Here is a 144,179-nt window from a genome sequence, read left to right on the forward strand (position 1 = left end):
ACTTATACTAATCATAACTCCGTGGGGGCAGCCCGCACAGACACATATAGGGCATCATTGGTTGTGATTTGTTGAGTGCAATAATTCAAGACCAAATATGCAGTAGTTCTGATACACCGTTTAGCTGGAACACATATCTCAGGTTCTGAAAGGATTACGCTTCGCCAGAACCACGGCAGCGACGCTGTGACCGCCCGGATTACAAAAATGTGATTTTCATATCTCCAGGGTATTTGGTTCTTATGGTATAGTCTCTCATAGTTTTATTCGTTTCAAACAAAGAAGTTTTTCCCGCTCTGAAGAGGAGAGAAGGAAACAAATGGTTGTAACAGCAGGGGGGTCTCCTATTACTAGTGCGAACACAGGCTGTAGAGGAGGGGGGGTGGCACTGCTCTGTGTGTGTGTGAAGGGAGGAGGGATGAAGCTGCAGAGCTAGCAGCCTGGATTGTCATATCTGCCGGATCTTTCTGGAAAGTTACAACAGAAAACATCATATTTTGTGGACAAAACCCCATACCTCACAGACATTGTACATCACATAATCTTCTCACAGTATCACCATACCACAACACACAGTATAATCTTCTCACTGTATCACCATCCCCCCACACACAGTATAATCTCACAGTATCACCATCCCACCACACACAGTATAATCTTCTCACAGTATCACCATCCCCCCACACACAGTATAATCTTCTCACAGTATCACCATCCCACCACACACAGTATAATCTTCTCACAGTATAACCATCCCACCACACATAGTATAATCTTCTCACAGTATCACCATCCCCCCCACACACAGTATAATCTTCTCACAGTATCACCATCCGACCACACATAGTATAATCTTCTCACAGTATCACCATCCCACCACACACAGTATAATCTTCTCACAGTATCACCATCCCACCACACACAGTATAATCTTCTCACAGTATCACCATCCCACCACACACAGTATAATCTTCTCACAGTATCACCATCCCACCACACACAGTATAATCTTCTCACAGTATCACCATCCCCCCACACACAGTATAATCTTCTCACAGTATCACCATCCCCCCACACACAGTATAATCTTCTCACAGTATCACCATCCCACCACACACAGTATAATCTTCTCACAGTATCACCATCCCCCCACACACAGTATAATCTTCTCACAGTACCACCATCCCACCACACACAGTATAATCTTCTCACAGTATCACCATCCCCCCACACACAGTATAATCTTCTCACAGTATCACCATCCCACCACACACAGTATAATCTTCTCACAGTATCACCATCCACCATACACAGTATAATCTTCTCACAGTATCACCATCCCCCCACACACAGTATAATCTTCTCACAGTACCACCATCCCACCACACACAGTATAATCTTCTCACAGTATCACCATCCCCCCCCACACAGTATAATCTTCTCACAGTATCACCATCCCACCACACACAGTATAATCTTCTCACAGTATCACCATCCCACCACACACAGTATAATCTCACAGTATCACCATCCCACCACACACAGTATAATCTTCTCAAAGTATCACCATCCCCCCACACACAGTATAATCTTCTCACAGTATCACCATCCCACCACACACAGTATAATCTTCTCACAGTATCACCATCCCACCACACACAGTATAATCTTCACACAGTATCACCATCCCACCACACACAGTATAATCTTCTCACAGTACCGACATCCAACACACACAGTATAATCTTCTCACAGTATCACCATCCCCCCACACACAGTATAATCTTCTCACAGTATCACCATCCCCCCACACACAGTATAATCTTCTCACAGTATCACCATCCCCCCACACACAGTATAATCTTCTCACAGTATCACCATCCTCCCACACACAGTATAATCTTCTCACAGTATCACCATCCCACCACACACAGTATAATCTTCTCACAGTACCACCATCCCACCACACACAGTATAATCTCAGTGTCACCATCCCACCACACACAGTATAATCTTCTCACAGTATCACCATCCCACCACACACAGTATAATCTTCTCACAGTATCACCATCCCACCACACACAGTATAATCTTCTCACAGTATCACCATCCCCCCACACACAGTATAATCTTCTCACAGTATCACCATCCTACCACACACAGTATAATCTTCTCACAGTATCACCATCCCCCCACACACAGTATAGTCTTCTCACAGTATCACCATCCCCCCACACACAGTATAATCTTCTCACAGTATCACCATCCCACCACACACAGTATAATCTTCTCACAGTATCACCATCCCACCACACACAGTATAATCTCACAGTATCACCATCCCACCACACACAGTATAATCTTCTCACAGTATCACCATCCCCCCACACACAGTATAATCTCACAGTATCAACATCCCACCACACACAGTATAATCTTCTCACAGTATCACCATCCCACCACACACAGTATAATCTTCTCACAGTATCACCATCCCACCACACACAGTATAATCTTCTCACAGTATCACCATCCCCCCACACACAGTATACTCTTCACACAGTATCACCATCCTACCACACACAGTATAATCTTCTCACAGTATCACCATCCCCCCACACACAGTATACTCTTCACACAGTATCACCATCCTACCACACACAGTATAATCTTCTCACAGTATCACCATCCCACCACACACAGTATAATCTTCTCACAGTCTCACCATCCCACCACAAACAGTATAATCTTCTCACAGTATCACCATCCCCCCACACACAGTATAATCTTCTCACAGTATCACCATCCTCCCACACACAGTATAATCTTCTCACAGTATCACCATCCCCCCACACACAGTATAATCTTCTCACAGTACCACCATCCCACCACACACAGTATAATCTTCTCACAGTATCACCATCCCCCCACACACAGTATAATCTTCTCACAGTATCACCATCCCACCACACACAGTATAATCTTCTCACAGTATCACTATCCCACCACACACAGTATAATCTTCTCACAGTATCACCATCCCACCACACACAGTATAATCTTCTCACAGTATCACCATCCCACCACACACAGTATAATCTCACAGTATCACCATCCCCCCACACACAGTATAATCTTCTCACAGTACCACCATCCCACCACACACAGTATAATCTTCTCACAGTATCACCATCCCCCCCACAGTATAATCTTCTCACAGTATCACCATCCCACCACACACAGTATAATCTTCTCACAGTATCACCATCCCACCACACACAGTATAATCTTCTCACAGTATCACCATCCCCCCACACACAGTATAATCTTCTCACAGTATCTCCATCCCACCACACACAGTATAATCTTCTCACAGTTTCACCATCCCACCACATACAGTATAATCTTCACACAGTATCACCATCCCACCACACACAGTATAATCTTCTCACAGTACCGACATCCACCACACACAGTATAATCTTCTCACAGTATCACCATCCCCCACACACAGTAGAATCTTCTCACAGTACCACCATCCCACCACACACAGTATAATCTTCTCACAGTATCACCATCCCCCCACACAATGTATAATCTTCTCACAGTATCACCATCCCACCACACACAGTATAATCTTCTCACAGTATCACCATCCCCCCACACACAGTATAATCTTCTCACAGTATCACCATCCCACCACACACAGTATAATCTTCTTACAGTATCACCATCCCACCACACACAGTATAATCTTCTCACAGTATCACCATCCCACCACACACAGTATAATCTTCTCACAGTACCACCATCCCACCACACACAGTATAATCTTCTCACAGTATCACCATCCCACCACACAGTATAATCTTCTCACAGTACCACTATCCCACCACACAGTATAATCTCACAGTATCACCATCCCCCCCACACACAGTATAATCTTCTCACAGTACCACCATCCCACCACACACAATATAATCTCACAGTATCACCATCCACCACACACAGTATAATCTTCTCACAGTATCACCATCCTCCAACACACAGTATAATCGTCTCACAGTATCTCCATCCCCCACACACAGAATAATCTTCTCACAGTATCACCATCCCCCACACACAGTATAATCTTCTCACAGTATCTCCATCCCCCCACACACAGTATAATCTCACAGTATCACCATCCCCCACACACAGAATAATCTTCTCACAGTATCACCATCCCCCCACACACAGTATAATCTTCTCACAGTATCACCATCCCACCACACACAGTATAATGTTCTCACAGTATCACCATCCCACCACACACAGTATAATCTTCTCACAGTATCACCATCCCACCACACACAGTATAATCTTCTCACAGTATCACCATCCCACCACACACAGTATAATCTTCTCACAGTATCACCATCCCACCACACACAGTATAATCTTCTCACAGTATCTCCATCCCACCACACACAGTATAATCGTCTCACAGTATCTCCATCCCACCACACACAGAATAATCTTCTCACAGTATCACCATCCCCCCACACACAGTATAATCTTCTCACAGTATCACCATCCCCCCACACAGTATAATCTTCTCACAGTATCACCATCCCACCACACACAGTATAATCTTCTCACAGTATCACCGTCCACCATACACAGTATAATCTTCTCACAGTATCACCATCCCACCACACACAGTATAATCTCACAGTATCACCATCCCACCACACAGAGTATAATCTTCTCACAGTATCACCATCCCACCACACACAGTATAATCTTCTCACAGTATCACCATCCCACCACACACAGTATAATCTTCTCACAGTATCTCCATCCCACAACACACAGTATAATCGTCTCACAGTATCTCCATCCCACCACACACAGAATAATCTTCTCACAGTATCACCATCCCACCACACACAGTATAATCTCACAGTATCACCATCCCCCCACACACAGTATAATCTTCTCACAGTATCACCATCCCCCCACACACAGTATAATCTTCTCACAGTATCACCATCCCACCACACACAGTATAATCTTCTCACAGTATCACCGTCCACCACACACAGTATAATCTTCTCACAGTATCACCATCCCACCACACACAGTATAATCTTCTCACAGTATCACCATCCCACCACACACAGTATAATCTTCTCAAAGTACCACCATCCCACCACACACAGTATAATCTCACAGTATCACCATCCCCCCACACACAGTATAATCTTCTCACAGTATCACCATCCCCCCACACACAGTATAATCTTCTCACAGTACCACCATCCCACCACACACAGTATAATCTTCTCACAGTATCACCATCCCACCACTCACAGTATAATCTTCTCACAGTATCACCATCCCACCACACACAGTATAATCTCACAGTATCACCATCCCCCCACACACAGTATAATCTTCTCACAGTACCACCATCCCACCACACACAGTATAATCTTCTCACAGTATCACCATCCCACCACTCACAGTATAATCTTCTCACAGTATCATCATCCCACCACACACAGTATAATCTCACAGTATCACCATCCCCCCACACACAGTATAATCTTCTCACAGTATCACCATCCCCCCACACAGTATAATCTTCTCACAGTATCACCATCCCACCACACACAGTATAATCTTCTCACAGTATCACCGTCCACCATACACAGTATAATCTTCTCACAGTATCACCATCCCACCACACACAGTATAATCTCACAGTATCACCATCCCACCACACAGAGTATAATCTTCTCACAGTATCACCATCCCACCACACACAGTATAATCTTCTCACAGTATCACCATCCCACCACACACAGTATAATCTTCTCACAGTATCTCCATCCCACAACACACAGTATAATCGTCTCACAGTATCTCCATCCCACCACACACAGAATAATCTTCTCACAGTATCACCATCCCACCACACACAGTATAATCTCACAGTATCACCATCCCCCCACACACAGTATAATCTTCTCACAGTATCACCATCCCCCCACACACAGTATAATCTTCTCACAGTATCACCATCCCACCACACACAGTATAATCTTCTCACAGTATCACCGTCCACCACACACAGTATAATCTTCTCACAGTATCACCATCCCACCACACACAGTATAATCTTCTCACAGTATCACCATCCCACCACACACAGTATAATCTTCTCAAAGTACCACCATCCCACCACACACAGTATAATCTCACAGTATCACCATCCCCCCACACACAGTATAATCTTCTCACAGTATCACCATCCCCCCACACACAGTATAATCTTCTCACAGTACCACCATCCCACCACACACAGTATAATCTTCTCACAGTATCACCATCCCACCACTCACAGTATAATCTTCTCACAGTATCACCATCCCACCACACACAGTATAATCTCACAGTATCACCATCCCCCCACACACAGTATAATCTTCTCACAGTACCACCATCCCACCACACACAGTATAATCTTCTCACACTATCACCATCCCACCACACACAGTATAATCTTCTCACAGTATCACCATCTCCCCACACACAGTATAATCGTCTCACAGTATCTCCATCCCACCACACACAGAATAATCTTCTCACAGTATCACCATCCCACCACACACAGTATAATCTTCTCACAGTATCACCATCCCACCACACACAGTATAATCTTCTCACAGTATCACCATCCCCCCATACACAGTATAATCTTCTCACAGTATCACCATCCCACCACACACAGTATAATCTTCTCACAGTATCATCATCCCCCCACACACAGTATAATCGTCTCACAGTATTTTCATCCCACCACACACCGAATAATCTCACAGTATCACCATCCCACCACACACAGTATAATCTTCCCACAGTATCACCATCCCACCACACACAGTATAATCTTCTCACAGTATCACCATCCCACCACACACAGTATAATCTTCTCACAGTATCACCATCCCACCACACACAGTATAATCTTCTCACAGTACCACCATCCCACCACACACAGTACAATCTTCTCACAGTATCACCATCCCACCACACACAGTATAATCTTCTCACAGTATCACCATCCCACCACACACAGTATAATCTTCTCACAGTATCACCATCCCACCACACACAGTATAATCTTCTCACAGTATCACCATCCCCCCACACACAGTATAATCTTCTCACAGTATCACCATCCCACCACACACAGTATAATCTTCTCACAGTACCACCATCCCACCATACACAGTATAATCTTCTCACAGTATCACCATCCCCCCACACACAGTATAATCTTCTCACAGTATCACCATCCCCCCACACACAGTATAATCTTCTCACAGTATCACCATCCCACCACACACAGTATAATCTTCTCACAGTACCACCATCCCACCACACACAGTATAATCTTCTCACAGTACCACCATCCCACCACACACAGTATAATCTTCTCACAGTATCACCATCCCCCCACACACAGTATAATCTTCTCACAGTATCACCATCCCCCCACACACAGTATAATCTTCTCACAGTATCACCATCCCACCACACACAGTATAATCTTCTCACACTACCACCATCCCCCCACACACAGTATAATCTTCTTACAGTGTCACCATCCCACCACACACAGTATAATCTCACAGTGTCACCATCCCACCACACACAGTATAATCTTCTCACAGTATCACCATCCCACCACACACAGTATAATCTTCTCACAGTATCACCATCTCACCACACACAGTATAATCTTCTCACAGTATCACCATCCCACCACACACAGTATAATCTTCTCACAGTACCACCATCCCACCACACACAGTATAATCTCACAGTATCACCATCCCACCACACACAGTATAATCTTCTCACAGTATCACCATCCCACCACACACAGTATAATCTTCTCACAGTATCACATCCCACCACACACAGTATAATCTTCTCACAGTATCACCATCCCCCCACACACAGTATAATCTTCTCACAGTACCACCATCCCACCACACACAGTGTAATCTTCTCACAGTATCACCATCCCACCACACACAGTATAATCTTCTCACAGTATCACCATCCCACCACACACAGTATAATCTTCTCACAGTACCACCATCCCACCACACACAGTATAATCTCACAGTATCACCATCCCACCACACAGTATAATCTTCTCACAGTATCACCATCCCACCACACACAGTATAATCTTCTCACAGTATCACATCCCACCACACACAGTATAATCTTCTCACAGTATCACCATCCCCCCACACACAGTATAATCTTCTCACAGTACCACCATCCCACCACACACAGTGTAATCTTCTCACAGTATCACCATCCCACCACACACAGTATAATCTTCTCACAGTATCACCATCCCACCACACACAGTATAATCTCACAGTATCACCATCCCCCCACACATAGTATAATCTTCTTACAGTGTCACCATCCCACCATACACAGTATAATCTTCTCACAGTATCTCCATCCCCCCACACACAGTATAATCTTCTCACAGTATCACCATCCCACCACACACAGTATAATCTTCTCACAGTATCACCATCCCACCACACACAGTATAATCTTCTCACAGTATCACCATCCCACCACACACAGTATAATCTCACAGTATCACCATCCCACCACACACAGTATAATCTTCTCACAGTATCACCATCCCCCCACACACAGTATAATCTTCTTACAGTGTCACCATCCCACCACACACAGTATAATCTTCTCACAGTATCACCATCCCCCCCACACACAGTATAATCTTCTCACAGTATCACCATCCCCCCACACACAGTATAATCTTCTCACAGTATCACCATCCCACCACACACAGTATAATCTTCCCACAGTATCACCATCCCCCCACACACAGTATAATCTTCTCACAGTGTCACCATCCCACCACACACAGTATAATCTTCTCACAGTATCACCATCCCACCACACACAGTATAATCTTCTCACAGTATCACCATCTCACCACACACAGTATAATCTTCTCACAGTATCACCATCCCACCACACACAGTATAATCTTCTCACAGTACCACCATCCCACCACACACAGTATAATCTCACAGTATCACCATCCCACCACACAGTATAATCTTCTCACAGTATCACCATCCCACCACACACAGTATAATCTTCTCACAGTATCACATCCCACCACACACAGTATAATCTTCTCACAGTATCACCATCCCCCCACACACAGTATAATCTTCTCACAGTACCACCATCCCACCACACACAGTGTAATCTTCTCACAGTATCACCATCCCACCACACACAGTATAATCTTCTCACAGTATCACCATCCCACCACACACAGTATAATCTCACAGTATCACCATCCCCCCACACATAGTATAATCTTCTTACAGTGTCACCATCCCACCATACACAGTATAATCTTCTCACACTATCACCATCCCACCACACACAGTGTAATCTTCTCACAGTATCACCATCCCACCACACACAGTATAATCTTCTCACAGTATCACCATCCCACCACACACAGTATAATCTCACAGTATCACCATCCCCCCACACACAGTATAATCTTCTCACAGTACCACCATCCCACCACACACAGTATAATCTTCTCACACTATCACCATCCCACCACACACAGTATAATCTTCTCACAGTATCACCATCTCCCCACACACAGTATAATCGTCTCACAGTATCTCCATCCCACCACACACAGAATAATCTTCTCACAGTATCACCATCCCACCACACACAGTATAATCTTCTCACAGTATCACCATCCCACCACACACAGTATAATCTTCTCACAGTATCACCATCCCCCCATACACAGTATAATCTTCTCACAGTATCACCATCCCACCACACACAGTATAATCTTCTCACAGTATCACCATCCCCCCACACACAGTATAATCGTCTCACAGTATTTTCATCCCACCACACACCGAATAATCTCACAGTATCACCATCCCACCACACACAGTATAATCTTCTCACAGTATCACCATCCCACCACACACAGTATAATCTTCTCACAGTATCACCATCCCACCACACACAGTATAATCTTCTCACAGTATCACCATCCCACCACACACAGTATAATCTTCTCACAGTACCACCATCCCACCACACACAGTACAATCTTCTCACAGTATCACCATCCCACCACACACAGTATAATCTTCTCACAGTATCACCATCCCACCACACACAGTATAATCTTCTCACAGTATCACCATCCCACCACACACAGTATAATCTTCTCACAGTATCACCATCCCCCCACACACAGTATAATCTTCTCACAGTATCACCATCCCACCACACACAGTATAATCTTCTCACAGTACCACCATCCCACCATACACAGTATAATCTTCTCACAGTATCACCATCCCCCCACACACAGTATAATCTTCTCACAGTATCACCATCCCCCCACACACAGTATAATCTTCTCACAGTATCACCATCCCACCACACACAGTATAATCTTCTCACAGTACCACCATCCCACCACACACAGTATAATCTTCTCACAGTACCACCATCCCACCACACACAGTATAATCTTCTCACAGTATCACCATCCCCCCACACACAGTATAATCTTCTCACAGTATCACCATCCCCCCACACACAGTATAATCTTCTCACAGTATCACCATCCCACCACACACAGTATAATCTTCTCACACTACCACCATCCCCCCACACACAGTATAATCTTCTTACAGTGTCACCATCCCACCACACACAGTATAATCTCACAGTGTCACCATCCCACCACACACAGTATAATCTTCTCACAGTATCACCATCCCACCACACACAGTATAATCTTCTCACAGTATCACCATCTCACCACACACAGTATAATCTTCTCACAGTATCACCATCCCACCACACACAGTATAATCTTCTCACAGTACCACCATCCCACCACACACAGTATAATCTCACAGTATCACCATCCCACCACACAGTATAATCTTCTCACAGTATCACCATCCCACCACACACAGTATAATCTTCTCACAGTATCACATCCCACCACACACAGTATAATCTTCTCACAGTATCACCATCCCCCCACACACAGTATAATCTTCTCACAGTACCACCATCCCACCACACACAGTGTAATCTTCTCACAGTATCACCATCCCACCACACACAGTATAATCTTCTCACAGTATCACCATCCCACCACACACAGTATAATCTTCTCACAGTACCACCATCCCACCACACACAGTATAATCTCACAGTATCACCATCCCACCACACAGTATAATCTTCTCACAGTATCACCATCCCACCACACACAGTATAATCTTCTCACAGTATCACATCCCACCACACACAGTATAATCTTCTCACAGTATCACCATCCCCCCACACACAGTATAATCTTCTCACAGTACCACCATCCCACCACACACAGTGTAATCTTCTCACAGTATCACCATCCCACCACACACAGTATAATCTTCTCACAGTATCACCATCCCACCACACACAGTATAATCTCACAGTATCACTATCCCCCCACACATAGTATAATCTTCTTACAGTGTCACCATCCCACCATACACAGTATAATCTTCTCACAGTATCTCCATCCCCCCACACACAGTATAATCTTCTCACAGTATCACCATCCCACCACACACAGTATAATCTTCTCACAGTATCACCATCCCACCACACACAGTATAATCTTCTCACAGTATCACCATCCCACCACACACAGTATAATCTCACAGTATCACCATCCCCCCACACACAGTATAATCTTCTCACAGTACCACCATCCCACCACACACAGTATAATCTTCTCACACTATCACCATCCCACCACACACAGTATAATCTTCTCACAGTATCACCATCTCCCCACACACAGTATAATCGTCTCACAGTATCTCCATCCCACCACACACAGAATAATCTTCTCACAGTATCACCATCCCACCACACACAGTATAATCTTCTCACAGTATCACCATCCCACCACACACAGTATAATCTTCTCACAGTATCACCATCCCCCCATACACAGTATAATCTTCTCACAGTATCACCATCCCACCACACACAGTATAATCTTCTCACAGTATCACCATCCCCCCACACACAGTATAATCGTCTCACAGTATTTTCATCCCACCACACACCGAATAATCTCACAGTATCACCATCCCACCACACACAGTATAATCTTCTCACAGTATCACCATCCCACCACACACAGTATAATCTTCTCACAGTATCACCATCCCACCACACACAGTATAATCTTCTCACAGTATCACCTTCCCACCACACACAGTATAATCTTCTCACAGTACCACCATCCCACCACACACAGTACAATCTTCTCACAGTATCACCATCCCACCACACACAGTATAATCTTCTCACAGTATCACCATCCCACCACACACAGTATAATCTTCTCACAGTATCACCATCCCACCACACACAGTATAATCTTCTCACAGTATCACCATCCCCCCACACACAGTATAATCTTCTCACAGTATCACCATCCCACCACACACAGTATAATCTTCTCACAGTACCACCATCCCACCATACACAGTATAATCTTCTCACAGTATCACCATCCCCCCACACACAGTATAATCTTCTCACAGTATCACCATCCCCCCACACACAGTATAATCTTCTCACAGTATCACCATCCCACCACACACAGTATAATCTTCTCACAGTACCACCATCCCACCACACACAGTATAATCTTCTCACAGTACCACCATCCCACCACACACAGTATAATCTTCTCACAGTATCACCATCCCCCCACACACAGTATAATCTTCTCACAGTATCACCATCCCCCCACACACAGTATAATCTTCTCACAGTATCACCATCCCACCACACACAGTATAATCTTCTCACACTACCACCATCCCCCCACACACAGTATAATCTTCTTACAGTGTCACCATCCCACCACACACAGTATAATCTCACAGTGTCACCATCCCACCACACACAGTATAATCTTCTCACAGTATCACCATCCCACCACACACAGTATAATCTTCTCACAGTATCACCATCTCACCACACACAGTATAATCTTCTCACAGTATCACCATCCCACCACACACAGTATAATCTTCTCACAGTACCACCATCCCACCACACACAGTATAATCTCACAGTATCACCATCCCACCACACAGTATAATCTTCTCACAGTATCACCATCCCACCACACACAGTATAATCTTCTCACAGTATCACATCCCACCACACACAGTATAATCTTCTCACAGTATCACCATCCCCCCACACACAGTATAATCTTCTCACAGTACCACCATCCCACCACACACAGTGTAATCTTCTCACAGTATCACCATCCCACCACACACAGTATAATCTTCTCACAGTATCACCATCCCACCACACACAGTATAATCTTCTCACAGTACCACCATCCCACCACACACAGTATAATCTCACAGTATCACCATCCCACCACACAGTATAATCTTCTCACAGTATCACCATCCCACCACACACAGTATAATCTTCTCACAGTATCACATCCCACCACACACAGTATAATCTTCTCACAGTATCACCATCCCCCCACACACAGTATAATCTTCTCACAGTACCACCATCCCACCACACACAGTGTAATCTTCTCACAGTATCACCATCCCACCACACACAGTATAATCTTCTCACAGTATCACCATCCCACCACACACAGTATAATCTCACAGTATCACTATCCCCCCACACATAGTATAATCTTCTTACAGTGTCACCATCCCACCATACACAGTATAATCTTCTCACAGTATCTCCATCCCCCCACACACAGTATAATCTTCTCACAGTATCACCATCCCACCACACACAGTATAATCTTCTCACAGTATCACCATCCCACCACACACAGTATAATCTTCTCACAGTATCACCATCCCACCACACACTGTATAATCTCACAGTATCACCATCCCACCACACCCAGTATAATCTTCTCACAGTATCACCATCCCACCACACACAGTATAATCTTCTCACAGTATCACCATCCCCCCACACACAGTATAATCTTCTCACAGTATCACCATCCCACCACACACAGTATAATCTTCTCACAGTATCACCATCCCCCCACACACAGTATAATCTTCTCACAGTATCACCATCCCCCCACACACAGTATAATCTTCTCACAGTATCACCATCCCACCACACACAGTATAATCTTCTCACAGTATCACCATCCCACCACACACAGTATAATCTTCTCACAGTATCACCATCCCCCCACACACAGTATAATCTTCTCACAGTATCACCATCCCACCACACACAGTATAATCTTCTCACAGTATCACCATCCCCCCACACACAGTATAATCTTCTTACAGTGTCACCATCCCACCACACAGAGTATAATCTTCTCACAGTATCACCATCCCCCCCACACACAGTATAATCTTCTCACAGTATCACCATCCCCCCACACACAGTATAATCTTCTCACAGTATCACCATCCCACCACACACAGTATAATCTTCTCAGAGTATCACCATCCCCCCACACACAGTATAATCTTCTCACAGTGTCACCATCCCACCACACACAGTATAATCTTCTCACAGTATCACCATCCCACCACACACAGTATAATCTTCTCACAGTATCACCATCTCACCACACACAGTATAATCTTCTCACAGTATCACCATCCCACCACACACAGTATAATCTTCTCACAGTACCACCATCCCACCACACACAGTATAATCTCACAGTATCACCATCCCACCACACAGTATAATCTTCTCACAGTATCACCATCCCACCACACACAGTATAATCTTCTCACAGTATCACATCCCACCACACAGTATAATCTTCTCACAGTATCACCATCCCCCCACACACAGTATAATCTTCTCACAGTACCACCATCCCACCACACACAGTGTAATCTTCTCACAGTATCACCATCCCACCACACACAGTATAATCTTCTCACAGTATCACCATCCCACCACACACAGTATAATCTCACAGTATCACCATCCCCCCACACATAGTATAATCTTCTTACAGTGTCACCATCCCACCATACACAGTATAATCTTCTCACAGTATCTCCATCCCCCCACACACAGTATAATCTTCTCACAGTATCACCATCCCACCACACACAGTATAATCTTCTCACAGTATCACCATCCCACCACACACAGTATAATCTTCTCACAGTATCACCATCCCACCACACACAGTATAATCTCACAGTATCACCATCCCACCACACCCAGTATAATCTTCTCACAGTATCACCATCCCACCACACACAGTATAATCTTCTCACAGTATCACCATCCCCCCACACACAGTATAATCTTCTCACAGTATCACCATCCCACCACACACAGTATAATCTTCTCACAGTATCACCATCCCACCACACACAGTATAATCTTCTCACAGTATCACCATCCCACCACACACAGTATAGTCTTCTCACAGTATCACCATCCCACCACACACAGTATAATCTTCTCACAGTATCACCATCCCACCACACACAGTATAACCTTCTCACAGTATCACCATCCCCCACACACAGTATAATCTTCTCACAGTATCACCATCCCACCACACACAGTATAATCTCACAGTATCACCATCCCACCACACACAGTATAATCTTCTCACAGTATCACCATCTCACCACACACAGTATAATCTTCTCACAGTATCACCATCCCACCACACACAGTATAATCTCACAGTATCACGATCCCCCCACACACAGTATAATCTTGTCACAGTGTCACCATCCCACCACACACAGTATAATCTCACAGTATCTCCATCCCCCACACACAGTATAATCTTCTCACAGTATCACCATCCCCCACACACAGTATAATCTTCTCACAGTATCACCATCCCCCCACACACAGTATAATCTTCTCACAGTACCACCATCCCACCACACACAGTATAATCTCCTCACAGTATCACCATCTCCCCACACACAGTATAATCTTCTCACAGTACCACCATCCCACCACACACAGTATAATCTTCTCACAGTGTCACCATCCCCCCACACACAGTATAATCTCCTCACAGTATCACCATCCCACCACACACAGTATAATCACCGGGCCCGGACGTCACTTCCGGTCATGTCACCGTGCCCGAACGTCACTTCCGGTCGTGTCACCGGGCCCGGACGTCACTTCCGGTCGTGTCATTAAAGGTGCCGCCCTTCATTCAGGAAGTGTCGGCATCGCTGAGACGGGGCAGACTGTGAGCAGTGGAGCGGATCTGCAGCGTGGCAGGACAGAAGACGCAACAGCGGTATGCAGGGCCCTGCGGTGTATGGACCGGACACCACCTCCCGGCCACTTACACGGTTTGATGTCTCCACAGGCAGACAGCCACAGGAAACCTTATCCATCGATGATGGAGGACCAGGCGAAGACGGAGACAGGAACGAAAAGCCAGGGTCATGTGAGTAGCCTCATATGAGGTCATGGCAGGGCCCCAGTAAGACAGACCCCACAGAACACGTACTTTATGTGTTCCAGGGGGGAACCTCCACCTCAGAAAGGAAGAAGAAAGATAAGAAGTGTCCTGTCTGCTCTAAGAAGCTAAAGGACACATGGCAGAAAACCCTCTGCGACGCATGTACAAAGCGCATAATGGGGGAAGAACAGGCTACGCTCATGTCTAACATGAGGGCAATAATTAGAGAGGAAGTACAAGCTTCGGTGTCCGGAGCCATGTCCCAAGCCCCGCAGATGAACCCTCAGGCATCCAGAAAGAGGCAGAGGGAGACGGGCATGTCTTCTGAGGACATCCTGTCCGAATCAGACGCAGAGGAGGAGGAGGAGATCAGGGAGCACCCAGAAAGAGGAAGAAAGTATCTCTTTGCGTCCGGCAATACGGATGAGCTATTGGGGGCAGTCCGGCAGACTACGCAGGTTAAGGAACCCCCGACTACCCTCTCAATACAGGATGAGATGTTCGGGGGTCTGCGCTCCCAGACCTCAATGGTCTTCCCAGTAAATACCCATATACGGGCCATGATATTGGATGAATGGGAGGAAGCAGAGAAAAAATTGAGTATCCCCCGAGACTTCAGGCTTCGCCTGCCGTTTGACCCAGAAGAGGTCAAGGTCTGGGAAGAGGTCCCTAAAATCGATATCCCAGTAGCAAGGGTATCAAAAAAGACAGCAATTCCGTTCGAAGACTCTTCAAGCTTAAAGGAGCCCCTAGATCTGAAGGCAGACGGGCTCTTGAAGAGGGCCTGGGAGAGTTCAGCGGCAGTCATAAAAACAAATATAGCCGCGACATCAGTGGCACGCTCCATGCATCTATGAATAGATGATTTAGAGGAGCATCTGTCAGATAGAACTCCGAGGGAAACTATTCTAAAATCCCTTCCCTTACTAAAACTAGCCACGGGGTTTTTGGCTGACGCCTCAGCAGAGTCCGTTAGATTTACGGCCAGAACCCAATCATTGTCCAACACAGCCGGAAGAGCTATCTGGCTTAAAAGTTGGTCGGGTGACATGCAGTCAAAGAATAAACTGTGCTCAATTCCCTTCTCAGGGGGTAGAGTCTTCGGACCTGTGCTTGATGATATCTTAGAGAAGGCGTCAGACGAAAAAAGGGGTTCCCTGAAGAGAAACGTAAGAGGTATCAGCCCTTTCGTAGACCCCGTTACAATCAGAGAACGGACTACAGAGGGAAGGGGAAGTCATGTCGATGCAGCTACCCCAAAGGGAGTGAGGGTAGAAATAGGAGCAGAGATACCATCTTCTCTGGCCCAGGGTCTAGCTCCCGGAAGAAATGACGCCACCAGTGTAGGGGGGCGACTGCTCAGGTTCAGGGAAGAATGGCGGGAGGTTACCACCAGCCCCTGGGTACTGCAAGTTTTCTCAAGGATACAGGATAGAATTCAGCTCCCTACCCTCAAACAGGTTACTAGTGACCAGCTCTCGACTCTCTCCGGCCTCCCCCATGTGGTTAGATATCCAGGACCTCCTAGAAATGGAGGCAATCATACCAGTTCCCACGCAAGAAGAGGGAAGGGGACACTACTCGAGCCTCTTCGCGATAAAAAAAAACCGTCGGGGGAGACCAGGACCATAATAAATCTCAAGCCATTAAACAAGTGGCTATCGAACAAACGCTTCAAGATGGAATCAATAAGATCCACGATTCCACTCCTGGGAGAAGCGGTGGTAATGTGCACATTAGATCTAAAAAGCGTATATTACCACGTCCCCATCCACCCAGACCACCAAAAATATCTCAGGTTTGCGGTCGAAAAGGAGGGCAGGGTTCACCACTACCAGTTTCGCTGTCTCCCTTTCGGCCTAGCATCAGCCCCAAGAGTTTTCACGAAGGTAATGGTAGAGGTTGTGGCCTATCTAAGAGCCCAAAACATCACGGTGGTCCCGTACTTAGACGACTTCTTGATCATAGCAGATTCAGCAGCCCAGCTCAGAGTCGACTGTCAGTCCTCGATCGCCACACTTGGGTTGGATAATAAATTGGTCGAAATCAGATCTTATACCCAAGCCCAGAATAAAATTTTTAGGGGTCATGCTGTATTCGGAAAGAAGAATGTCCTATCTTCCAGAAGAAAAGCAGACCAACATACCAAAGAAGATCCGCCAATTCTCAAAGAACCGAGTGTCGATCAGAGATGCAATGAGGATTCTGGGACTGATGACTTCGTGTATCTCCTGTGTCAGATGGAGTCAATTCCACTCCCGCAAACTACAACGGGCAGTCCTAGCGTCCTGGGACAGAAGGCAGGACTCACTGGACAAGAAAATCCAGTTAATCCCCCAGGTCAGAAGGTCGCTACTGTGGTGGACCGTCCTGAGAAACCTAAAAACCGGTGTCTCATGGATTCAGTCCCCAGAGATCGTAGTAACCACGGACGCAAGTCTGTACGGCTGGGGGGGACACATCGGAGGGGAGTATTATCAGGGGCGATGGAGTCGAGAGGACAGCAACAGGTCCTCCAACTTCAGAGAGCTAAAAGCGGTCTGGAAGGTACTACTCGTCGCCTGGCCTCGGGTGAAGAACAGGCACGTCAATATATTCTCAGACAATACCACAACAGTACACAAACAAGAAGTATTCAGCTCACTCCTCTTCACTCCTGATCACACCTCCGACGCACGGAAACACCCTGACCCGGGTGTATAGTGCATGCATAACATAAAGAAGGATTTTTCCAGCGTCTCCAGGAGATAAAATAATAATTGCTTTATTGAGAATATAAAATCTTCATACCATCAGGTAAAAACGACATAAAGAGGCGTATGGAGGGGAGCAATTTCCTACGCGTTTCACCCTAAGAGGGCTTAATCATGGAATGCGTAAGAAAGGTCTCCAAACAAATATTTAAACACATCAAGAAAACAGGTGAACCAATTAGGTGAAAAACATACCCATTCATTTAGCATGAACAAAACCAAATTTAAATCTACTGTGCAAAGGATGGAGACCAACACACAAAAAGAATGTAATGACAAAAAAGATCAAAAAAAGAAGGGAGGAAAAAAAGAAAGAAAAAAAAATTTTTTTTTACCACAACAGTAGCCTTTCTCCGCCATCAGGGCGGACCAAAGCACCCGGCGCTACAGGGCTTAGCAGACCAGATCTTCAGATGGGCGGAAAGAGAGGTCCTCTCAATCTCAGCAGTACATCTGGAGGGCACCAGCAACCAGGTTGCGGACTTTCTCAGCAGAAGAAGAATAACCACAATGGACTGGGAGCTCAACGAAGACGTATTCAGCAGCCTGTGCGATCGCTGGGGACAACCAGAAATAGACCTGTTTGCGGACAAGGAGAATACAAAGGTCAGAGCCTTTTACTCCCTAAACCCGGCAGGAAACCCGACAGGGATAGACGCTCTGTCACAGCCGTGGAACACGGGCCTACTGTACGCCTTCCCGCCTCTAGCTCTCATCCCAAGGGTTCTCAGGAAGATCTACGAGGACAGAGCCAGGGTCATATTGGTGGTTCCCTATTGGCCAAGAAGAAGCTGGTTTCCTCTACTCAGGAAGACATCACGGGAAGATCCCATTCTTCTGCCAGAAAAGAAGACCTTCTTCACCAGGGTCCGGTCTTCCACAAAAGGCCAGAAGCCCACAAGCTATCAGCCTGGATCCTGAGCGGCAGGTCCTAAGAACAAAGGGTCTATCGGATGAAGTTATATCCACTCTACAAGCAAGTAGGAAGCCCGTAACAGCAGCAATATATAACAAAATTTGGAAAAAATTTTGCAGCTTCTGTGGAGAGGCGACAGTCGAAACTGACCAACCCCACATCCCGAAGATCCTTGACTTCCTACAGGCAGGGTTCAAAAAGGGCCTCAGACCCAGCACCCTGAGAGTGCAGATTGCGGCCTTAAGCGTGTTCTGTGACACAACCCTATCATCTCACCCCTGGATAACCCGGTTTTCAAGGGCTGTGCAGAGACTTAAGCCCTTGATTAGAAGGACCGTCCCTCCTTGGGACCTTAATCTAGTGCTTAACGCGCTATGTAGACAGCCATACCAGCTAGGGGTAGAAATATCTATCGGTAACCTCTCTCTGAAGACAGCGTTCTTAGTGGCTGTTACGTCAGCCAAAAGACTAGGGGAACTCCAGGCCCTATCAATTCAGGATCCATACTTACAAATATTCGACGACCGGTTAGTCCTGAAACTCGACCCGGCTTTTCTCCCCAAGGTGATCTCAGATTCGAACATGAATCAGGAGGTAGTGCTCCCCTCATTTTGTCAGTTTCCTAAAAATAGCAAGGAGGAAGCTTACCATAACCTGGATGTTAGGGAAACAGTGCTCAGATACCTGGACGCAACCAGGCCTTGGAGGCAGGATAGTAATCTCTTTGTCCAGTTCAGAGGCCCTAACAAGGGGAAAAAGGCATCGAAATCCACAATAGCAAGGTGGATTAAATCCATTATTAGCACAACGTATAGAGTACAGGGTCAGAGCCCCCCGGGGAGCCTTGGAGCCCACTCAACTAGGGCCATGGCCTCATCGTGGGCAGAGAGGGGCGGAGCCTCGGCAGAACAGATCTGCAGAGCCGCATCTTGGGCCAGTCTCAGTACGTTTTCTAAACACTATAAGTTAGACGTGGCCTCCGCACAATTGGCATTTGGGAGAAAGGTACTCCACGCGGTAGTCCCACCCTAGGACCAATATTCTTTGGTACTACTCCAGGTGTGCTGTCAGGTGGTGACCTGGAAAACAGTAATTAGACCTACCGGTAATTGTGTTTCCAGGAATCCATCCTGACAGCACTATTAGTTCCCTCCTGACAAACATGGCCATGCAATTGTGATGTAACATGTGTATGGAAAATGTTGATTTGAATAAAATTTCTTTTTTGTCTGAATCCATCCAGAGGTGTTACTTTGAGAAATCACTGTGGGATGGTAGGGGGAGGGTCCTTTTAAACTCTCGTGGTTTCCTGTCCCACTACGGATGAGAAGGACGTCCTCCAGGTGTGCTGTCAGGATGGATTCCTGGAAACACAATTACCGGTAGGTCTAATTACCGTTTTTTGTAGAGGGAGGGTGTAAACTCTGATAGTGTAACAAACTGTTGCAGTCAGTAGATTTGGTGTAAACATCAGAGATCAGAAGACAATATACCGTTAGAATCCTAAATAATCAGGGTGTCCAAAAATTTCATCTTATGTGTGTCATGAGATATGGTGAATGTAATACCCGGCCAAGAGGAATTGAGTATATTGAAAAATGAATGAAGGGACTCCAACGTGCCCCATATGCAAAAGACATCATCAATATAACGTCTCCACAGAAGGACATGACAGATGAATAGGTCGTTTTTATAGATGGTACTTTCCTCAAAGACTGACATATCGCAATTTGCATACGTGGGTGCTACGTTAGAGCCCATCGCGGTACCACGGATCTGTAGGTAAAAGGTGTCCTGAAATAAAAAGTGATTAGTGGTAAGGACAAGTGTTAGTAATTCAATACAAAGATTAATTTGGTCAGGATCCATGTTTGAATTAGTGAGTAAACGATGGACTGAGTTAATGCCTTCAATGTGTGGAATCGATGTGTAAAGGTCTTTCACATCTAGTGATACCAGAATTGCATGTGACGGGATGGTACCCAAGTCCCTTAGAACGTTGAGAAAAAATCCTGTGTCCAATATAAAGGATTTGGATTCACGAATTAATGGGGTCAGAATTTTTTCGAGGAAGATGGCAATGAAGGAAAGGGTAGAATCACTTGAGGCGACTATCGGTCTACCAGGAGGATGTTGTAAGTTTTTGTGAATTTTTGGTAGAGTATAGAAGACAGGTATCACTGGGTTAACGTTGTTTAGAAATTCACATGTCTTAGTGTCGAGGACCCCTAAGGTAGAAAATTTGCTAAATAGCTCAGAAATCCTAGTTCTTATGGAGCTTGTGGGGTCTTTGGTAAGTGGCTGGTAGATAGTGTTATCATTAAGTTGGCGTAATATCTCGGCGAGGTAATCAGACTTATTCATTACTACAATAGCGCCACCTTTATCAGCTGACTTGATAATTAAATTCTTATCATCCTGTAGGGATTGCAGAGTGTTATGAGCTCATTTTCTGCTCCACCAGTTGAGAGTTCCCCTTCCGTTCTCCCTCTGGTGGTGACAGGAGGTAGTGATGTTGGTTTGAGTGGTAGTGATCAGCCACCTGGTGAGGAAGATAATGATTGGATCTCTGGAGTATCAGACTGGATATAAGACAGCCGACGCCCTATCCAGGTGCTGGTGATTCAGTCTGCTTCTCAGGTCTAGGACTCAGCTCTGTTCCAGTCTTCTCAAGATAAGTTTGTTTTTGCTAATGTTCACACTTGCTCTTGTTGGTCTTTTCAGTTTTTTGTGTGGTCAGCCAGCCCAGCTGGGCTATGCTGAATTTCCACTCTTATTTGCCAAATTACCTTTTTTTGGTCCCTTAGGCCGGTTTCACATTTGCGTTTCAGGGCGCAGCGACGGCCTGCGCACGGCTGCCGCTAAGCCCCGCCCCCTGCCGTGCCTCCGCCGGTAGCTCCGCCTCCGGGCGCATGACGCTGCATGCGTCATTTGTCCCCTATCTTTATCACTGAGGACGCAGGCCGTGTGCAGTATGTGTTTTGGCGGCGCCTGCGTCCTTTTGACGGTGCGCCGACCAGTGCCAAACGCAACCTGTTGCAATTTGGTTGCGCTCGGCGCACCGTCAAAAGGACGGAGGCGCGGTAGGGGGCGGTGCTTAGCGGCAGCCGTGTGCAGGTCGTCGCTGCGCCCTGAAACGCAAATATGAAACCGGCCTTATTAGATTGGCCTCTTTTTGCTCTGTCTCAGAATATTTCAGAGTGCTGATATAGTGGGAGAAGTCTAGTGACTTCAGGGTTAATTTTGCTATCAGTTGTGTTGGACATTTTGTAGGGGTTTTTTGGCAGACTGCAGACAGTGTCTTTCCTTTCCTGTCCTTTCTAGTTAGTCGGGCCCCATCGTTTGCTCAGCCTATTTTCCTTCCTTTGTGTGTTCATCTTTTTTCACCATCAATATATGTGGGGGGCTGTCTCTCCTTTGGGGTCTGCACTGGGGCAGTTAGTTTTCCCCTTTTCCTGCTTTAGGCTTATTTAGTTCTCCAGTTGTGACGAGGCTTCTAGGACCATCGTAGGAACGCTCCACAACTGCTGCTAGTTGTGTGGTTAGGATCAGGGGTCTGCAGTCTGTATAGTTACCAACCTCTTTGGTTTTCTGAGACTTAGCTTGTATTGTTTTTTATTTCCTCCTTGGCTACCCGTTCATAACAGCAGAGCTTGGCGTTCAGTAGTGGATAAGTTAGGTGGGTAGTATAGTTTGCTTTTATCAATGTTGGTTCTTAGTGACTGAAAAGAGTCCTGTACGAACTCTATGAATGTTTCAACAGCGTGTGACGCTTGAGGCGGCCGAAAGTGGCTTTTGGTGCGTAGGCCTAGGCTCTGAGATGACAATAATTTAGGCTGTTCGTTATTCGGTGGGTTAGACGGTACTGGTGTTGTTACTTGTTACTTATGACTTGTGTTTTGAAACTGTTAAACTGTAAAGCGCTGCGGAATATGTAGGTGCTATATAAATAAAGATTATTATTATTACTGGAGAGGGGACCTTAGAGAAGTGTACTTTTAATCTTAAAGAGCGAAAAAAACGTTGTAAATCCATTTCGAGATCAAATGTGCGACATCTATAAGTAGGACAAAAAGAAAGTCCTTTTTGAAGTACATGGTATTCAGAGATACCCAGTGCTCTAGAGGAAATGTTGATTACTAATGAGTAGGTACCTGTAATCTCGTCACTCTCGTTGGGTCTCGATTTTTTTGTGGTTCGCCCCTTCCCCCGTCTGGTCTTCTTCTTTGAGGAAAGCGGCGTCTCTGTCCTAAAAAATTCGTTGAACTGGATGGGAAAGGTCCTTGGTCCTGATCGGACCCCGAAGTAGAGTAATCTGTAGAGGTACGTGTGGTCTGACGACTGGTAGCGCGGCGGGAGTGGGAGTCTTGCCATCTATAGAGACTATTGGATTGATAGTCCTCAGCGTCCCTGGTAAATTTGATGCGTTTTCTGTTCTCCTTTTCCTTACGATGTGGATCCACGTGGGTCTTCATCTGAGCCTTTAGTGTACTCAGTTCATCTGGGGTACCGAGGGTGGATAGTTGTGATTCAAAACTCTTGATCTTCTCTGTGATAGTTTCAATGGCCTTCTGTAGGTGTTCTATGGTGAGGGTCATTAATCAAATGAACATTTATTAAGAATTTGTTCATATCTAGTGCAATATTCCGGGGTGTCACGGAAGAGTGTTGGACGGAGTGAGACTCGAAGGCCCCGTGGAATTCTTTGTACCCGAAGGTACTCAGAGAGAGTGGCGCAGTGCAACTCGAGATTGGTGTGGTGACGAAGTTCTCGCTCAAGGTCTCTGCCCCATGTTTCGCGGGGTGGTACCTTTACGAATTCACTGGAGAATTTTGATTGAGCCAAAATATTTGAGGTCTCATCAATGTTGTAGGAGAAAGTAGAGGAGGAGGTCATGACCAGACAGTGTGCAGACACGTAAGGGAGATACATCTAGGAAAAAACACCGTGTGCACAACTGTGGTGGTGCCGAGGTAGGACCGCTAAGAAATACCTCACACATATCCCCTCTGTCTCATTTTATTGCCCTCACACTGCAGTAATATGCATTCTTCAGAGAGGTGAAGCACATGGCCATTCTCTTTCTCTGACGTCACAACCTAGCTCTCGCCCATTGGCCCAACCTCCGTGCCTGTCAAGGGCTTTGTCCCGCCTCGTCTTCTCTTATCTCAGCACAACCTGTGGAACACAGCCTCCAGGAGGACCAGGCTTGCGCTTTCCCTGCCAGACAGAGAAGGTAAAACTTCATTTACACTATGACATTTTTACTACTGGCGGCACTTAACACTTTACCGCCAGCTAACGGCAGTCTATATTCTATCTGCCCTACAGACTCCAGCAGCACACTGACATTTGGTGTGTATCAGGCTGCAGTGTCACCTCATTCACTACTGAATAGAGATTCATTTAACACCATCACTCATCTTCCTTAAGGCTTTACAGGGACAGACAATCCAAGTACAGACAATCTTTGAGCACGGTATGTCCTAATCCTCAGCTATTCCTTCTGATCTGACCACTGAATATATTTTTGGTCCCTAACTGAGTTGGATGTTCCATTTATATTATTATGACCAGAATCCATTTATTAATGTAGTTTTCTATATACTTTATTTATGGTTACACTTTGCTTGTTCATTTGTTTTATTTTGTTTTATTTTTTTCTTCACCTTGTAGTAACTGATGAAGGTCTTGTTTGGTACTACAAATAAACTGTTCCATTTAAGTTGAGTGCCAGGTTTTCATTATACTATATATGGTTTGGGAACCTACCTCGGCACCACCACAGTTGTGCACACGGTGTTTTTTCCTAATCATCTGTCGGGAGGCCCCCAAATACATTACATGGTCGGCCAAACCCCCCAAAATCAGTGCGTTCATGGAACTTTACTCTAATGTGTATGGGGGCGTTATAAGGTAACTTATTGGATGTTGCCTCTGGCCCGGCCTAATAGACCTTCATACATTGCAGCCCAGACCCCATTATTAGGCATGTAAGTATCGGAGTAACTAGGCCGCCCCATACTATCGAGTACTTGGAGGCGGGGGGCATTCAGCCAAACTCTGTCACACCTTCTTAGATGCCATGTTTGCTTTTCAGGGTTTTTGTTGCAGCCTCCTCTGTGCCGTCCCTGCGGTGTACATCTATGTTCTGGGGACCAAAAAGATTCATTTCTTTGTAATAAATGTTTAACATGTTACAAATTATAAAATGTGTCTTCTGCTTTTTTATTTTTACAAGAATTGTTGGGGCCAATTTTCTTTAGAAACATTTTAATATCGGCTTTTCTGGAGTTTTTCTTGTAATATAGGAAAGTCTAAGGCCAGAAATAATCCCCATAAATCACTGTACATGGAGACTTTGGGATCAGATCATTTCTGGCCGTTGTGTTTGTGGAAACAAAAAATATTTTCTAAAAGCCTCAAACTTCTGTGTGTGACTCAGAGCTGAGATCTAACGTGATGGAAGCTTCCAGTGCGGGGAAGACGGGAAACCTTCATATAGACGGCCGGTGGGGATGGAGTCAGTGACCGACTCTGGCCACATCTGTCTCTAGAGCCGCAGTAGAAGATGAAGATGTCGTCCTCATCATGAAGGAGTTATTTCTCATGTCGCGTGTAATGAATATCTCCTGCAGTATTGCTAATGCCGATTCCAGTGTCGGTAATGAGACGAGAATTAGCATTATGGAAGATGAGTCTATGAGGAACGTGTTCAGCTGCAGACTCCGAGGAGGAAACTGCTTGTTGTCTGTGGCCTAAATATATAGGTTTTATTAGTAGATGTCAGGGAAGAAAACTAAACCCTGTAAGATAATAAATCTCCTCATATGTTTCCCTTATTATCTCCAGTAATTGTATTATTACACAGGATTCTTATGATGTTACATCGGATCATCTTCTTCTCATTCAGGTCTCTACAATATCGGATCCTCTCAGTGAAGATCTTCTACAGAAGAGAATTTTCCTGATTTACCCATCAAGGATGGATATGGACAGAGACAAGATGGCGGAGAGGATGTTACACCTCACCCTAGAGATCCTCTTCCGTCTCACTGGAGAGGTGAGAGATCCTGATGACGTCACATTACATCATTCTTATCTATGGGAATAACAGATGGACAGAACTGGAGAGGTGAGGACTCTGGAACTGTCTGTAGTGAGATTTATTAATGTGTCTCTCCATAACCAGGATTACACAGTGGTGAAGAAGACCTCTAGTGATCGCTGTCAGGACCCTGTGTCTGAGGGATGTGGAAGACCCCTGAGCCCAATCACGGGGCCTCCACCTCACCCCCTGATCCATGAGGACATCAATGACCAGAAGATCCTAGAACTCATCTACAAGATGATTGAGCTGCTGACTGGAGAGGTGACACTGCTGGGAATGCTGGGACATTATACAGTCATGGCCAAAAGTTTAGAGAATGACACAAATATTATATTTTCACATGATCTGCTGGCCTCTGGTTTTTATGTGTGTTTGTCAGATGTTTTTATCACATACAGAAATATAATTGCAATCATATTATGAGTAACAGAAGGTTATATTGACAGTTAGAATGAGTTAATGCAGCAAGTCAATATTCGCAGTGTTGACCCTTCTTCTTCAGGACCTCAGCAATTCTCCCTGGCATGCTCTCAATTAACGTCTGGATCAAATCCTGACTGATAGCAGTCCATTCTTGCAAAATCAATGCTTTTATTTTGTCTGAATTTGAAGGTTTTTGTTTGTCCACCCGTCTCTTGATGATTGACCACAAGTTCTCAATGGTATTAAGATCTGGGGAGTTTCCAGGCCATGGTCCCAAAATCTCTATGTTTTGTTCCCTGAGCCATTTAGTTATCACCTTTGCTTTATGGCAAGGTGCTCCATCATGTTGAAAAAGGCATTGTTGATCGCCAAACTGCTCTTGGACGGTTGGGAGAAGTTGCTCTTGGAGGACATTCTGGTACCATTCTTTATTCATGGCTGTGTTTTTAGGCAAGACTGAGAGAGAGCCCATTCCCTTGGCTGAGAAGCAACCCCACACATGAATGGTTTCAGGATGCTTGACAGTTGGCATGAGACAAGACTGGTGGTAGCGCTCACCTGGTCTTCTCCGAATAAGCTGTTTTCCAGATGTCCCAAACAATTGAAAAGGGGATTCATCAGAGAAAATGACTTTACCCCAGTACTCAGCAGTCCACTCCCTGTACCTCTTGCAGAATATCAGTCTGTCCATGATGTTTTTCCTGGAGAGAAGTGGCTTCTTTGCTGCCCTCCTTGAGACCAGGCCTTGCTCCAAGAGTCTCCGCCTCACAGTGCGTGCAGATGCACTCACACCTGCCTGCTGCCATTCCTGAGCAAGCTCTGCACTGCTGGTAGCCGATCCCGCAGCTGAAACACTTTTAAGAGACGGTCCTGGCGCTTGCTGGTCTTTCTTGGGCGCCCAGGAGCCTTTATGGCAACAAGGGAACCTCTCTCCTTGAAGTTCTTGATGATGCGATAGATTGTTGACTGAGGTGCAATCTTTCTAGCTGCGATACTCTTCCCTGTTAGGCCATTTTTGTGCAGTGCAATGATGATTGCACGTGTTTCTTTAGAGATAACCATGGTTAACAGAAGAGAAACAATGATGCCCAGCACCAGCCTCCTTTTAAAGTGTCCAGTGGTGTCATTCTTACTTAATCATGACAGATTGATCTCCAGCCCTGTCCTCATCAACACCCACACCTGTGTTAATGGAGCAATCACTGAAACGATGTTAGCTGGTCCTTTTAAGGCAGGGCTGCAATGATGTTGAAATGTGTTTTGGGGGATAAAGTTAATTTTCTAGGCAAATATTGACTTTGCAAGTAATTGCTGTTAAGCTGATCACTCTTTATAACATTCTGGAGTATATGCAAATTGCCATTAGAAAAAATGAAGCAGTAGACTTTGTAAAAATTAATATTTGTGTCATTCTCAAAACTTTTGGCCATGACTGTACAGTAACACTATGAAGGAATCGGGGGGATGACGGTATCATTGTATGTGTCAGGTTCCTATAAGGTGTCAGGATGTCGCTGTCTATTTCTCCATGGAGGAGTGGGAGTATTTAGAAGGACACAGAGATCTGTACAAGGACGTCATAATGGAGGTTCCCCAGCCCCTCACATCTCCAGGTAATAGACAGGACTAAATACACACGGCCTATAATTATCTGTATGTAGAGAATGAATTCAGTCCCTGTATGTGTTTCCTCCAGATCTATCCAGTAAGAGGACAACACCAGAGAGATGTCCCCGTCCTCTTCTTCCACAGGACTGTAAACAAGAAGATCCCAGTGCTCCTCAGGATCATCAGGTAGATGGAGAGAAGGTGTCAGGAGATCTCCCCTATGATGTGTAGACGGCTGTGAAGGTCTTGTGCTCAGTCTTGTTTTATCCACCAGTATTATATGTTTTATACTTGTGTAATGAGAGCGGTGGAGATGGCAGGATTAGAGCTGATCATAGATGGGACTTCTCCATCTGTCTGTGACTTTTACAATATTTGTTTCAGGGTGAAGATCTGACCCATATTAATCCTACAGAGACATGTGTGAGGTGTGATGAGTGGTGTAAAGAGGAGATTCTCACATATGACTACCCAGGTGAGTAGTAACCACTGAATGCAGAGAAGTCACAGATCCCTCTCAGTCACCGGCTGTGGCTGCTTTATCGGTGGTGTAGTCCGGCCGTATTACCATGATCACCATTTTGCCTCTAGACCACAACATTCTCCTCCACCCAAAACTGTTCAAATGACTTTGGGCATTGAAAGTCCTTTTGTATAGAACTTACAACCTGGAGGATCCACCTACCCCCTGGGATTAGTGTGAGGGTGATCCCTTAATGCGAGCTCTATATGATTGCTTGTACCTGACCCAATATAGGCCGAGTGTGCGCTTAAAGAGTCACACCGAGCACAGAGTTAGATGTCTACTCCTTTCTCAGCAAAGACTTGCACACAACTGAAGATTGTTCTCAAGACAAAGAGACAGGAGATGGGTGTCACACAATCTCCTGAGTAGCCAGGGTCAGTCTATGATGGGTCCATTTCAGCTTCACTCCATATATGGTATCCAGTATCTCAGCTTCTGCATTCCAGGGATTCCTTCCAGGGTGTTGTCTGAAGACACAGACGCCATCTTGGTTCACCATATCTGAACTGACTTATATAAGGGTTAATAATTGATTTCATTAGCCATTCTCTCCTTCACATTAGGAGACGCTGACCGTTACCTGCCCAGATCTGTAACTATAAAGCCAAATGACAGCGTACGTAGAATGTGCTGACAAGATAGAAAATCACTTGTAGAAAAATCTTATGCTGGGCCTGTAAGAGAAAGCGGAGGGTAATGATGCTGGTGGCTTCCTAGATCCCTGAGATCTTATCGGATGAATCTTCTCTCCCTTCTGTGCTGCTGAATGTCTCATGGTCCCTACAAGACCAGGTCCAGTCTTTCTGGCCAAACTTCCCTTTTATGATGGACAGCAGTAAATGTGCAGTGAGGCCAAGTGTGAATTTCTGTCCAATAACAGCAGAGTTTCCCTTTATCCTGACTTTTCAATTTGTATTAAAACCAACTAACTTCCGGGAGGATTGTGATAATCTCCAGGACAAACATTCCACCCGTGCCATGATAGATCTCTAAGCTGTACGTGGCTGATGGCTGTAATATACATTTATTCCCGCCTGCAGGAGATGTGTTGGCTCCAGCCCTGGTGTCATGGAGTCACTCCACGTCATACATTACATTGTTTCTGATCCTAAGGAATTCAGATTACTGCACAATCTCTCCTGAAATGGGGAGCAATATTATTTCTCTAATCTTCTGCTCAGGATCCATAGTAGCTCCAATGCTCCACCATAAATGAGGGCAACTCTGGTTTACTGTTTAACCCCTTAGCGTCCAAGGATGGGCACAGTCCATCATGGCAGGATGTCAGTTCCCGCACCATGACGGACTGTGTCCATCCTGCATTTAAACCGTCACCGAGTGTAAACATCTCCCGCCCGGTCAGTGCAGGAGCTCAGCGCTGCCGGTGGCAGAGCTTCCTGCACTAACAGCCAGGAGCGGCGTCCGCGTCCACCCCTGGCTGTTAACCCCCTGATTGCTGCGATCGCAGCGTTCAGGGGGAGGCAGAGGGTCGGGGGTTCCCTCTGCCTTCAGATCGGCGACTCCGTGATGTAATCGCAGGGCCCGATCTCTGCCATGGTGACTCACAGCATGGTATCAGAATGCTGGAGCAGTGCGATGTATTATACCTGCAACCAAAGTGAAAAGTGAAAGTCCCATAAAGGAACTAGGCAAAAAAAAGATTTTTAAAAATTATATTTAAAATAAAAAATTAAAATAATTAAAAAAAAAAAAAATCCCCTAATACACATTTTTATGTAAAAAATAAAAATAAACAAAGTTCACACGTTTGGTATCGCCGCAACCATAAAAATTCCCATCTCTAAAAGTGTCACCCTAGTTAACCCCTTCAGTGAACGCCATTAAAAAAAAATAATACAAAAAGTATCAAATAATACTGTTTCCAAGCGATATCATCATACTGCTTGGAAAAAGTGGAATAAAACACGATAAAATAACGAATGGTAATAAAAATGGTATCACTGAATGCGCCATCTTGTCCTGCAAAAAACGAGCCGCCGTACAGCTCCATCAGCGGAAAAATACAAAAGTTACAGCTCTCAGAATAAAGTGATGCAAAAATAATTATTGTCTCTATAAAAGATTTTATTGTGTAAAAAACACCAAAACATAAAAAGATATAAATCTGGTATCGCTGTAATCGTGGTGACCCGAAGAATAAAGCCGCCACATCACTAATACCGCACGAGGAACGGCGTAAAAAGTAACACCAATTCTTCACCGTTTGTGGATTTGTGCATTCTGCCTCCCAGAGATCGCAGTAAGGCGATCACAGTGGTTCACCCCACATATATCAGCGCGCTCAGGACAACTTTTTGGGGTCCAATCTCTCCTGTTACCCTTGTGAAAATAAAAATTTGGGGGCAAAAAGATCATTTTATCATTTTCACGGCTCTACGTTATAAACTTCTATGAAGCACTTGGGGGTTCAAAGTGCTCAACACACATCTACATAAGTTCCTTGGGGGGTCTAGTTTCCAAAATGGGGTCACTTGTGGGGGTTTCTACAGTTTAGGTACATCAGGGGCTCTGCAAACGCAACATGACGCCCGCAGATCATTCCATCAAAGTCTGCATTCCAAAACGGCGCTCCTTCCCTTCCGAGCTCTGCCATGCACCCAAACAGTAGTTTACCCCCACATATGGGGTGTCAGCGTACTCAGGACAAGTAGCACAATAACTTTTGGGATCCTGTTACGCTTGGGAAAATAAAAATTGGGGGTGAAAATCATTTTTTGGAAAAAATATGATTTTTTAATTTTACGGCTCTATCTTATAAACTTCTGTGAAGCCCTTGTGGGTTCAAAGTGCTCACCACACATTTGGATAAGTTCCTTGGGGTTCTAGTTTCCAAAATGGGGTCACTTGTGAGTGGTTTCTACTGTTTAGGTACATCAGGGGCTCTGCAAATGCGACATGGCGTCCGATCTCGATTCCAGCCAATTTAACATTCAAAACCTCAAATGATGCTCCTTCCCTTCTGAGCACTGCCGTGCGCCTAAAGATTGGTCTTCCTCCACCCATGGGGTATCGGTGTACTCAGGAGAAATTACACAGCAAATATTGTGCTTCATTTTCTCCTGATAGCCTTGACAAAATAAAATTAATTGTGTCCAAAGTAAAATCTTTGGGAAAAAAAGTTATACAGTTGTGACCAAAAGTATTGACACCCCTGCAATTCTGTCAGCTAATACTCAGTTTCTTCCTGAAAATGATTGCAAACACAAATTCTTTGGTATTATTATCTTCATTTAATTTGTCTTAAATGAAAAAACAGAAAAGAGAATGAAGCAAAAAGCAAAACATTAATCATTTCACACAAAACTCCAAAAATGGGCCAGACAAAAGTATTGGCACCCTCAGCCTAATACTTTGGTTGCACAACCTTTAGCCAAAATTACTGCGACCAACCGCTTCCAGTAACCATCAATGAGTTTCTTACAATGCTCTGCTGGAATTTTAGACCATTCTTCTTTGGCAAACTGCTCCAGGTCCCTGATATTAGAAGGGTGCCTTCTCCATACTGCCATTTTTAGATCTCTCCACAGGTGTTCTATGGGATTCAGGTCTGGACTCATTGCTGGCCACCTTAGAAGTCTCCAGTGCTTTGTCTCAAACCATTTTCTAGTGCTTTATGAAGTGTGTTTTGGGTCAATGTCCTGCTGGAAGACCCATGACCTCTGAGGGAGACCCAGCTTTCTCACACTGGGCCCTACATTATGCTGCAAAATTTGTTGGTAGTCTTCAGACTTCATAATGCCATGCACACGGTCAAGCAGTCCAGTGCCAGAGGCAGCAAAGCAACCCCAAAACATCAGGGAACCTCCGCCATGTTTGACTGTAGGGACCATGTTCTTTTCTTTCAATGCCTCTTTTTTTTTTCTGTAAACTCTATGTTGATGCCTTTGCCCAAAAAGCTCTACTTTTATCTCATCTGACCAGAGAACATTCTTCCAAAACATTTTAGGCTTTTTCAGGTAAGTTTTAGCAAACTCCAGCCTGGCTTTTTTACGTCTCAGGGTAAGAAGTGGGGTCTTCCTGGGTCTCCTACCATACAGTCCCTTTTCATTCAGACGCCGACGGATAGTACGGGTTGACACTGTTTTACCCTTGGACTGCAGGGCAGCTTGAACTTGTTTGGATGTTTAGTCGAGGTTCTTTATCCAACATCCACACAATCTTGCGTTGAAATCTCTTGTCAATTTTTCTTTTTCGTCCACATCTAGGGAGGTTAGCCACAGTGCCATGGGCTTTACACTTCTTGATGACACTGCGCACGGTAGACACAGGAACATTCAGGTCTTTGGAGATGGACTTGTAGCCTTGAGATTGCTCATGCTTCCTCACAATTTGGTTTCTCAAGTCCTCAGACAGTTCTTTGGTCTTCTTTCTTTTCTCCATGCTCAATGTGGTACACACAAGGACACAGGACAGAGGGTGAGTCAACTTTAATCCATGTCAGCTGGCTGCAAGTGTGATTTAGTTATTGCCAACACCTGTTAGGTGCCACAGGTAAGTTACAGGTGCTGTTAATTACACAAATTAGAGAAGCATCACATGATTTTTCCAACAGTGCCAATACTTTTGTCCACCCTCTTTTTTATGTTTGGTGTGGAATTATATCCAGTTTGGCTTTAGGACAATTCTTTTTGTGTTTTTTCATTTAAGACAAATTAAATGAAGATAATAATACCAAAGAATTTGTGTTTGCAATCATGTTCAGGAAGAAACGGAGTATTATCTGACAGAATTGCAGGGGTGTCAATACTTTTGGCCACAACTGTATGTTCATTTTTTCCTTCCACATTGCTTCAATTCTCGTGAAGCACCTGAAGGGTTAATAATCTTCTTGAATGTGGTTTTGAGCACCTTGAGGGGTGCAGTTTTTAGAATGGTGTCACTTTTGGGTATTTTCTGTTATATTGACCCCTCAAAGTGACTTCAAATGTGAGATGGTCCCTAAAAAATGGTTTTGTAAATTTTGTTGGAAAAATCGTTGGTCAACTTTTAACCCTTATAACTTCCTAACAAAAAAAATTGTTTCCCTAATTGTGCAGATGTAAAGTAGAAATGTGGGAAATGTTACTTATTACCTATTTTGTGTGACATCACTCTCTGATTTAAGGGCATAAAAATTACAAGTTTGGAAATTGCTAAATTTTCAAAATTTTTGACAAATCTCCGTTATTTTCATAAGTAAACGTAAGTTATATCAAAATTTTTTTACCATTAACATGAAGTACAAAATGTCACGAAAAAACAATGTCAGAATCAGCGGGATCCGTTGGAGCGTTCCAGAGTTATAAGCACATAAAGTGACAGTGGTCCGATTTCAAGATTAAGGCCTGGTCATTAACCAACAAAGTGGCTTGGCCTTAAGGGGTTAATCTGTATTTGTAGTTTTCAGTGAATGATATTCTCGTGCTCTGGGGCGGGGCTGTGGGTGTGGCTGTGGGCGGGGCTTTATGTGGTGCTCTGATCACATATTCATCTGTATTGGCTAATGACAGGTCGCTGACCCCTCACTGACCTGCCCCCATTATTACATAATGCATATAATAGCATTGATATTATTGGTGATAATGCCTATAATATTGTGGCTATTGTGAGGCTTAAAAAAAAAATTACATCCAGCAAAATGTCAACAGCAGCGCCTGTCCAGTAACCTCGATCTCTTATAGACGCTGCTGCGCAGGCGCCGCCATCGCCGGTGACATTTTGTGTTCTGAATCAGGCCCCATTTTTTTTTTTTTTTTTTTCGTGTTTATATAATTTTTATTAAGTTTTCATAATAATATTACAGGGAAGGAAGGGTAAACATAGGAAAAAAATAAAAAGTAGAGAACTCTACTCTACAGTGTTACATCACACATAAAATAAATTAAAATTAGATAAGACAAATAGTGAGTTAGGACAAATGATGAAGACTTTGTTACCTTTCTGCAATACTTTTAAGGCAAACAGACAATCAGAGAAGCAGTAAATACCATAACTCAAATAGTAAGTAACTTTAAACTAGGAACATTTTTGGTTCCATAGGTCATCAGGCCCCATTATTAATATCTGACGTGTGTCACTTTATGTGGTGATAACTTTGGAATTATTCACAAAGGATAATAGGAAACAAATGGATCTTACAAATTATTTTCCAGCTTCGCACTGTACCCTACATACGATTGTACACTACTGTCTGGGCACATGGCAGTGTTCAGTGTTAAGGGCTAGCGGAATGCACCAAATAATAATGATGGTAAGAGGTGCGCTCGCTGCCCGGGGTCCACAGTGCAGAGATGTAACCTGCTGCTAGGTAATGGCGGATAGCAGCACGCTCGGCTTACCTCACCTGGAGTGTACAAGGCGAACCCTGTTACTTCACAAGGTCGCACTAATATGATATGAGCGCAAGCGATGTGGTCACAGAACTCTGCTCAGAGGCACGGAGTCAGAGTCCTTCTAGACCGCTACGGCGCTAGAGAGTGACGCTAGGAAAATGCTGTGCCCTGTCACAGGGTGCAGCGGATAGAATTGTACCGCCCAGAGGTACAGGAGATATGGCGGCACTATGGCGCTAACCTTTGTGCTTAGACTGGAGCACTGTGGCACATGCTTTGCCACCATGAGGCGCTGACTCAAGCTAAACTAACCTTAACACATACGTATCAAAGGGAGGGAGTCTTAATGAGTCAGTCACCAGTTTCATGCATCCATCATCACTCACACAAGTCTCAACAAAAGTCTATCTTAGCGCATGGCCGAGCGGCCATGCAAACCTTTTATAGCAGCATCCTTCCGGGGCCTTCCTGATGGTCCTATCCGAGCTGGAGAAGGACCTGAGAATGTGACCTCCGATCTCCAATGAGAGATTGGCCCAAGGGCATGCTCAGTGGGCTGAAAAAAGGACTCAGTCCTTGAAGTAGCTTGCTGCTGACCAGCATGCGTTGCTGTAGCTGGACCAGAGGTGGCAGCAGCAACCAAACTCACAGTGCTAGTCTGAGCAGAGCGCCGAGATCGACGAGTCTGCTGAGCAGGGTCCACTGCGGCCGGAGAGGAATGGGAGACAGCCGAAGGCAAGGATCGGGATTCATGCTGTCCAGGTGAAAGACCACAGAGCTGATCTGTTCGAGGACCTTAAAGGGACCAATGTAGCGAGGAGCGAACTTAGTGGACTCGACTCGCAGCCTGATGTTATGGGTGGAGAGCCACACTAAGTTGCCAGGGGAGAAGGTCGGAGCAGGACGCCGTCCGCGGAGACCCTCATTCTCTCCTTAGAAGCCCGAATGGCATCCTAGGTGCGGTCCCAAGTATCACGTGCCTCCACCGCCCAGTGTCTGTAGATGACACGGGCATGGGCACCGGGACACGTGGATGTTGGCCGTAGTTAGGAGGAATGGGGGTCTCGCCGGTGGAATCGGCCACAGCGTTGTTCAAGGCGAACTCTGCCCACAGCAACAAGGATGCCCAGTCATTTTGCCTGGCCGAGACAAAATGTCGGAGATATGTGACCAGGGTCTGGTTGGCACTCTTTGCCAACCCGTTCATCTCGGGATGATAGGCCGAGGAGAGATTCAGCTCAATACTGAGCAAGTGACAGAGCTCTCTACAGAACCAAGACGCAAACTGGGGACCCCAGTCGCTGACAATCTTGTCTGGCATGCCGTGTAACCAGAAAACATGTTTAATGAACAACACTGCCAGGCCCCGTGCGGAAGGTAGCCAAGAGAGAGGCACCAAGTGCACCATTTTAGAAAAATGGTTGGTGACCACCCTAATAACTATGCTGCCACTGGACTTGGGTAGACCCACCACAAAGTCCATGCCAACCATCTCCCAGGGCCTGTCCGCCACCGGTAAGGGGTAAAGTAACCCAGCAGGTCATTGCCGGGAAGACTTATTCTTGGCACAGGAGATGCACGCCTAAATATAGTCTCTGTCGTCACATTCCATATGCGGCCACCAGTACGTCCTTGCCAAAAGCTCAGCTGTCTGCTTAGTACCAAAGTGTCCACCCACCCTGGTCGCGTGAGCCCAAGAAAGGACCTCTGGACACAAACGGGAAGGGACAAAAGTCTTGCCCGGGGGTGAGACTCAAGGGCGACCGGAGCCACTGTCCTCAAGCTCTCAGATGGTACAATTAACCGAGGCTCCTCCTCCTCTGACACCACGGAGCGAGAGAGCATTCTTTTCACCGGAAAGGAAATGTAGGGTGAAGTGGAACTGGGAGAAGAAGAGAGACCATCAGCCTTGGCGAGAATTTAACCGCTGGGCGGTTTGGAGATAGACCAAGGTTTTATGGTCGGTGAACACCTGGAAAGGGAACCGAGTCCCCTCCAGGATATGTCTCCACTCCGAGAAGGCCAATTTAATCGCTAGTAACTCCCTGTCCTCGATGGAATAGTTCCTCTCCACCGGTGAAAAAGTTTTAGAGAAGAAGAAGCAGGGGTGCTTCTGACCCTGAGCGTCCTTCTGGAATAGGTCCGCTCCAGCACCGACGGAAGAGGCATCTACCTCCAAGATGAAAGGTTTATCTACTTCGGGACGATGTAGAATGGGATTTGTTGTGAGTTCATTTTCCCCTTCACTACTGAGGCCCGAGGAACTCCCTCTTCTGGTGAAGAAAGGTAGTGAGCCTGATTGTCAAACACCTGGGGCTGATGATGATGACTGGCTAAGTGGAGTTAATGACTGGATATAAGGCTGCCGACTCCCTTCTGGCCTGCGGGTGATTTCTCTGTGGACTTCTAGGAAACCAGTCTGATTCCTGCTCATCTAAAGCTAAGATTTCTGCTTTGCCTTTTTGCATTAGTGTTTTGTTTTCCTTGCTTTTCTGGATTCTGCCATTCCCTGCTGGGGTGAGCTGAATCTCCTTTTGTCTGTTGCTCTGTCTTCAGAATATTCCTGAGTACTGACATAGCTTTTTTGAAGCCTAGCGTCTTCAGGGCCTTTTTTACTGTCAGTTGTTGGCTCTTATTTTCATAGGGTTTTTCACGGATTGCAGACAGCAGCCTTCCTGTCCTTTCCTATCTAAAGCTAGCGTGGGCCCCATCTTTGCTCAGTCTATCTTTCTGTCTGTGTTTTGATCTTTCTTCTTGCTTCACCGTCATTATATGTTGGGGGCTGCCTTTTGCTTTGGGGTCTGCTCTGGGGCAGTTTAGATTTCCCTTTCTGTCTTTAGGCTATGTAGTCCTCCGGCTGTGATCGAGGGGCCTAGGGCATCGTAGGAGCCCCCCACGGCTACTGCTAGTTGTGTTGATAGGTTCAGGGGTCTGCAATCCGATAGCTGCCAACTTCTCTGGTTTTCTGGACTTAGCTAGCATTTCTATTTTTGCCTCCTACGGTGACTCAATCAGAACAGAATCACCCGCCATACCTCAGATCCTAGGGTACTCAATTGCAGGAAAGAATTGTATAAAAAAAAAAAAGTGTGTATATTTTTTCCTCTATATCTCTGAGGCCGTAGGGGGAATTTTTTTTTCTCTCAATGGAGATAAAGCAATTGTCTGATCGTGTGGAGCAGCTCGCTGCGGAAGTGCGGGGATTTTCCACCTACCTTGCTCATTCACATGCTGCTGAACCAAAGATTCCTACACCTGATGTATTTTGTGGTGATCGGTCTAAATTTTTGAATTTCAAAAATAATTGTAAATTATTTTTTGCCTTGAAGCCTAACTCGTCAGGGAGCTCCGCGCAGCAGGTTAAAATTGTCATCTCTTTGCTGCGTGGCGATCCCCAGGATTGGGCGTTTTCTTTGAAACCAGATGATCCTATTCTGACTAATGTGAACGCATTTTTTCAGGCCTTGGGGTTGTTGTATGACGAACCTAATGCCATTGATCAGGCTGAAAAGACCCTGCTGGCATTGAACCAGGGTCGTGATTCTGCAGAATTGTACTGTCAAAAATTCCAGAAAGTGGGCGGTCCTTACTACCAGGAATGATAATGCCTTGGCTGCTCTCTTTCGGAAGGGGTTGTCAGAAGCCGTAAAAGATACTATGGTGGGATTTCCTGTTCCCTCTGGTCTTGACAATTCTATGTCTTTAGCCATTCAGGTTGATCGGCGTTTGCGTGAACGCAGAGCTGCACGAGAGGTGTTGCCACCTGTTGAACAGATGTCTGAACCTATGCAATGTGATAGAGTTTTTTCCCGAGAGCAGCGTCAGGAGTTCAGAAGGCGTAATAAGTTGTGTTTTTTCTGTGGAGATGCCTTGCATATTATTTCTGTCTGTCCTAAACGCGAGAAACGCCTTGCACACACATTTTCTGTTGGTGGTGTTCAACCTAAGTTTCTTCTGGCTATTACTCTGATCTGCTCCCTGTCCACATTTTCCGCCAAGGCTTTTGTGGATTCGGGAGCAGCTCTAAACCTAATGGACTTGGATTTTGCTAAACGTTGTGGATTTCCGATGACACCTCTGCAGACGCCTATCCCTTTGAGGGGGATTGATGCTACTCCTTTGGCTAAAAATAAACCTCAGTTTTGGACCCAGGTGGTAATGCGGGTCGCCCCAGACCATCAAGAAAATTGCAGGTTTTTGGTGTTACATAATCTGCATGATACTATTGTTCTGGGGTTTCCCTGGTTACAAATTCATAATCCAGTTTTGGATTGGAAATCTGTGTCTGTGGTGAGTTGGGGTTGTCGGTGTGCCTTTAGTGAGGCTCCGGTGTTTTCCACCTCTCCTCAGTCGCATGATGTTCCTGATTATTTGGCGGACTTTTATGATGTATTTAGTGAGAATGAGTCTGCGTCTCTGCCTCCTCATAGGAGTTATGACTGTGCAATTGAACTGAGCCCGGGGTGTAAATTTCCCAAGTGTCGGCTCTTCAATTTATCTGTACCCGAGCACGAGGCTATGCGATCCTATATTAAGGAGGCTTTGGAGAAGGGTCATATTAGACCATCCTCGTCACCCTTAGGTGCCGGGTTTTTTTTGTAGCCAAAAAGGATGGATCATTAAGACCTTGTATTGATTATCGTGCTCTCAACAAAATTACTGTTAAATATCAGTATCCGTTACCCCTGATTTCTGATCTATTCTCCAGAGTTAAAGGTGCTTGCTGGTTTACCAAGCTTGACCTCAGGGGGGCGTATAATCTTATTCGCATTAAGCATGGGGATGAGTGGAAGACGGCGTTTAATACTCCGGAGGGACATTTTGAGTACCTGGTGATGCCTTTTGGGCTCACTAATGCCCCTTCTGTCTTCCAGTGCTTCATGAACAATATTTTCCGAGATTTTGTCAATAAATTTTTGATTATCTATCTGGATGACATTTTGATCTTCTCCAAGGATTGGGATTCTCATGTGGAACATATTCGGACTGTGTTCCGGATCTTGAGGGAGAATTCCCTGTATGTCAAAGGATCTAAATGCCTTTTTGGAGTACAGAGGATTTCTTTTTTGGGATTTATTTTGTCCCCGTCAACTATTGAAATGGACCCGGCCAAGGTACAGGCCATTTACGATTGGGTTCAGCCCACTTCTTTGAAGGCCCTCCAGAAGTTTTTGGGTTTTACTAATTTTTATCGGAAATTTATAGCAAAATTTTCTGGTTTGACTAAGAAGGGTGCTGATGTGTTAAATTGGTCTCCGGAGGCTGTTTCTTCCTTTCAGGAGCTGAAGCGAAGATTCACCTCCGCCCCGGTTTTGCGGCAACCTGATGTCTCACTTCCGTTCCAGGTAGAGGTGGACGCTTCTGAGATTGGTGCAGGAACTGTTTTGTCCCAAAAGGATCCTGTGACATCTAAAATGAATCCCTGTGCTTTCTTTTCCCGAAAGTTCTCTCCATCTGAACGTAACTATGATGTCATAGAATCATAGAATCGTAGAATTGGAAAGGACCTCCTGGGCCATCTGGTCCCACCCCCTGCTCAAAGCAGGATTCGCTAAATCATCCCAGTCAGATGTCTGTCCAGCCTCTGTTTGAAGACTTCCATTTGAAGGAGAACTCACCACTTCTCGTGGCAGCCTGTTCCACTCATTGATCACTCTAACTGTCAAAAAGTTTTTTCTAATATCTAATCTGTGTCTCCTCCCATTCAGTTTCATCCCATTGCTTCTAGTCTTTCCTTGTGCAAATGAGAATAAAGTTGATCCTTCTACAATGTGACAGCCCTTTAGATATTTGTAGACAGCTATTAAGTCTCCTCTCAGTCTTCTCTTTTGCAAACTAAACATTCCCAAATCCTGCAACCTTTCCTCATAAGACAGGGTTTGCAGACCGGTCACCATTCTGGTCGCTCTTTTCTGAACTTGCTCCAGTTTGTTGATGTCTTTTTTAAAATGTGGTGCCCAAAACTGGACACAATATTCCAGATGAGGTCTGACCAAAGAGGAGTAGAGGGAAATAATGACTTCACGTGATCTAGACTGTATGCTTCTGTTAATACATCCTAGAATTGCATTTGCCTTTTTTGCTGCTGCATCACACTGTTGACTCATATTCAGTCTGTGATCTATTAGTATACCCAAGTCTTTTTCACATGTGCTGTTGCTTAGCCCTATTCCTCCCATTCTGTATATGCTTTTTTTATTGCCCAGATGTAGTACTTTCCATTTCTCCCTGTTAAAAACCATTCTGTTAGTTGCTGCCCACTTCTCCAGTTTATTTAAATCTTTTTGAATCCTCTCTCTCTCTTCTCTAGTATTAGCTATCCCTCCTAGCTTTGTGTCATCAGCAAATTTAATCAGTTTACCCTCAATTCCTTCATCTAAATCGTTGATAAAGATGTTGAACAATACAGGGCCCAGGACAGAGCCCTGTGGTACCCCACTTGAGACATTCTTCCAACTGGATGTGCAGCCATTTACGACCACTCTTTGGGTCCGATCACTAAGCCAGTTATGAATCCACCTAACAGTTGCCTTGTCCATTCCATACTTAATCATTTTTTCAATAAGGATTGTATGAGAGACTTTGTCAAATGCTTTGCTGAAGTCAAGATATACTATATCTACAGCATTTCCTTGATCCACCCAATCAGTGATTCCGTCATAGAAGGAAATTAAGTTAGTCTGACATGACTTATTAGTTACAAACCCATGCTGACTCTGTTTGATCACTTCATTCTTATCCAGGTATTGACATACATGTTGTTTAATAATTTGTTCAAAGATCTTTCCTGGTATAGAAGTCAGACTCACCGGCCTATAGTTGCCTGGGTCCACCTTCTTCCCCTTTTTGAAGATGGGAACAACATTTGCTCTTCTCCAGTCTTCTGGCACTTCTCCTGTTCTCCAAGAATTTTCAAAGATTATGGAGAGGGGTTCAAAAATTTCTTCTGCTATCTCCTTCAGTACTCTGGGGTGTAATTCATCTGGATCTGGAGACTTGAATTCATTTAGGTTAGCTAAGTGTTTCCTCACTATCTTTCTGTTTACAGATATCCTGGATTCTTCTATTCCCTTAATAGGACAGTGAATAACAGTTGATGTTACATTTCCTTTCTGAGAGAAAACAGATGCAAAACAGGAATTTAAAAGTTCAGCCTTCTCAACATCCTGTCTTACCATTTCATCATTTTCATCCTGTAAAAATCCTATGGCATCTTTGACTTTTCTTTTACTTTTGACATATCCCCCAAAATCCTTTATTATTGCTTTTGACATCTCTTGCAAGCCTCAATTCATTTTCAGCTTTAGATAATCTGATTTGTGCCCTGCAGGTTCTGCAGACAGCATTATATTCTTCTTTAGATATGCCTCCCTCTTTCCATATTATAAACATTTTTTTCTTCCTTTTTAGCATGTGCTTAAGTTCTGTGTTCATCCATCCTGGTTTCCTTAAGTGCTTCCTATTCTTCCCTCTTTTTGGAATTGTTAACAACTGTGCTTTGAGAATTTCATTTTTCAAGATTTCCCATCCTTCCTGGACATTTTTGTCTTTAAGGATATCCAGCCATTGGATCCCTCCAATTATCTTTCTGAATCCCTTAAAATCTGCCTTTCTGAAATCTAACCTTGACGTCTGAGTCTTCACAGGTCTTCCGCCTCTAGTTATCCAAAATTCTAAAATAGCATGGTCGCTACCTCCTAGGGTTCCAGCCATGTGGGGAATCGGGAACTGTTAGCCATGAAATGGGCATTTGATGAGTGGAGACATTGGTTGGAGGGAGCTAAACATCAAGTCGTGGTCCTCACTGACCACAAGAATTTGATTTACCTAGAGTCGGCTAAGCGCTTGAACCCTAGACAGGCTAGGTGGGCCTTGTTTTTTACACGTTTTGATTTTGTGGTTTCTTTTCTTCCTGGAACTAAGAATGTCAAGGCTGACGCCCTCTCTAGGAGCTTCTTTGCTGATTCTCCTGAGGTGACCAAGCCTGCTACCATCTTAGGCGAAGGGGTAGTTCTTTCTGCCATCTCGCCCGATTTGAGACATGCTCTGGAAGAGTTCCAGGAGGACAAACCTGAGCGTTGTCCCAGTGGAAAGTTGTATGTTCCTGACCAGTGGAAGAAGAGAGTGATGTCTGACGTTCATTGCTCTGCTTTGGTTGGTCATCTGGTTGGCCATCTTGGCTGGTCATTTTTGGTACTAGAGATCTGGTGAGTCGGTCTTTTTGGTGGCCCTCCTTGTCTCGTGATGCCAGGAATTTTGTGCAGTCCTGTGGGACGTGCTCCCGGTCTAAATCGTGTTCTCGCTCTAGTGGGTTGTTGATGCCTTTGCCTGTCCCCAAGAGGCCATGGACCCATATTTCAATGGATTTCATCTCTGATATGCCTGTCTCTCAAAGGATGACTGTTATTTGGGTGATTTGTGATAGGTTCTCTAAGATGGTTCATCTTGTACCACTCCCTAAGTTGCCATTTTCCTCTGAATTGGTGCCCCTGTTTTTACAACAGGTGGTTCGCTTGCACGGGATTCCTGAGAACATTGTATCTGACAGAGGACTCCAGTTTGTGTCTAGATTTTGGAGAACTTTCTGTTCCAAGCTGGGAATTCAGTTGTCCTTCTCCTCTGCTTTTCACCCTCAGACCAATGGGCAGACAGAGAGAACAAACCAGACCTTGGAGTCATATTTGAGATGTTTTATTTCTGCTGATCAGGATGATTGGGTTTCATTTTTGCCCTTGGCCGAATTTGCTTTAAATAATAGAGCTAGTTCTGCCACTTTGATGTCACCTTTTTTTTGTAACTTTGGGTTTCATCCTCGATTTTCTTCAGGGCAGGTGGAGCCCTCTGCCTGCCCAGGTGTTGACACTGTGGTGGAGAGAATGCACCAGATCTGGGACCAAGTGGTGGATAAGTTATCTCTCTCCCAGGAAAAGGCCCAGCGGTTTTCCAACCGACATAGGACCATTGGTCCCCAGTTTAAGGTTGGTGATATGGTGTGGTTATCATCAAAAAATATTGCTATAAAGGTGGCTTCTCCTAATTTTAAGCATAGATTTATTGGACCTTACAAGATTTTGGAGATTATTAATCCGGTCTCTTTTCGTTTGGCTCTTCCTGTCACATTTAAAATCCATAATGTGTTCCATAAATCCTTGTTGAAGAGGTTTGTTGAACCTGTTGTTCCGGGGGTTGCACCTCCAGACCCTGTATTGGTTGAAGGTAACATGGAATATGAGGTAGAGAAAGTACTGGATTCCCGTCTGGCTAGACGGAGACTCCAGTATTTGGTTAAGTGGAAGGGTTATGGTCAGGAGGATAATTCCTGGGTCTCTGCCTCTGATATTCATGCCAAAAGATTGGTGCGTGCCTTTCATCGGGCTCACCCTGATCGCCCTGGTGGCGTGGTTGAGGGTTCGGTGACCCCTCCTCAAGGGGGAGGTACTGTTGGGAGTTCATTTTCCCCTTCACTACTGAGGCCCGAGGAACTCCCTCTTCTGGTGAAGAAAGGTAGTGAGCCTGATTGTCAAACACCTGGGGCTGATGATGATGACTGGCTGAGTGGAGTTAATGACTGGATATAAGGCTGCCGACGCCCTTCTGGCCTGCGGGTGATTTCTCTGTGGACTTCTAGGAAACCAGTCTGATTCCTGCTCATCTAAAGCTAAGATTTCTGCTTTGCCTTTTTGCATTAGTGTTTTGTTTTCCTTGCTTTTCTGGATTCTGCCATTCCCTGCTGGGGTGAGCTGAATCTCCTTTTGTCTGTTGCTCTGTCTTCAGAATATTCCTGAGTACTGACATAGCTTTTTTGAAGCCTAGCGTCTTCAGGGCCTTTTTTACTGTCAGTTGCTGGCTCTTATTTTCATAGGGTTTTTCACGGATTGCAGACAGCAGCCTTCCTGTCCTTTCCTATCTAAAGCTATCGTGGGCCCCATCTTTGCTCAGTCTATCTTTCTGTCTGTGTTTTGTTCTTTCTTCTTGCTTCACCGTCATTATATGTTGGGGGCTGCCTTTTGCTTTGGGGTCTGCTCTGGGGCAGTTTAGATTTCCCTTTCTGTCTTTAGGCTATGTAGTCCTCCGGCTGTGATCGAGGGGCCTAGGGCATCGTAGGAGCCCCCCACGGCTACTGCTAGTTGTGTTGATAGGTTCAGGGGTCTGCAATCCGATAGCTGCCAACTTCTCTGGTTTTCTGGACTTAGCTAGCATTTCTATTTTTGCGTCCTACGGTGACTCAATCAGAACAGGGATTGCTAGCAAAGTGGGACTTAATAGAGGAAAAGGCCTTGGAGACCTGTCCGACCATAACTTGGGGTTAGCTCCCTTTTTGGTAAGGGCAACCAAGGGAGCTACCAAGGTGGAGAAGTGGGGAATGAACTGGCGATAGTAGTTTATGAACCCCAGAAAGCGCTGCACTGCTTTGAGAGAGTGGGGCTCCTGCCAGTCCATTACCACCTGCAGCTTGGCAGGATCCATAGCCAAAACCTGGGCAGAGATGATATAGCCCAGGAAAGGCAAGGATTCCTGCTCAAACAAGCACTTCTCCAACTTGGCGTAGAGGGAATTTGCCCGTAAGCGGTCGAAGACCTTGCAAACCTCTCTCTGTTGGGAGTCCATATCTGGAGAGAAGATGAGAATATCATCCAGATAGACATTCACCGAGGTAGAGAGCATATCTCGAAAGATATTGTTCACAAAGTCTTGGAAGACGGCAGGAGCATTACAGAGCCCAAAGGGCATGACTAGATACTCATAATGGCCATCCCTGGTGTTAAAGGCAGTCTTCCACTTGTCCCCCTCACGGATGCGTATCAGGTTATAGGCCCCCCCGCAGATCCAGCTTGCAAAAAACCCTCACCCTTTGTAATCTATCAAACAGTTCTGATATCAGGGGTAGAGGATACTTATTCTTAACGGTGATGGCGTTAAGACCCCTGTAATCAATGCAGGGACGTAATTCTCCATTCTTTTGGACAAAGAAGAATCCCCCCGCTGATGATACTGACTTCCTAATTAATCCCCTTGCCAGATTCTCCCTGATGTATTGAGACATGACCTCGGTCTCTGGGAGAGATAGGGGATGAACTCAACTCCGAGGAGGCTCCGCACTGGGCAAGAGGTCAATAGGACAGTCATAGGGACGGTGCGGTGGAAGGCTCTCCGCCGCTTTCTTGGAGAAAACGTCTGCATACTGGTGATAGTGCTTGGGGAGCGAGGAAAGATCTGCAGGAACCTCTGTGGTTGTGACCTGTACGCAGTTCTTCTGGCATCTACCCTGACAGGACTTACTCCAACTGAGAATTTTTCCCAAGGACCACTCTATATGAGGAGAGTGGAAACGCAACCAGGGGACCCCTAGGAGGACCTGATCGATGCCCTCGGGCATCACGAGGAGGGATAACGTCTCCTGATGGGATGGAGACGGAGAGACTCAGTGGTGCAGTCTGGTGGATAATCTGGGAGGGTAGTGTCGCTCCATTCACCACTCTGATAGTGACACGCTGAGGTAGCAAAACCAAGGGTATTGCGTGCCGTTGGGCGAAGGCGGAAGACATAAAATTGCCCTCTGCTCCGGAATCCATGCAAACCTGAACCTCTAGAGTGGAAGAGCCGAACTCACATGTCCCCTTAAAGGACAACTTGGATGAGAATGGATGAGAATGTCGCTTTGTCTAATAGACCCCCTCTGACAGCCACTAGACGCGAGCGTCCCGACTGCTGTGGGCACCTGTTGGCATGGTGACCAGGCCGCCGACAGAGGGAACAGACTAGGGATGCTCGCGCGGACTGGGACTTGGAACCCGTGCGAGACACCTCCATGTTGCTTAGCCCTATTCCTCCCAAGCATATACAGAATGGGAGGAATAGGGCTAAGCAACAGTACATGTGAAAAATACTTGGGTATACTAATAGATCACAGACTGAATGAGTCAACAGTGTGATGCAGCAGCAAGAAAGGCAAATGCAATTCTAGGATGTATTAACAGAAGCATACAGTCTAGATCACGTGAAGTCATTATTGTCCTCTACTTCTCTTTGGTCAGACCTCATCTGGAATACTGTGTCCAGTTTTGGGCGCCACATTTTAAAAAAGACATAAAAAAACTGGAGCAAGTTCAGAAAAGAGCGACCAGAATGGTGACCGGTCTGCAAACCCTGTCTTATGAGGAAAGGTTGCAGGATTTGGGATTGTTTAGTTTGCAAAAGAGAAGACTGAGAGGAGACTTAATAGCTGTCTACAAATATCTCAAGGGCTGTCACATTGTAAAAGGATCATCTTTATTCTCATTTGCACAAGGAAAGACTAGAAGCAATGGGTTGAAACTGAATGGGAGGAGACACAGATTAGATATTAGAAAAAAAAATTTGACAGTGAAGGTGATCAATGAGTGGAACACGCTGCCACGAGAGGTGGTGAGTTCTCCTTCAATAGAAGTCTTCAAACAGAGGCTGGACAGACATCTGGGATGACTTAACAAATTCTGCTTTGAGCAGGGGGTTGGACCAGATGGCCCAGGAGGTCCCTTCCAACTCTACGATTCTATGATTCATGGGTTCTGGGGGCTCAGAACCTGATAGGGAATTCCAGGGGTTTAGCGAAGGTTGGTGCCAATCTAAACCTCTGGCTGGACTGGGCCCGCTCCAACCCTTGCTCGGTAAAACGAAGATTAATGCGGGTGGAGACGGTAATGAGCTCCTCCAGCGTTGCGGGAACCTCCCTAGTGGGGAAGGCGTCCTTGACATGATCAGCCAGGCCTCCAGAAGATGGGAATGAGGACCTTACCAGGTCACTCCAGCTCTGAGACCAGAGTCCGGAAGTGAATTGCATATTGGCTCACCAAGGACGAACCCTGTGTTAAAGCCAGGAGCTGGAGCGCAGTGTCATGTGTGACCCAAGGCCCCAAAAAGACTTTCTTCAGAGTGACCAGTAACTGAGAGGCACTCTGTAGCATGGGGTCTCCGCGCTCTCACAGCGGAGTGGCCCACTCCAGAGCTCTGCCTGACAGGAGGGAGATGATAAATCCCACCTTAGCCCACTCTGAGGGGAATCGTGCCGCCAGCAGCTCTAGCTATATAGCGCACTGGCTGACGAAACCCCTACATGAGGTACTATCACTCGAGAACTTCTCGGGCAGAGAGAGGCGGGACAAAGAAGTCGGAGCAGGGACGGCAGTGGTCACACGGGTGACAGCCTCCGCGGCTGCCTCAACAGCGACTGCAGTAACATCCGCAGCTGAGGCTGAACGCTCTAGAGCCGCCAACCTGCCCCCCAGCTGCCGGATGTGCTGCAGCAGTTGCTGTTCGTCCGCTATTACTAGCCAGATTCTGGCGCTAAGATAATGTTAAGGGCTAGCGGAACGCTCCAAATAGTTATGATAGTAAGAGGTGCGTTCGCAGCCCGGGGTCCACCGTGCAGAGATGTAACCTGCTGCTAGGTAATGGCGGATAGTAGCACGGTCAGGTTACCTCACCCGGAGTGTACGAGGTGAACCCTGTTACTTCACAAAGTCACACTAATGCTGTCAGCGCATGCGAAGTGGTCGCAGAACTCTGCTCAGAGGCAAGGAGTCAGAGTCCTTCTAGACCCACTTGTGCACGGAGCTGCTGCAGCGGCGCTAGAGGGTGATGCTAGGAAGATACTGTGCCCTATCACAGGGTGCAGCGGATAGACTTGTACCACCCAGAGGTACAGGAGATATGGTGGCACTATGGCGCTAACCTTTGTGCTTAGACTGGAGCACTCTGGCACATGTTTGCTACCATGAGGCGCTGACTCAAGCTAAACTAACCTTAACACATACGTATCAAAGGGAGGGAGTCTTAATGAGTCAGTCACCAGTTTCATGCATCCATCATCACTCACACAAGCCTCAACAAAAGTCTATCTTAGCGCATGGCCGAGCGGCCATGCGAACCTTTTATAGCAGCGTCCTTCCGGGACCTTCCTGATGGAGAAGGACCTGAGCATGTGACCTCCAATCTCCAATGAGAGATCATCCCATGGGTATGCTCAGTGGGCTCAGTGGGCTGAGAAAAGGACTCAGTCCCTGAAATAGCTTGCTGCTGACCAGTATGCATTGCTATAGCTGGACCAGAGGTGGCAGCAGCAACCAAACCCACAATGCTGGTCTGAGCAGAGCGCCGGGATCGACGAGTCTGCTGAGCAGCCTCCTCTGCGGCCAGAGAGGAATGGGAGTCCGCCGAAGGCAAGTATCGGGATTCCTGCTGTGCAGCGACAGGAACCTGACTCCTAACATTCAGAAGGGAGGAGCGCCGTTTAGCTATTTGAATGCAGATCTAGCTGGAATAGTTTGCAGACACAATGTATTGGGAGCACTGTTCATGGTCACCTGGCAGCTCAAAAGATGTCCACCATGAACATGCCTGGCACTATCTTCTCTGCTTTCCATATCCCGAGGATTGCCTTGCTCATCGCCCTTTAACGCCATTACATTGATCTGGACTTATACAGGGACCCCTAGGCTTGGACCATGGTGTTACCTGCTACTCTGTGGTGTTAGATGGTGAGAAGAATAGTCAGGTAGCTGGGTCAGAACCAGAAGGACAGAATACAGAATCAGAAGACACGAATAGTCAGTAAACGGGCCACGGTCACAGCAGGAAACAAATACACAAGCCGCAAGCTGAGCACAGAGGATTGAACCAGAGGAGAACAGCGCTGTATCTGGCAGATTCCGGCCATGTGCTTTGCGCTTTAGTAGGGTGTGGTACTTTCCAATTGGCTGAAGTAGGGAGCAGATTACTCCAGCTGGACAGCAGGAACAGATCCCAGATGAGATTGGACACACCATATGCAGAAGCCCTAATATAACTAAATGACAGAAAACCAGAATAGTCGAAATCCCCATAAAGTGATTCCATGTTATAAATTCACTGATGGTTATAATCTATACACACGGTCAAAATTGTTGGTACCAGAAAAACCCACAGTGGTCACAGAAATAGCTTGAATCTGACAATATTATTTATATATCACCATTGATTCCATGGTGCTGTACATGAGAAGGGGTTACATACAAAGTACAGATACCACTTACAGTAAACAAACTAACAATCATAGACCGATACAGAGGGGAGAGAACCCTGCCCTTTCGGGCTTACATGCTACAGCATGGTGGGGAAGCAGACAGTAGGTTGGGGGGGTTGCAGCAGCTCCAGTGATGGTGCAGCGGTAGCTCCAGTAGTGGTGAGGCAGCGGGGGTCATTGCAGGCTGTAACCTTTCTTGAAGAGGTAGGTTTTCAGGTTCCGTCTGAAGGATCAGAGTGTGGTTGATAGCCGGACGTGTTGGGACAAGGAATTCCAGAGGATGGGGGCTATTCGGGAGAAGTCTTGGAGACGGTTGGATGAGGAGCAAATAAGTGTGGAGGAGAGAAGGAGGTCTTGGGTGGACCGGAGATTATGTGAGGGAAGGTATCGGGAGATTAGTTCAGATATATGGGGGAGACAGGTTATAGATGGCCTTGTAGGTCAGTATTAGTAATTTGAATTGGATATGCTGAGGGAATGGGGGCCAGTGAATAGATTTGCAGAGGGGAGAAGTGGAGGAGTAGCGAGGAGAGAGATGAATTTGTCGGGCGGCAGAGTTAAGGATGGACAGGAGAGGTTGCGAGGGTGTTAGCAGGGAGGCCACAGAAAAGGGTGTTGCAGTAGTCAAGACGGGAGATGATGAGACCATGCACAAGCATTTTAGTAGAGTGAGGGTTGAGGAAAGGACGGATTCTGGAAATATTTTTGAGCTGGAGGCGGCAGGAGGTGGAGAGAGCTTGGATGTGCGGTTTGGAGGACAGGGTAGAGTCAAGGGTTACTCCGAGGCAGCGGACCTCCGGTACGGGGGAAAGCGTGATGTCGTCAATTGTCATAGATAGGTCAAGTAAGGTAAGGTTTTTCTCATATGGGGGGGGGAAGATGATCAGTTCCGATTTGTCCACATTCAGCTTGGGGAAGCGGGAGGAGTAGGAGGATATGGCCGATAGACACTCTGGGATTCTGGAGAGCAGAGAGGTGACGTCTGGGCCAGAGAGGTAAATCTAAGTATCATCGGCATAAAGGTGGTACTGGAATCCGTGGGACTTTGAGTTGCCTCAGGCCAAGTGTATAGATTGAGAAGAGTAGGGGTCCTAGAACAGAGCCTTGGGGGACTCCAACAGAGAGAGGGTGGGAGTGGGAGACGCTGAATGTGCGGTTGGAGAGGTATGAGGAGATCCAGGATAGGGCGAGGTCTTTGATGCCAAAGGAAGAAAGGATCTGTAGTAGGAGGCAGTGGTCAACTGTGTCGAACGCAGAGGACAGGTCGAGAAGGAGGAGTAGAGAGTATTGTCCGCTCGCTTTGGCTGTAAGTAGGTTGTTAGTAATTTTGGTCAGGGCTGTCTCAATGGAGTGGTGGGGGCGAAAACCAGATTGTAGATTGTCAAAGAGCAGCTTAGATGAGAGATGAGAGGAAAGTTCAGTGTGGACGTGTTGCTCCAGGAGTTTGGAAGTGAGTTGGAGCAGTGATATTGGGCGATAGCTGGACATAGCGGTTGGGTCGAGGGTTGGCTTTTTAAGGATAGGCGTGATTGTGGCATGTTTGGAAGCAGAAGGGAAAGTACCAGAAGTTAGTGATAGGTTGAAGAGGTGGGTTAGGGATGGGATAAGAGTGGTGGTGAGGTTGGGGAGGAGGTGGGATGGGATGGGGTCGAGTGCACAAGTGGTGAGGTGTGATTTGGAGAGGAGATGAGCAAGCTCCCCTTCAGTGATGATGGATAAGGAGGTTAAGGAGTTTGGGCATTGGTCTGGTATACAAAGGGGTTGTGGTGGTTGAATAATAAAGACTTGCCGTGTTTGGTCTATCTTGTTTTTTAAGTGCGTGGCAAAGTCCTCAGCAGAGATTAGGGAAGTTGGAGGGGGCAGTGGTGGGCGGAGGAGGGAGTTAAAAGTATTGAACAACTGTTTAGGGTTGTGGGATAAGGAAGATACAAGGGATGTAAAGTAGGCCTGTTTAGCAGAGGTGAGAGCTGATTTGAATGCAAGTGTTGCTTGTTTGAGTGCAGTGAAGTCGTTATGTGAGTGCATTTTCTTCCAGCGCCGTTCAGCAAAAAGAGTAATTAAAAAATCTATGAAATGGAAAACTGGGTATTTTGCGTGCACTCTAGTCAAATATAGATGAGGTGCAGGTGCAACGGACCAGTAGGTCCTAATTACAAGTTAATTAAATTCACCGCACACTCAAAGAGACTTTATGCAAATAGGTGTTCATTTTATTACATGTGGGAGCCAAACAGGAATATAGCACACAGTGGAAGCGATATAAATAATAGACGATTTTTGTGATTTGTTTATCTGTTGTTGTCAATCTCCGATATATCTCTCTTTATATTTCAGCGATAATATGATAAAGGCTCGGGCTGAGCCGAAACTTCTTTTATTTATATCGCTTCCACTGTGTGTTATATTCCTGTTTGGCTCCCACATGTAATAAAATGAACACCTATTTGCATAAAGTCTCTTTGAGTGTGCGGTGAATTTAATTAACTTATGAAATGGAAAAGTCAGACTTTGCTTTTCAACCATGCTTCCACAGAATTTAAAAAAAGGAGACTCATGACATAGGCCTGGACAGAAATGATGGGACCCCTGAAAACAATGTGACAAAGGGACATGTGAAATCACGGTGTGTCCACTAATTATCATCACAGGTGTCTACAATCCTGGAATCAGTGAGTGGCCTGTATAGAGGCTACAGATACTCACTGTGCTGTGTGGTGACATGGTGTGTATCACACTCATCATGGACCAGAGGAAGCAAAGAAAAGAGTTGTCTCAGGAGATTAGAAAGAAAATTATAGACAACCATGTCACAGGTAAAAGTTATAAGACCATCTCCAAGCAGCTTGATGTTCCTGTGACTACAGTTGCACATATTATTTAGAAATGTAAGCTCCATGGGACTGTAGCCGACCTCCCTGGATGTGGCCGCAAGAGGAACATTGATGACCATCTTGAACTGTCCTCCCACCTCTCTTCTTGCTCCCTCCTTGACCGATTACAATCTGGCTTCCGGCCACACCACTCCACTGAAACTGCCCTAACTAAGGTCACCAATGACCTACTAGCCGCCAAGGCCAAGCGACACTACTCTGTCCTCCTCCCCCTGGACCTGTCGTCTGCCTTTGGCACAGTGGACCATTCCCTATTACTACATACCCTCTCATTTCTTGGTATCACAGACTTGGCCCTATCTTGGATTGCGTCATACCTAACAGACCGGACATTCAGCGTCTCCCACTCGCACACCCCCTCACCACGTCTCCTATCTGTCGGAGTCCCGCAAGGTTCAGTCCTAGGGCCCCTGCTTTTCTCCATTTACACCTTCGGCCTCGGACAGCTCATAGAATCTCATGGCTTTCAGTATCACTTCTATGCTGATGACACAGATCTACATCTCTGGACCAGATATCACCTCCCTACTAACCAGAGTCCCACAATGTCTGTTCGCTATTTCATCCTTCTTCTCCGCTAGATTTCTAAAACTTAATATGGACAAAACAGAAATCATCATCTTTCCCCCATCTCACGTGACCCCCCCAACAGACCTATCCATTAAAGTAAACGGCTGCCCACTCTCTCCAGTCCCACAAGCTCGCTGCCTCGGAGTTATCCTTGACACTGATCTCTTTCAAACCGCATATCCAAGCCCTTTCCCCTTCCTGCCGACTTCAACTCAAAAATATTTCACAGATCCGTACATTCCTCAACCAAGAATCCGCAAAACCCTAGTCCACGCCCTCATCATCTCCCGCCTTGACTATTGCAACCTCATGCTCTGTGGCCTCCTCTCTAACACTCGCACGCCTCCAATCTATTCTAAACTCTGCTGCCCGACTAATCCACCTGTCCCCCGGCTATTCCCCGGCCTCTCCCCTCTGTCAATCCCTGCACTGGCTCCCCATTACCCAAAGACTCCAGTTCAAAACCCTAATCATGACATACAAAGCCATCCACAACCTGAGTCCTCCAGACATCTGTGACCTCATCTCCCGGTACTTACCTGCACGAAACTTCCGATCCTCACAAGATCTCCTGTACTCCCCTCTTATCTCCTCTTCCCACAATCGCATACAAGACTTCTCCCGCACATCCCTCCTTCTCTGGAACTCTCTACCACAACATATCAGACTCCTACCATGTAAACCTTCAAAAAGAACCTGAAGACCTACCTCTTCAGACAAGCCTACAACCTGCAGTAACCACCGATCCACCAAACTGCTGCACGACCAGCTCTACCCTCGCCTACTGTATCCTCACCCATCCCTTGTAGATTGTGAGCCCTCGCGGGCAGGGTCCTCTCTCCTCCTGTACCTGTCGTGACTTGTATTGTTTAAGATTACTGTACTTGTATGTATTATGTATACCCCTCCTCACATGTAAAGCGCCATGGAATAAATGGCGCTATAATAAATAATAATAAAGACAAATCAAAGAGACGGATAATACGAATGGTAACAAAAGAGCAGCCATCTGGAAAAGGCAACCCTCAAACACGAGACAACCGGAGCAGTTTGCTCTTGAGGAGTGGGCCAAAATACCTGTCGAGAGGTGCAGAAGTCTCATTGACAGTTACAGGAATCGTTTGATTGCGGTGATTGCCTCAAAAGGTTGTGCAACAAAATATTAACCCTTTCGCGCCAGAGCCTGTTTTTGCCTTCGTGACCGGGCCAATTTTGTTTCAATTCTGACCAGTGTCACTTTATGAGGTCATAACTCTAAAAAGCTTCAACGAATCCTGGTGATTCTGAGATTGTTTTGCAAACAGAATTTTTTTGTTCGGAAGATATAAGGGTTAAAAGTTGACCAGCGATTTCTCATTTTTACAAAACTATTTTTTTAGGGACCACTTCACATTTGAAGTGAATTTGAGGGGTCTATATGACATAAAATACCCAAAAGTGACACCATTCTAAAAACTTCACCCCTCAAGGTGCTCAAAACCACATTCAAGAAGTTTATTAACCCTTCAGGTGCTTCACAGGAATGAATGGAATGTGGAAGGAAAAAATAAACATTTACTTTTCTGTCACAAAAATTTTCCTTTAGACCTAATTTTTTTTACTTTTTAAATTCGTTTATTAAACTTCAAACGGATATAATGTACAACATAAATATTTGCCTGTGGTTGTGAACATTGTACAGAGCATACATATTACCATCTCTTTGTTGAATCAAGGATTAAACACTCTTATTAATATACGAGTGATCTATGCATAATCCAACAAGCATATATAATGAACACTTGGCTATACATTATGAGCATGTGCATCAATCATATCTCACAGGCCTTTATTGTATCATTCATATAACATTGATTAATTATGGGTTTCTGAACTAAACTACAACTACGTCAACTATCTATTAATTCGCAGCCTACTACCTTGCACTATACAGTCTCACATGCTATGTCTCCATTTTACAAAGTGAGATGGGAAGAATTCCACTTCTCCCAGATTTTTTCAAATTTCCCCGGGCATCCCCTGTTCTGATATAGTGAGCGCTCGTATGGAACAATCGTGTTTACCAAATCAATCCAGGTTCTAAGAGAGGGACATGAATTACCCATCCACCATAGTGCCAATACTTTCCGTGCCAGAAACAGCGTCTCACGTAGAAAGATCCCAACATGGTGACCTCAAACCTCCTCTTCCCACACCCCGAATAAGCAGACCAGTGGTTCAAGAGGGACAGGAGTTTGCACCAGTGATGACAAGAATAACGTCACCTCTTTCCAGTACTGTAGGGTAATGGGACATTGCCATATCATGTGGATAAAATCTGCATCTGGCGCATGACAACGCAAGCATTCTGATGATTGGAATCGACCCATGCTGAAAAGTCGTATCAGAGTCAAATATGATTGGTTTATTATATACAGCTGTATCATTCTATTATTAGCAGATGGTGATACTCCGATCGGAGACTCCAGGATCTCTTCCCACTCCTCTCCCTGCGTATTAGGGATGAGTCGTTCCCACTTCCCTTTAACAGAACTTATGGCAGATTCCGCTCCCACCGACAGCATGTACGTATATAAAGAGGAGATGAGGCCCTGGGGACCCTGTGAGTTAAGGATTCCTATCAGAGGTAGGGACGAGATGGCACGGCCCCCACCTGTACTCCTTATGTGTGACTGGAGAGGAGATCTTAGTAGCAAATAGCGGAAAAATTGAGATCTCGGAATCTCATGTCTAGCCTGTATCTGCTCCAAAGACATTAAGGTCCCATGATCATACAAGTCTCCTATCAAGGAGACATTATGTTGAGTCCAAAAATCAGTGGATGGGTGACTTGGTAATACTGAAAAATATGCATTTTCCCATTGGGGCATTTCAGCTATAATGTCCCTATATCCAGTCACTTTCTTAATTTGCCTCCATACTAATCGTGCCAGACGGAGCAGTAAACGAGGGACACCAGGCCCCTCCAACTCCTGGAAACCCAGTGGACAATCAGTTCTTGCAGCGTGAAGCAAGTGACTTTCAGAATTAGGGAGATAATTACCCAGCATCCATTTACTTAAGGCTTTAGCCTGTCCAGCCAAATAATATAAGAAGAAATCTGGTAGCGCCGCCCCACCTCCCTTTTTAGGCCTCTGCAGAGTGGACAGTATAAGTTTAGGCCTACTATTCCCCCATATAAATGACGTGACCTGGGAATTAAGGTTCACAAAAAAGGACCTGGGTACCGTTACGGCACTATGCTGAAGGAAATAGCTAAGTTTGGGAAGTAATATCATTTTATTCAGGTTGATGCGTCCGGCCACAGTCAAGCGTGCTGTTTTGGGATACATGAACCCCCAGGTATTTAAAGCTGGATACACTAGGCAACGAGGAGAGAGCCTCTAGTCGGGACATCGGGACAGGGGTAACAAGGCAGACTTTTCCCAATTTATATATAATCCCGAATATTTACTGAATCCATCTATGGCGGCAATCACTTGAGGCAAAGTTTCCTCTGCCTCGTCCATAAATATCACCATATCATCTGCGTATAAACCTATGTTATCTACCCGACCCGCTATATCTATACCTTTAATGCCAGGGGAAGACCTTATGCGTATTGCCAGTGCCTCAATCGCAAGGGCAAAGAGGGCTGGGGAAAGGGGGCACCCCTGACGGGTCCCCTATGTAATGAAAAGGACTCAGACATGGAATTATTCACAATAATACGGGCCTTAGGTTCCATATATAATAGTTTAACCCATTTTATGAACTTATCACCAAAGCCATACCTCTGTAGGCATGCGGAGAGGAAAGGCCACTCAAGAGAGTCAAATGCCTTGGCGGCATCTAACGACGCCAGTCCCCATTTGTTATCTGGCATTAGAGAACTATATTGGGCTATTGACTGGACCCGTCTGATATTAATTGAAGTGCTCTTACCAGGCATAAAGCCTGTCTGGTCAGGATGTATAAGGTTCAGTATTATCGAATTTAATCTGGTGGCAAGAATTTTAGTAAAGATTTTATAGTCCACATTTACTAACGATATGGGACGATAGGAGCCACATTCCAAAGGGTCCTTCCCCTCCTTCCTAAGCACTATGATAATGGCCCCGTAAAAGGATTCAGGCATAGATTCCCCCTCCTGTATTCCCCAAAACACCTTTATCAGAAGTGGTGTTAATATATCTCGGTATTTCCTATACAATTCAATAGGGAACCCGTCCGGCCCAGGGGCCTTCCCAGAGGCCATGTCCGCTATAGCACTCTCTATCTCCTCCACAGTGAATTCAGCGTCCATAAAGGCTCGCTGATCAGGATCTAAGGTAGGGAATGTTATATCTGACAAGTAATCCAAACACTCCAGATTATCAGAGCCACTTTTAGATTCATATAACGACTTATAATAATCATAGAAGCAGCCAAGAATCTCCTCAGTTGAAGACACCAACGAATCATCCGGCTTTCGGATCTGTAATATAGTATTAAATGTATTATGTTGGCACACCAGATAGGCCAATAGCTTACTTACCTGGTTCCCCAGTTCAAAATAAGACTGGCGAGCAAAGAATAATTTGCGCTTAGACTTAGTGCCTATGTGCTGGGTGTATAATCGTTGGCCAGCCAACCATTCAATCCTATTGCCATTGGTTTGGTTAGATATGTACGCAGCCTCTGAATCCTTCAATCGCCGTTCCATCACATCATCCTCTCTGGAGGTTACCCGTTTAATATAAGGAATTGTGGAGGACAGGTAACCCCTCAGATATGCCTTAAGGGCATCCCAAAATAAATTAATATCCTGAGGTTCCTGATGGGACAAAATGAAACAATGCAGTTGGTCGATTGTTCTATCAGGGGTTACTATTAGTTTCAGCCAGAAAGGGTTCAACTTCCAAATTATCCTGTTATTCAATTGCCCGTACTTATGTTTGAGGATGACCGGGCTGTGGTCTGAGATCCCTCTACTACCATGCTCCACACTATCAACCCACATTGCCAGACCACTGGTTCCGAATATGTAATCTATGCGCAACAGGGAGCGCCTAGTGGATGAGTGGCAGGTATACTCTCTCAGCTCAGGATGCCGCACTCTCCACAAATCCAGCCACCCACTACCCGCCATAAATAGCGACAGTTGGGTTGCCGTCGGCGAAGGAACCCCCCATCCGTGCCATCCTCCAGTCTTAATTTGTCAAGGTGATTGTTCATAACCATATTTAAGTCCCCCATACAAATAACATCCGCATCCGGATAATTTAGGGCGAAGCTCAACGCCTTCTGGAGAATGGACATATTGGCCGGAGGTGGATTATACACACACAAAATCACATTTTCCTAGTATTAATGCATAGACAAAGACAAAACGACCCTCAGGATCCCTCCGGGTCTCCCTGGCTTCCCATCTAACATCTCTATGCACCAACAGTGAGACCCCCCTCGAGTAACTAGTATGGAATGCGTGAACAGACCATTGTACCCAGGGCTTCTGCACGCATCGAGCTGTATCCCTGATCAGGTGTGTCTCCACCAAGGCCACAATGTGAGGGCGGTAATGTCTAATCTGCGAGAAGACCTTGATCTTTTTCCAGGGAGTTTTTATACCTCTCACATTTCATGTCATACATATCATCTCAGACCCCATATTTACTCCTCTGGATATGGCCTACATCAGTACCCGGGGAAAGTTTAGAGACACCACACGTATACTGAAATTGCTGCTGGCTGCGAATTATACCTGAAGAAAAAAAAAAAATAAAACCAAAACCACTATGAAAAAACATCAAAGTAGAGAAACAAACAATACGGGAGCAAAGTCCTCCTCTCCCATCACGGAATAAACACGGGGATACCATCACTGAGCTCAGTGTCTGGTATTGTGGGTAATCCGGGCGTCCGTGGAAAAAGCTCCATTCAGACCATCAATGGAAAAGAAAATTTTTTTCTGATTAACAGTAGAAACATTAGGATTCCTTCTCAGCAGACCCCTTGCGGGACCGCAGCCACTCAGCCACCTCCTCCGGATCCGCAAAGAATAGGGAAGAACCCCCGTGAACCACCCGGAGTCTGGCCGGATAAATCATTGAATACACGATATTCCTCTCCCAGAGCCGCTCCTTGACTTCCATGAATTGTGCCCCTTGTTTCTGAAGTTCCATGGAAAAGTCTGGAAAAATTGAGATCGTGGCGTTGTTGAACTTAATGAGACTTTTTTGTCGAGCTAGGCGTAGAATCGCATCCCTGTCCCTGCAGTTGAGGAGACGCGCCAAAAAAGGTCTGGGTGGGGCTCCAGGAGGAAGAGGTCTTGTAGGAACCCTATGGGCGCTTTCCACAGCAAATGTTGGGGAGAATTCGTCTCCCAGAGAGGTTTTGAGCCAATCTTCTAGAAACTGCTCCGGATGTTGACCTTCCGAGCGTTCCGGCAGACCAATGACTCCAATGTTATTCCGACGCTTTCTATTCTCCAAGTCATCTGCTTTTTGCCTCCATGCGTTTATCGAGCCCGCCGCTCTCGTAAGCTTGGCTTCCATGGGTGTGATGGTATCCTCCACCTTGGAGACCCTTGTCTTCACCTCTGTAATGCGTCCTCTCATGGCCTGCATATCTTGGCGAAGACGCCCCACCTCGGTATACACGTCTTCTATTTTCCCCGTCATCGATGTTCTGGTTAAAGAGATGGCCTGCATCAGTTGCTCATATGCCTGCTTGAGGGTTAATTCCTCCTGCTCACTCTCCTCTCCACCCTCAGAGGGGCGGTTTTTACGCTGAACCTGCGAGGGGTTATTTCTGAGGGACCGTGCGGTATCAGAATGGTCAGGTCTAGCATACTCTTTTAATTTTTCGGCTGCGCTTGCCCCCTTGGAGCAATTCATTTCTAATAGCAATATGGCACAGCCGAGCAAATGAAGTCATATATCCAGGAGATTCCCAAGTCCAGATTATAAGCGCAGCAGCGCTATAATATAAAGATGACAAAGTGTCTCGTATAGTAGCCGAGAGGCCTTATGGCTAGGGTGGGACCACAGCACCCACAGGCACAGCAGCCCGGGATGAGTCCAGAGGACCTAAAGTTCTAATAGCACTGACCAGCCAAAACTTAACAGAGGGGAGTGCGGGGCCCAATTTTCCAGAGCACTCACCGCTTCTCCCTGCCAGATCCACAGAGTAGGCGCTCACCGTCCTGTCAGCGCTGTGAGGAGGGAACCAGTGCTGCGTCTGTCAGCCAGAGCGCGCGCTTGTGAAAATGGCCACCGCCTCCTGCAGGCCCCGCCGGCCGCCCCAGCCTTTACCGCCGTCTGCGGCTGAAATTAGCCTCCCAGGGGTTCTAAAGGTGCTCCACGGTCCAGGGGATCCAGTACCGCCAGGTGTGTCACGGCACCACGGGCCCGCTGACAGGGTTAATATCAGGATGCGAGGAGCTCTCCCTGAACGCGTCCTCTCACGGCCGCTACATAGCCACGCCCCCCAATTTTTTTTTACTTTTGCTAGAGTAACAGGAGAAAATGGACTATACATTTTGTTTTGCAATTTCTCCTGAGTATGCCGATATCACATGTGAAGAAAAATCTACTGTTTGGGTGCACGGCAGGTCTCGGAAGGGAAGGAGCGCCATTTGATTTTTGAATATAAAATATGCTGGAATAATTAGCGGTTGCCATGTCGCGTTTGGAGAGCCCCTGATGTGCCTAAACAGTGGAAACCAACAACACGTGACCCCATTTTGGAAACTAGACCCCTTAGGGAACTTATCCAGATGTGCATTGAGCACCTTGAACCCACAGATGCTTCACAGAAGTTTTAAAATGTAGAGGCGTGCATTTCCAAAATGGGGTCACTTCAGGGGGGATTCTGCTGTTATGGCACTTTGGAGAGCCGCTAAGTGCCAGAACAAGAGAATCCCCCCTGAAGTAACCCCATTTTCGTAATGACACCCCTCTGGGATATCATCTATAGATATAGTGACCATTTTCACTACATGGATGATTTCCAGAAACACGTAGTGGAAGGTTTAGAGCAAAAATTGCAAAATTGTCATTGTAGTGCCCAAATATATTGTGCCCAGCTTGTGTCTATGGAGACCTCCCCCCACCTACCCCCGGAAATTAAGTCAGCTCTACTCAAATGTGTCTGTCACTAAATAAACCAAATGCTTGAATGTCAAAACAGTTCAAAAACGTGGTTCTGTGTGGAAGATTGTAAAGCCGTCATGGAGGCATAAGGCTGGCAGTGATGGGCATTGTGGGTAATAATTGCGGGGATCATGCCTCATTCCTCTCTAGGAACATACACGACATCATCTCTGGGGGTTCTTTCTTGTTTCAGTTACTGGGATGAGTGCAATAAAATGTCGCTCAGTGAGTCTTCTGACATCTTCAGATTCTAAAGGATTGGCGGGGACAAAATTTTCAAAAGCAAGACTTTTAGTGACCTTTTTCCGATAATCAAGGAAAGGATCTGCATTTCCGACTTTTTTGTATAACGCAAAAGAATTACCGTCTATACTCGTGTATAAGCCGAGATTTTCAGCCCATTTTTTTGGGCTGAAAGTCCCCCCTCTCGGCTTATACAGTACATATGTCATATACCGGGGGGGGAGCGGGGGTGTCAGAGATCATACTCACCCCCTCCTGGCTCCTCTCTGCAGCCCCCCTGCTTGTTCCATGTTCTCGGTGCAGCTGCTCTTCCTGCTTCAGCGGTCACGTGGTACCACTCATTAAACTCATGAATATGCGCATATTTATGACTTTAATGAGCAGTACCACATGTCTTCTGAAGCAGGAAGAGCCGCTGCGCCGAGAACATGGAACAAGCAGGGGGGCTGCAGAGAGGAACCAGAGGAGGGTATGAGTATAAACGGGGGGAGTCATATTCACCTGTCCCCGTTTCAGAGCCGGCAACGCTGATGAGCAGCGGGCTGTAGGAGGTGAGTATACAGTTTTGTTTTTTTTTTCTTACAGCGGCAGCAGCAGCAACATGATGGGGCCACTCACTGTCCTCATTATCTGTGGCCACACACTGCAGCATTATCTGGGGCCACTCACTGTGCAGCATTATCTGGGACCACTCACTGTGCAGCATTATCTGGGGCCACTCACTGTGCAGCATTATCTGGGGCCACTCACTGTGCAGCATTATCTGGGGCCACTCACTGTGCAGCATTATCTGGGGCCACTCACTGTGCATCATTATCTGGGGCCACTCACTGTGCAGCATTATCTGGGACCACTCACTGTGCAGCATTATCTGGTGCCACTCACTGTGCAGCATTATCTGGGACCACTCACTGTGCAGCATTATCTGGTGCCACTCACTGTGCAGCATTATCTGGGACCACTCACTGTGCAGCATTATCTGGGGCCACTCACTGTGCAGCATTATCTGGGGCCACTCACTGTGCATCATTATCTGGGGCCACTCACTGTGCAGCATTATCTGGGACCACTCACTGTGCAGCATTATCTGGTGCCACTCACTGTGCAGCATTATCTGGGACCACTCACTGTGCAGCATTATCTGGTGCCACTCACTGTGCAGCATTATCTGGGACCACTCACTGTGCAGCATTATCTGGGGCCACTCACTGTGCAGCATTATCTGGGGCCACTCACTGTGCAGCATTATCTGGGGCCACTCACTGTGCAGCATTATCTGGGGCCACTCACTGTGCAGCATTATCTGGGGCCACTCACTGTGCAGCATTATCTGCGGCCACTACCTGTGCAGCATTATCTGGGGCCACTCACTGTGCAGCATTATCTGGCGCCACTCACTGTGCAGCATTATCTGGGGCCACTCACTGTGCAGCATTATCTGGGACCACTCACTGTGCAGCATTATCTGGGGCCACTCACTGTGCAGCATTATCTGGGGCCACTCACTGTGCAGCATTATCTGGGGCCACTCACTGTGCAGCATTATCTGGGGCCACTCACTGTGCAGCATTATCTGGTGCCACTACCTGTGCAGCATTATCTGGGGCCACTCACTGTGCAGCATTATCTGGGGCCACTCACTGTGCATCATTATCTGGGGCCACTCACTGTGCAGCATTATCTGGGACCACTCACTGTGCAGCATTATCTGGTGCCACTCACTGTGCAGCATTATCTGGGACCACTCACTGTGCAGCATTATCTGGGGCCACTCACTGTGCAGCATTATCTGGAGCCACTCACTGTGCAGCATTATCTGGGGCCACTCACTGTGCAGCATTATCTGGGGCCACTCACTGTGCAGCATTATCTGGGGCCACACACTGTGCAGCATTATCTGGGGCCACTACCTGTGCAGCATTATCTGGGGCCACTCACTGTGCAGCATTATCTGGCGCCACTCACTGTGCAGCATTATCTGGGGCCACTCACTGTGCAGCATTATCTGGGACCACTCACTGTGCAGCATTATCTGGGGCCACTCACTGTGCAGCATTATCTGGGGCCACTCACTGTGCAGCATTATCTGGGACCACTCACTGTGCAGCATTATCTGGGGCCACACACTGTGCAGCATTATCTGGGGCCACTCACTGTGCAGCATTATCTGGGGCCATTCACTGTGCAGCATTATCTGGGACCACTCACTGTGCAGCATTATCTGGGGCCAATCACTGTGCAGCATTATCTAGGACCACTCACTGTGCAGCATTATCTGGGGCCACTCACTGTGCAGCATTATCTGGGACCACTCACTGTGCAGCATTATCTGGGGCCACTCACTGTGCAGCATTATCTGGGGCCACTCACTGTGCAGCATTATCTGGTGCCACTCACTGTGCAGCATTATCTGGGACCACTCACTGTGCAGCATTATCTGGGGCCACTCACTGTGCAGCATTATCTGGGGCCACACACTGTGCAGCATTATCTGTGACCACTCACTGTGCAGCATTATCTGGGGGCACACACTGTGCAGCATTATCTGGGGCCACACACTGTGCAGCATTATCTGGGGCCACTCACTGTGCAGCATTATCTGGGGCCACACACTGTGCAGCATTATCTGGGGCCACACACTGTGCAGCATTATCTGGGGCCACAACACACTGTGCAGCATTATCTGGGGCCACAACACACTGTGCAGCATTATCTGGGGCCACAACACACTGTGCAGCATTATCTGGGGCCACAACACACTGTGCAGCATTATCTGGGGCCACACACTGTGCAGCATTATCTGGGGCCACAACACACTGTGCAGCATTATCTGGGGCCACTCACTGTGCACCCTTGGCTTATATGCGAGTCAATAAGTTTCCCAGTTTTTTATGACAAAATTAGGGGGGTTGGCTTATACACGGGTCGGCTTATACGAGTAAATACGGTATATGCGGTCACCTGAAATATATAAATGCCTAACTCTTTATACCAGATACATGATTTTCTTGATACCTGGTATGGCTGTAGAACCTGATCTGCAAGGTCCACCCCCCATATATTTGTTGTAGTCACCGACAGACACAGGTTTTGGAGTAGTGGATCCCTGTTGGTCTGCAGTGGCCCTTGTGGCATCTGTGTGGATCGAGCTCAGGATAAAAATATCTTTTTTATCCTTATACTTAAGGACAAGCAGCTCTCCTTTGTGTAAAGCCCCTGACTGCCCCTTTCGGAACTTTTTGTTGACCAATGATTGTGGAAACCCCTGACGGTTTTTGCCAATGGTCCCACAAGCCCCTATGTTATGTTCAACCAGACTTTTAAATAGGGGTATGCTGGTGCAGTAGTTGTCAACATACAGATTGTAGCCTTTTTGTAAAAATGGAGTTATCAGCTCCCAAGCGATTTTTCCAGATGTCCCCAGATAAGTAAGGCCTCCTGGTGGGTTTAGTTGGCTGTCTTTCCCCTCATAAATGTGAAAAGCTGATGTGTATCCGGTTAAAATCTGGCACATTTTATAGAGCTTTATTCCGAACCTTGCCCTCTTATAAATTGCTTCAGGTGCAGTTTTCCTTTGAATTTTACAAGGGACTCATCAATGGAAATGTTTTCTGTTGGGGTGTAGAGCTATAGGAACTTTTCTGTCAAGTCTTCGATGATGGGTGTGATTTTGAATAGTCTGTCATGTTTTGGGGCATTTCTGGGCAGGCATTGACTATTGTCGTTAAAATGCCAAAATCTCATGAGCATTTCATAACAGGTCCTAGGAAGAACGGCAGAAATCATAGCGGTGGCTTGAACAGGGCGCTTGAACCAATAGGACTGAATGCTCGTTTTTTAACAAGCCCCATAGCGAATGTGAGTCCTAAAAATATTTTCATTTCTAGGACATTAGTTGGTTCCATAAATTTGACCTAGCATAATAGGATGGTGGATTCTGGCTGATGAATTGGGACGCATATAAATTTGTAGGACAATATGCTCTAGCAAGCTATCTGTCAGAAACAAATTAAAAAAATTAATTGGTCCAAAATTTTCCACCTCCACATTTATTCCAGGAAAGGCATTAAAATTAGGGATGAATGGAGAAGTCGAAGCCTCCCATCTGGGAAATGCTACATCAGGAGGCAAAGCCCCTTGGACATTGGTGTGCGCCAATTCACGAGCACTAGGGACAGCGCTAGTACTGGGCATTGTTCCCTGAGTGGGAGACATTTCTCCAGAAGCGCTATTTGTCCTTCTTGTTGTACTGGTCCTTGTGTGTGAGGATGGACCAGAATCACTGCTCATTTCTGAGCTATCACTGTCGCTGCTACTAAAGCCCTCGAAATCCACATCACCATCTGACACTGAACTTTCTTCACTGTCAGAACATAAAAGTGATAAGCCTCCTCTGCACTATAATACTGACCGGCCATTTTATTCGTTTTTATTTTTTTTCCGGAAATAGAAAACTCTGACGTGACCAAATTATTGGGGAGACAATTGAGAAAAGCCTAATTCTTTAGCCTAACCCTAAATTTAGAGTAAACCCTAACTTTAGCCCCAACACTAACCTTCACTATAGAACTAACCCTAACCTGCCTTATCTGTTTTGTACTTTATAGCACAATCGCTGACTGACAGAGCTGTTGGCAGCAGCACTTGTAACACTGTTTCTCCTCTAACCTCTCTCTGACGGGAGATCTGAGGAGAAGCAGCGTTTTTATGAGGCAGATCGCCCGGGAAAGTTCACTGCTACAACAAACTTTCTTAGTGATTGGTTCAGGTCCTGATGACGTCAGCATCACACCAGCCAATGAGACAAATCAGGTCTCAATGAGGTCGGGGGTCACAGGAAGCGTTGTGCGGCAGAATCCCCTCGTTATAAAGTACGTAACTCTGCACAAAGCCCTGCTAGCGCCGATGTTTACCGTTGGTGGTCACGAAGCGGTTAAGTTAAGGGTACCATAATTTCTGTCCAGGCCTATTTCATGAGTTTTATTTTTTTATAAATTCTGTGGACGCATGGTTGGAAAGCAATGTCTGGCTTTCATTTGTGCATTTTCATAGATTTTTTTATTATTTTATCAGATTCAAGTTATTTCTGTGGTCATTGTGGGTTTTTCTGTCAGTAAACGGGGGGTACCAACAATTTATACTACATGTGTAGGAGGAGTGAATATTTTGTCTCCACAGCCTCTTTCTGGAAATTAACCCACAGTGGATGTTGGAGAGTGAAAATTACACATTTGCCATTTTCTTACCCAGCACATAGTGCCCAGATTGTGCTCCAGGAGACACCGCAAACTAAGCGGATTCTTCTCACTATAATATTGCTACATACAGGGATCCTAAATGTTGTTTGTGCACACTGCAAGACTCCGAAGTGAGAGTGGATTTTGCTGGATTGGTTTATGGAAACCTTGTTGCTTTTCAACAGCCTTGGAACCACTAATAGTGTGGGAACCTCTGTTCTTCCAATGACAGATGATGGACCTGAGTGGGGACTTGTTTTTTGTGAGATGAGAATTGGTATTATTTTCACCTACATAACATTGATTGGTTTCTTTTTATTCGATATTTGGGAGGCAGAATGAACAAACAGTTGGACACCGCACACTACTGGCTCATCCAACAAGGTTTTCTATTAGACTGTGAACTGTGATTGTCTTGGTAAAAAATTAAAGTTTTTTACATAACTTGCCATTTTTATGGACAGTGTAAGTATAAATGTTCAAAAATATAAAACTCAAGGATATTTTATTAGAAATTAATAATTGCTTTTTATCTCCGCAGATGACTGTACCAGGAGATCAGAGGGACAGCTGACATCTTCAATTTTTAAGTCAGATGATCTTGAGATCCTACAAGATAAAACTGATCTAACTGTTGTTACTCCAGATATATCATCATCCATTCACAGCAAAGATCTGTCATCTGATCCTATGAAACAGGTCCCATCTTCTGATTCATTACTGACTACTAAGGAAAATCAAAGTCACAAAAGAGGCATTAAAGAACAAACTGCTCCTAAAACAAATAAGTCATTTTCATGTTCAGAATGTGGGAAATGTTTTAACAAAAAATGGAATCTTGAGCAACACCAAAGAACTCACACAGGGGAGAAGCCTTTTTCATGTTCAGAATGTGGGAAATGTTTTAACCATAAAGGGACTCTTGAGCAACACCAAAGAACGCACATATGGAAGAAGCCTTTTTCATGTTCAGAATGTGACAAATGTTTTAGCCAGAAATTACATTTGGTTAATCACCAGAGAACTCACACAGGGGAGAAGCCTTTTTCATGTTCAGAATGTGGGAAATGTTTTGACCATAAATGGAAACTTACACTACACCAAAGAACCCACATACCGGAGAAGCCTTTTTCATGTTCAGAATGTGGGAAATGTTTTAACCGTAAATCATATTTGGTTAGTCACCAGAAAACTCACACAGGGGAGAAGCCTTTTTCATGTTCAGAATGTGGGAAATGTTTTAGCCATAAAGGGAGTCTTGTTACACACCAAATAACTCACACAGGAGAGAAGCCTTTTTCATGTTCAAAATGTGGGAAATGTTTTAAATTGAAATCTGTTCTTGATCGCCATCAGAGAACTCACACAGGGGAGAAGCCTTTTTCATGTTCAGAATGTAGGAAATGTTTTACACAGAAATCATATTTGGTTAATCACCAGAGAACTCACACAGGGGAGAAGCCTTTTTCATGTTCAAAATGTGGGAAATGTGTTATCCAGAAATCAGATTTAGTTAAGCATCAGAGAACTCACACAGGGGAGAAGCCTTTTTCATGTTCAGAATGTGGGAAATGTTTTAAGCAGAAATTATATTTGGTTAATCACCAGAGAACTCACACAGGGGAGAAGCCTTTTTCATGTTCAGAATGTGGGAAATGTTTTAAGCAGAAATCATATTTGGTTAAACATCAGAGACGTCACATAGGGGAGAAGCCTTCTTCATTTTCTTAATGTGGGAAATATTTTACTTGGAAATTAACTGTTAATAAACATCAGAGATGTCACATAGGGGAGAAGCATTTTTTATATTCATAATGTTGGAATAGTTTTAACCAAAACTGAATCTTTTTAAATGGGTTGTCTCATGTCATTCCTCATGTTTGCTGCCAAAAGCATAAAACTGAACTTTATTAATTCCAAATGTAAAACTATACCCATAATTCACCCCCTTAAGATTAGTCAGTAGGTGACTAATAGAAAAAACATATACCCCACAGTTCAGTATATAGGGTGAGGTGACGTATACACACTCACTCTCCAAGCCCCTTATTTCTACGGGTTTCATCGTCCTCACCATCAGGAGACTGTTTAATATTGACCTATATTCAAGCAAGACTAGACAAAAAAAACTAAAATCATGTTATCTGAAACAGTCAGAAAACTAGCCACATATTGGCAGACCCCAGACCTCAAAGTATATACTGTGTAAGTTTATGAGCCACTCCAGTGTCAGGAATATATAGTATGTGACAATACAGTATAATTCTTGTGTTTTTCTCCTATAGGGACTGCCCTAGTTTGGTAATGTACCAGCTGATAATTAGTAGTGCAGACAAATTGTCCTAGACTAAACTCAGTCTTCAGACGACCCAATATGTACCGCTCAGGGAACACTTACCCTTCAAAGTATAAAGTTTGAGGTCTGGGGTCGGCCAATATGTGGCTAGTTTTCTAACTGTTTCGGATAACATGATACATGATTTTAGGGTTTTCTTCCTCTAGTCTCACTTAAATATAGTTCAATACTAAATAGTCTCCTGATGAATGAATGATGAATCCAATGAATATTCATTTCTCAAGTAGCGGCACACGTGACCCCCTGCAGCAGCAGAAAGCCGGTGGCTGACACTGCGCGCTACTGAAGAGGAATGAATACTCGCTGCTTTCTGTGCGCACAGTCCCGGTGAGTACTCCGGCAGCTGTGCTCTGCTTGTGAGCAACGCCTGACGTCCCTGCCATGTGCTGCTTACAAGCATAAAGCAGTTGCTGCATCGGAGCAGACGCTGCGAGGGAGCGCAAGGTCGGTAAGTGTAATATTTTGTGTTATTTTTAATGGTTTCTGATGGGGGCCCTGCATACCAGGATGAGATGGGGGGCCCTGTATACCAGGATGAAATGGGGAACCTGTATACCTGGAAAGGGATGGGGCCATGCATACTAGTATAGGGATGAGGGCGATAATTCCTGCCAGGATAGGGATGAAGGGCCATGCATACCAGGATAGGGATGAGGGGGCCATGCATACCAGGGTAGGGATGAGGAGCTATGCATACCAGGATAGGGATGAGGGAGCCATGCATGCCAGGATAGGGATGAGGAGGCCATGCATACCAGGGTAGGGATGAGGGGGCCATGCATACCAGGGTAGGGATGAGAGGGCCATGCATACCAGGGTTAGGGATGAGGGGGCCATGCATACCAGGGTAGGGATGAGGGATCCATGCATACCAGGGTAGGGATGAGGAGCCATGCATACCAGGGTAGGGATGAGGGGGCCATGCATAACAGGGTAGGGATGAGGGGGCCATGCATACCAGGGTAGGGATGAGGGGGCCATACATACCAGGATAGGGGATATTAAGTACAGAATTTACTACATTTTGTGATTCAATTTTTTTTCCTAATTTCCTCCACTAAATCCTAGGTGCGTCTTATAGTCCAAAAAATACAGTATATATATATATTTTTTTTTTTTTCTCAGTGAGCTCATTCCTCATGTTTGGCCTCATTAAAATAAAAACACATACTCCGCTGGCGTGCCGGCTCCACTTCAGCGGTGTTGAGACTCACTGTCCCGGGGCTTATGTGAGGTTCTCACATCACACGAGCCCTGCACCCAATCACCGGCAGCTTCACTGTTCCTTCCTTCGGACGTATTGAACATGGACAGGAAGCCAGGGCTGCGGCTGCTGTCTTACGGCCTCATGATGCTTGATTTGTCCGAAGGTGGGGACAGTGACGTCAGCGCTGATTGGGCACAGGGCTCACATGACGTAAAAACGTCCAAAGAGACCGAAGAACACAAGTGCCAACACCACTGAAACGGAGCCAGCATGGGAGGATTGTATAAGTGTTTTTATTCTAACAGGACCAAACATGAGGAATGAGAAGGGGTTGTCCGACTAGTTGTCAACCTTTTTATCAAAAATCCCACACAGGGAAAACTCATTATTATACCTAGAGTGTGAGAAATGAATTACAGGAAAATCGTATTTTGTTGACCTTCAAAAATAACTCAGACGAGGAGAACCTATATATATTATTCACAAATTGTACAAAAACCTGATGCGCGCGGCGTGCGTTCAAGGATGGAATATTAAATGGGAGTTTTATAGAATAAATTCAAGGTGAGAATATTATATGTGAGTTTTATAGAATAAAAGGAAGGATGGAATATTATATGGGAGTTTTAAAGAATAAATTGAAGGTGAGAATATTATATAAATCAATCAATCAAATTTATTATCGCCAAGTACATATTACATATATACAAGGAATTCTTTGTGGCAAAGAGTTTTATAGGATAAATTCAAGGTGAGAATATTACATGGGATCTTTATAGAATAAATTCAAGGTGAGAATATTATATGGGAGTTTTATAGGATAATTTCAATGTGAGAATATTATATGGGAGTTTTATAGGATAAATTCAATGTGAGAATATTATATGGGAATTTTATATATTAAATTCAAGGTGGGAATATTATATGGGAGTTTTATAGAATAAATTCAAGGTGAGAATATTATATGGGAGTTTTATAGGATAAATTCAATGTGAGAATATTATATGGGAGTTTTCAAGAACAAATTCAAGGTGAGAATATTATATGGGAATTTTATATATTAAATTCAAGGTGGGAATATTATATGGAAGTTTTATAGAATAAATTCAAGGTGAGAATATTATATGGGAGTTTTATAGGATAAATTCAAGGTGAGAATATATGGGGGTTTTATAGAATAAATTCAAGGTGAGAATATTATATGGGAGTTTTATATAATAAATTCAAGGTGAGAATATTATATGGGAGTTTTATAGGATAAATTCAAGGTGAGAATATTATATGGGAGTTTTATAGGATTTTTATAGAATAAATTCAAGGTGAGAATATTATATGGGAGTATTATAGGATAAATTCAAGGTGAGAATATTATGTGGGAGTTTTATAGGATAAATTCAAGGTGAGAATATTATATGGGAGTTTTATAGAATAAATTCAAGGTGAGAATATTATATGGGAGTTTTATAGGATAAATTCAAGGTGAGAATATTATATGGGAGTTTTATTGGATTTTTATAGGATAAATTCAATGTGAGAATATTATATGGGCGTTTTCTAGAACAAATTCAAGATGAGAATATTATTGGGAATTTTATAGATTAAATTCAAGGTGAGAATATATGGGAGTTTTATATGATAAATTCATGGTGAGAATATTATATGGGAGTTTTATAGGATAAATTCAAGGTGAGAATATTATATGGGAGTTTTATAGGATAAATTCAATGTGAGAATATTATATGGCAGTTTTATAGGATAGATTCAAGGAGAGAATATTATATTGGAGTTTTATAGGATAAATTCAAGGTGAGAATATTATATGGGGGTTTTATAGAATAAATTCAAGGTGAGAATGTTATATGGGACTTTTATAGGATAAATTCAAGGTGAGAATATTATATGGGAGTTTTATAGAATAAATTCAAGGTGAGAATATTATATTGGAGTTTTATAGGATAAATTCAAGGTGAGAATATTATATGGGGGTTTTATAGAATAAATTCAAGGTGAGAATGTTATATGGGACTTTTATAGGATAAATTCAAGGTGAGAATATTATATGGGGGTTTTATAGGATAAATTCAAAGTGAGAATATTATATGGGACTTTTATAGGATAAATTCAAGGTGAGAATATTATATGGGAGTTTTATAGAATAAATTCAAGGTGAGAATATTATATGGGAGTTTTATAGAATAAATTCAAGGTGAGAATATTATATGGGAGTTTTATAGAATAAATTCAAGGTGAGAATATTATATGGGACTTTTATAGGATAAATTCAAGGTGAGAATATTATATGGGGGTTTTATAGATTAAATTCAAGGTGGGAATATTATATGGGAGTTTTATAGAATAAATTCAAGGTGAGAATATTATATGGGAGCTTTATAGAATAAATTCAAGGTGAGAATATTATATGGGAGTTTTCTAGAACACATTCAAGGTGAGAATATTATATGGGAGTATTATAGGATAAATTCAAGGTGAGAATATTATATGGGAGTTTTATAGAATAAATTCAAGGTGAGAATATTATATGGGAGTTTTATAGGATAAATTCAAGGTGAGAATATTATATGGGAGTTTTATTGGATTTTTATAGGATAAATTCAATGTGAGAATGTTATATGGGCGTTTTCTAGAACAAATTCAAGATGAGAATATTATAGGGAATTTTATAGATTAAATTCAAGGTGATAATATATGGGAGTTTTATATGATAAATTCAAGGTGAGAATATTATATGGGGGTTTTATAGAATAAATTCAAGGTGAGAATATTATATGGGAGTTTTATAGGATAAATTCAAGGTGAGAATATGATATGGGGGTTTTATAGAATAAATTCAAGGTGAGAATATTATATGGGAGTTTTATAGGATAAATTCAAGGTGAGAATATTATATGGGAGTTTTATAGGATAAATTCAATGTGAGAATATTATATGGCAGTTTTATAGGATAGATTCAAGGTGAGAATATATTGGAGTTTTATAGGATAAATTCAAGGTGAGAATATTATATGGGGGTTTTATAGAATAAATTCAAGGTGAGAATGTTATATGGGACTTTTATAGGATAAATTCAAGGTGAGAATATTATATGGGAGTTTTATAGAATAAATTCAAGGTGAGAATATTATATGGGAGTTTTATAGGATAAATTCAAGGTGAGAATATTATATGGGCGTTTTATAGGATAAATTCAATGTGAGAATATTATATGGGAGTTTTCTAGAACAAATTCAAGGTTAGATTATTATATGGGAGTATTATAGGATAAATTCAAGGTGAGAATATTATGTGGGAGTTTTATAGGATAAATTCAAGGTGAGAATATTATATGGGAGTTTTATAGGATAAATTCAAGGTGAGAATATTATATGGGAGTTTTATAGAATAAATTCAAGGTGAGAATATTATATGGGAGTTTTATAGGATAATTTCAAGGTGAGAATATTATATGGGAGTTTTATTGGATTTTTATAGGATAAATTCAATGTGAGAATGTTATATGGGCGTTTTCTAGAACAAATTCAAGATGAGAATATTATAGGGAATTTTATAGATTAAATTCAAGGTGATAATATATGGGAGTTTTATATGATAAATTCATGGTGAGAATATTATATGGGAGTTTTATAGGATAAATTCAAGGTGAGAATATTATATGGGAGTTTTATAGGATAAATTCAATGTGAGAATATTATATGGGAGTTTTATAGGATAGATGCAAGGTGAGAATATTATATTGGAGTTTTATAGGATAAATTCAAGGTGAGAATATTATTTGGGAGTTTTATAGGATAAATTCAAGGTGAGAATATTATATGGGAGTTTTATAGAATAAATTCAAGGTGAGAATATTATATGGGAGTTTTATAGGATAAATTCAAGGTGAGAATATATGGGAGTTTTATAGGATAAATTCAATGTGAGAATATTATATGGGAGTTTTCTAGAACAAATTCAAGGTGAGAATATTATATGGGAATTTTATAGATTAAATTCAAGGTGGGAATATTATATGGGAGTTTTATAGAATAAATTCAAGGTGAGAATATTATATGGGAGCTTTATAGAATAAATTCAAGGTGAGAATATTATATGGGAGTTTTATAGATTAAATTCAAGGATGGAATATTATATGGGAGTTTTATAGAATAAATTCAAGGTGAGAATATTATATGGGAGTTTTATAGGTTAAATTCAAGGTGAGATTATTATATGGGAGTTTTATAGGATAAATTCAAGGTGAGAATATTATATGGGAGTTTTATAGAATAAATTCAAGGTGAGAATATTATATGGGAGTTTTATAGGATAAATTCAAGGTGAGAATATTATATGGGAGTTTTATAGGATTTTTATAGGATAAATTCAATGTGAGAATGTTATATGGGCGTTTTCTAGAACAAATTCAAGATGAGAATATTATAGGGAATTTTTTAGATTAAATTCAAGGTGATAATATATGGGAGTTTTATATGATAAATTCAAGATGAGAATATTATATGGGAGTTTTATAGGATAAATTCAAGGTGAGAATATTATATGGGAGTTTTATAGGATAAATTCAATGTGAGAATATTATATGGGAGTTTTATAGGATAAATTCAAGGTGACAATATTATATGGGAGTTTTATAGGATAACTTCAAGGTGAGAATATTATATGGGAGTTTTATAGAATAAATTCAAGGTGAGAATATTATATGGGAGTTTTATAGGATAAATTCAAGGTGAGAATATTATATGGGAGTTTTATAGAATAAATTCAAGGTGAGAAAATTATATAGGAGTTTTATAGGATAAATTCAAGGTGAGAATATTATATGGGAGTTTTATAGAATAAATTCAAGGTGAGAATATTATATGGGAGTTTTATAGAATAAATTCAAGGTGAGAATATTATATGGGAGTTTTATAGGATAAATTCAAGGTGAGAATATTATATGGGAGTTTTATAGAATAAATTCAAGGTGAGAATATTATATGGGAGTTTTATAGGATAAATTCAAGGTGAGAATATTATATGGGAGTTTTATAGGATAAATTCAATGTGAGAATATTATATGGGAGTTTTCTAGAACAAATTCAAGGTGAGAATATTATATTGGAATTTTATAGATTAAATTCAAGGTGGGAATATTATATGGGAGTTTTATAGAATAAATTCAAGGTGAGAATATTATATGGGAGCTTTATAGAATAAATTCAAGGTGAGAATATTCTATGGGAGTTTTATAGATTAAATTCAAGGATGGAATATTATATGGGAGTTTTATAGAATAAATTCAAGGTGAGAATATTATATGGGAGATTTATAGAATAAATTCAAGGTGAGAATATTATATGGGAATTTTATAGAATAAACTCAAGGTGATAATATTATATGGAAGTTTTATAGGATAAATTCAAGGTGAGAATATTATATGGAAGTTTTATAGGATAAATTCAAGGTGAGAATATTATATGGGAGTTTTATAGAATAAATTCAAGGTGAGGATATTATATGGAAGTTTTATAGGATAAATTCAAGGTGAGAATATTATATGGGAGTTTTATAGGATAAATTCAAGGTGAGAGTATTATATGGGAGTTTTATAGAATAAATTCAAGGTGAGAATATTATATGGGAGTTTTATAGATTAAATTCAAGGATGGAATATTATATGGGAGTTTTATAGAATAAATTCAAGGTGAGAATATTATATGGGAGTTGTATAGGATAAATTCAAGGTGAGAATCTTATATGGGAGCTTTATATATTAAATTCAAGGATGGAATATTAAATGAGAGTTTTATAGAATAAATTCAAGGTGAGAATATTATATGGGAGTTTTAAAGAAAAAATTCAAGGTGAGAATCTTATATGGGAGTTTTATAGGATACATTCAAAGTGAGAATATTATGTGGGAGTTTTATAGAATAAATTCAAGGTGAGAATACTATATGGGAGTTTCATAGGATAAATTCAAGGTGAGAATATTATATGGGAGCTTTATAGAATAAATTCAAGTTGAGAATATTATATGGGAGTTTTATAGGATTTTTATAGGATAAATTCAATGTGAGAATATTAAATGGGAGTTTTATAGGATAAATTCAAGGTGAGAATATTATGTGGGAGTTTTATAGGATTTTTATAGAATAAATTCAAGGTGAGAATATTATATGGAAGTTTTATAGGATACATTCAAAGTGAGAATATTATGTGGGAGCTTTATAGAATAAATTCAAGGTGAGAATATTATTTGGGAGTTTTATAGAATAAATTCAAGATGAGAATATTATATAGGAGTATTATAGAAAATATTCAAGGTGAGAATATTATATGGGAGTTTTATAGATTAAATTCAAGGATGGAATATTATATGGGAGTTTTATAGGATAAATTCAAGGTGAGAATATATGAGAGTTTTATAGAATAAATTCAAGGATGGAATATTATATGGGAGTTTTATAGAATAAATTCAAGGTGAGAATATTATATAGGAGTTTTATAGGATAAATTCAAGGTGAGAATATTATATGGGAGTTTTATAGGACAAATTCAAGGTGAGAATATTATATGGGAGCTTTATAGGATAAAATTAAAGTGAGAATATTATGTGGGAGTTTTATAGAATAAATTCAAGGATGGAATATTATATGGGAGTTTGATAGAATAAATTCAAGGTGAGAATATATGGGAGCTTTATAGAATAAATTCGAGGTGAGAATATTATATGGGAATTTTATAGAATAAATTCAAGGTGAGAATATTATATTGGAGCTTTATAGAATAAATTCAAGGTGAGAATATTATATTGGAGCTTTATAGAATAAATTCAAGGTGAGAATATTATATGGGAGTTTTATAGAATAAATTCAAGGTGAGAATATTATATAGGAGTATTATAGAAAAAATTCAAGGTGAGAATATTATATGGGAGTTTTATAGATTAAATTCAAGGATGGAATATTATATGGGAGTTTGATCGAATAAATTCAAGGTGAGAATATATGGGAGTTTTATAGAATAAATTCAAGGTGAGAATATTATATGGGAATTTTATAGAATAAATTCAAGGTGAGAATATTATATTGGAGCTTTATAGAATAAATTCAAGGTGAGAATATTATATTGGAGCTTTATAGAATAAATTCAAGGTGAGAATATTATATGGGAGTTTTATAGAATAAATTCAAGGTGAGAATTGTCATGATCCCAGTGCAGGTTTTTGAGCTGCACACTGGGGGTTAATGTCTGGAGCTCTGTGCAGGTTTTGACCTGCACACTTGGGGTTAATGATTGTGGCCTCTTTCTAGTTCTGGGAGAGCTTCATAAACCCCTGGGTAGCATCAATCCCTGCCAGTTATACTTTTGCCTTTGGCCGAGTGTGCTGACCCCCGTGTGCCTGTTTGTTGCTATAGCTTGTTTATATGGTTCTGACCCGATTCTGTTTCCCGTTGTGAGTTTGCCTGTTGATTTTGTACTGCGTTATTATCTGTGTATGACTCATTGCCTGTGACTTGACTACTCTCTGCTCGCCCCTCTTGTACCTTGCAACTATCTGTGTATGACTCATTGCCTGTGACCTGACTACTCTCTGCTCGCCCCTCTGGTACCTTGCAACTATCTCTGTGTGTGACTCATTGGCTACGTCCTGACTATTCTCACTGTCTATGCCCCTTGGTAACTTTGTCTCGTAGTTACTCTGCTAGGAATTGTCTTGCAGCTCCTAGCTCTGTGGAGTTTAGGCCACGCCTCTAGCAATCACGTGCTTCAGGTCCTGCGGGTGTGAAGTACACATCTACTTGGTTGCTGCCCGCTCCACAGGTAGCTTTGAGCACTGTTCGCTTTACTCAGGACACGCGCACTGGCTCAGTGAGCAAGTTCAGTGCGGTGTCTCTGACAAGAATATTATATTGGAGCTTTATAGAATAAATTCAAGGTGAGAATATTATATGGGAGTTTTATAGAATAAATTCAAGGTGAGAATATTATATGGGAGTTTTATAGATTAAATTCAATGATGGAATATTATATGGGAGTTTTATAGAATAAATTCAAGGTGAGAATATTATATGGGAGTTTTATAGGATAAATTCAAGGTGAGATTCTTATATGGGAATTTTATAGAATAAATTCAAGGTGAGAATATTATATGGGAGTTTTATAGCATAAATTCAAGGTGAGAATATTATATAGGAGTATTATAGAATAAATTCAAGGTGAGAATATTATATGGTAGTTTTATAGATTAAATTCAAGGATGGAATATTATATGGGAGTTTGATCGAATAAATTCAAGGTGAGAATATTATATGGGAGCTTTATAGAATAAATTCAAGGTGAGAATATATTGGAGCTTTATAGAATAAATTCAAGATGAGAATATTATATGGGAATTTTATAGAATAAATTCAAGGTGAGAATATTATATGGGAATTTTATAGAATAAATTCAAGGTGAGAATATTATATGGGAGTTTTATAGGATAAATTCAAGGTGAGAATATATGGGAGCTTTATAGAATAAATTCAAGGTGAGAATATTATATGGGAGTTTAATAGAATAAATTCAAGGTGATGATATTATATGGATGTTTTATAGGATAAATTCAAGGTGAGAATGTTATATAGGAGTATTATAGAACTAACTGGCCTACAATTTATTTTTTTTTTTCTCACTTCTGCAGCATGGACCCAATGTGTGCTTTATCTGAGCAGGTGAAATGCTTGACTCAGGCACTGCAGAAGCTTAGTTTGGAACACCAAGCTCTGGCCCAGTCCCAATGGCGGGTTGAGGACTCAGTTCAGGGGGTACTTTCCGCAGGCTTCCAGCAGGTGGGGAATAGAGATGTCATTTTAGTCCCACCTGAATCCCCGGTTAAATTGCCAGATATATTTTCTGGTAACAAGGATGATTTCAGGGCATTTAAGGAGGGCTGTAACCTTTTTTTTTCTTTAAGACCCCGCTCCTCTGGGGATGAGAAACAGAGGGTGGGGGTGGTGATGTCCCTGCTTAGGGGGTCCCCACAAGCCTGGGCATTCTCACTTTCCTCTTCTGCCCCTGAGAGAATGTCTGTGGATGCATTTTTTGAAGCCTTAGGGCTTATTTATGATGAGCCTGATAGAGTGTGGTTGGCTGAGGACAAAGTAATGAGTGTCTGTCAGGGGGAGCACTCGGCCGAATGGTTCTGTACTGAATTCAGACGTTGGGCAGCGGAGATTTCCTGGAGTGATGCCGCCCTTCGGGGGCTGTTCCACAGAGGCCTGTGTGAACGTCTGAAGGATGCTTTGGCACTCCATCCTCCGCCTGACTCCCTGGAGGATGCCATGGTCCAAGCGGTTCGCATGGATCGCAGGCTGCGGGCTAGAGGCATAATGCAACGGGAATCGCCCTTATTCTTCAGTGGAGATGAGACCCAGACTCTTCCTATGGCTATGTAGGTGAGCGCTGTCACCTGTGAGGGAAAGGAAAGAAGACGCCGCCGGGAAAAGCAGTTGTGCTTCTATTGTGGGAAGTCTGGACATTGGAAGAAGGACTGCCCCTCCTGTCCGTCATCCTCCAAGATGGCGGGAAACGACTAGGTCTGGGTAGTAATCGAGGAGGCTACCCAGACCTTCAGGTACAATTTTCCTCATGTGCAAAGATGGTGCTGCAGGTGGAACTGGAACTTGGTTATGGTCCTGTTCAAACTACTGCTTTTATTGACTGCGGTTCGGCTGTGAACCTGATTGATACCAAGGTTATGTCTCTTAACAAGATAGGGACAGTCAGGCTTCATGATCCTGTTAAACTTGTGGCAATTGACTCATCTCCTCTTACCCAAGATGGTATCTGTTGCAGGTCTGAACTTTTTTCTCTAAAAGTGGGTTCCACTCATGTGGAGAAACTAAGTTGTCTGGTGCTAGATAACTTGCCTGCAGGACTGGTACTGGGGATGCCTTGGCTTCAATGCCATAATCCTACCATTGATTGGGTTACAGGGGAAATCACTCAATGGGGATGCAATAATAAATGTGGTAACTGGGGACATCTTGTTAACACTGTTAAATCCGTGTCTGTGTCGTCTGTCGATCTGGAAGGTATTCCGGAGTACCTGAAAGATTTTGAAGACGTTTTTTCCGAAAGTGAGGCTGAGGCGCTGCCACCACATAGACCCTATGATTGTGCCATTGATTTAGTACCCGGAGCCAAGTTACCTAAGGCTCGATTGTTCAATTTGTCTGGGCCTGAGCGCCAAGCCATGAAGGAGTACATAGCTGAGAGTCTCCGCAAAGGGCATATCAGGCCTTCTGTGTCACCTGTGGCAGCAGGGTTCTTCTTTGTGAAGAAAAAAGATGGTGGTTTGCGGCCGTGCCTCGACTTTCGGGAACTGAACAAGATAACGGTTAGGAACTCTTACCCGCTTCCCCTCATCCCAGACTTATGTAATCAGTTATCTGGGGCCCAATGGTTCTCCAAGTTAGATCTGCGGGGGGCCTACAATCTGATAAGGGTTCGGGAAGGGGACGAGTGGAAAACGGCATTCCTCACATCAGAAGGACTCCTTGAGAACCTGGTAATGCCATTTGGGTTAACTAATGCACCCGCTATTTTCCAAAATTTCATCAATGTTGTGTTTTCTGATCTGATAGGCCGTTTTGTTATTATTTATTTGGATGATATTTTGGTGTATTCCCCGGACAGTCAATCTCACTTGCAACATCTAAAGACAGTTCTCCAGAGACTCAGGGAGAACCAATTGTTCGCCAAATTGGAAAAATGTTCGTTTTTTGTACAGGAGCTGTCTTTTTTGGGGTTGATTGTGTCCTGTGAGGGGTTTCGTATGGATCCTAAGAAGGTGCTTGCGATCGCTGACTGGGTTCAGCCTCGAGATCTCAAGGGGCTCCAGCGCTTCTTAGGATTTGCGAACTATTACCGGAGATTCATTAAAGGTTTCTCACAAGTGGTGAAACCACTCACGGATCTTACCCAGAAGGGAGCTGATGTAAAAAATTGGTCTGTACTCGCTAAGGAATCCTTCTCAGCTATTAAGAAATGTTTTATGTCTGCCCCGGTGTTGGTGCAACCTGACCCGTCCAAACCATTCATTGTGGAGGTGGATGCTTCTGAAGTGGGGGTGGGGGCTGTGCTGTCCCAGGGTCCGGCCACCCTTACCAATCTCAAACCCTGTGCCTTCTTCTCCAAGAAGTTCTCTTCAGCTGAGAAAAACTATGATGTAGGCAATAGAGAACTTCTTGCGGTCAAGCTGGCGTTTGAGGAATGGAGGCACTTTTTGGAAGGGGCGGCTCACCCTATCACGGTTGTCACGGATCACAAAAATTTGGCATACCTTGAATCTGCTAAGAGGCTTACTCCTAGACAGGCCCGTTGGTCACTTTTTTTTTCACGATTTCAGTTCTCAATTACTTTTCGACCGGGGTCCAAAAATGTTAAAGCGGATGCCCTGTCCAGAAGTTTTGATCCAGTGTCTCCCCCTGAGCCGCCATCCTCCATTCTTCCCCCAGGGATGGTAGTGGCGGGGGTCTCAACTGAGTTGGAACAAGAAATCCTAAGGGCTCAAGCCCTAGCTCCGGCAACCAGGCCAAGCGATAAACTGTTTGTTCCAGGTTCATTGCGGCCTAGACTTCTGCAGGAGTTTCATGATTCTAGGCTGAGTGCTCATCCAGGTATCACGGCCACTAGAGAGGCAGTAGCCAGGGGTTTTTGGTGGCCTTCATTAAGGTCCGATGTCAAGAAATTTGTTTCTGCTTGTGACATATGTGCCCGTTCCAAAAGCTCGCATAACCGACCGGCTGGGGAACTCATACCTTTACCGGTTCCTGATAGGCCATGGACTCATCTTTCCATCGATTTTATTACCGGCCTTCCACCTTCCAGGGGCAATACCGTGATCTGGGTGGTGGTGGATAGGTTTTCTAAACAGGCCCATTTCATTCCCTTGGCAGCATTACCTTCAGCAGAAACGTTGTCAAGATTGTTTGTGCAGCATGTGGTCCGATTGCATGGGGTACCCCTGAATGTTGTGTCTGACAGAGGTGTGCAGTTTGTGGCCAAATTTTGGAGGGCGTTCTGTATGAAATTGGGCATCTCACTCTCCTTCTCGTCGGCATATCACCCGGAGAGTAATGGTCAGACAGAACGCACCAATCAATCCCTGGAACAAATTCTCAGGTGTCTGACCTCCGCCAGACAGGAGGATTGGTGTGATGCGTTACCGTTGGCTGAATTCGCTTTTAACAACCGGGTGAGTCAGTCCACCAACATGTCCCCATTCCTGATTAACTATGGCTTTAATCCGCATTTTGGTGAGTTTTCTCGGGTGGATTCCGGTTGTCCAGGAGCAGAGGGGTCCGTTCAACAGTTAAAAAACCTCTGGGCTGAAGTCCGGCGTAATATCTCTCGTGCCCAGGGGAGATACAAATATTTTGCAGACAAAAAGAGAGCCTCGGGAGACATGTTTCAGGTGGGAGAGAAGGTTTGGCTCTCCATGCGTAACATCAACTTAAAGGTACCATCAGTTAAGTTGGGACCAAAGTTCATTGGTCCGTACGAGATTATGGAGATAGTCAACCCTGTGGCATATAGGTTGCGTCTCACCGCCTCCTTAAAAATATCTAATGTGTTCCATAAGTCTCTGTTGAAACCAGCAGGATCTGTCAAAGAGAACTCTGAGACTGTTGTTCCTCCAGTGCTGGTGGAGGGTCAATTGGAGTATGAGGTCGGACATATTGTGGACTCTCGGCGGGTGCGCCGCTCTTTGCAGTACCTGGTCCACTGGAAGGGATATGGACCAGAAGAGCGCTCATGGGTCCCTGCTCGCTCGGTACATGCAGATCGCCTGGTTCAGGCGTTCCATGCCAAGTACCCGGGGAAGCCTGGGGGTCCAGAGGCCCCCCGTTGAGAGGGGGGTACTGTCATGATCCCAGTGCAGGTTTTTGAGCTGCACACTGGGGGTTAATGTCTGGAGCTCTGTGCAGGTTTTGACCTGCACACTTGGGGTTAATGATTGTGGCCTCTTTCTGGTTCTGGGAGAGCTTCATAAACCCCTGGGTAGCTTCAATCCCTGCCAGTTATACTTTTGCCTTTGGCCGAGTGTACTGACCCTGCCTGTTTGTTGCTATAGCTTGTTTATATGGTTCTGACCAGATTCTGTTTCCCGTTGTGAGTTTGCCTGTTGATTTTGTACTGCGTTATTATCTGTGTATGACTCATTGCCTGTGACTTGACTACTCTCTGCTCGCCCCTCTTGTACCTTGCAACTATCTGTGTATGACTCATTGCCTGTGACCTGACTACTCTCTGCTCGCCCCTCTGGTACCTTGCAACTAACTTTGTCTCGCAGTTACTCTGCTAGGAATTGTCTTGCAGCTCCTAGCTCTGTGGAGTTTAGGCCACGCCTCTAGGAGTCACGTGCTTCAGGTCCTGCGGGTGTGAAGTACACATCTACTTGGTTGCTGCCCGCTCCACAGGTAGCTTTGAGCACTGTTCGCTTTACTCAGGACACGCGCACTGGCTCAGTGAGCAAGTTCAGGGCGGTGTCTCTGACAAGAATATTATATTGGAGCTTTATAGAATAAATTCAAGGTGAGAATATTATATGGGAGTTTTATAGGGTAAATTCAAGGTGAGAATATTATATGGGAGTTTTATAGAATAAATTCAAGGTGAGAATATTATATGGGAGCTTTATAGAATAAATTCAAGGTGAGAATATTATATGGGAGTTTTATAGGGTAAATTCAAGGTGAGAATATTATATGGGAGTTTTATAGAATAAATTCAAGGTGAGAATATTATATTGGAGCTTTATAGAATAAATTCAAGGTGAGAATATTATATGGGAGTTTTATAGAATAAATTCAAGGTGAGAATATTATATAGGAGTATTATAGAACAAATTCAAGGTGAGAATCTTATATGGGATCTTTATAGAATAAATTCAAGGTGATAATATTATATAGGAGTATTATAGAACAAATTCAAGGTGAGAATATTATATGGGAGTTTAATTGAACAAATTCAAGGGTGGAATATTATATAGGAGTTTTATAGAATAAATTCAAGGTGAGAACATTATATGGAAGTTTTATAGAATAAATTCAAGGATGGAATATTATATGGGAGTTTTATAGAATAAATTCAAGGTTATATAAGAGTTTTATAGGATAAATTCAAGGTGAGAATATTATATGGGAGTTTTATAGGATAAATTCAAGGTAAGAATATTATATGGGAGCTTTATAGGACAAAATCAAGGTGAGAATATTATGTGGGAGGTTTATAGAATAAATTCAAGGATGGAATATTATATGGGAGTGTTAAAGAATAAATTGAAGGTGAGAATAATATATGGGAGTTTTATAGGATAAATTCAAGGTGAGAATATTCTATGGGATCTTTATAGAATAAATTCAAGGTGAGAATATTATATGGGAGTTTTATAGAATAAATTCAAGGTGATAATAATATTATATGGGAGTTTTATAGAATATATTCAAGGAGAGAATAGTATATGGGAGTTTATAGGATAAATTCAAGGTGAGAATATTATATGGAAGTTTTATACAATAAATTCAAGGATGGAATATTATATGTGTCATGATCACGTGTGTCAGGACGCAGATGTTTCCGCAAGGCGAACCCATGTGACACACGTGACCCTGGATACACCGCCTCCAGTGGGGCGCATTTAAATAATAAAACGTGCAGGTGGATACGCCGCCTCCAACTGGCGAATTTGGGTATTACACGTTATACATACAATCTGGAAACCCCGCCTCCAGAAAGGCGAATTTAAATAATAAAGGGGGAACCTGGGAAACTTTAACAATGGTGGGCCCTGTGATAGGGAATGGGGGACGTGGAGACCTCCTAAGCTCCCCTGAGCCAATGTCCCTGCACTCCTTACATTCCCTATACAGGCTCCGCACCTGTCGCCGCACGCGTACCTTAACGCCCTTGCTCACCCTGACCCTAAACCCTCACTAGGGAATGGGTCGGTGCGGAGACTAATCCCACCACTGCACTAATAACACACATGAGGAAAGAGACAATACAGGGGAAACACCACTTAGCTTTGCTCTGTTACGTGCGCTCCTAGCAACAGAGCCCACCACCTGTGTGCATCTTCTCCTCCACCTGGATCCATCACCATAACATGATCCTTCACCTTAGTGCAGCCTTGGAGCAGAGTCCACCACCAGTTGCAGCTGCTTAGTACCAGAGTCCCAAGGATGAGTTCAGCTTCTGACATGAAGTCGAGCATGCTTGAGTCCAGCTCAGCAGCCAAGTCCCACATGGTGAGTGACACTCTCCATAGTAGCCACTCCACCAGTCCATGCAGACACTTCCCGCTGACACCATCACTGCGACCCCACCACGCCATGCCAGCCCTTCGTCCAGACACCATAGCTGACACACGTCCCCCCTGGCTAAGCTGCGCAGGACTCCTCACCAGCTCCATCCTTCCTCCAGGCTCTCCAACTCAGAGTGAAAACAATCTCACAATCTCACCGGCAGTGATTGCACACCCCTAGCACACCTTTATAGGGTGTCACACCTGATCCATAATTAAGTGCACAAAAACCTAAAGTGCAATACCACTAACCACCACCGGGGACAGTCAAGACACCTTGGAACTTTCCAAAGTAAAAAAAGTTCACCCAGTGCAATTTAAAACTGTCAGATCCTGACAGTACCCCCTCCTTAATGAGGGGCCTCTGGACCCTCAAGACCACCCCTCATTAGGGAAACACCTACAGCGGGGACGTCCAGACCCTTAGTTCACCCCACCATTACCTGACACTTCAGGTTTATGACAAACGCACCGCTGGTATTGGCAATAAAGTTCATTTTGGAGGCACCACTCATCTCCACAGCGCCGACCTGGGGAACGAGTTTATGTATGTGTATGTTTGTTATGAGCTGATCAGGCTCCACAACACACTTCCACAGGATGTTTTTTGGTGGCACACATACATGCTCGTTCACACACAGGTCCGGACCTGAACGTTTAATGCACACATTCGTTTGTCATAAATTTGGTGAACTCATTCTGGACTCTAACAGAGGCGTCCCCCTGAGTCACCAAACTCACACCCCCACTATTCACCACGGGACACCACCCTTCAACCCTCTTTAACATGAGGTCTACGCCTCCCAGGGTTGGTTAATGGCGAGGGTTGAGACTTGTCCCTACTCCCCCGCAGCGCACCTGCTGCACACACCTGGAGGAGAAGGGGACAGGAAGATGGATGAAATATACACTCGCTGGTCGCCTTCCTCCAAGCGACCAGGAGGGCGGCTTCTTCGGTGGTATAGAAGATTTGGCGTAAACCCCGTGGACTATCACACCAGTCAGCTCACCACAGGGGCGTGCCCCTTCACCTCGGGGAATACCAGGCAGCTCCGTGGGGCACCATTCCTCCCACCTGCCTGGGTGCGCCCGCATGCATGAACCAGTCCCGCTCCCCAGCAGCGACTCTAGGGGGCTTTAGTACCAGAGCCGCAGGAATATGGAGGAAAATATATACACTCACTGGTCGCCTCCATACGACCAGGAGGGGCGGCTTCTTCGATGGCATAGAAGATTTGGCGTAAACCCCGTGGACTATCACACCAGTCAGCTCACCACAGGGGCGTACCCCTTCACCTCGGGGAATACCAGGCAGCTCCGTGGGGCACCATTCCTCCCACCTGCCTGGGTGCGCCCGCATGCATGAACCAGTCCCGCTCCCCAGCAGCGACTCTAGTTGGCTTTTAGCCAGACCGCAGCCGCCTTTTTTTTTTTTTTTTCTGGTTAACTGAGCAGAGGCCCCAGACCCTGATAACTGCTGCTGCAGCGGCACTAACACACCTTGCCGCTCCCCACACCTCAGTGAGGCCCGGCAGCAAATACCATAGGTCTCCACATGGCCAAGGCTCACCAGAAACAAAAAAAACTGTAAGGCCTGAGATAATGTCACGGTCACGTGTGTCAGGACGCAGATGTTTCCGCAAGGTGAACCCATGTGACACACGTGACCCTGGATACACCGCCTCCAGTGGGGCGCATTTAAATAATAAAACGTGCAGGTGGATACGCCGCCTCCAACTGGCGAATTTGGGTATTACACGTTATACATACAATCTGGAAACCCCGCCTCCAGAAAGGTGAATTTAAATAATAAAGGGGAACCTGGGAAACTTTAACAATGGTGGGCCCTGCGATAGGGAATGAGGGACGTGGAGACCTCCTAAGCTCCCCTGAGCCAATGTCCCTGCACTCCTTACATTCCCTATACAGGCTCCGCACCTGTCGCTGCACGCGTACCTTAACGCCCTTGCTCACCCTGACCCTAAACCCTCACTAGGGAATGGGTCGGTGCGGAGACTAATCCCACCACTGCACTAATAACACACATGAGGAAAGAGACAATACAGGGGAAACACCACTTAGCTTTGCTCTGTTACGTGCGCTCCTAGCAACAGAGCCCACCACCTGTGTGCATCTTCTCCTCCACCTGGATCCATCACCATAACATGATCCTTCACCTTAGTGCAGCCTTGGAGCAGAGTCCACCACCAGTTGCAGCTGCTTAGTACCAGAGTCCCAAGGATGAGTTCAGCTTCTGACATGAAGTCGAGCATGCTTGAGTCCAGCTCAGCAGCCAAGTCCCACATGGTGAGTGACACTCTCCGTAGTAGCCACTCCACCAGTCCATGCAGACACTTCCCGCTGACACCATCACTGCGACCCCACCACGCCATGCCAGCCCTTCGTCCAGACACCATAGCTGACACACGTCCCCCCTGGCTAAGCTGCGCAGGACTCCTCACCAGCTCCATCCTTCCTCCAGGCTCTCCAACTCAGAGTGAAAACAATCTCACAATCTCACCGGCAGTGATTGCACACCCCTAGCACACCTTTATAGGGTGTCACACCTGATCCATAATTAAGTGCACAAAAACCTAAAGTGCAATACCACTAATCACCAATGGGGACAGTCAAGACACCTTGGAACTTTCCAAAGTAAAAAAAAGTTCACCCAGTGCAATTTAAAACTGTCAGATCATGACAATATGGGAGTTTTATAGAATAAATTCAAGGTGAGAATATTATATGGGAGTTTTATAGGATAAATTCAAGGTGAGAATATTATATGGGAGTTTTATAGAATAAATTCAAGGTGATAATAATATATGGGCGTTTTATAGGATAAATTCAAGGTGAGAATATTATATGTAAGTTTTATACAATAAATTCAAGGATGGAATATTAGATGGGAATTTTATAGACTAAATTCAGATGAGTATATTATATGGGAGTTTCATAGAACAAATTCAAGGTGAGAATATTATATGGGAGCTTTATAGAATTCATTCAAGGTGAGATCATTATATGGGAGTTTTATAGATTAAATTCAAGGATGGAATATTATATGGGAGTTTTATAGAACAAATTCAAGGTGAGAATATTATATGGGAGCTTTATAGAATAAATTCAAGGTGAGAATATTATATGGGAGCTTTATAGAATAAATTCAAGGTGAGAATATTATATGGGAGTTTTATAGAATAAATTCAAGGTGAGAATATTATATAGGAGTATTATAGAACAAATTCAAGGTGAGAATATATGGGAGCTTTATAGAATAAATTCAAGGTGAGAATATTATATGGGAGTTTTATTGAATAAATTCAAGGGTGGAATATTATATGGGAGTTTTATAGGATTAATTCAAGGTGAGAATATTATATTGGAAATTAATTGAATTAATTCAAGGGTGGAATATTATATGGGAGTTTTATAGCATAAATTCAAGGTGAGAATATTATATGGGAGCTTTATAGGATAAAATCAAGGTGAGAATATTATGTGGGAGTTTTACAGGATAAATTCAAGGATGGAATATTATATGGGAGTTTTAAAGAATAAATTGAAGGTGATAATATTATATGGGAGTTTTATAGGATAAATTCAAGGTGAGAATATTATATGGGATCTTTATAGAATAAATTCAAGGTGAGAATATTATATGGGAGTTTTATAGAATAAATTCAAGGTGATAATATTATATGGGAGTTTTATAGAATAAATTCAAGGTGAGAATAGTATATGGGAGTTTTATAGGATAAATTCAAGGTGACAATATTATATGGGAGTTTTATAGGATAAATTCAAGGTGAGAATATTATATGGAAGTTTTATACAATAAATTCAAGGATGGAATATTATATGGGAGTTTAATAGAATAAATTTAGGTGAGAATATTATATGGGAGTTTTATAGAACAAATTCAAGGTGAGAATATTATATGGGAGCTTTATAGAATTCCTTCAAGTTGAAAATATTATATGGGAGTTTTATAGATTAAATTCAAGGATGGAATATTATATGGGAGTTTTATAGAATAAATTCAAGGTGAGAATATTATATGGGAGTTTTATAGGATAAATTCAAGGTGAGAATCTTATATGGATTCTTTATAGAATAAATTCAAGGTGATAATATTATATAGGGGTTTTATAGAATAAATTCAAGGTGAGAATAGTATATGGGAGCTTTATAGAATAAATTCAAGGTGAGAATATTATGTGGGAGTTTTATAGAATAAATTCAAGGTGAAAATACCATATGGGAGTTTCATAGAATAAATTCAAGGTGAGAATATTATATAGGAGTATTATAGAATAAATTCAAGGTGAGAATATTATATGGGAGTTTTATAGGATAAATTCTAGGTGAGAATATTATATGGGAGTTTTATTGAATAAATTCAAGGGTGGAATATTATATGGGAGTTTTATAGGATAAATTCAAGGATGGAATATTATATGGGAGTTTTATAGAATTAATTCAAGGTGAGAATATCATATGGGAGTTTTATAGAATAAATTCAAGGTGATAATATTATATGGGAGTTTTATAGGATAAATTCAAGGTGAGAATATTATATGGGAGTTTTATAGGATAAATTCAAGGTGAGAATATTATATGGGAGTTTTATAGGATAAATTCAAGGTGAGAATATTATATGGAAGTTTTATACAATAAATTCAAGGATGGAATGTTATATGGTAGATTTGTAGAATAAATTCAGGTGAGAATATTATATGGGAGTTTTATAGAACAAATTCAAGGTGAGAATATTATATGGGAGTTTTATATGATAAATTGAAGGTGAGAATATTATATGGGAGTTTTATTGAATAAATTCAAGGGTGGAATATTATATGGGAGTTTTATAGGATTAATTCAAGGTGAGAATATTATATCGGAATTTAATTGAATAAATTCAAGGGTGGAATATTATATGGGAGTTTTATAGGATAAATTCAAGGTGAGAATATTATATGGGAGCTTTATAGGATAAAATCAAGGTGAGAATATTATGTGGGAGTTTTATAGGATAAATTCAAGGATGGATTATTATATGGGAGTTTTATAGAATAAATTAAAGGATGTAATATTATATGGGAGTTTTATAGAATAAATTTAGGTGAGAATATTATATGGGAGTTTTATAGAACAAATAAAAGGTGAGAATATTATATGGGAGCTTTATAGAATTCCTTCAAGTTGAAAATATTATATGGGAGTTTTATAGATTAAATTCAAGGATGGAATATTATATGGGAGTTTTATAGAATAAATTCAAGGTGAGAATATTATATGGGAGTTTTATAGGATAAATTCAAGGTGAGAATCTTATATGGATTCTTTACAGAATAAATTCAAGGTGAGTATATTATATGAGGGTTTTATAAAATAAATTCAAGGTGATAATATTATATAGGGGTTTTATAGAATAAATTCAAGGTGAGAATATTATATGGAGCTTTATAGAATTCCTTCAAGTTGAAAATATTATATGGGAGTTTTATAGATTAAATTCAAGGAGAGAATATTATATGGGAGTTTTATAGAATAAATTCAAGGTGAAAATACTATATGGGAGTTTTATAGAATAAATTCAAGTTGAGAATATTATATAGGAGTATTATAGAATAAATTCAAGGTGAGAATATATGGGAGCTTAAATAGAATAAATTCAAGGTGAGAATATTATATGGGAGTTTTATAGGATAAATTCTAGGTGAGAATATTATATGGGAGTTTTATAGGATTTTTATAGAATAAATTCATGGTGAGAATATTATATGGGAGTTTTCTAGAACAGATTCAAGATGAGAATATTATATGGGAATTTTATAGATTAAATTCAAGGTGATAATATATGGGAGTTTTATATTATAAATTCAGGTGAGAATATTATATGGGAGTTATATAGGATAAATTCAAGGTGAGAATATTATATGGGAGTTTTATAGGATAAATTCAAGGTGAGAATATTATATGGGAGTTTTATTGGATAAATTCAAGGTGAGAATATTATATTGGCGTTTTATAGGATAAATTAAAGGTGAGAATATTATATGGGAGTTTTATAGAATAAATTCAATGTGAGAATATTATATGGGAGTTTTATAGGATAAATTCAATGTGAGAATTTTATATGGGAGTTTTCTAGAACAAATTCAAGGAGAGAATATTATATGGGAATTTTATAGATTAAATTCAAGGTGGGAATATTATTTGGGAGTTTTATATAATAAATTCAAGGTGAGAATATTATATGAGAGCTTTATAGAATAGATTCAAGTTGAGAATATTATATGGGAGTTTTATAGATTAAATTCAAGGATGGAATTTTATATGGGAGTTTTTTAGAATAAATTCAAGGTGAGAATATTATATGGGAGATTTATGGAATAAATTCAAGGTGAGAATATTATATGCAAGTTTTATAGGATAAATTCAAGGTGAGAATATTTTATGGGAGTTTTATAGGATAAATTCAAGGTGAGAATATTATATGGGAGTTTTATAGAATAAATTCAAGGTGAGAATTTTATATGGGAGTTTTATAGGATAAATTCAAGGTGAGAATATTATATGTAAGTTTTATACAATAAATTCAAGGATGGAATATTAGATGGGAATTTTATAGACTAAATTCAGATGAGTATATTATATGGGAGTTTCATAGAATAAATTCAAGGTGATAATATTATATGAGAGCTTTATAGAATTCATTCAAGGTGAGATCATTATATGGGAGTTTTATAGATTAAATTCAAGGATGGAATATTATTTGGGGGTTTTATAGAATAAATTCAAGGTGAGAATATTATATGGGAGATTTATAGAATATATTCAAGGTGAGAATATTATATGGGAGTTTTATAGAATAAATTCAAGGTGAGAATATTATATAGGAGTATTATAGAACAAATTCAAGGTGAGAATATATGGGAGCTTTATAGAATAAATTCAAGGTGAGAATATTATATGGGAGTTTTATAGGATAAATTGAAGGTGAGAATATTATATGGGAGTTTTATTGAATAAATTCAAGGGTGGAATATTATATGGGAGTTTTATAGGATTAATTCAAGGTGAGAATATTATATGGGAATTTAATTGAATAAATTCAAGGGTGGAATATTATAAGGGAGTTTTATAGGATAAATTCTAGGTGAGAATATTATATGGGAGCTTCATAGGATAAAATTAAGGTGAGAATATTATATGGGAGTTTTAAAGAATAAATTGAAGGTGAGAATATTATATGGGAGTTTTATAGGATAAATTCAAGGTGAGAATATTATTTGGGATCTTTATAGAATAAATTCAAGGTGAGAATATTATATGGGAGTTTTATAGAATAAATTCAAGGTGATAATATTATATGGGAGTTTTATTGGATAAATTCAAGGTGAGAATATTATATTGGCGTTTTATAGGATAAATTAAAGGTGAGAATATTATATGGGAGTTTTATAGAATAAATTCAATGTGAGAATATTATATGGGAGTTTTATAGGATAAATTCAATGTGAGAATTTTATATGGGAGTTTTCTAGAAAAAATTCAAGGTGAGAATATTATATGGGAATTTTATAGATTAAATTCAAGGTGGGAATATTATTTGGGAGTTTTATAGAATAAATTCAAGGTGAGAATATTATATGAGAGCTTTATAGAATTGATTCAAGTTGAGAATATTATATGGGAGTTTTATAGATTAAATTCAAGGATGGAATTTTATATGGGAGTTTTTTAGAATAAATTCAAGGTGAGAATATTATATGGGAGATTTATGGAATAAATTCAAGGTGAGAATATTATATGCAAGTTTTATAGGATAAATTCAAGGTGAGAATATTTTATGGGAGTTTTATAGGATAAATTCAAGGTGAGAATATTATATGGGAGTTTTATAGAATAAATTCAAGGTGAGAATTTTATATGGGAGTTTTATAGGATAAATTCAAGGTGAGAATATTATATGTAAGTTTTATACAATAAATTCAAGGATGGAATATTAGATGGGAATTTTATAGACTAAATTCAGATGAGTATATTATATGGGAGTTTCATAGAATAAATTCAAGGTGATAATATTATATGAGAGCTTTATAGAATTCATTCAAGGTGAGATCATTATATGGGAGTTTTATAGATTAAATTCAAGGATGGAATATTATTTGGGGGTTTTATAGAATAAATTCAAGGTGAGAATATTATATGGGAGATTTATAGAATATATTCAAGGTGAGAATATTATATGGGAGTTTTATAGAATAAATTCAAGGTGAGAATATTATATAGGAGTATTATAGAACAAATTCAAGGTGAGAATATATGGGAGCTTTATAGAATAAATTCAAGGTGAGAATATTATATGGGAGTTTTATAGGATAAATTGAAGGTGAGAATATTATATGGGAGTTTTATTGAATAAATTCAAGGGTGGAATATTATATGGGAGTTTTATAGGATTAATTCAAGGTGAGAATATTATATGGGAATTTAATTGAATAAATTCAAGGGTGGAATATTATATGGGAGTTTTATAGGATAAATTCTAGGTGAGAATATTATATGGGAGCTTCATAGGATAAAATTAAGGTGATAATATTATATGGGAGTTTTAAAGAATAAATTGAAGGTGAGAATATTATATGGGAGTTTTATAGGATAAATTCAAGGTGAGAATATTATATGGGAGTTTTATAGAATAAATTCAAGGTGATAATATTATATGGGAGTTTTATAGAATAAATTCAAGGTGAGAATAGTATATGGGAGTTTTATAGGATAAATTCAAGGTGAGAATATTATATAGAAGTTTTATACAATAAATTCAAGGATGGAATATTATATGGGAGTTTTACAGGATTAATTCAAGGTGAGAATATTATATGGGAATTTAATTGAATAAATTCAAGGGTGGAATATTATATGGGAGTTTTATAGGATAAATTCAAGGTGAGAATATTATATGGGAGTTTTATAGGATAAATTCAAGGATGGAATATTATATGGGAGTTCTAAAGAATAAATTGAAGGTGAGAATACTATATGGGAGTTTTATAGGACAAATTCAAGGTGAGAAAATTATATGGGAGTTTTATAGAATAAATTCAAGGTGAAAATATTATATGGGAGTTTTATAGAATAAATTCAAGGTGAGAATAGTATATGGGAGTTTTATAGGATAAATTCAAGGTGAGAATATTATATAGAAGTTTTATACAAAAAATTCAAGGATGGAATATTATATGGGAGTTTTAAAGAATAAATTCAAGGTGAGAATATCATATGGGAGTTTTATAGAATAAATTCAAGGTGATAATATTATATGGGAGTTTTATAGGATAAATTCAAGGTGAGAATATTATATGGAAGTTTTATACAATAAATTCAAGGATGGAATATTATATCGTAGTTTTATAGAATAAATTCAGGTGATTATATTATATGGGAGTTTTATAGAACAAATTCAAGGTGAGAATATTATATGGGAGCTTTATAGAATAAATTCAAGGTGAGAATATTATATGGGAGTTTTATAGAATAAATTCAAGGTGAGAATATTATATAGGAGTATTATAGAACAAATTCAAGTTGAGAATATATGGGAGCTTTATAGAATAAATTCAAGGTGATAATATTGTATGGGAGTTTTATATGATAAATTGAAGGTGAGAATATTATATGGGAGTTTTATTGAATAAATTCAAGGGTGGAATATTATATGGGAGTTTTATAAGATTAATTTAAGGTGAGAATATTATATCGGAATTTAATTAAATAAATTCAAGGGTGGAATATTATATGCGAGTTTTATCGCATAAATTCAAGGTGAGAATATTATATGGGAGCTTTATAGGATAAAATCAAGGTGAGAATATTATGTGGGAGTTTTATAGGATAAATTCAAGGATGGAATATTATATGGGAGTTTTAAAGAATAAATTGAAGGTGATAATATTATATGGGAGTTTTATAGGATAAATTGAAGGTGAGAATATTATATGGGATCTTTATAGAATAAATTCAAGGTGAGAATATTATATGGGAGTTTTATAGAATAAATTCAAGGTGATAATATTATATGGGAGTTTTATAGAATAAATTCAAGGTGAGAATAGTATATGGGAGTTTTATAGGATAAATTCAAGGTGACAATATTATATGGGAGTTTTATAGGATAAATTCAAGGTGAGAATATTATATGGAAGTTTTATAGAACAAATTCAAGGTGAGAATAGTATATGGGAGTTTTATACAATAAATTCAAGGATGGAATATTATATGGGAGTTTTATAGAATAAATTTAGGTGAGAATATTATATGGGAGTTTTATAGAACAAATTCAAGGTGAGAATATTATATGGGAGTTTTATAGAATTCCTTCAAGTTGAAAATATTATATGGGAGTTTTATAGATTAAATTCAAGGATGGAATATTATAAGGGAGTTTTATAGAATAAATTCAAGGTGAGAATATTATATGGGAGTTTTATAGGATAAATTCAAGGTGAGAATCTTATATGGATTCTTTATAGAATAAATTCAAGGTGAGTATATTATATGAGGGTTTTATAGAATAAATTCAAGGTGATAATATTATATAGGGGTTTTATAGAATAAATTCAAGGTGAGAATAGTACATGGGAGCTTTATAGGATAAAATCAAGGTGAGAACATTATGTGGGAGTTTTATAGGATAAATTCAAGGCTGGATTATTATATGGGAGTTTTATAGAATAAATTCAAGGATGGAATATTATATGGGAGTTTTATAGAACAAATTCAAGGTGAGAATATTATATGGGAGCTTTATAGAATTAATTCAAGGTGAGAATATTATGTGGGAGTTTTATAGAATAAATTCAAGGTGAAAATACTATATGGGAGTTTTATAGAATAAATTCAAGGTGAGAATATTATATAGGAGTATTATAGAATAAATTCAAGGTGAGAATATATGGGAGCTTAAATAGAATAAATTCAAGGTGAGAATATTATATGGGAGTTTTATAGGATAAATTCTATTTGAGAATATTATATGGGAGTTTTATTGAATAAATTCAAGGGTGGAATATTATATGGGAGTTTTATAGGATAAATTCAAGGATGGAATATTATATGGGAGTTTTATAGAATTGATTCAAGGTGAGAATATCATATGGGAGTTTTATAGAATAAATTCAAGGTGATAATATTATACGGGAGTTTTATAGAATAAACTCAAGGTGAGAATATTATATGGGAGTTTTATAGGATAAATTCAAGGTGAGAATATTATATGCAAGTTTTATACAATAAATTCAAGGATGGAATAATATATGGTAGTTTTGTAGAATAAAATCAGGTGAGAATATTATATGGGAGTTTTATAGAACAAATTCAAGGTGAGAATATTATATGGGAGCTTTATAGAATAAATTCAAGGTGAGAATATTATATGGGAGTTTTATAGAATAAATTCAAGGTGAGAATATTATATAGGAGTATTATAGAACAAATTCAAGGTGAGAATATATGGGAGCTCTATTGAATAAATTCAAGGTGAGAATATTATATGGAATTTTTATATGATAAATTGAAGGTGAGAATATTATATGGGAGTTTTATTAAGTAAATTCAAGGGTGGAATATTATATGGGAGTTTTATAGGATTAATTCAAGGTGAGAATATTATATCGGAATTTAATTGAATAAATTCAAGGGTGGAATATTATATGGGAGTTTTATAGGATAAATTCAAGGTGAGAATATTATATGGGAGCTTTATAGGATAAAATCAAGGTGAGAACATTATGTGGGAGTTTTATAGGATAAATTCAAGGCTGGATTATTATATGGGAGTTTTATAGAATAAATTCAAGGATGGAATATTATATGGGAGTTTTATAGAATAAATTTAGGTGAGAATATTATATGGGAGTTTTATAGAACAAATTCAAGGTGAGAATATTATATGGGAGCTTTATAGAATTCCTTCAAGTTGAAAATATTATATGGGAGTTTTATAGATTAAATTCAAGGATTGAATATTATATGGGAGTTTTATAGAATAAATTCAAGGTGAGAATATTATATTGGAGTTTTATAGGATAAATTCAAGGTGAGAATCTTATATGGATTCTTTATGGAATAAATTCAAGGTGAGTATATTATATGAGGGTTTTATAAAATAAATTCAAGGTGATAATATTATATAGGGGTTTTATAGAATAAATTCAAGGTGAGAATAGTATAGGGGAGCTTTATAGAATAAATTCAAGGTGAGAATATTATGTGGGAGTTTTATAGAATAAATTCAAGGTGAAAATACTATATGGGAGTTTTATAGAATAAATTCAAGGTGAGAATATTATATGGGAGTTTTATAGGATAAATTCTAGGTGAGAATATTATATGGGAGCTTCATAGGATAAAATTAAGGTGAGAATATTATATGGGAGTTTTAAAGAATAAATTGAAGGTGAGAATATTATATGGGAGTTTTATAGGATAAATTCAAGGTGAGAATATTATTTGGGATCTTTATAGAATAAATTCAAGGTGAGAATATTATATGGGAGTTTTATAGAATAAATTGAAGGTGATAATATTATATGGGAGTTTTATAGAATAAATTCAAGGTGAGAAAAGTATATGGGAGTTTTATAGGATAAATTCAAGGTGAGAATATTATATGGAAGTTTTATTGAATAAATTCAAGGGTGGAATATTATATGGCAGTTTTACAGGATTAATTCAAGGTGAGAATATTATATGGGAATTTAATTGAATAAATTCAAGGGTGGAATATTATATGGGAGTTTTATAGGATAAATTCAAGGTGAGAATATTATATGGGAGTTTTATAGGATAAATTCAAGGATGGAATATTATATGGGAGTTCTAAAGAATAAATTGAAGGTGAGAATACTATATGGGAGTTTTATAGGACAAATTCAAGGTGAGAAAATTATATGGGAGTTTTATAGAATAAATTCAAGGTGATAATATTATATGGGAGTTTTATAGAATAAATTCAAGGTGAGAATAGTATATGGGAGTTTTATAGGATAAATTCAAGGTGAGAATATTATATAGAAGTTTTATACAATAAATTCAAGGATGGAATATTATATGGGAGTTTTAAAGAATAAATTCAAGGTGAGAATATCATATGGGAGTTTTATAGAATAAATTCAAGGTGATAATATTATATGGGAGTTTTATAGGATAAATTCAAGGTGAGAATATTATATGGAAGTTTTATACAATAAATTCAAGGATGGAATATTATATGGTAGTTTTATAGAATAAATTCAGGTGATTATATTATATGGGAGTTTTATAGAACAAATTCAAGGTGAGAATATTATATGGGAGCTTTATAGAATAAATTCAAGGTGAGAATATTATATGGGAGTTTTATAGAATAAATTCAAGGTGAGAATATTATATAGGAGTATTATAGAACAAATTCAAGGTGAGAATATATGGGAGCTTTATAGAATAAATTCAAGGTGATAATATTGTATGGGAGTTTTATATGATAAATTGAAGGTGAGAATATTATATGGGAGTTTTATTGAATAAATTCAAGGGTGGAATATTATATGGGAGTTTTATAGGATTAATTTAAGGTGAGAATATTATATCGGAATTTAATTAAATAAATTCAAGGGTGGAATATTATATGCGAGTTTTATCGCATAAATTCAATGTGAGAATATTATATGGGAGCTTTATAGGATAAAATCAAGGTGAGAATATTATGTGGGAGTTTTATAGGATAAATTCAAGGATGGAATATTATATGGGAGTTTTAAAGTATAAACTGAAGGTGATAATATTATATGGGAGTTTTATAGGATAAATTGAAGGTGAGAATATTATATGGGATCTTTATAGAATAAATTCAAGGTGAGAATATTATATGGGAGTTTTATAGAATAAATTCAAGGTGATAATATTATATGGGAGTTTTTTAGAATAAATTCAAGGTGAGAATAGTATATGGAAGTTTTATAGGATAAATTCAAGGTGAGAATATTATATGGAAGTTTTATAGAACAAATTCAAGGTGAGAATAGTATATGGGAGTTTTATACAATAAATTCAAGGATGGAATATTATATGGGAGTTTTATAGAATAAATTTAGGTGAGAATATTATATGGGAGTTTTATAGAACAAATTCAAGGTGAGAATATTATATGGGAGTTTTATAGAATTCCTTCAAGTTGAAAATATTATATGGGAGTTTTATAGATTAAATTCAAGGATGGAATATTATAAGGGAGTTTTATAGAATAAATTCAAGGTGAGAATATTATATGGGAGTTTTATAGGATAAATTCAAGGTGAGAATCTTATATGGATTCTTTATAGAATAAATTCAAGGTGAGTATATTATATGAGGGTTTTATAGAATAAATTCAAGGTGATAATATTATATAGGGGTTTTATAGAATAAATTCAAGGTGAGAATAGTACATGGGAGCTTTATAGAATTAATTCAAGGTGAGAATATTATGTGGGAGTTTTATAGAATAAATTCAAGGTGAAAATATTATATAGGAGTATTATAGAATAAATTCAAGGTGAGAATATATGGGAGCTTAAATAGAATAAATTCAAGGTGAGAATATTATATGGGAGTTTTATAGGATAAATTCTATTTGAGAATATTATATGGGAGTTTTATTGAATAAATTCAAGGGTGGAATATTATATGGGAGTTTTATAGGATAAATTCAAGGATGGAATATTATATGGGAGTTTTATAGAATTGATTCAAGGTGAGAATATCATATGGGAGTTTTATAGAATAAATTCAAGGTGATAATATTATATGGGAGTTTTATAGGATAAACTCAAGGTGAGAATATTATATGGGAGTTTTATAGGATAAATTCAAGGTGAGAATATTATATGGAAGTTTTATACAATAAATTCAAGGATGGAATAATATATGGTAGTTTTGTAGAATAAAATCAGGTGAGAATATTATATGGGAGTTTTATAGAACAAATTCAAGGTGAGAATATTATATGGGAGCTTTATAGAATAAATTCAAGGTGAGAATATTATATGGGAGTTTTATAGATTAAATTCAAGGATGGAATATTATAAGGGAGTTTTATAGAATAAATTCAAGGTGAGAATATTATATGGGAGTTTTATAGGATAAATTCAAGGTGAGAATCTTATATGGATTCTTTATAGAATAAATTCAAGGTGAGAATATTATATAGAAGTTTTATACAATAAATTCAAGGATGGAATATTATATGGGAGTTTTAAAGAATAAATTCAAGGTGAGAATATCATATGGGAGTTTTATAGAATAAATTCAAGGTGATAATATTATATGGGAGTTTTATAGGATAAATTCAAGGTGAGAATATTATATGGAAGTTTTATACAATAAATTCAAGGATGGAATATTATATGGTAGTTTTATAGAATAAATTCAGGTGATTATATTATATGGGAGTTTTATAGAACAAATTCAAGGTGAGAATATTATATGGGAGCTTTATAGAATAAATTCAAGGTGAGAATATTATATGGGAGTTTTATAGAATAAATTCAAGGTGAGAATATTATATAGGAGTATTATAGAACAAATTCAAGGTGAGAATATATGGGAGCTTTATAGAATAAATTCAAGGTGATAATATTGTATGGGAGTTTTATATGATAAATTGAAGGTGAGAATATTATATGGGAGTTTTATTGAATAAATTCAAGGGTGGAATATTATATGGGAGTTTTATAGGATTAATTTAAGGTGAGAATATTATATCGGAATTTAATTAAATAAATTCAAGGGTGGAATATTATATGCGAGTTTTATCGCATAAATTCAATGTGAGAATATTATATGGGAGCTTTATAGGATAAAATCAAGGTGAGAATATTATGTGGGAGTTTTATAGGATAAATTCAAGGATGGAATATTATATGGGAGTTTTAAAGTATAAATTGAAGGTGATAATATTATATGGGAGTTTTATAGGATAAATTGAAGGTGAGAATATTATATGGGATCTTTATAGAATAAATTCAAGGTGAGAATATTATATGGGAGTTTTATAGAATAAATTCAAGGTGATAATATTATATGGGAGTTTTTTAGAATAAATTCAAGGTGAGAATAGTATATGGAAGTTTTATAGGATAAATTCAAGGTGACAATATTATATGGGAGTTTTATAGGATAAATTCAAGGTGAGAATATTATATGGAAGTTTTATAGAACAAATTCAAGGTGAGAATAGTATATGGGAGTTTTATACAATAAATTCAAGGATGGAATATTATATGGGAGTTTTATAGAATAAATTTAGGTGAGAATATTATATGGGAGTTTTATAGAACAAATTCAAGGTGAGAATATTATATGGGAGTTTTATAGAATTCCTTCAAGTTGAAAATATTATATGGGAGTTTTATAGATTAAATTCAAGGATGGAATATTATAAGGGAGTTTTATAGAATAAATTCAAGGTGAGAATATTATATGGGAGTTTTATAGGATAAATTCAAGGTGAGAATCTTATATGGATTCTTTATAGAATAAATTCAAGGTGAGTATATTATATGAGGGTTTTATAGAATAAATTCAAGGTGATAATATTATATAGGGGTTTTATAGAATAAATTCAAGGTGAGAATAGTACATGGGAGCTTTATAGAATTAATTCAAGGTGAGAATATTATGTGGGAGTTTTATAGAATAAATTCAAGGTGAAAATATTATATAGGAGTATTATAGAATAAATTCAAGGTGAGAATATATGGGAGCTTAAATAGAATAAATTCAAGGTGAGAATATTATATGGGAGTTTTATAGGATAAATTCTATTTGAGAATATTATATGGGAGTTTTATTGAATAAATTCAAGGGTGGAATATTATATGGGAGTTTTATAGGATAAATTCAAGGATGGAATATTATATGGGAGTTTTATAGAATTGATTCAAGGTGAGAATATCATATGGGAGTTTTATAGAATAAATTCAAGGTGATAATATTATATGGGAGTTTTATAGGATAAACTCAAGGTGAGAATATTATATGGGAGTTTTATAGGATAAATTCAAGGTGAGAATATTATATGGAAGTTTTATACAATAAATTCAAGGATGGAATAATATATGGTAGTTTTGTAGAATAAAATCAGGTGAGAATATTATATGGGAGTTTTATAGAACAAATTCAAGGTGAGAATATTATATGGGAGCTTTATAGAATAAATTCAAGGTGAGAATATTATATGGGAGTTTTATAGATTAAATTCAAGGATGGAATATTATAAGGGAGTTTTATAGAATAAATTCAAGGTGAGAATATTATATGGGAGTTTTATAGGATAAATTCAAGGTGAGAATCTTATATGGATTCTTTATAGAATAAATTCAAGGTGAGTATATTATATGAGGGTTTTATAGAATAAATTCAAGGTGATAATATTATATAGGGGTTTTATAGAATAAATTCAAGGTGAGAATAGTACATGGGAGCTTTATAGAATTAATTCAAGGTGAGAATATTATGTGGGAGTTTTATAGAATAAATTCAAGGTGAAAATATTATATAGGAGTATTATAGAATAAATTCAAGGTGAGAATATATGGGAGCTTAAATAGAATAAATTCAAGGTGAGAATATTATATGGGAGTTTTATAGGATAAATTCTATTTGAGAATATTATATGGGAGTTTTATTGAATAAATTCAAGGGTGGAATATTATATGGGAGTTTTATAGGATAAATTCAAGGATGGAATATTATATGGGAGTTTTATAGAATTGATTCAAGGTGAGAATATCATATGGGAGTTTTATAGAATAAATTCAAGGTGATAATATTATATGGGAGTTTTATAGGATAAACTCAAGGTGAGAATATTATATGGGAGTTTTATAGGATAAATTCAAGGTGAGAATATTATATGGAAGTTTTATACAATAAATTCAAGGATGGAATAATATATGGTAGTTTTGTAGAATAAAATCAGGTGAGAATATTATATGGGAGTTTTATAGAACAAATTCAAGGTGAGAATATTATATGGGAGCTTTATAGAATAAATTCAAGGTGAGAATATTATATGGGAGTTTTATAGAATAAATTCAAGGTGAGAATATTATATAGGAGTATTATAGAACAAATTCAAGGTGAGAATATATGGGAGCTTTATTGAATAAATTCAAGGTGAGAATATTATATGGGAGTTTTATTAAGTAAATTCAAGGGTGGAATATTATATGGGAGTTTTATAGGATTAATTCAAGGTGAGAATATTATATCGGAATTTAATTGAATAAATTCAAGGGTGGAATATTATATGGGAGTTTTATAGGATAAATTCAAGGTGAGAATATTATATGGGAGCTTTATAGGATAAAATCAAGGTGAGAACATTATGTGGGAGTTTTATAGGATAAATTCAAGGATGCATTATTATATGGGAGTTTTATAGAATAAATTCAAGGATGGAATATTATATGGGAGTTTTATAGAATAAATTTAGGTGAGAATATTATATGGGAGTTTTATAGAACAAATTCAAGGTGAGAATATTATATGGGAGCTTTATAGAATTCCTTCAAGTTGAAAATATTATATGGGAGTTTTATAGATTAAATTCAAGGATTGAATATTATATGGGAGTTTTATAGAATAAATTCAAGGTGAGAATATTATATTGGAGTTTTATAGGATAAATTCAAGGTGAGAATCTTATATGGATTCTTTATGGAATAAATTCAAGGTGAGTATATTATATGAAAAATATTCAGGATTGAGAGTCCTCAGTAGTTGATACCTTTTAATGGCTAACTGAAAAGATGGTAATACATTGCAAGCTTTCGAGACTACTCAGGTCTCTTCATCAGGCTAGACTAATACAAAATCTGAAGTCACATATTTATGCACAATACAGCCTAGAAAAAAATGCAATAGATAAGACAAGTGACGTGAAGCAGAACTATCAATATGGGAGAGGGAGAAACATAAATATAAACATTGGACCAGTTCATAGATAAGGAGTCTGGATGTTTTATGGTCCTCTGATTGGGGTCTAGTTCTGTGTTGCCCTGCAAGGTTTTAAAAGGAAATTCCTTAATTGATGTAAAAAGACATAAATCCATGCGACACATTCATTCCAGCACTGAGAGTGTCAAAGTTCGTCATAAATTTGTACTCCCAAACTCGTCTCTCTATCTGAGATGTGAAGTTACCTTTCAATACCAGTAATTTCATATCCATGCTGCTGTGATCAGGGATACAGAAATGTTTTGCCACAGGTAGATCCATTCTTTTTTCTCTTATTGTGTGACGATGAGCATTCATCCTTGTTCTAAGCTTTTGCCCTGTCTCCCCCACATACAGACCCCCAGTTGGACATTTAGTACAAATAATTAAGTACACCACATTAGATGTAATGCAGGTGAAAGTACCTGGGATCTTGTAGTCCTGATGTGAGTTGGGGATCTTTATCTTGTCCGTGGTCATTATAAATGGACAGGTTTTACATTTTTTCTGGTTGCAAGGAAAGGTTCCTGCAGCTGTTGGAGAGGACAGGGAGCTTCTGACAATGATGCTTCTTAAATTTGGGGGCTGCCTAAAACACAGCAGTGGGGGGTCTGGAAAAATTGATTTTAATCGGGCATCTTTTTGTAGTAAAGGTTGTAATTTCCGTGCAGCTCCCCTTAGCACCTCCAGATTTGGGTTGTAGGTGACTACTAGAGGCACTCGGTTATTTTCTTCTTTAGCTTTGTAATGTAGCAGGTGATTCCTTGACAATCTGGTGGCTCTTGTAATTTGGTTTTCAATTGTTCTTGGATGGTAACCCTGATTCAAAAAGGTTTTTTTGAGGCGACCAAGGTGTTTGTCTCTATCCATGGGGTTGGAACATATACGATTGTATCTGATGGCTTGGCTATAGATAATAGAGTTCTTTATGTGTTTTGGATGGAAACTGTCCCATTTAAGGTATGTTGGACGGTCGATTGGCTTCTGATACAGGGATGTCTCTATTTCATTGTTTTTTAGCTTAATGATGGTGTCCAAAAAATTAATCTCGGTACTGGAGTAGTTGAGTGTTAAATTGATGGTGGGATGAAATTGATTAAACTGTTCGTGGAACGTCTTTAGCTGTTGCTCAGACTCCGTCCAGATGATTAAAATATCATCAATGAAGCGGTAGTAGGCCAGGGGCCTGATGGGGCATGAGGACAAAAAATCGCTTTCAAGCTTGGCCATGAAAAGATTTGCATACTGTGGAGCCATTTTACTTCCCATAGCTGTGCCAGTCTCCTGTAGATAGATCCTGTTGTCAAATTCAAAGTAATTGTGGGTGAGGATGAATTTTATAAGTTTCACCACGGCATCAGCATCAGTCCCTGTGTTTTCCATGAAGAATTTGCAGGCATGTAAACCATCTTGGTGTGGGATATTAGAGTACAAAGATTCCACATCCATGGTGGCCAGGATGGTTCCTTCTGGTAGAGGACCTATTGCTGCTAGTTTATTCAATAGGTCAGTTGTGTCCTGAATGTAGCTGGATGTATCCTTCACCAGTGGTTTAAGAATACCCTCTACCCATCCAGATACCTGCTCAGTGAGGGTGCCCACACATGAAATAATTGGTCTTCCTGGATTTCCAGATTTGTGGATTTTGGGAAGCATGTAGAATGTCCCTATTCTTGGAGTCTCTGGTATCAGGTCATCGCCAGCTCTTATGGACTGGTCAGGCAGACAAGAAACCAACTTGTTTAGTTCCTTGTAATAGTCCTGTGTAGGATCCGACTCCAATTTTCTATAGTAGCATGTGTCCATAAGTTGCCTGTTTGCTTCCTTCATGTAGTCTGACGTATTCATCATGACTATTGCACCTCCCTTGTCAGCAGGTTTAATGATGATTTCTTTGTTGGTTTTTAAAGACTGTATGGCCTTTCTCTCCTGGGCACTGATGTTGGATGCTTGTCTCCTGTTAGTGTCTATGATTGTGGATTTTATCAAATGTCTGAAGGAGTCTATATATTTATCCAAATGAGGGTTGCGTCCAGGTGGAGGTGTCCAGTCTGACCTTTTCCTAGTTGTTACGATCCCTTTTCCTTCGGTCTGAGTGTTTTCTGAATCTTCTGTATCATTGAAATATTCCCTCAGGCGCAGTCTCCTGAAATACTGTTCCATATCACTGCAGAGTTCAGTTTTATCTAGGGCCTTAGTGGGACAAAATGAGAGTCCTCTAGAAAGCACGGCCAGTTCCACTTTGTTGGGTTTATAATCTGAGAGATTGATGACACAGTTAGATGCTTTTGTGTCTGGAATGGAGTGGTTGTCCAAGTTGTCAGGTTTTGGATTTGTTTTGTATCTGTTTGTATAGAGTCCTGAATTGAGACGCAGTCTGTGTAGTTTCTTTTCCTTGTTATGAACCAGAAAGGTCCGTAGTTTGTTGTAGTATTGTTGTAATTTTTGCTCTGTGCTATCTGTAAGTGTTTTCCTCAGAGTTTCAAATTGCCCCTGGACTTTACTCCTTATGCTGTAGCAGACATGTAAAAGGTGGTTCCTTAGTCTCTCAGAAGTCCTGTGACAAAGGTTTTGTGCATAATGGGTATTGTAGGTATGAAGAATTGGGTTTGTAATCCAGAGTCCTTTGGGAATTAGATTCTCCTTTTTGCATTTAGATAAGAAAAAAATGTCGCTGTCCATTTGTGCACGTTTCTTCAGAAGTGGTTTTAGTTCCATAAAGATGCGGTACATTCTGGTATCCTCCATTTTGATACAGGAAAGATGTATATCTTTGTACCGTGTTAGCCAGTAGATAGAAAAATATTCAGGATTGAGAGTCCTCAGTAGTTGATACCTTTTAATGGCTAACTGAAAAGATGGTAATACATTGCAAGCTTTCGAGACTACTCAGGTCTCTTCATCAGGCTAGACTAATACAAAATCTGAAGTCACATATTTATGCACAATACAGCCTAGAAAAAATGCAATAGATAAGACAAGTGACGTGAAGCAGAACTATCAATATGGGAGAGGGAGAAACATAAATATAAACATTGGACCAGTTCATAGATAAGGAGTCTGGATGTTTTATGGTCCTCTGATTGGGGTCTAGTTCTGTGTTGCCCTGCAAGGTTTTAAAAGGAAATTCCTTAATTGATGTAAAAAGACATAAATCCATGCGACACATTCATTCCAGCACTGAGAGTGTCAAAGTTCGTCATAAATTTGTACTCCCAAACTCGTCTCTCTATCTGAGATGTGAAGTTACCTTTCAATACCAGTAATTTCATATCCATGCTGCTGTGATCAGGGATACAGAAATGTTTTGCCACAGGTAGATCCATTCTTTTTTCTCTTATTGTGTGACGATGAGCATTCATCCTTGTTCTAAGCTTTTGCCCTGTCTCCCCCACATACAGACCCCCAGTTGGACATTTAGTACAAATAATTAAGTACACCACATTAGATGTGATGCAGGTGAAAGTACCTGGGATCTTGTAGTCCTGATGTGAGTTGGGGATCTTTATCTTGTCCGTGGTCATTATAAATGGACAGGTTTTACATTTTTTCTGGTTGCAAGGAAAGGTTCCTGCAGCTGTTGGAGAGGACAGGGAGCTTCTGACAATGATGCTTCTTAAATTTGGGGGCTGCCTAAAACACAGCAGTGGGGGGTCTGGAAAAATTGATTTTAATCGGGCATCTTTTTGTAGTAAAGGTTGTAATTTCCGTGCAGCTCCCCTTAGCACCTCCAGATTTGGGTTGTAGGTGACTACTAGAGGCACTCGGTTATTTTCTTCTTTAGCTTTGTAATGTAGCAGGTGATTCCTTGACAATCTGGTGGCTCTTGTAATTTGGTTTTCAATTGTTCTTGGATGGTAACCCTGATTCAAAAAGGTTTTTTTGAGGCGACCAAGGTGTTTGTCTCTATCCATGGGGTTGGAACATATACGATTGTATCTGATGGCTTGGCTATAGATAATAGAGTTCTTTATGTGTTTTGGATGGAAACTGTCCCATTTAAGGTATGTTGGACGGTCGATTGGCTTCTGATACAGGGATGTCTCTATTTCATTGTTTTTTAGCTTAATGATGGTGTCCAAAAAATTAATCTCGGTACTGGAGTAGTTGAGTGTTAAATTGATGGTGGGATGAAATTGATTAAACTGTTCGTGGAACGTCTTTAGCTGTTGCTCAGACTCCGTCCAGATGATTAAAATATCATCAATGAAGCGGTAGTAGGCCAGGGGCCTGATGGGGCATGAGGACAAAAAATCGCTTTCAAGCTTGGCCATGAAAAGATTTGCATACTGTGGAGCCATTTTACTTCCCATAGCTGTGCCAGTCTCCTGTAGATAGATCCTGTTGTCAAATTCAAAGTAATTGTGGGTGAGGATGAATTTTATAAGTTTCACCACGGCATCAGCATCAGTCCCTGTGTTTTCCATGAAGAATTTGCAGGCATGTAAACCATCTTGGTGTGGGATATTAGAGTACAAAGATTCCACATCCATGGTGGCCAGGATGGTTCCTTCTGGTAGAGGACCTATTGCTGCTAGTTTATTCAATAGGTCAGTTGTGTCCTGAATGTAGCTGGATGTATCCTTCACCAGTGGTTTAAGAATACCCTCTACCCATCCAGATACCTGCTCAGTGAGGGTGCCCACACATGAAATAATTGGTCTTCCTGGATTTCCAGATTTGTGGATTTTGGGAAGCATGTAGAATGTCCCTATTCTTGGAGTCTCTGGTATCAGGTCATCGCCAGCTCTTATGGACTGGTCAGGCAGACAAGAAACCAACTTGTTTAGTTCCTTGTAATAAAGATCCCCAACTCACATCAGGACTACAAGATCCCAGGTACTTTCACCTGCATTACATCTAATGTGGTGTACTTAATTATTTGTACTAAATGTCCAACTGGGGGTCTGTATGTGGGGGAGACAGGGCAAAAGCTTAGAACAAGGATGAATGCTCATCGTCACACAATAAGAGAAAAAAGAATGGATCTACCTGTGGCAAAACATTTCTGTATCCCTGATCACAGCAGCATGGATATGAAATTACTGGTATTGAAAGGTAACTTCACATCTCAGATAGAGAGACGAGTTTGGGAGTACAAATTTATGACGAACTTTGACACTCTCAGTGCTGGAATGAATGTGTCGCATGGATTTATGTCTTTTTACATCAATTAAGGAATTTCCTTTTAAAACCTTGCAGGGCAACACAGAACTAGACCCCAATCAGAGGACCATAAAACATCCAGACTCCTTATCTATGAACTGGTCCAATGTTTATATTTATGTTTCTCCCTCTCCCATATTGATAGTTCTGCTTCACGTCACTTGTCTTATCTATTGCATTTTTTCTAGGCTGTATTGTGCATAAATATGTGACTTCAGATTTTGTATTAGTCTAGCCTGATGAAGAGACCTGAGTAGTCTCGAAAGCTTGCAATGTATTACCATCTTTTCAGTTAGCCATTAAAAGGTATCAACTACTGAGGACTCTCAATCCTGAATATTTTTCTATCTACTGGCTAACACGGTACAAAGATATACATCTTTCCTGTATATTATATGAGGGTTTTATAAAATAAATTCAAGGTGATAATATTATATAGGGGTTTTATAGAATAAATTCAAGGTGAGAATAGTATAGGGGAGCTTTATAGAATAAATTCAAGGTGAGAATATTATGTGGGAGTTTTATAGAATAAATTCAAGGTGAAAATACTATATGGGAGTTTTATAGAATAAATTCAAGGTGAGAATATTATATGGGAGTTTTATAGGATAAATTCTAGGTGAGAATATTATATGGGAGCTTCATAGGATAAAATTAAGGTGAGAATATTATGTGGGAATTTTATAGAATAAATTCAAGGTGAGAATATTATATGGGAGTTTTATAGAATAAATTCAAGGTGAGAATATTATATAGGAGTATTATAGAATAAATTCAAGGTGAGAATATATGGGAGCTTAAATAGAATAAATTCAAGGTGAGAATATTATATGGGAGTTTTATAGGATAAATTCTATTTGAGAATATTATATGGGAGTTTTATTGAATAAATTCAAGGGTGGAATATTATATGGGAGTTTTATAGGATAAATTCAAGGATGGAATATTATATGGGAGTTTTATAGAATTGATTCAAGGTGAGAATATCATATGGGAGTTTTATAGAATAAATTCAAGGTGATAATATTATATGGGAGTTTTATAGGATAAACTCAAGGTGAGAATATTATATGGGAGTTTTATAGGATAAATTCAAGGTGAGAATATTATATGGAAGTTTTATACAATAAGTTCAAGGATGGAATAATATATGGTAGTTTTGTAGAATAAAATCAGGTGAGAATATTATATGGGAGTTTTATAGAACAAATTCAAGGTGAGAATATTATATGGGAGCTTTATAGAATAAATTCAAGGTGAGAATATTATATGGGAGTTTTATAGAATAAATTCAAGGTGAGAATATTATATAGGAGTATTATAGAACAAATTCAAGGTGAGAATATATGGGAGCTTTATTGAATAAATTCAAGGTGAGAATATTATATGGGATTTTTATATGATAAATTGAAGGTGAGAATATTATATGGGAGTTTTATTAAGTAAATTCAAGGGTGGAATATTATATGGGAGTTTTATAGGATTAATTCAAGGTGAGAATATTATATCGGAATTTAATTGAATAAATTCAAGGGTGGAATATTATATGGGAGTTTTATAGGATAAATTCAAGGTGAGAATATTATATGGGAGCTTTATAGGATAAAATCAAGGTGAGAACATTATGTGGGAGTTTTATAGGATAAATTCAAGGATGCATTATTATATGGGAGTTTTATAGAATAAATTCAAGGATGGAATATTATATGGGAGTTTTATAGAATAAATTTAGGTGAGAATATTATATGGGAGTTTTATAGAACAAATTCAAGGTGAGAATATTATATGGGAGCTTTATAGAATTCCTTCAAGTTGAAAATATTATATGGGAGTTTTATAGATTAAATTCAAGGATTGAATATTATATGGGAGTTTTATAGAATAAATTCAAGGTGAGAATATTATATTGGAGTTTTATAGGATAAATTCAAGGTGAGAATCTTATATGGATTCTTTATGGAATAAATTCAAGGTGAGTATATTATATGAGGGTTTTATAAAATAAATTCAAGGTGATAATAGTATAGGGGAGCTTTATAGAATAAATTCAAGGTGAGAATATTATGTGGGAGTTTTATAGAATAAATTCAAGGTGAAAATACTATATGGGAGTTTTATAGAATAAATTCAAGGTGAGAATATTATATGGGAGTTTTATAGGATAAATTCTAGGTGAGAATATTATATGGGAGCTTCATAGGATAAAATTAAGGTGAGAATATTATATGGGAGTTTTAAAGAATAAATTGAAGGTGAGAATATTATATGGGAGTTTTATAGGATAAATTCAAGGTGAGAATATTATTTGGGATCTTTATAGAATAAATTCAAGGTGAGAATATTATATGGGAGTTTTATAGAATAAATTCAAGGTGATAATATTATATGGGAGTTTTACAGAATAAATTCAAGGTGAGAATAGTATATGGGAGTTTTATAGGATAAATTCAAGGTGAGAATATTATATGGAAGTTTTATTGAATAAATTCAAGGGTGGAATATTATATGGGAGTTTTACAGGATTAATTCAAGGTGAGAATATTATATGGGAATTTAATTGAATAAATTCAAGGTGAGAATATTATATGGGAGTTTTATAGGATAAATTCAAGGATGGAATATTATATGGGAGCTTTATAGGATAAAATCAAGGTGAGAACATTATGTGGGAGTTTTATAGGATAAATTCAAGGATGCATTATTATATGGGAGTTCTAAAGAATAAATTGAAGGTGAGAATACTATATGGGAGTTTTTTAGGACAAATTCAAGGTGAGAAAATTATATGGGAGTTTTATAGAATAAATTCAAGGTGATAATATTATATGGGAGTTTTATAGAATAAATTCAAGGTGAGAATATTATATGGGAGCTTTATAGGATAAAATCAAGGTGAGAACATTATGTGGGAGTTTTATAGGATAAATTCAAGGATGCATTATTATATGGGAGTTCTAAAGAATAAATTGAAGGTGAGAATACTATATGGGAGTTTTTTAGGACAAATTCAAGGTGAGAAAATTATATGGGAGTTTTATAGAATAAATTCAAGGTGATAATATTATATGGGAGTTTTATAGGATAAATTCAAGGTGAGAATATTATATGGGAGCTTTATAGGATAAAATCAAGGTGAGAACATTATGTGGGAGTTTTATAGGATAAATTCAAGGATGCATTATTATATGGGAGTTTTATAGAATAAATTCAAGGATGGAATATTATATGGGAGTTTTATAGAATAAATTTAGGTGAGAATATTATATGGGAGTTTTATAGAACAAATTCAAGGTGAGAATATTATATGGGAGCTTTATAGAATTCCTTCAAGTTGAAAATATTATATGGGAGTTTTATAGATTAAATTCAAGGATTGAATATTATATGGGAGTTTTATAGAATAAATTCAAGGTGAGAATATTATATTGGAGTTTTATAGGATAAATTCAAGGTGAGAATCTTATATGGATTCTTTATGGAATAAATTCAAGGTGAGTATATTATATGAGGGTTTTATAAAATAAATTCAAGGTGATAATATTATATAGGGGTTTTATAGAATAAATTCAAGGTGAGAATAGTATAGGGGAGCTTTATAGAATAAATTCAAGGTGAGAATATTATGTGGGAGTTTTATAGAATAAATTCAAGGTGAAAATACTATATGGGAGTTTTATAGAATAAATTCAAGGTGAGAATATTATATGGGAGTTTTATAGGATAAATTCTAGGTGAGAATATTATATGGGAGCTTCATAGGATAAAATTAAGGTGAGAATATTATATGGGAGTTTTAAAGAATAAATTGAAGGTGAGAATATTATATGGGAGTTTTATAGGATAAATTCAAGGTGAGAATATTATTTGGGATCTTTATAGAATAAATTCAAGGTGAGAATATTATATGGGAGTTTTATAGAATAAATTCAAGGTGATAATATTATATGGGAGTTTTACAGAATAAATTCAAGGTGAGAATAGTATATGGGAGTTTTATAGGATAAATTCAAGGTGAGAATATTATATGGCAGTTTTATTGAATAAATTCAAGGGTGGAATATTATATGGGAGTTTTACAGGATTAATTCAAGGTGAGAATATTATATGGGAATTTAATTGAATAAATTCAAGGTGAGAATATTATATGGGAGTTTTATAGGATAAATTCAAGGATGGAATATTACATGGGAGTTCTAAAGAATAAATTGAAGGTGAGAATACTATATGGGAGTTTTTTAGGACAAATTCAAGGTGAGAAAATTATATGGGAGTTTTATAGAATAAATTCAAGGTGATAATATTATATGGGAGTTTTATAGAATAAATTCAAGGTGAGAATAGTATATGGGAGTTTTATAGGATAAATTCAAGGTGAGAATATTATATAGAAGTTTTATACAATAAATATAAGGATGGAATATTATATGGGAGTTTTAAAGAATAAATTCAAGGTGAGAATATCATATGGGATTTTTATAGAATAAACTCAAGGTGATAATATTATATGGGAGTTTTATAGGATAAATTCAAGGTGAGAATATTATATGGAAGTTTTATACAATAAATTCAAGGATGGAATATTATATGGTAGTTTTATAGAATAAATTCAGGTGATTATATTATATGGGAGTTTTATAGAACAAATTCAAGGTGAGAATATTATATGGGAGCTTTATAGAATAAATTCAAGGTGAGAATATTATATGGGAGTTTTATAGAATAAATTCAAGGTGAGAATATTATATAGGAGTATTATAGAACAAATTCAAGGTGAGAATATATGGGAGCTTTATAGAATAAATTCAAGGTGATAATATTGTATGGGAGTTTTATATGATAAATTGAAGGTGAGAATATTATATGGGAGTTTTATTGAATAAATTCAAGGGTGGAATATTATATGGGAGTTTTATAGGATTAATTTAAGGTGAGAATATTATATCGGAATTTAATTAAATAAATTCAAGGGTGGAATATTATATGGGACTTTTATCGCATAAATTCAAGGTGATAATATTACATGGGAGTTTTATAGGATAAATTGAAGGTGAGAATATTATATGGGATCTTTATAGAATAAATTCAAGGTGAGAATATTATATGGGAGTTTTATAGAATAAATTCAAGGTGATAATATTATATGGGAGTTTTATAGAATAAATTCAAGGTGAGAATAGTATATGGGAGTTTTATAGGATAAATTCAAGGTGACAATATTATATGGGAGTTTTATAGGATAAATTCAATGTGAGAATATTATATGGAAGTTTTATAGAACAAATTCAAGGTGAGAATAGTATATGGGAGTTTTATACAATAAATTCAAGGATGGAATATTATATGGGAGTTTTATAGAATAAATTTAGGTGAGAATATTATATGGGAGTTTTATAGAACAAATTCAAGGTGAGAATATTATATGGGAGTTTTATAGATTAAATTCAAGGATGGAATATTATAAGGGAGTTTTATAGAATAAATTCAAGGTGAGAATATTATATGGGAGTTTTATAGGATAAATTCAAGGTGAGAATCTTATATGGATTCTTTATAGAATAAATTCAAGGTGAGTATATTATATGAGGGTTTTATAGAATAAATTCAAGGTGATAATATTATATAGGGGTTTTATAGAATAAATTCAAGGTGAGAATAGTATATGGGAGCTTTATAGAATTAATTCAAGGTGAGAATATTATGTGGGAGTTTTATAGAATAAATTCAAGGTGAGAATATTATATAGGAGTATTATAGAATAAATTCAAGGTGAGAATATATGGGAGCTTAAATAGAATAAATTCATGGTGAGAATATTATATGGGAGTTTTATAGGATAAATTCTAGGTGAGAATATTATATGGGAGTTTTATTGAATAAATTCAAGGGTGGAATATTATATGGGAGTTTTATAGGATAAATTCAAGGATGGAATATTATATGGGAGTTTTATAGAATTAATTCAAGGTGAGAATATCATATGGGAGTTTTATAGAATAAATTCAAGGTGATAATATTATATGGGAGTTTTATAGGATAAACTCAAGGTGAGAATATTATATGGGAGTTTTATAAGATAAATTCAAGGTGAGAATATTATATGGAAGTTTTATACAATAAATTCAAGGATGGAATAATATATGGTAGTTTTGTAGAATAAATTCAGGTGAGAATATTATATGGGAGTTTTATAGAACAAATTCAAGGTGAGAATATTATATGGGAGCTTTATAGAATAAATTCAAGGTGAGAATATTATATGGGAGTTTTATAGAATAAATTCAAGGTGAGAATATTATATAGGAGTATTATAGAACAAATTCAATGTGAGAATATATGGGAGCTTTATTGAATAAATTCAAGGTGAGAATATTATATGGGATTTTTATATGATAAATTGAAGGTGAGAATATTATATTGGAGTTTTATTAAATAAATTCAAGGGTGGAATATTATATGGGAGTTTTATAGGATTAATTCAAGGTGAAAATATTATATCGGAATTTAATTGAATAAATTCAAGGGTGGAATATTATATGGGAGTTTTATAGGATAAATTCAAGGTGAGAATATTATATGGGAGCTTTATAGGATAAAATCAAGGTGAGAACATTATGTGGGAGTTTTATAGGATAAATTCAAGGATGGATTATTATATGGGAGTTTTATAGAATAAATTCAAGGATGGAATATTATATGGGAGTTTTATAGAATAAATTTAGGTGAGAATATTATATGGGAGTTTTATAGAACAAATTCAAGGTGAGAATATTATATGGGAGCTTTATAGAATTCCTTCAAATTGAAAATATTATATGGGAGTTTTATAGATTAAATTCAAGGATGGAATATTATATGGGAGTTTTATAGAATAAATTCAAGGTGAGAATATTATATTGCAGTTTTATAGGATAAATTCAAGGTGAGAATCTTATATGGATTCTTTATAGAATAAATTCAAGGTGAGTATATTATATGAGGGTTTTATAAAATAAATTCAAGGTGATAATATTATATAGGGGTTTTATAGAATAAACTCAAGGTGAGAATAGTATAGAGGAGCTTTATAGAATAAATTCAATGTGAGAATATTATGTGGGAGTTTTATAGAATAAATTCAAGGTGAAAATACTATATGGGAGTTTTATAGAATAAATTCAAGGTGAGAATATTATGTAGGAGTATTATAGAATAAATTCAAGGTGAGAATATATGGGAGCTTAAATAGAATAAATTCAAGGTGAGAATATTATATGGGAGTTTTATAGGATAAATTCTAGGTGAGAATGTTATATGGGAGTTTTATAGGATTTTTATAGAATAAATTCAAGTTGAGAATATTATATGGGATTTTTCTAGAACAAATTAAAGATGAGAATATTATATGGGAATTTTATAGATTAAATTCAAGGTGATAATATATGGGAGTTTTATATTATAAATTCAAGGTGAGAATATTATATGGGTGTTTTATAGGATAAATTCAGGGTGAGAATATTATATGGGAGTTTTATAGGATAAATTCAAGATGAGAATATTATATGGGAGTTTTATAGGATAAATTCAAGGTGAGAATATTATATTGGCGTTTTATAGGATAAATTTAAGGTGAGAATATTATATGGGAGTTTTATAGAATAAATTCAATGTGAGAATATTATATGGGAGTTTTATAGGATAAATTCAAGGTGAGAAAATTATATGGGAGTTTTATAGGATAAATTCAATGAGAGAATTTTATATGGGAGTTTTCAAGAACAAATTCAAGGTGAGAATATTATATGGGAATTTTATATATTAAATTCAAGGTGGGAATATTATATGGGAGTTTTATAGAATAAATTCAAGGTGAGAATATTATATGGGAGTTTTATAGGATAAGTTCAATGTGAGAATATTATATGGGAGTTTTCAAGAACAAATTCAAGGTGAGAATATTATATGGGAATTTTATATATTAAATTCAAGGTGGGAATATTATATGGGAGTTTTATAGAATAAATTCAAGGTGAGAATATTATATGGGAGTTTTATAGGATAAATTCAAGGTGAGAATATATGGGGGTTTTATAGAATAAATTCAAGGTGAGAATATTTAATGGGAGTTTTATATAATAAATTCAAGGTGAGAATATTATATGGGAGTTTTATAGGATAAATTCAAGGTGAGAATATTATATGGGAGTTTTATAGGATTTTTATAGGATAAATTCAATGTGAGAATATATGGGAGTTTTATAGGATAAATTCAAGGTGAGAATATTATATGGGAGTTTTATAGGATTTTTATAGAATAAATTCAAGGTGAGAATATTATATGGGAGTATTATAGGATAAATTCAAGGTGAGAATATTATGTGGGAGTTTTATAGGATAAATTCAAGGTGAGAATATTATATGGGAGTTTTATAGAATAAATTCAAGGTGAGAATATTATATGGGAGTTTTATAGGATAAATTCAAGGTGAGAATATTATATGGGAGTTTTATTGGATTTTTATAGGATAAATTCAATGTGAGAATGTTATATGGGCGTTTTCTAGAACAAATTCAAGATGAGAATATTATTGGGAATTTTATAGATTAAATTCAAGGTGATAATATATGGGAGTTTTATATGATAAATTCATGGTGAGAATATTATATGGGAGTTTTATAGGATAAATTCAAGGTGAGAATATTATATGGGAGTTTTATAGGATAAATTCAATGTGAGAATATTATATGGCAGTTTTATAGGATAGATTCAAGGAGAGAATATTATATTGGAGTTGTATAGGATAAATTCAAGGTGAGAATATTATATGGGGGTTTTATAGAATAAATTCAAGGTGAGAATGTTATATGGGACTTTTATAGGATAAATTCAAGGTGAGAATATTATATGGGAGTTTTATAGAATAAATTCAAGGTGAGAATATTATATTGGAGTTTTATAGGATAAATTCAAGGTGAGAATATTATATGGGGGTTTTATAGAATAAATTCAAGGTGAGAATATTATATGGGAGTTTTATAGAATAAATTCAAGGTGAGAATATTATATGGGAGTTTTATAGGATAAATTCAAGGTGAGAATATTATATGGGAGTTTTATAGAATAAATTCAAGGTGAGAAAATTATATAGGAGTTTTATAGGATAAATTCAAGGTGAGAATATTATATGGGAGTTTTATAGAATAAATTCAAGGTGAGAATATTATATGGGAGTTTTATAGAATAAATTCAAGGTGAGAATATTATATGGGAGTTTTATAGGATAAATTCAAGGTGAGAATATTATATGGGGGTTTTATAGATTAAATTCAAGGTGGGAATATTATATGGGAGTTTTATAGAATAAATTCAAGGTGAGAATATTATATGGGAGCTTTATAGAATAAATTCAAGGTGAGAATATTATATGGGAGTTTTCTAGAACACATTCAAGGTGAGAATATTATATGGGAGTATTATAGGATAAATTCAAGGTGAGAATATTATATGGGAGTTTTATAGAATAAATTCAAGGTGAGAATATTATATGGGAGTTTTATAGGATAAATTCAAGGTGAGAATATTATATGGGAGTTTTATTGGATTTTTATAGGATAAATTCAATGTGAGAATGTTATATGGGCGTTTTCTAGAACAAATTCAAGATGAGAATATTATAGGGAATTTTATAGATTAAATTCAAGGTGATAATATATGGGAGTTTTATATGATAAATTCAAGGTGAGAATATTATATGGGGGTTTTATAGAATAAATTCAAGGTGAGAATATTATATGGGAGTTTTATAGGATAAATTCAAGGTGAGAATATGATATGGGGTTTTATAGAATAAATTCAAGGTGAGAATATTATATGGGAGTTTTATAGGATAAATTCAAGGTGAGAATATTATATGGGAGTTTTATAGGATAAATTCAATGTGAGAATATTATATGGCAGTTTTATAGGATAGATTCAAGGTGAGAATATATTGGAGTTTTATAGGATAAATTCAAGGTGAGAATATTATATGGGGGGTTTATAGAATAAATTCAAGGTGAGAATGTTATATGGGACTTTTATAGGATAAATTCAAGGTGAGAATATTATATGGGAGTTTTATAGAATAAATTCAAGGTGAGAATATTATATGGGAGTTTTATAGGATAAATTCAAGGTGAGAATATTATATGGGCGTTTTATAGGATAAATTCAATGTGAGAATATTATATGGGAGTTTTCTAGAACAAATTCAAGGTTAGATTATTATATGGGAGTATTATAGGATAAATTCAAGGTGAGAATATTATGTGGGAGTTTTATAGGATAAATTCAAGGTGAGAATATTATATGGGAGTTTTATAGGATAAATTCAAGGTGAGAATATTATATGGGAGTTTTATAGAATAAATTCAAGGTGAGAATATTATATGGGAGTTTTATAGGATAATTTTAAGTTGAGAATATTATATGGGAGTTTTATTGGATTTTTATAGGATAAATTCAATGTGAGAATGTTATATGGGCGTTTTCTAGAACAAATTCAAGATGAGAATATTATAGGGAATTTTATAGATTAAATTCAAGGTGATAATATATGGGAGTTTTATATGATAAATTCATGGTGAGAATATTATATGGGAGTTTTATAGGATAAATTCAAGGTGAGAATATTATATGGGAGTTTTATAGGATAAATTCAATGTGAGAATATTATATGGGAGTTTTATAGGATAGATGCAAGGTGAGGATATTATATTGGAGTTTTATAGGATAAATTCAAGGTGAGAATATTATTTGGGAGTTTTATAGGATAAATTCAAGGTGAGAATATTATATGGGAGTTTTATAGAATAAATTCAAGGTGAGAATATTATATGGGAGTTTTATAGGATAAATTCAAGGTGAGAATATTATATGGGAGTTTTATAGGATAAATTCAATGTGAGAATATTATATGGGAGTTTTCTAGAACAAATTCAAGGTGAGAATATTATATGGGAATTTTATAGATTAAATTCAAGGTGGGAATATTATATGGGAGTTTTATAGAATAAATTCAAGGTGAGAATATTATATGGGAGCTTTATAGAATAAATTCAAGGTGAGAATATTATATGGGAGTTTTATAGATTAAATTCAAGGATGGAATATTATATGGCAGTTTTATAGAATAAATTCAAGGTGAGAATATTATATGGGAGTTTTATAGGTTAAATTCAAGGTGAGATTATTATATGGGAGTTTTATAGGATAAATTCAACGTGAGAATATTATATGGGAGTTTTATAGAATAAATTCAAGGTGAGAATATTATATGGGAGTTTTATAGGATAAATTCAAGGTGAGAATATTATATGGGAGTTTTATAGGATTTTTATAGGATAAATTCAATGTGAGAATGTTATATGGGCGTTTTCTAGAACAAATTCAAGATGAGAATATTATAGGGAATTTTTTAGATTAAATTCAAGGTGATAATATATGGGAGTTTTATATGATAAATTCAAGATGAGAATATTATATGGGAGTTTTATAGGATAAATTCAAGGTGAGAATATTATATGGGAGTTTTATAGGATAAATTCAATGTGAGAATATTATATGGGAGTTTTATAGGATAAATTCAAGGTGACAATATTATATGGGAGTTTTATAGGATAACTTCAAGGTGAGAATATTATATGGGAGTTTTATAGAATAAATTCAAGGTGAGAATATTATATGGGAGTTTTATAGGATAAATTCAAGGTGAGAATATTATATGGGAGTTTTATAGAATAAATTCAAGGTGAGAAAATTATATAGGAGTTTTATAGGATAAATTCAAGGTGAGAATATTATATGGGAGTTTTATAGAATAAATTCAAGGTGAGAATATTATATGGGAGTTTTATAGAATAAATTCAAGGTGAGAATATTATATGGGAGTTTTATAGGATAAATTCAAGGTGAGAATATTATATGGGAGTTTTATAGAATAAATTCAAGGTGAGAATATTATATGGGAGTTTTATAGGATAAATTCAAGGTGAGAATATTATATGGGAGTTTTATAGGATAAATTCAATGTGAGAATATTATATGGGAGTTTTCTAGAACAAATTCAAGGTGAGAATATTATATTGGAATTTTATAGATTAAATTCAAGGTGGGAATATTATATGGGAGTTTTATAGAATAAATTCAAGGTGAGAATATTATATGGGAGCTTTATAGAATAAATTCAAGGTGAGAATATTCTATGGGAGTTCTATAGATTAAATTCAAGGATGGAATATTATATGGGAGTTTTATAGAATAAATTCAAGGTGAGAATATTATATGGGAGATTTATAGAATAAATTCAAGGTGAGAATATTATATGGGAATTTTATAGAATAAACTCAAGGTGATAATATTATATGGAAGTTTTATAGGATAAATTCAAGGTGAGAATATTATATGGAAGTTTTATAGGATAAATTCAAGGTGAGAATATTATATGGGAGTTTTATAGAATAAATTCAAGGTGAGAATATTATATGGAAGTTTTATAGGATAAATTCAAGGTGAGAATATTATATGGGAGTTTTATAGAATAAATTCAAGGTGAGGATATTATATGGAAGTTTTATAGGATAAATTCAAGGTGAGAATATTATATGAGAGCTTTATAGGATAAATTCAAGGTGAGAATATTATATTGGAGTTTTATAGAATAAATTCAAGGTGATAATATTATATGGGAGTTCTACAGGATAAATTCAAGGTGAGAATATTATATGGGAGTTTTATAGGATAAATTCAAGGTGAGAATATTATATGGGAGTTTTATAGAATAAATTCAAGGTGAGAATATTATATGGGAGTTTTATAGATTAAATTCAAGGATGGAATATTATATGGGAGTTTTATAGAATAAATTCAAGGTGAGAATATTATATGGGAGTTGTATAGGATAAATTCAAGGTGAGAATCTTATATGGGAGCTTTATATATTAAATTCAAGGATGGAATATTAAATGAGAGTTTTATAGAATAAATTCAAGGTGAGAATATTATATGGGAATTTTATAGAATAAACTCAAGGTGATAATATTATATGCAAGTTTTATAGGATAAATTCAAGGTGAGAATATTATATGGAAGTTTTATAGGATAAATTCAAGGTGAGAATATTATATGGGAGTTTTATAGAATAAATTCAAGGTGAGAATATTATATGGGAGTTTTATAGAATAAATTCAAGGTGAGAATATTATATGGGAGTTTTATAGGATAAATTCAAGGTGAGAATATTATATGGGCGTTTTATAGGATAAATTCAATGTGAGAATATTATATGGGAGTTTTCTAGAACAAATTCAAGGTTAGATTATTATATGGGAGTATTATAGGATAAATTCAAGGTGAGAATATTATGTGGGAGTTTTATAGGATAAATTCAAGGTGAGAATATTATATGGGAGTTTTATAGGATAAATTCAAGGTGAGAATATTATATGGGAGTTTTATAGAATAAATTCAAGGTGAGAATATTATATGGGAGTTTTATAGGATAATTTCAAGGTGAGAATATTATATGGGAGTTTTATTGGATTTTTATAGGATAAATTCAATGTGAGAATGTTATATGGGCGTTTTCTAGAACAAATTCAAGATGAGAATATTATAGGGAATTTTATAGATTAAATTCAAGGTGATAATATATGGAAGTTTTATATGATAAATTCATGGTGAGAATATTATATGGGAGTTTTATAGGATAAATTCAAGGTGAGAATATTATATGGGAGTTTTATAGGATAAATTCAATGTGAGAATATTATATGGGAGTTTTATAGGATAGATGCAAGGTGAGAATATTATATTGGAGTTTTATAGGATAAATTCAAGGTGAGAATATTATTTGGGAGTTTTATAGGATAAATTCAAGGTGAGAATATTATATGGGAGTTTTATAGAATAAATTCAAGGTGAGAATATTATATGGGAGTTTTATAGGATAAATTCAAGGTGAGAATATTATATGGGAGTTTTATAGGATAAATTCAATGTGAGAATATTATATGGGAGTTTTCTAGAACAAATTCAAGGTGAGAATATTATATGGGAATTTTATAGATTAAATTCAAGGTGGGAATATTATATGGGAGTTTTATAGAATAAATTCAAGGTGAGAATATTATATGGGAGCTTTATAGAATAAATTCAAGGTGAGAATATTATATGGGAGTTTTATAGATTAAATTCAAGGATGGAATATTATATGGGAGTTTTATAGAATAAATTCAAGGTGAGAATATTATATGGGAGTTTTATAGGTTAAATTCAAGGTGAGATTATTATATGGGAGTTTTATAGGATAAATTCAAGGTGAGAATATTATATGGGAGTTTTATAGAATAAATTCAAGGTGAGAATATTATATGGGAGTTTTATAGGATAAATTCAAGGTGAGAATATTATATGGGAGTTTTATAGGATTTTTATAGGATAAATTCAATGTGAGAATGTTATATGGGCGTTTTCTAGAACAAATTCAAGATGAGAATATTATAGGGAATTTTTTAGATTAAATTCAAGGTGATAATATATGGGAGTTTTATATGATAAATTCAAGATGAGAATATTATATGGGAGTTTTATAGGATAAATTCAAGGTGAGAATATTATATGGGAGTTTTATAGGATAAATTCAATGTGAGAATATTATATGGGAGTTTTATAGGATAAATTCAAGGTGACAATATTATATGGGATTTTTATAGGATAACTTCAAGGTGAGAATATTATATGGGAGTTTTATAGAATAAATTCAAGGTGAGAATATTATATGGGAGTTTTATAGGATAAATTCAAGGTGAGAATATTATATGGGAGTTTTATAGAATAAATTCAAGGTGAGAAAATTATATAGGAGTTTTATAGGATAAATTCAAGGTGAGAATATTATATGGGAGTTTTATAGAATAAATTCAAGGTGAGAATATTATATGGGAGTTTTATAGAATAAATTCAAGGTGAGAATATTATATGGGAGTTTTATAGGATAAATTCAAGGTGAGAATATTATATGGGAGTTTTATAGAATAAATTCAAGGTGAGAATATTATATGGGAGTTTTATAGGATAAATTCAAGGTGAGAATATTATATGGGAGTTTTATAGGATAAATTCAATGTGAGAATATTATATGGGAGTTTTCTAGAACAAATTCAAGGTGAGAATATTATATTGGAATTTTATAGATTAAATTCAAGGTGGGAATATTATATGGGAGTTTTATAGAATAAATTCAAGGTGAGAATATTATATGGGAGCTTTATAGAATAAATTCAAGGTGAGAATATTCTATGGGAGTTTTATAGATTAAATTCAAGGATGGAATATTATATGGGAGTTTTATAGAATAAATTCAAGGTGAGAATATTATATGGGAGATTTATAGAATAAATTCAAGGTGAGAATATTATATGGGAATTTTATAGAATAAACTCAAGGTGATAATATTATATGGAAGTTTTATAGGATAAATTCAAGGTGAGAATATTATATGGAAGTTTTATAGGATAAATTCAAGGTGAGAATATTATATGGGAGTTTTATAGAATAAATTCAAGGTGAGAATATTATATGGAAGTTTTATAGGATAAATTCAAGGTGAGAATATTATATGGGAGTTTTATAGAATAAATTCAAGGTGAGGATATTATATGGAAGTTTTATAGGATAAATTCAAGGTGAGAATATTATATGAGAGCTTTATAGGATAAATTCAAGGTGAGAATATTATATTGGAGTTTTATAGAATAAATTCAAGGTGATAATATTATATGGGAGTTCTACAGGATAAATTCAAGGTGAGAATATTATATGGGAGTTTTATAGGATAAATTCAAGGTGAGAATATTATATGGGAGTTTTATAGAATAAATTCAAGGTGAGAATATTATATGGGAGTTTTATAGATTAAATTCAAGGATGGAATATTATATGGGAGTTTTATAGAATAAATTCAAGGTGAGAATATTATATGGGAGTTGTATAGGATAAATTCAAGGTGAGAATCTTATATGGGAGCTTTATATATTAAATTCAAGGATGTAATATTAAATGAGAGTTTTATAGAATAAATTCAAGGTGAGAATATTATATGGGAATTTTATAGAATAAACTCAAGGTGATAATATTATATGCAAGTTTTATAGGATAAATTCAAGGTGAGAATATTATATGGAAGTTTTATAGGATAAATTCAAGGTGAGAATATTATATGGGAGTTTTAGAGAATAAATTCAAGGTGAGAATATTATATGGGAGTTTTATAGAATAAATTCAAGGTGAGAATATTATATGGGAGTTTTATAGGATAAATTCAAGGTGAGAATATTATATGGGCGTTTTATAGGATAAATTCAATGTGAGAATATTATATGGGAGTTTTCTAGAACAAATTCAAGGTTAGATTATTATATGGGAGTCTTATAGGATAAATTCAAGGTGAGAATATTATGTGGGAGTTTTATAGGATAAATTCAAGGTGAGAATATTATATGGGAGTTTTATAGGATAAATTCAAGGTGAGAATATTATATGGGAGTTTTATAGAATAAATTCAAGGTGAGAATATTATATGGGAGTTTTATAGGATAATTTCAAGGTGAGAATATTATATGGGAGTTTTATTGGATTTTTATTGGATAAATTCAATGTGAGAATGTTATATGGGCGTTTTCTAGAACAAATTCAAGATGAGAATATTATAGGGAATTTTATAGATTAAATTCAAGGTGATAATATATGGGAGTTTTATATGATAAATTCAAGGTGAGAATATTATATGGGGGTTTTATAGAATAAATTCAAGGTGAGAATATTATATTGGAGTTTTATAGAATAAATTCAAGGGTGGAATATTATTTGGGAGCTTTATAGAATAAATTCAAGGTGAGAATTTTATGTGGGAGTTTTATAGGGTAAATTCAAGGATGTAATATTATATGGGAGCTTTATAGAATAAATTCAAGGTGAGAATATTATATGGGAGTTTTATAGAATAAATTCAAGGTGAGAATATTATATGTGAGTTTTATAGAATAAATTCAAGTTGAGAATATTATATGGGAGTTTTATAGAATAAATTCAAGGTGAGAATATTATATGGGTATTTTATAGAATAAATTCAATGTGAGAATATTATATAAAAGTTTTATAGGCTATATTCAAGGATGGAATATTATATGGGAGTTTTATAGGATAAATTCAAGGATGGAATATTATATGGGAGTTTTATAGGATAAATTCAGGGTGAGAATATTATATGGGAGTTTAATAGGATAAATTCAAGGTGAGAATATTGGAGCTTTATAGCATAAATTCAAGGTGAGAATATTACATGGGAGTTTTATAGGATAAATTCAAGGTGAAAATATTATATTGGAGTTTTATAGAATAAATTCAAGGATGGAATATTATTTGGGAGCTTTATAGAATAAATTCAAGGTGAGAATTTTATATGGGAGTTTTATAGGGTAAATTCAAGGATGTAATATTATATGGGAGCTTTATAGAATAAATTCAAGGTGAGAATATTATATGGGAGTTTTATAGAATAAATTCAAGGTGAGAATATTATATGTGAGTTTTATAGAATAAATTCAAGTTGAGAATATTATATGGGAGTTTTATAGAATAAATTCAAGGTGAGAATATTATATGGGTATTTTATAGAATAAATTCAATGTGAGAATATTATATAAAAGTTTTATAGGATATATTCAAGGATGGAATATTATATGAGAGTTTTATAGGATAAATTCAAGGATGGAATATTATATGGGAGTTTTATAGGATAAATTCAGGGTGAGAATATTATATGGGAGTTTAATAGGATAAATTCAAGGTGAGAATATTATATGGGAGTTTTATACGATAAATTCATGGTGAGAATATTATATGGGAGTTTTATAGAGTAATTTCAAGGTGCGAATATTATATGGGAGTTTTATAGGATAAATTCAAGGTGACAATATTATATAGTAGTTTTATAGAATAAATTCAAGGATGGAATATTTTATGGGAGTTTCATAGGATAAATTCAAAGTGAGAATATTATATGGGAGCTTTATAGAATAAATTCAAGGTGAGAATATTATATGGGCGTTTTATAGGATAAATTGAAGGTTAGAATATTATATGGGAGTTTTATAGAATAAATTCAAGGATGGAATATTATATTGGAGTTTCATAGAATAAATTCATGGTGAGAATATTATATGGGAATTTTATAGAATAAATTCAAGGTGAGAATATTATATGGGAGTTTTACAGAATAAATTAAAGGTCAGAATATTATATGGGAGTTTTATAGAATAAATTCAAGGATGTAATATTATATTGGAGTTTTATAGAATAAATTCAAGGTGAGAATATTATATGGGAGCTTTATAGAATAAATTCAATGTGAGAATATAATATGGGAGTTTTATAGGATAAATTCAAGGTGAGAATATTATATGGGAGTTTTATATGATAAATTCAAGGTGAGAATATTATATGGGAGTTTTATAGGATAAATTGAAGTTGAGAATATTATATGGGAGTTTTATAGAATAAATTCAAGGATGGAATATTATATGGGAGTTTCATAGAATACAAGGTGAGAATATTATATGGGAGTTTTATAGAATAAATTCAAGGATGGAATATTATATGGGAGTTTTATAGAATAAATTCAAGGATGGAATATTATATGAGAGTTTCATAGAATAAATTCAAGGATGGAATATTATATGGGAGTTTTATAGGATAAATTCAAGGTGAGAATATTATATGGCAGTGTGATGAACATCCCACCGCTGCCACCAGTATGTTATAAACAACCCACCGCTGTTCACCAATACGTGACGAACGAGGGTCCCGCTGCCACCAAGACATGATGGACAGCAGACCCTGTGTCACCAATATGTCACAATCCCACCACTGACACGGGTGTATCAGCGGATGGAGGGACGCGACACACTGCCGGCACACGGCTATCACAGGCACAGTGGGGGCTTATCTTAGTTATCCCACCACTGGCACCATGTGACAAAATGCAGCAAGCTAACCTTGCTCTAACAATTTACCGCAGGGGGTAAATTGGATGTCCCTCCACTGCTAACAACCTTCCAAGTACTGCAGGGATTTATGTATATCCCACTTTCTCAGTTCCACTTTGGAACTTGCAGCTCTCCGGCACCCCCCTTACCCTCAGGTCAGTCAGGGAACTGCAAGTAGGATAATTAGTCGCCGGACGAGCTGCTTGTTGTGCATGGGCAATTGGGCTACTGCAGTGAGGGGATTTTCAATGCTGTGGCTGCATCCCCGTTATTCAGCAATATACCGTACATAACGCGCTGCCACCATCCACAGTTTACTTCATTCACAGTGTTAAATTAAGAGGGTCCGTGGCAAACCCCACAAATTAGTAGCGATTATCTAAACAAGGTGTATAGTTCATTTCTTAGAGCATGAAGACAGACTGAATAATTTTATCATTTATTCCCCAAAATGAGGGCAGTGATTATACAGATAAAAGTTGCTATAAAATTGAGACATAAAATATGTACAATAGACAAGTATAAAACAAAATGGATGAAAGAAGAAAGTACACTCACAAGTGGTCAGTTGGTGTTAGGCATCCCATGCGGCTGGGAGGAGGGGCACTTAACCAAACGTCGCCGCTCATCGGCACGTCTCTCTGGCACGAGGACTTAAGCTGCTCTGCCTGAGTTTGGGGAGGGAATCCTGTTATGAATGAGTCACCGTAGGAGGCAAAAGCAGAACTACAAGCTACGTCCAGAAAACCAGAGAAGTTGGCAACTATCAGATTGCAGACCCCTGAACCTATCAACACAACTAGCAGTAGCCGTGGGGGGTTCCTACGATGCCCTAGACCCCTCGATCACAGCCGGAGAATTAAATAGGCCTAAAGAAAGAAAGGGGAAATCTAAACTGCCCCAGAGCAGACCCCAAAGCAATAGGCAGCCCCCAACATATAATGACGGTGAAGCAAGATGAAAACACTAACACAGACAGAAAGATAGACTGAGCAAAGACGGGGCCCAAAACTATCTAGATAGGAAAGGACAGGAAGGCTGCTGTCTGCAATCTGCCAAAACCCTACCAAAGGCATAAGCCAACAAGCTGATATGAAAGAGGCTGTCATGATCACGTGTATCTGGACGCAGATGTTTCCGCAAGGCGAACCCATGTGACACACGTGACCCTGGATACACCGCCTCCAGTGGGGCGCATTTAAATAATAATACGTGCAGGTGGATACGCCGCCTCCACCTGGCGAATTTAGGAATTACACGTTAACATATACATTTCTGGAAACACCGCCTCCAGTACGGCGAATTTAAATAATAAGGGGGGAACCTGGGAAACTTTAACAATGGTGGGCCCTGCGATAGGGAATGGGGGACGTGGAGACCTCCTAAACTCCCCTGAGCCAGTGTCCCTGCACTCCTAACATTCCCTAAACAGGCTCCGCACCTGTTGCCGCACGCGTACCTTAGCGCCCTTGCTCACCCTGACCCTAAACCCTCACTAGGGAATGGGTCGGTGCGGAGACTAATCCCACCACTGCACTAACAACACACATGAGGAAAGAGACAATACAGGGGAAACACCACTTATATTTGCTCTGTTGCGTGCGCTTCTAGCAACAGAGCCCACCACCTGCGTGCATCTTCCCCTCCACCTGGATCAATCACCATAACTGGATCCGTCACCATTGTGCAGCCTGGGAGCAGAGTCCATCACCACTTGCAGCAGTCCAGTACACAGAGTCCCAAGATGAGTCCAGCCTCTGCCAAGAATCCAAGCATGCTCGAGTCCAGTTCTCAGCAACCAAGTCGAACATGCTGAGTGCAACTCTCTTCCTAGTCGCCACTCCTCTAAGCCATGCCCGCACTTCCCGCCGACACCATAAACTGCGACTCCACCAAGCCATGCCAGTCCTTCCTGCAGACACCATTAGCTGGCACTCATCCTCTCTGGCTGACTGCGCAGGACTCCTATCCCGCTCCATCCTTCCACCAGGCTCTCCAACAACTCAGAAAGAAATATCACCAGCGGTGAGTGAACCCCCTAAGCACACCTTTATAGGGAGTCACACCTGATCCCTAATTAAGTGAACATTAACCTAAACCTATGGTGCGATACCGCTAACCACCACCGGGAACAGTCAAAACACCTTTGAACTCAACCAAAGTAAAAAAAGTTCACTTTGTGCTTTTAATACCGCCAGATCCAACACTGGATCATGACAGTACCCCCTCCTTAATGAGGGGCCTCTGGACCCTCAAGACCACCCCTCATTAGGGAAACACCTACAGCGGGGATGCCCAGACCCTGAGTTCATCCCACCATTCCCTGACACTTCAGGTTTATGACAAACACCGCTGATATTGGCAATATATGTTCCTTTTGGAGGCACCACTCATCTCCACAGCGCCGACCTGGGGAACGAGTTAATGTATGTGTAGGTTTGCTCAGAGCTGATCAGACTCCACAACATATTTCCACAAGATGTTTTTTGGTGGCACCCATACATGCTCGTTCACACACAGGTCCGGACCTGAACGTTTATTGCACACATACATTTGTCATTTTTTGGTGAACTCACTCTGGACTTGACCGAGGCATCCCCCTGTGTCACCACACTCACACCCCCACTATTCACCAAGGGACACCACCCTCCAACCCTTTCACCATGAGGACTGCGCCTCTTAGGGTTGGTTAATGGCGAGGGTAGAAATTTGTCCCTACTCCCCCGCAGCACACCTGCTGCACACACCAGGAGGAGAAGGGGACCGGGAAATGGAGGAAATATACTCTCGCTGGTCGCCTCCACACGACCAGGAGGGGCGGCTTCTTCGATGGTATGAAGATTTGGCGTAAAACCCCGCGGACTCACCAGTCAGCTCACCACAGGGGCGTACCCCTTCACCTCGGGGAATACCAGGCAGCTCCGTGGGGCACCATTCCTCCCACCTGCCTGGGTGCGCCCGCCTGCATGAACCAGTCCTGCTCCCCAGCAGCGACTCTAGGGGGTTTTAGTACCAGAGCCGCAGAAATATGGAGGAAAATATATATACTCGCTGGTCGCCTCCACACGACCAGGAGAGGCGGCATCGAAGATTTGGCATGAGCCCCGCGGACTATTCACCAATCTGCTCACTACAGGGACATACCCCTTCACCTCGGGGAATACCAGGCAGCTCCGTGGGGCACCATTCCTCCCACCTGCCTGGGTGCGCCCGCCTGCATGAACCAGTCCTGCTCCCCAGCAGCGACTCTAGGGGGTTTTAGTACCAGAGCCACAGAAATATGGAGGAAAATATATATACTCGCTGGTCGCCTCCACACGACCAGGAGGGGTGGCATCGAAGATTTGGCATGAGCCCCGCGGACTATTCACCAATCTGCTCACTACAGGGACGTACCCCTTCACCTCGGGGAATACCAGGCAGCTCCGTGGGGCACCATTCCTCCCACCTGCCTGGGTGCGTCCCCTGTAAGAGCAAGTCCCGCTCCCCAGCAGCGACTCTAGGGGCTTTTGCCAGACCGCAGCCGCCATTTTTGTTTCTCTGGTTATCTGAGCAGAGGCCCCCAGACCCTGATAACTGCTGCTGCAGCGGCTTAAACACCCCATGCCGCTCCCCACTCTCCTCAGTGAGGCCCGGCAGCAATTACCACAGGTCTCCACATGGCCGAAGCTCACCAGAAAAAAAAGTAAGGGCTGGTGATAATGTCATGATCACGTGTGTCTGGACGCAGATGTTTCCGCAAGTCGAACCCATGTGACACACGTGACCCTGGATACACCGCCTCCAGTGGGGCGCATTTAAATAATAATACGTGCAGGTGGATACGCCGCCTCCACCTGGCGAATTTAGGAATTACACGTTAACATATACATTTCTGGAAACACCGCCTCCAGTACGGCAAATTTAAATAATAAGGGGGAACCTGGGAAACTTTAACAATGGTGGGCCCTGCGATAGGGAATGGGGGACGTGGAGACCTCCTAAACTCCCCTGAGCCAGTGTCCCTGCACTCCTAACATTCCCTAAACAGGTTCCGCACCTGTCGCCGCACGCGTACCTTAGCGCCCTTGCTCACCCTGACCCTAAACCCTCACTAGGGAATGGGTCGGTGCGGAGACTAATCCCACCACTGCACTAACAACACACATGAGGAAAGAGACAATACAGGGGAAACACCACTTATCTTTGCTCTGTTGCGTGCGCTCCTAGCAACAGAGCCCACCACCTGCGTGCATCTTCCCCTCCACCTGGATCCATCACCATAACTGGATCCGTCACCATCGTGCAGCCTGGGAGCAGAGTCCATCACCACTTGCAGCAGTCCAGTACACAGAGTCCCAAGATGAGTCCAGCCTCTGCCAAGAATCCAAGCATGCTCGAGTCCAGTTCTCAGCAACCAAGTCGAACATGCTGAGTGCAACTCTCTTCCTAGTCGCCACTCCTCTAAGCCATGCCCGCACTTCCCGCTGACACCATAAACTGCGACTCCACCAAGCCATGCCAGTCCTTCCTGCAGACACCATTAGCTGGCACTCATCCTCTCTGGCTGACTGCGCAGGACTCCTATCCCGCTCCATCCTTCCACCAGGCTCTCCAACAACTCAGAAAGAAATATCACCAGCGGTGAGTGAACCCCCTAAGCACACCTTTATAGGGAGTCACACCTGATCCCTAATTAAGTGAACATTAACCTAAACCTATGGTGCGATACCGCTAACCACCACCGGGAACAGTCAAAACACCTTTGAACTCAACCAAAGTAAAAAAAGTTCACTTTGTGCTTTTAATACCGCCAGATCCAACACTGGATCATGACAGAGGCCCTGAAGCAGCTAGGCTTCAAAAACTAAATCAGCACTCAGGTATTTTCAGAAGACAGAGCTAAAGGAATTCAGCACACACCAGCAGGGAATGGCAGAAATCCAGAAAAACAAAGCAAAACAAAGTCAAAGCACCAATGCAAAAGGCCAAGCAGCAAACTTAGCTTTAGAGGAGCAGGAATTCAGACTGGTCTCCAAGGATCCCACAGAGAAATCACCCGCAGGGCAGAAGGGCGTCAGCAGCCTTATATCCAGTCAGTAACTCCACTCAGCCAGTCATCATCATCAGCCTCAGGTGTTTGATAATCAGGCTCACTACCTTTCTTTACCAGAAGAGGGAGTTCCTCGGGCCTCAGTAATGAAGGGGAAAATGAACTCACAACAGTACCTCCCCCTTGAGGAGGGGTCACCGAACCCTCAACTACGCCACCAGGGCGATCAGGGTGAGCCCGATGAAAGGCACGCACCAATCTTTTGGCATGAATATCAGAGGCAGAGACCCAGGAATTATCCTCCTGACCATAACCCTTCCACTTAACCAAATACTGGAGTCTCCGTCTAGCCAGACGGGAATCCAGTACTTTCTCTACCTCATATTCCATGTTACCTTCAACCAATACAGGGTCTGGAGGTGCCACCCCCGGAACAACAGGTTCAACAAACCTCTTCAACAAAGATTTATGGAACACATTATGGATTTTAAATGTGACAGGAAGAGCCAAACGAAAAGAGACCGGATTAATAATCTCCACAATCTTGTAAGGTCCAATAAATCTAGGCTTAAACTTAGGAGAAGCCACCTTCATAGCAATATTTTTTGATGATAACCACACCATATCACCAACCTTAAACTGGGGACCAATGGTCCTATGTCGGTTGGAAAACCGCTGGGCCTTTTCCTGGGAGAGAGATAACTTATCCACCACTTGGTCCCAGATCTGGTGCATTCTCTCCACCACAGTGTCAACACCTTGGCAGGCAGAGGGCTCCACCTGCCCTGAAGAAAATCGAGGATGAAACCCAAAGTTACAAAAAAAAGGTGACATCAAAGTGGCAGATCTATTATTCAAAGCAAATTCGGCCAAGGGCAAAAATGAAACCCAATTATCCTGATCAGCAGAAATAAGACATCTCAAATATGACTCCAAGGTCTGGTTTGTTCTCTCTGTCTGCCCATTGGTCTGAGGGTGAAAAGCAGAGGAGAAGGACAACTGAATTCCCAGCCTGGAACAGAAAGTTCTCCAAAATCTAGACACAAACTGGACTCCTCTGTCAGATACAATGTTCTCAGGAATCCCGTGCAAACGAACCACCTGTTGTAAAAACAGGGGCACCAACTCAGAGGAAGACGGCAACTTAGGGAGTGGTACAAGATGAACCATCTTAGAGAACCTATCACAAATCACCCAAATAATAGTCATCCTTTGAGAGACAGGCATATCAGAGATGAAATCCATTGAAATATGGGTCCATGGCCTCTTGGGGACAGGCAAAGGCATCAACAACCCACTAGAGTGAGAACACGATTTAGACCGGGAGCACGTCCCACAGGACTGCACAAAATTCCTGACATCACGAGACAAGGAGGGCCACCAAAAAAAACGACTCACCAGATCTCTAGTACCAAAAATACCTGGATGACCAGCCAAAGCAGAGCAATGAACTTCAGACATCACTCTCTTCTTCCACTGGTCAGGAACATACAACTTTCCACTGGGACAATGCTCAGGTTTGTCCTCCTGGAACTCTTCCAGAGCACGTCTCAAATCGGGTGAGATGGCAGAAAGAACTACCCCTTCGCCTAAGATGGTAGCAGGCTTGGTCACCACAGGAGAATCAGCAAAGAAGCTCCGAGAGAGGGCGTCTGCCTTGACATTCTTTGTTCCAGGAAGAAAAGAAACCACAAAATCAAAACGTGTAAAAAACAAGGCCCACCTAGCCTGTCTAGGGTTCAAGCGCTTAGCCGACTCTAGGTAAATCAAATTCTTGTGGTCAGTGAGGACCACGACTTGATGCTTAGCTCCCTCCAACCAATGTCTCCACTCCTCAAATGCCCATTTCATGGTCAACAGTTCCCTATTCCCCACATCATAGTTACGTTCAGATGGAGAGAACTTTCGGGAAAAGAAAGCACAGGGATTCATTTTAGATGTTACAGGATCCTTTTGGGACAAAACAGCTCCTGCACCAATCTCAGAAGCATCCACCTCCACCTGGAATGGAAGTGAGACATCAGGTTGCCGCAAAACCGGGGCGTAGGTGAATCTTCGCTTCAGCTCCTGAAAGGAAGAAACAGCCTCCGGAGACCAATTTAACACATCAGCACCCTTCTTAGTCAAATCAGTCAATGGCTTGGCAATACTAGAAAATTTTGCTATAAATTTCCGATAAAAATTAGCAAAACCCAAAAACTTCTGGAGGGCCTTCAAAGAAGTGGGCTGAACCCAATTGTAAATGGCCTGTACCTTGGCCGGGTCCATTTCAATAGTTGACGGGGACAAAATAAATCCCAAAAAAGAAATCCTCTGTACTCCAAAAAGGCATTTAGATCCTTTGACATACAGGGAATTCTCCCTCAAGATCCGGAACACCGTCCGAATATGTTCCACATGAGAATCCCAATCCTTGGAGAAGATCAAAATATCATCCAGATAGATAATCAAAAATTTATCGACAAAATCTCGGAAAATATCGTTCATGAAGCACTGGAAGACAGAAGGGGCATTAGTGAGCCCAAAAGGCATCACCAGGTACTCAAAATGTCCCTCCGGAGTATTAAACGCCGTCTTCCATTCATCCCCATGCTTAATGCGAATAAGATTATACGCCCCCCTGAGGTCAAGCTTGGTAAACCAGCAAGCACCTTTAACTCTGGAGAATAGATAAGAAATCAGGGATAACGGATACTGATATTTAACAGTAATTTTGTTGAGGGCACGATAATCAATACAAGGTCTTAATGATCCATCCTTTTTGGCTACAAAAAAAAAAACGGCACCTAAGGGTGATGAGGATGGTCTAATATGACCCTTCTCCAACGCCTCCTTAATATAGGATCGCATAGCCTCGTGCTCGGGTACAGATAAATTGAAGAGCCGACCCTTGGGAAATTTACACCCCGGGCTCAGTTCAATTGCACAGTCATAACTCCTATGAGGAGGCAGAGACGCAGACTCATTCTCACTAAATACATCATAAAAGTCCGCCAAATAATCAGGAACATCATGCGACTGAGGAGAGGTGGAAAACACCGGAGCCTCACTAAAGGCACACCGACAACCCCAACTCACCACAGACACAGATTTCCAATCCAAAACTGGATTATGAATTTGTAACCAGGGAAACCCCAGAACAATAGTATCATGCAGATTATGTAACACCAAAAACCTGCAATTTTCTTGATGGTCTGGGGCGACCCGCATTACCACCTGGGTCCAAAACTGAGGTTTATTTTTAGCCAAAGGAGTAGCATCAATCCCCCTCAAAGGGATAGGCGTCTGCAGAGGTGTCATCGGAAATCCACAACGTTTAGAAAAATCCAAGTCCATTAGGTTTAGAGCTGCTCCCGAATCCACAAAAGCCTTGGCGGAAAATGTGGATAGGGAGCAGATCAGAGTAATAGCCAGAAGAAACTTAGGTTGAACACCACCAACAGAAAACGTGTGTGCAAAGCGTTTCTCGCGTTTAGGACAGACAGAAATAATATGCGAGGCATCTCCACAGAAAAAACACAACTTATTACGCCTTCTGAACTCCTGACGCTGCTCTCTGGAAAAAACTCTATAACATTGCATAGGTTCAGACATCTGTTCAACAGGTGGCAACACCTCTCGTGCAGCTCTGCGTTCGCGTAAACGCCGATCAACCTGAATGGCTAAAGGCATAGAATCGTCAAGACCAGAGGGAACAGGAAATCCCACCATAGTATCTTTTATGGCTTCTGACAACCCCTTCCGAAAGAGAGCAGCCAAGGCATTATCATTCCAGGTAGTAAGTACTGCCCACTTTCGGAATTTTTGACAGTACAATTCTGCAGAATCACGACCCTGGTTCAATGCCAGCAGGGTCTTTTCAGCCTGATCAATGGCATTAGGTTCGTCATACAACAACCCCAAGGCCTAAAAAAATGCGTTCACATTAGTCAGAATAGGATCATCTGGTTTCAAAGAAAACGCCCAATCCTGGGGATCGCCATGCAGCAAAGAGATGACAATTTTAACCTGCTGCGCGGAGCTCCCTGACGAGTTAGGCTTCAAGGCAAAAAATAATTTACAATTATTTTTGAAATTCAAAAATTTAGACCGATCCCCAAAAAATACATCAGGTGTAGGAATCTTTGGTTCAGCAGCATGTGAATGAGCAAGGTAGGCGGAAATTCCCCGCACTTCCGCAGCGAGCTGCTCCACACGATCAGACAATTGCTTTATCTCCATTGAGAGAAAAAAAAAAATTCCCCCTACGGCCTCAGAGATATAGAGGAAAAAATATACACACCTTTTTTTTTTTTTTTTTTTTATACAATTCTTTCCTGCTATTGAGTACCCTAGAATCTGCGGTACGGCGGGTGATTCTGTTATGATTGAGTCACAGTAGGAGGCAAAAATAGAAATGCTATCTAAGTCCAGAAAACCAGAGAAGTTGGCAGCTATCGGATTGCAGACCCCTGAACCTATCAACACAACTAGCAGTAGCCGTGGGGGGCTCCTACGATGCCCTAGGCCCCTCGATCACAGCCGGAGGACTACATAGCCTAAAGACAGAAAGGGAAATCTAAACTGCCCCAGAGCAGACCCCAAAGCAAAAGGCAGCCCCCACATATAATGACGGTGAAGCAAGAAGAAAGAACAAAACACAGACAGAAAGATAGACTGAGCACAGATGGGGCCCAAGCTAGCTTAGATAGGAAAGGACAGGAAGGCTGCTGTCTGCAATCCGTGAAAAAACCCTATGAAAATAAAAGCCAACAAACTGACAGTAAAAAAGGCCCTGAAGACGCTAGGCTTCAAAAAAGCTATGTCAGTACTCAGCAATATTCTGAAGACAGAGCAACAGGCAAAAGGAGATTCTGCTCACCCCAGCAGGGAATGGCAGAATCCAGAAAAGCAAGGAAAACAAAACACTAATGCAAAAAGACAAAGCAGAAATCTTAGCTTTAGATGAGCAGGAATCAGACTGGTTTCCTAGAAGTCCACAGAGAAATCACCCGCAGGCCAGAAGGTCGTCGGCAACCTTATATCCAGTCATTAACTCCACTCAGCCAGTCATCATCATCAGCCCCAGGTGTTTGACAATCAGGCTCACTACCTTTCTTCACCAGAAGAGGGAGTTCCTCGGGCCTCAGTAGTGAAGGGGAAAATGAACTCACAACACTGAAGGCCCTAATACCTGCTTGCATTTTTTGGGCATTGTCATTGACACAGTCCAGTGGGAATTCAGATAGCCCGACGAGAAGGTGGTAACAGTGAGGGAGGTGTTGAGGGCACCCCATTTAAAGAAGCTGACCCTGTGACAGCTTAATTTTGCGTGTCGGATAATGCGGATGGGGAGAGTCTTCTCACATAGGTTAGCTGGTGCCACCGCGGGGGTGCGAGCGCCACATAATTTTGTCCAGCTTTCAGGAGAGCACAAGGCGAATCTGGCGGCTTGGGGTGCATTTCTGAAAAAGTACAATGGTCGTTCATTGTTGATGGAGGAAGTGGTGGATAGTGATACTTTGGATTTGTTTACGGATGTGGCCGGAGGAATCGGTTTTGGAGCGTATTTCAGGGGTCAGTGGTGTGTGACGAAATGGCCGGAGGATTGGGTTTCGTCTGGTTTAGTTAGGAATATCGCCTTGTTGGAGATTTTGGTTGCGGTGCACATGTGGAAATGAGAGTTTCATGACAGGCGGGTGCGTTTCAATTGTGACAACATGAGGGTGGTTTGGGCAATTGATGGTTTGATTGCATTGTCTCCCCCAGTTGTTCGTGTGCTGCGTCAGCTTGTCTTCACATGTTTGTCTTTGAATTCTGACGTGACGGCGTCTCACGTGCTGGGTGTCGGGACGCAGCGAGTACCGCAAGGCGAACCCATAAGACACACGTGACCCTGGATACACCGCCTCCAGTGGGGTGAATTTAAATAATAAGACGTGCAGCTGGATACGCCGCCTCCAACAGGCGAATTTAGGTATTACACGTAAATCTGGAAACCCCGCCTCCAGTAAGGCGAATTTAAATAATAAAGGGGAACCTGGGTAACATTAACAATGGTGGGCCCTGCGATAGGGAATAGGGACGTGGAGACCTCCTGTACTCCCCTGAGCCACTGTCCCTGCACTCCTAACGTTCCCTATGCCGGTTCCGCACCGGGCGACGCACAGGATACCTTTTAACCCTAGCTCGCCCTGGACCTAAACCCTCACTAGGGAATTGGTCGGTGTGGAAACTAATCCCACCACTGCACTAAACACACATGAGGAAAAATGACAATACAGGGGAAACACCACTTAGCTTTGCTCTGTTGCGTACACTCCTAGCAACAGAGCCCACCACCTGCGTGCATCTTCTCCACCCGGATCCATCGTCATAATTGGATCCATCACCATAGTGCAGCCTTGGAGCAGAGTCCACCACCAGTTGTAGCTGCCCAGTAAACAGAGTCCCAAAGATGAGTCCAGCCTCTGCCAAAAAGTCCAGCATACTCGAGTCCAACTCCTCTGCAAAGAAGTCCAGCATGCTTGAGTCCAGTCTTCAGCAACCAAGTCCAGCATGCTGAGTGCAACTCTCACCATAGTCACCACTCCACCAAGCCATGCAAGCACTTCCTGCCGACACCATAAACGGCAACTCCACCACGCTATGCCAGCCCTTCTTCCAGACACCATTGTTGAACTCCACCAATCCATGCCAGCACTCTTTGCAGACTCCATAGCTGACTCAACCCCTCTGGCTGGGCTGCCCAGGACTCATGTTCCACTCCTTCATCACCCAGGCTTGCTTCCCAAATGACGAACTCACAATATCACCAACCCTGATTGCAACACCTGTGACTCTTTTATAGCAGAGCCAGCAATCACACCTGCATGATAAATGTGCACTTTAACTAAAGTGTAATACCAATAACCACCGCTGGGGCAACTTAGAATGAACTACACCACGTGTAATCATTCTAATGGCCACTGGGGGCAATCAACCCACTTTGGCACCAAGCCAAAGGAAAAAAGTTCACTATACATTAACTCTGTCAGATCAAACTCAGATCATGACAGTACCCTCCCCTTAATGATGGGCCTCTGGACCCTCAAGACCGCTCCTCATTAGGGAACACCCTACAGCGGGGACGCCCAGATCCAGAGTTTAACACCCCCACTACCTGAACCTCAGGTTTATGACAAACGAGTACTGTTGGTATTGGCAATATATGTTCTGAAGGTACTCCACATCTCCGAAGCGCCGACCTGGGGAACGAGTTGTGTATGTGTATGTTTGGTATGAGCTGGTAAGACTCCACAACACACTTCCACTGGATGTTTTTTGGTGGCCACCCATACATGCTCATTCACACACAGGTCCGGACCTCAACGTTTATTGTCACTCGTTCGTTTGTCACCACATGGAGAACTCTTTCTGGAATTGACAACAGAGACGTCCCCCTGTGTCACCACACTAACACCCCCGCACTTCACCATGGGGTACACCACCCTTCAACCCTTTCCACCACGAGGTCTGCGCCTCACAGGGTTGGCTAGCGGCGAGGGCTGAGACTTGCCCCTACTCTCCTGCAGCACATCCGCTGCTCTCACTGGAGAGGAAGGGGTCCGTTGAAGAGAGATGGCAGAGACAGCAGTGCCTAGGCAGCAGCCCTCACACGACTGCCCCCAGCTGGCTGCTTCCCTCGCTCGCCAATCTATCACCGGGTTGTGTTTTTTCAGCCAAGGGAAGCCTAAAACGATAGGTACTGACATTCCCTCCAAGACGTAGCATGACAAGGACTCCTCATTATGTCCTATACGCAGATGGATGTTTTCTACGACTTGGGTAAGGCTCCCCTGGCTCAGTGGAACAGAGTTAATGGCCTGGACGCTTATAGGTTTGGTCAGTGTCCTACACTTCAGGCCATGAGTCTGGACAAAGCGAGCATCCACCAGACTGACTCCTGCTCCACTGTCCACAAGCACCGGTACCACCTCCGGTACCCCGCCAGCCAACACTTCTGCTGACATGATACCTTGGGAGGGCAAAATGGAGGAAATGTACACTCCCTGGTCGTCTCCCTCCAAACGACCAGGGGTATGCAGCTTCTGAGATGACACAGATAATTTGGCGCGCAATGGGCAAGCCTTAAGGACATGACCAGTCTGCCCACAGAAAAAACAAAAAAACATGCCGACACCACTACCTGAACCGTAGGCAGGCCTGAACTCAACCCAACACCTCCTACTTGCATAGGTTCGTCCGGAGACTTGGCACGCACTGAAATGGCCCAGCTTCCCACAGGAAAAGCATACCCCCCACCACGGCGAACCACAGGCAACCCCCTTTTTGTACCAACAACACCGGGCTGCTTGGGTTCCACCAATCGCACTGGTGGGTCCTCCCCCCTGGAGAGGACTTCAGGGGGCACATTTTGTGTAGGTCTTTCCCTAAGGCATCTATCCACCTGGATGGCAAGGGACATGGCGGCCTCCAGCGACCTGGGGGCGGCGTACTGCACCAGAGTGTCCTGCAACTTTGGAGACAGACCCTGCACAAATTGACTCCTAAGCGCAGGGTCATTCCACTGAGTGTCAGTGGCCC

The 144,179-nt window shown here is 40.3% G+C and overlaps 1 protein-coding gene across 1 annotated transcript; it reads left to right on the forward strand.

Moving 5' to 3' along the window:
* Nucleotides 1-16,405: 16,405 nt before the first annotated feature.
* LOC141078022 (uncharacterized) lies at nucleotides 16,406-70,191 on the forward strand. The gene is made up of 8 exons (XM_073564820.1): nucleotides 16,406-16,474; nucleotides 16,547-16,627; nucleotides 27,226-27,375; nucleotides 27,505-27,684; nucleotides 29,336-29,459; nucleotides 29,543-29,640; nucleotides 29,839-29,929; nucleotides 68,949-70,191. The coding sequence occupies exons 2-8, from the start codon at nucleotides 16,577-16,579 to the stop codon at nucleotides 70,136-70,138; spliced, it is 1,884 nt and encodes a 627-aa protein (XP_073420921.1). The 5' UTR covers nucleotides 16,406-16,474; nucleotides 16,547-16,576; the 3' UTR covers nucleotides 70,139-70,191.
* Nucleotides 70,192-144,179: the final 73,988 nt, after the last annotated feature.

Source organism: Dendrobates tinctorius, unplaced genomic scaffold, assembly GCF_039654945.1.
Source record: "Dendrobates tinctorius isolate UK_male_01 unplaced genomic scaffold, ASM3965494v1 ptg000491l, whole genome shotgun sequence".
Lineage (NCBI taxonomy): Eukaryota > Metazoa > Chordata > Amphibia > Anura > Dendrobatidae > Dendrobates > Dendrobates tinctorius.

What these genes read in the sequence shown, in the direction of transcription:
- LOC141078022 (XM_073564820.1), top strand. Translation starts at nt 16,577, where the DNA reads ATGATGGAGGACCAGGCGAAGACGGAGACAGGAACGAAAAGCCAGGGT. An exon ending in GAACGAAAAGCCAGGGTCAT is followed by an intron (nt 16,628 to 27,225) that starts GTGAGTAGCCTC and finishes CTTCTCATTCAG; the next exon opens with GTCTCTACAATATCGGATCC. An exon ending in TTGAGCTGCTGACTGGAGAG is followed by an intron (nt 27,685 to 29,335) that starts GTGACACTGCTG and finishes TGTATGTGTCAG; the next exon opens with GTTCCTATAAGGTGTCAGGA.